The following is a 144,179-nucleotide window of genomic DNA, read 5'->3' on the forward strand; positions in this document are numbered from 1 at the left end:
TTTCAGTTTTTTGAGCTTCAGGTTAGTTTATCTCTGAGAAATGACTGGAGGAGCTAATTAATCCAACTTGTACTAATTTCAATCTCATACCCAAATGCAGCACTTTGTAAGTGGCGTAGTTTGTTCTTGTAGGGTCACATCTGACACCTAATCTCCCTCTCCCAAATCCCAGCTGTACAACTGGTGTCAGGGCCACAGGAAGAGGGCTGGGGCCCCATGCAATGCAGGAAGCCTGTGTTGGATAACCCTGATGTATAACAGAAATGTAGGGACCTATAGGGCTAATCCCCTATAACTTTAAGGGCTCTGGCACACAAGATTTGTCGCCTGCGTTTTTTTCCCCCTGGCGCTTTGGCGACAAGTCGCCACGACAACACCCACGAAGAGATTTCATGCGAATTGAGCTCCAGGCGATCTGCTACTCATGGTACTCTCAACAGTTAACCCCCCCTCATGTTTACTCAAGTCGCTCAGAAAAGGGTCTGTGTGCGATTTGAAACAGCAGGCGATTTGAAGTAGCCTCGTATGTTTTGACGCTGGCGATTTCCATTGATTTAGCATTGGCGTCTTGTCGCTGGTCTTTTTAAAATCGCCGGCGACAAATCTCCTCGTGTGCCAGAGCCCTAAGAGTGAAGACACACGAAGCTACTAGTAGAAGCTACTTGTCGTGGCTACTAAAAAAGACAATGCTGATCATTTACTGATAACTGTCTCTACATGTGTTTTAGCAGAGGCAATTCTCAGTATTGTCTATGGCAGGGGATTTTCTGGAGTTTAGTAGCATTAAAAAATGTAGCTGCTACTAGTAGCTCTGTGTGTCTTCACCCTAAGGGCTCTGGCACATGGGGAGATTAGTCGCCCGCGACAAATCTCCCTGTTCGCGGGAGACTAATCCCCCCCGAATTGCCATCCCACCATCGACAATGTAAGTCGCCAATGGGATGGCACACGCTGCGCAGGCGAGGCATTTTCAGCGATTTGTCTAAATCGCGCCACCGCGTGTGCCATCCCATTGGCGACTTACATTGTCGACAGTGGGATGGCAACTGATGGCAACTCGGGGAGATTAGTCGCCCGCGAACAGGGAGATTTGTCGTGGGCTACTAATCTCCCCGTGTGCCAGAGCCCTAAACCTTACCTTCTTTATTTCCATTGTTACTGGCAGATCCCCAAGTATCTATTTTTTCTAATAGCATTTTATGTTATTAACCCATGAGGGTCCTTGTCTGTTTTACTGCCAAAAAACGGGTTATAGAAACCTGTAGACAACCATATTCATGTAACTATCATCTCACCTATGGGACCCTGTGACCCTAGGGGTCGGGACAAAGGCCATCTCTCCTCACTACTGTAACTAGAAGCAGCAAAAATCCTACAGGCAGTAATAATGACAAGCGCAGCGTCGCTTTAGCAACAGATACGCTCTGACTCCCTAGGGAAAATGTTTGTGACCTGAAAAGAGAAAGGTAATGCTAGAGCCAGGGGGCGGCGCTTTGTCAGACCCCGCCCCCTCTGCACTTGCTGCCTGGCAGCCAAGATCCAACTGTACAATGTCAGTGTGCAGTACCTACTTCTCTCCTGCAGGGGCTCCCGAGGGTTAATCCGTGTGTACAGTACTAACCTGCAGTACCTAAAAATTCCAGCAGGGTATCCCAAAAGCCGCTCAGTGTGTACTGTATCAGCTTGCAATACCTTATCTCTTCCAGCAGGCGGTCTCTAGAGGGCGCAGATCAGTGGGCCGGATCAGCTGACGCAGCCTTTGGATGTGAGTGCGGCTGTGCCCTCCCTTGTGCCGTTCAGTCCCGATCAGTAGCCCGGAGGAAATCGGCTTTGTGTCTCGGCGGTTTCCTTTTATTCACAGCTGCCTGTAATCGCGGATATTAAGGGTCGATCGGTGGTGGATCCGCAGCCATGCTGCCCCATATAACGCTGCTTGTGCTGGCTGCCGGAGCGCTAGCGCTGGAGGTATGGGGGAATGGATCGGGGGAATGGATCGGGGGAGGGTGGGGGATTGTGTGCCGGGGCTGCTCGGCTGCCAGAGGGAGCAGCGCTTTGATGCAGTGCCACCTTTCCCTTTGTGCATCTACCTGACCCCCTCCCATTGCTATCACTGTATGCAGTGCCATTATAGGGCTGCCAGCCCTGCTACACTCATTGCAATGAATGGACTCTTTATTATACCCCCCTGCCCTCCAGTGATGCATTATGGGTGGGTGAGTGAGTGACTGAGGGGGCTGACTGCCACCCAGGAGATGCAGCCCTGATATACCGATACCTGGGCACCCCTTACCCATGATGCATAGGGTGGGTTACCCTCCTATAATGATACCTGGGCACCACTTACCCATGATGCATAGGGTGGGTTACCCTCCTATAATGATACCTTGGCACCCCTTACCCATGATGCATAGGGTGGGTTACCCTCCTATAATGATACCTTGGCACCCCTTACCCATGATGCATAGTGTAGGTTACCCTCCTATAATGATACCATGGCACCCCTTACCCATGATGCATAGGGTGGGTTACCCTCCTATAATGATACCTGGGCACCACTTACCCATGATGCATAGTGTGGGTTACCCTCCAATAATGATACCTGGGCACCCCTTACCCATGATGCATAGGGTGGGCTGCCCTCCTTTAATGATACCTGGGCACCACTTACCCATGATGCATAGGGTGGGCTGCCCTCCTATACCAATACCTTGGCACCACTTACCCATGATGCATAGGGTGGGTTACCCTCCTATAATGATACCTGGGCACCACTTACCCATGATGCATAGGGTGGGTTACCCTCCTATAATAATACCTGGGCACCACTTACCCATGATGCATAGGGTGGGTTACCCTCCTATAATGATACCTGGGCACCACTTACCCATGATGCATAGGGTGGGTTACCCTCCAATAATGATACCTGGGCACCACTTACCCATGATGCATAGGGTGGGCTGCCCTCCTATACCAATACCTTGGCACCACTTACCCATGATGCATAGGGTGGGTTACCCTCCTATAATGATACCTGGGCACCGCTGGCATAGGTCAGACTAATGCCTTCATGCCCTACTGATGCCCCCTCACACTCACACAGTCTCATTCCCACCCATTGGAGATGTGCTAGCCCTGGCACTTTCATTGAGATGAATGGACCGCAGGTCACATGAATGACCCCCCCCATCCCCCATAATCCAAAGCAAGGGAACACTGTGGGTGGGTGAGGGCAGACCAGGAAAGAATTCTATTTAATATCAGCAAAAAAAAAAAAGAAAATCTATGAAGTGGCAGTGCCCTCAGTATGTCTGTGCTCCTAGGAGTGAGCTCATCCTTTCATATTATGGGTTAGTCTTAGCCCCCTGGGGCACCCTCGGCTACCATCCTATAAGCCAGCTCTGAGTATTTTGTGATGTCAGTGGCTGCTGGGACTTGTAGTTTAAGGACAGGTTGGACCTGGTTGTGGTTGATATTAAGATAATGACTGTAGCTGTGTATCTTGCAACTATGTTTATCTGAGGTTTATCTTTCTAAGCATCGCCGCCCCTGGCCCTGGCACACCTTGGCAATGGGGTAGGGAGGCTTCCTGGGGGGTATATTGTGCAGACTGGGTGTCTCACTTTACTTTACCTGTCCTCTCCCACGTCTGGCCGTCTGAGACATGTAGCCAGGTATCTGTCTCCTGTATGTACATCTCTATCCGTGCCAGTGCGTGACTCATACAGCGCAGGAGCAATCTCCCACGGCTCGGGCTGAATTCCTGGCACAGTCACTTAAAATCACCTCTCTCTCATTGTAATCTCTTGCCTCTCTCTCCCAGTTATATGTCTGTGTTGTGCATTGACAGGATCGGGTGGAATTGCTGGGAATGCCTGATAAATAAGCTAGGGCAGGGGATATTCCGAACACCCACAGCACCCTTTGATAAATAGGCTCCTGATTGATCTGATTCTCTGCACAGAGGCTCATAGGGAGGGGGTGCGGGGGAGGCTACAGGCTGTTCCTTAGGGTGGGAATGAGAAGCCATAGATAAAAGGATTTGACTGAAGAAAGATTAAGACGGAGAAGATGGCGTCTTTGCAGTGCTGCATAGAAATTCTCCCACCGCTAGGTGTTGGGAAGCTTTTCCATTCATCCCTTTCCCTCTATACCCTTCACTCAGTGGCATTATTCTGTAACATGGAGGTTCTAAATGAGACAGTACACAGCTCGTGCCTTTAACTCCGTGGCAGCATTCTCTAACATGGAGGACGTATATAAGACAGTGCCCAGCTCTTGATTATAACTCTGTGGCATTATTCTTTAACATGGAGGACGTATATGAGAGTGCCCAGCTCATGCCTATAACTAAGGGACGTTATTCTGTAACGTGGAGGCTCTATATAAGACAGTGCCCAGCCCATGATTATAAGTCTGTGGCATTATTCTGTAACATGGAGGATGTGTATGACACAGTGCCCAGCTCCTGCCTATGACTCTGTGACATTATTCTGTAACATGGGGGATGTATACAATTCAGTGCCCAGCTCGTGCCTATAACTAAGGGACATTATTCTGTAACATGGGGGATGTATACAATTCAGTGCCCAGCTCGTGCCTATAACTAAGGGACATTATTCTGTAACATGGGGGATGTATACAATTCAGTGCCCAGCTCGTGCCTATAACTAAGGGACATTATTCTGTAACATGGGGGATGTATACAATTCAGTGCCCAGCTCGTGCCTATAACTAAGGGACATTATTCTGTAACATGGGGGATGTATACAATTCAGTGCCCAGCTCGTGCCTATAACTAAGGGACATTATTCTGTAACATGGGGGATGTATACAATTCAGTGCCCAGCTCGTGCCTATAACTAAGGGACATTATTCTGTAACATGGGGGATGTATACAATTCAGTGCCCAGCTCGTCCCTATAACTAAGGGACATTATTCTGTAACATGCAGGATGTGTATGACACAGTGCCCAGCTTGTGCCTATAACTCAGTGGCATTATTCTGTAACAAGCAGGGTTCTATATAAGTCAGTACCCAGCTCATACCTGTAACTCAGTGGCAGTATTCTGTAACAAGCAGGGTTCTATATAAGACAGTGCCCAGCTCATACCTGTAACTCAGTGGCAGTATTCTGTAACAAGCAGGGTTCTATATAAGACAGTGCCCAGCTCATACCTATAACTCAGTGGCATTATTCTGTTACAAGCAGGGCTCTATATGAGACAGTGCCCAGCTCATACCGATAACTCAGTGGTATTATTCTGTAACAAGCTGGGCTCTATATGAGACAGTGCCCAGCTCATGCCTAAAAGATGCCACTCTTACACATACATATGTGTATTGCATAAATACCACTTCCCTGTTATGGAACAACCGTCGAGACGCACTCCCTGGAAAAGGTCCAGCCATTATTAAGAGACAAAAACACATCGGTGGGTTTCTTATAATTGGCTCAAGTCGGAGCTTGTAACAGCCGCCTGATTAGTATGCAAGAGGTCTTTCCTATTCAGTAAATAATTGATCGTTATAACTTACTTGCCTGTGGTTTTCTAATAGAATTGTTGCAGTGAGGAGCACCCTTCACAAATGAAGGGCCTTTGCAATACAAATTATCTTATTGTATTCTGTTTTCACAAACATTCCAAACTGGAATCCCCCAGATTTTGTTGTATTGCGGTGTGTTTCACTGTTTCATGGGGGTTGCTGGGAGTTGTAGTGCAGCAGAAGGGTTTCTGTGACAGCACTGCACTATAACGCTGTGATTTGTGCCTCGGTTCCGTTGTGCATTGGCAGAAAGTCAGCCCAAAACCACCCTATTTGAAGCGCAAGCATTTTGCATTGTAGTGAATAATCCTTCTGGCAGTTTTATTTAGCCAGTTCACATAAAGAATAAAGTGGGGGCTTTCTTTTGCCCCTAGCTACACTTCTACAGGTCTACAGTGAGAAAAATATGGTATATTTTTGCATGCAGAACATTCCTTTCTACATTTTTACATTTATGGGAGATATCCTACTGCTTGCTTTTGCAGCACACTCATTATGGCTCATTAGGGTTAAGCAATATGTCAGCTCCCTTTCCTATTCATAAATAAATGAAGCTGCTATGAGAATGTTTTATTTATTTCAAACTAATTTTAAGCTCTATATCGGTGGTGGCCGACATTCAAAATGTGGTCCCTGACTCGTTCCGGGTTCAGTGCTAGTACAATATGATGCCATCTAATAAAAGAATCATAGGGGCTGCATCTGTAACTACATATTTATTTATATACATACATTTACATCATTATATATGCCTCTTGTAAAGGCAGGCAACATTTATTGTCCTCAACTACAACTCCCAGCACCCCCAACAGCTGTTCATTTGGTTGCACGGTAAGCTGGGGAGAGCTGATGGCAATTTATCCATCTTTTAACTCTTTCACCAATAAAGCTTTGCTGTTTCTAAACAATGAGAAGACATTTAGCTTTAGAGCTGCCTTTATCTGTTTGGAAGAGAGCGAGGCGGCCATTGTTGGCAGATGTGATTAGCCGGTAATGATGCCCCGGTTGCTGTATGCGGGCACATGAGACGCCGCTCCCTGGGTAGCTGGGCTTATTCGCTTTGATCCTGTACAAATCTGCCCGGGCAGAAGGGCGTTTAGGCCTCTGCTGCGTTGCCTGCTCGGCCCTGGGGAACTGCAATTGCTGCCGTATATATTTATTCTGTAGCCATTGTTTGATTTCTGTGACCTAGTACCAACTGAGTGCCTGGCATCAGAGCTTCCTTGGTACCCCTGTGTGTCTGACTTCCATAGTGAGGGCTGATAGCGTGCTGGGCAGGTGTGACTTTGCTGCTAGTGCAATGCCTTAGGGATTTTTTTTTCTTAATCTTCGTGCCTTGTTATGACTTAATCGCATGTGACGTTCACAGGGCGGAATAATTAGATTTCTGCCTTTTGCACTGTATGCCAAGAATACTGATTTGGAGGAGGTGTTAGTTTTGCCAGTGGGATGATGCTTTACAGCCTAAGGAAGGTTTTCTTATGCAAGAATTGCATTATTAGTCTCTTAGTCAGTGACCCCACTGGGGCCCCCTATACCCCCTGGGATCTCTAGTAGTCACAGCATCTGCTTCTCTTATAGTTATGCCACTGTCTGTCACATACTTTGGGTTCTACCTAATTTTGGAACCTAATTATGACAACCTCTTTCATAGTTGCACACCAAGATGGCAGTTAAGGCTGCTGACACTTACTTGTGCTGATGGAAGACATTAGGTGGCCTGAGTTTCATCCTGGCAGTCAGACTTTGACGTGATGGTACAGAGACCTGTCAGATCAGTCATGTAACTGAATGAATTCATGCCACTGTGCCATGTTTTTCTTTGGGGGTGTGAACTCAGCTTCTCCTGTCAAATCTGTCGCCTTAGGGGTGCACACATGAAGGGAGAGTTGGGCAGATTTGTTGCAAATGACCATATTGCCTAGCCATATGGCTCTCTTTATTGTTACTTTGAGCCTTTCAAGGTATCAGTAATTCTACTGCCACCATTCTGTCATGTTGAGAGTTGTAGTTCAGAGCTGCCAGAAGGGAAAGTGGCACCTCTGCAAGGAGATTTGTGGTTGGAAACCTTTGCAGAACTGATTGTGATTCCTAGGAAGGCGGCCGATACCTTTGAGGCCCATGTTGCATGACAAGTAGCACACAATAAAACCTGTTTTGTCCGCCTTAAATCTCATGCATGTGATCTGTGCCTTGGGTAGCATTGACGTTCCTGCATATTTTCCCAGCTAGAAAATGTCGCTTTTACTTTAAAGGGAAAGTAAGGCCATATGGTGAAAATATTTACATTTAAAGGGTATATCTGTTGCTCCAGCACCTGCAATAAAATATTTATTGGCAGCAACAATTCTGTTCCATCATGTATGACTCCTGTTTATCTCCACTAAAATATTAAGTGCAATGGCACACATGGTCAAGATGCCCCTCTGCACCTGACTGGTAAGTGTATGGAACATTCATGCTCAATGCTCTTAATATGCATGCAATTTGCTGCTGGTTTTTTTTCCCATCGCAACTGGAAGTAGTAAAAGTGTGTGCGTTTGTGATTTATAATGGCAAAAGGCCACTCACAGCTGCCACTTGGGTGCCACTTACTAGGAGTGAGGGCTTTTTCACAAATCCCTTAGTTCTCCATTGCTGGCGACATTCTCATACTTGACTTGTTTCTTTGTGTATTGGTGCAGGTTTCCCACACTCCTAGAGGGCCAAAGAGCATTGATTCATTCATGTAGGCCAGTGGTTTCCAAACTGTGGGACTGGCATCCCTGGGTGGGTCTTGGAGCATTGACAGGAGGGTCTCGGTTTTAGGCCTTTTAGGGTAAAATCTGGAGAGAATGGCTACTTAGTCTGCTATATACTCCAGGAATTCAGTCTTGAAGGTCAGTTCGGGGGAGATTTAGGATGAAACATCAGATTCTAGATGTTCTTGGAACTGTGGATGATGCCCCAGTGTTTTCCTGTAACCTTGTTAGAAGCTAAGTGAGTCCTGACCATTGGTTGGACTCTTCGTCTATGTCAGTGGTCCCCAACCAGTGGCTCATGAGCAACATGCTGCTCACCAACTTCTTAAATGTTGCTTCCAATGGCCTGAAAGCAGCTGCTTATTTCTAAATTTCTGACTTGGAGGCATGTTTTGGTTGCATAACAACCCAGGTGTACTGCCAAACATTCCACATAGAGGCTGCCAAATATCATTATATATATATATATTATTATATTGGCATCCACCAAAATAAAGGATCTATCAGCATTGCGAGAGTAACAGAGTAGTCATGCTTATCTGTTCAGGCACTGAGGTCAAAATCAGTCACATTGCCCAAACAAATTTGAGCATGCATGGCCACCTTAAGCTTAATCGTAATCATTTCCCAGGGTTCCACAACCATAAGACCTGTGCTCTGATAAACTTCAGTCACACTTTACTGCTGAGCTGCAAGTTGGAATGATATCCCCCTCTCCCAGCAGCCGATCAGCAGAACAATGGGAAGGGAGCAAGATAGCAGCTCCCAGTAGGTATCAGAATAGCACTCAATAGTAAGAAATCCAAGTCCTGCTTGGGACTCCTCCAGTTACATGGGAGTAGGAGAAACAATAGGCTACCTGAAAGCAGTTCTAATGTGTAGCGCCGGCTCCTTCTGAAAGTTCAGAATCAGGCACAATGCACTGAGATGGCGCCTACACACCAATATTACAGCTAAAAATACATTTGTTGGTTCAAGAATAGAATTTTAAATGGTAGAATGTAATTTAGAAAAAGTACGCCATAAAAATCATGACAGTGTCCCTTTAAGCGCTGTTTTAGCTTCGCTGCGTGACACTTCTGTTTTTATAAGAAAGTTCCTCATTTTAACTGACGTGTTTGTCCCGTGTCGAGATTGAAATTCTTTGCCTTTCCTAGAGATTTAGTTCTAGATTTTTGCGACACGTCAGCTTTTTAGCATGAAATAAATGATATTTTCAAAACAGCAGTGAGCAGATAAAGCAAGAATGAGGGGGCCTGAAACTGGCACCACATTAATTCCTGAAAAAAATAGGTATATAACTCTATAACACTGAAAAGCACAATCCTTAGCAAAGAGGTTTTACCCTTCTGTGATGGGGTATTTACTTGCTCAGGCACAAAACAATGAGCAGCTTATCCCATAAAGAGTTGCAGTGAAAACTGATTCCTTTGTAGCCTTAATCCTGTCTGTGGTTTTAATACTTCCACCATATAGCGGTGACAGAAGAACAGTCATGCAGAACCCAACTAGTTACTTCTCTGTAGTGAGGCCGTCCTGGTTCCAGTGCCCTCAAGATAGATGTGGTCCACTGGTTTGTTTGCTTTGGTTGATCTAGAGCAGTGTTGTCACTGCAAGTAGTGGGGAAGTCCTTGGGGAGGCTGTACAAATCTTTTAAGGGTCAGGTTTGTGCCTGGGAACCTAGTTGGACAGCCCTAAACTAGAGCAAATTGGGTAATGACTTTGACAAAAAGGTCCATATATAGGGATTGTGATGATACCCATAAAGAACCAACCCTACTAGAAGATAAGATGATGTGTATGTCTAGGAGTCAAGTCATGTTCCTGCAATGACACCCACCAGGCAGTGCTTGCAGAGGCTCCTAAACAGTTGCACACTGGTAAATGCACTGGAGCAGTTGAGTATCTTTGTTAGTATCTGAACCTCTAGAACAGAGTTCCCCAACCTTTCTTACTCGTGAGCCACAGTCAAATGTAAAAAGACTTGGAGAGCAACACAAGCACCATAAAAGTTCATGGAGGTGCCAAATAAGGGCTAAGATTGGCTATTAGGCAGCCTCTATGCACCCTATCAGCTTACAGGGGGCTTTATTTGGTAGGAAATCTTGTTTTTATTCAACGAAAACTTGCCCCCAAATCAGGAATTCAAAAATAACTTCCTGGTTTGGGGGCACTGAGAGCAACATCCAAGGGGCTAGTGAGCAACATGTTGAGCCACTGGTTGGGGGTCACTGCTCTAGAACTTCATTGATGCCTTCTAAAGAGACCAGAGGGATCCAAATGCTCTTATCCTATGACCTGAAATATGGCATTTCCTTATTTAAAGGTCAGACAGGGTAAATTATTTTTATTTGTCCTGGAACTAAAAAAACTACTGCAGTTTGCTGTGTAGCAGTCTTATATATTATGTACTGAATTGGTATTTGTTTTCCTTTGGTCAGGGCAAAAAGTGTGATAGCTCCCAAACATGTATAGATCCATACACAAGCACGGGAGGGGGGGCTATTGTAATTCTCAAGAATGGAGTAAATGTAAGGTTGTTACCCATAGCAACTAATCGGCAGTTGCTTCTTGATTATTCAACCCCAGTGAGACTAAAGAACAAGCATTCTGATTAGTTGCTAATGGTAACTGCCCCATTAGTATGATTGACTCCCGTGTTGTGTGTCTTTTCCCAAGAGAGAGATGTTATTGACGTCTATATATCTTTTGAAGGTGGCCATACACAGCCCAAGATTGGCTCCTGACTCGGCTCCTCCATATCAAGTCAGTAGTTTAGTGGTCCTTGTATGGTGACAAGTCCGCCGACCTGCCTATATGATTTTTATCTGATTTTGATCTGGCCAGAAATGTATTAAGTATGTCAAAAAGCTGTGGAACATGGACAACAGCAGCATATTAATGTGGTATGATCTGATTGTTGACCTGTGGGGTCAAATAATTGGATCAGCCCAATGTAGCCTAGCATGTGTGGTGCCCAAATTGAGTACATATCTGCTTTTGGCAAGGTATTCTGGTGTGTGGCCAACTTTAGTTGGTTGTTACTACTCTTTATATACTATTAAGATAATCCTATCCTTTAACCTGCCTTGCTTGTCTCTTCTGTGTACCTTTACACACTTGTGTATGATATGACCTCTGCAGTATTTACAATTCTTTAAAAAAACTTCTTCTGCGTTTTGTATTTCATTGTATTGTATTGCAGGGTATGCTGGGCTGCATCTGATCACAATGTGTGTAGGACAGGGATAGTGGTGGTAGCAATAAAGAAAGAACCATGAATACATCTTTAGGGTTGCTAATTCTAAATACCTTTAAAAGGTCCTAAACGGACCAACTGGAATGAAGGCTGTTACATTTAATAAGGGGATAGAGTAGAGAAATGGTGTTAGTGCTTTTCTGCACCTATTCATTTTCATAGTAGTCAGGTGTGGCCGTGCTGTGTATGGGTGGCACAATGCATGCACTTTTAAAGGTGAAATTTGCAGGGCACGGGCTGATTTGTCATTGCTATGTTAAAATACCTGCTCTCTGAAGGTTCTAGTTTGCCGATCTAGTGCAGACTATAAAGGTCTGACCGTACTGCAGCTGCTGTATATAAGCACTCATACATCATTGCACTGTGGTGGTGTCAGCAGCAATTCCTGCATCACTGTATCCCACATATATATATATTTTTCAATAAATTGCAGAGTTCTGCACCTGCTGCGAGTGGAAGATGCCCTTGCCGACTACCTGCAAGTGAGAAAAGTTCTTTTCATCGATGCCTTTATTACTCTCATGTTAAATGTACACTGCAGTCGTTACTGCTAATCCTACTGCAAAGAACCAACTGCTGTCACGTGTTCTTATAAAATCCTCTGTGTATGGAGACATGGTGTGGTAATTGTGCTAAAGGGGAACCCCACCTAAAAACTTGTTTTCTGCGTGATAAAAGAAAATGTACTTCCCAGAAACTTTCCAGTCTTTTCAATGACTTTCGGGCTATTTTTAAATGTAATTAAAGTTGAAAGCAATAATTATGCCTCTTTGCTTTCTGGTTCTGACTCTTGAAACCATGTAGCCGAAGTCAGTTATCCTGCAGGTCTTTTAATCAGCTGGTTGCATGTACGGTTAGGGTGGCTGACACTCTGACTTTTAAAGAGAGCTGCCGAGCAGAGAGCCTTGTGTTAGCAGCCTAAAATTCCTAAAATCTCAGAAACCACAAAATCTGAAAAACCACCAACAATGACTATAAGCTGCAAAAGTGCCCTTCTGGATGAAAAATATCAAGTGCCTATTTTATGCTGTTAAAAAACAGCATAAATGAATATCCAACCAGCATATGCTTTATATTATCTCAAGTGGCCTATTAAAGAATCAAACTGGAATATATATCGGTAAATATTGCCCTTTTACAACTTTACCTATGAGCCGACATTTTGTGTGCTCCCTCAGAGATCACCTGACGGGAAATATTGCGACTCTAACAGGAAGAAGTGTGAGAGTAAAAGACAGAACTTTGTCCATTCATTGGCTGATGTGACCTAACGTGTATGTGTCCCCTTGGTTTGTTTGTGTGCACTGTCAGTCGTATGATCCCAAAATGGCAGTTTTCTATTTAGGATTACCCAATGGCACGTATTGCTAGAAAAGTTTCATTTTATGAAAAAAATGAAGCAGGATTTTACATATGGGCTGTTTTATGCAATGCATGGATGGGACCTGTTATCCAGAATGCGCTGGATCTGGGGTTTTCCGGATAAGGGGTCTTTCCGTAATTCGGATCTCTTTCGTTAAGTCTAATAAAAACATTATTTTAATGGTAATTAAACCAATAGGGCTGTTTTGCATCCAATAAGGATTATTTATATCTTAGTTGGGATCAAGTACAGGTACTGTTTTATTATTACAGAGAAAAGGGAATCATTTAACCATTAAATAAACCTAATAGGACTGTTCTGCCCCCCAATAAGGGGTAATTATATCTTAGTTGGGATCAAGTACAGGTACTGTTTTATTATTACAGAGAAAAGGGAATCATTTAACCATTAAATAAACCTAATAGGACTGTTCTGCCCCCCAATAAGGGGTAATTATATCTTAGTTGGGATCAAGTACAGGTACTGTTTTATTATTACAGAGAAAAGGGAATCATTTAACCATTAAATAAACCTAATAGGACTGTTCTGCCCCCCAATAAGGGGTAATTATATCTTAGTTGGGATCAAGTACAGGTACTGTTTTATTATTACAGAGAAAAGGGAATCATTTACCCATTAAATAAACTCAATAGGGCTGTTCTGCCCCCAATAAGGGGTAATTATATCTTAGTTGGGATCAAGTACAAGGTACAGTTTTATTATTAAAGAAAAAAGGAAATCATTTTTAAAAATGTGAATTATTTGATAAAAATTGAGTCTATGGGAGATGGCCTTTCTGTAATTCGGAACTTTCTGGATAATAGGTTTCCGGATAAGGGGTCCAATACCTGTATATTTATATGGAGACCTACACTGTTTGGGGGGGAAAATAGTTTTCCAACATTGATGCCGACATATTTCTGATTTCAGGTTTCAAAGGATCATTATTGGTTAAAAAAAAAGTTAAAACTATTACCTCACCTCACCTCCCTTCCTATTACCGTATATACTCGAGTATAAGCCGATCCGAATATAAGCCGAGGTACCTAATTTTACCTAAGAAAATTGTAAAACCTTATTGACTCGAGTATAAGCCTAGGGTGGGAAATGCAGCCGCTACTGCTAAGTTTTAACAATCAAAATAAATACCAATAAAATTACATTAAATGAGGCATCAGTGGGGTATATGTTTTTTAATATTTATTTCAAAGAAAAACAGTAAACTAGCTCTGTAAGCGGAGAAGAGGGTCAACAAAAACAATATGAGTACTACCCCACGCTCACTGCACATTGGCAAACTTGCAGCAGACCCAGTCCCGGAGGGATGTAAGGGGAAATAAGTATTGCTAGTGGGAGCCTAGGCCAGGGCACTGGAGGGTCTGGTTGCGGGGGGCCTAATTTGCACACAAAGGAGAGAGGGTGCTAGTCTAGAGGGACCCATGGCACCCGACTCGAGTATAAGCCGAGGGTGACTTTTTCAGCACATTTTGGGTGCTGAAAAACTAGGCTTATACTCGAGTATATACAGTACTTATCTTTCAGTCTCTGACATGGCTGCTGCAGGGGAGTCCTGATAGGCTGGAGCAACAATGTAAACACAGTTAAGCCTGTGAAGTCTTTGCCCCACCTGATCTAGTCTGAGGCGAGGCAGGGTGCTTGTCTTAACGTGTCAGATAAGTGGCAGCAAGCTTGTTTAGTTATTTTTACTTTAACAAGGTGGAGAAAGCAAATAACTAATGTTTTATAAGAGTGCTTCGCTGTCATGAATGTAATCAGGGGATGGCAAAGGAATATGGGGTTGCCATAATGCTGCTCAGTCTTTGTGTAGGGGAGTGAAAGAAGGGATTGTTCAGAGGAACCAATAAAGGGCTGTACTGTGCCTGGGATTGCTACTGGGAGCTGAGCCTCCTTACTGAAAAGTAATCTCTGAACAGAAAGTATTTATATTCTATTCACTGCGTATCTGTGTGCCTGCCTGTTTATCCCTACTCTATCAGTACCTGGGCAGTAGGGAGAGGCCACTGTGCACCACTTTGCTTTTTGCCCATAATTGTTGGTATAGGTATGGGATCCGTTATCCGGAAACCCGTTATACAGAAAGTTCCCATAGACTCTATTATAAGAAAATTATTCTAATTTTTGAAAATGGTTTCCTATTTCGCTGCAATTGTAAAACAGTGCCTTGTACCTGATCCTATTTAAGGTATAATAAATCCTTATTAGAGGCAAAACAAGCCTATTGGGTTCAATACTTAAATGATTTTTAGCAGACAAGATATGGCGACCCAAATTATGGAAAGATCCCTTATCCAGAAAACCCCAGGTCCCGAGCATTCTGGATAACAGGTCCCATACCTGTACATGGTGACCCATGGCCAACTGAGGGACATATCTAATTTAAAAGGGTCACTTCCTAGCTATTATAGACCCCAGGCAGCACTGAATGGCATGCTGTTCCTTTACACCAGTGATCCCCAACCAGTGGTTTGTGAACATGTTGCCCACCAACTGCTTGGATGTTGCTCCCAGTGGCTGCAAAGTAGGTGCTCATTTTTGGAGGCAAGTTTTGGTTGCATAAAAACCCAGTGTAAAGCCAAACAGAGCCCTCTATAGGCTGCCAGTCCACATAGAGGCTACCAAATAGCCAATTATATCTCTTATTTGTACCCCCAGGACCTGTTTCCATACTTGTGTTGCTCCCCAACACTTTTTACATTTGAATGTGGCTCACGGGTATAAAAGGTTGGGGATCCCTGCTTTACACATTGTAGAAATTATACATTAAAATAACTCCTTACTTGTAAACAGTGTATTTTCACCCATTAAATAGAAACTATGGCTCCTGTATAAAAGGGAAATAACTGTGTGCCTTTACAGCATTAAATATTTACTATTGTGTGTGGTGTTGTCTTTGAACAAACTTAAACAAACAGCCCGCTACTGAGGAATCATTTACATAGGGAAGTAGTGCAAACAATGCTGGGAAATTCAATAAAATCTTGTTATAAAGGGAAACGGAGTGCAAAGCGGTAACGTTTACGCAGCTGCTGGGAAACAACAATGGGCAACTTTTAAAAATAGTGAGCATGTGTTATAGGGCTGCTGCATGAGCGTGCATGTACAGCAGCAATGCAGTACTTTAGATCTAGCCCCAGAACCTGGACCTCCCCATCTCTGTGTTTCTTTGAATCCTTTCTGGCCTTAAGCCACTGATGTGAGTAGAGAGAGGTGGCCTTACCAAGATCATGTTGTCATGTTTATGCCACATCCGTTGCATGGAAATTGTTGTTTCACCAGCACCCAAAAGTAGGGTCATTGTGCCAACCACTCTTATTTAGATCTAGTTGGGCATTACTGTCTCCTTCATGTGTCCCAGGTTTACAGATAGAGAGGAGTTTACCTGGGAAGGCTTTTCCTCCTTCCACATTTGCTCTGCAGAACCAAGGAGGTTGGAGCTAGGATAATATATTGCCAATCCGCACTGTTTTTTAAGGTTAATTAAAATAGGTCTACAGGTATGTGGCCTGTTATCCAGAGTGCTTGTGTCCAGGGGTTTTCTGGATAAGGGATCTTTCCATAACTTAAACTTGAAATAAACCCAAAAGAAATGTTTTGCCTCCAGTAAGGATTAATTATATTGTAGGATCAAGAACAACATACTGTTTTATAATTACAGGGAAAAGGAAATCAGTTTTAAAAAATGTAATTACAGGTATGGGATCCCTTATCCGGAAACCCATTATCCAGAAAGTTACGAATTACAGAAAAGGCCATCTCCCATAGACTCCATTATAAGCAAATAATTATAATTTTTTAAAAATGATTTCCTTTTCTCTGTAATAATAAAACAGTACCTGTACTTGATCCCAACTAAGATATAATTACCCCTTATTGGGGGCAGAACAAGTCTATTGGGTTTATTCAATATTTAAATGATTTTTAGCAGACTTAAGTTATGGGGATCAAAACTACGGAAAGATCCCTTATCCGGAAAACGCCTGGTCCCGAGCATTCTGGATAACAGGTCCCATACCTGTATTTGCTTAAAATGGAGTCTATAGAAGATGACCTTCTCCTAATTCAAAACTTCATGGATAATGGGTTTCTGGCGAACGCATCCCAAGCGTGTTAATGGTTTTAATGAAAAGGCATTTTGTATTTGTTATGCTCATGTTGGATACAGGTACATATTTCTTCTTTAATACTTTTGTAGAGCTTGTTCCATATATGAATATGCTTCTTGTGTATACACGGCCTGTGTGCTGTCACGCTTGGCCTCTCGTGCAACAGCAGTTACACCTGTAGGCGACTGTCACCGCCACGTGTTCATACAGAGCTATTGGCGCACCATGCCGACTCTCATCCTTTTCATTAAGAAAACCACAAACTTAATAGGGAAACAACTTGTTTGCTTAAGGGGCCCATGTACCTTTAAATTACCTTAAAGAATTTGACTTTTTATATTGGAGGGGCCCCTTGTCGCTGCTCAGCGTTTAATCAGATTTATTGTAAGTTACCGGGTGACTGTGTCCCTTGGACAATCGAAAACAGCTTAAACAATCTATGGGGCAAGGCAATAACCATTCGTTGTGTTTCTTTGTGTTTCATTTGCAGTTTCTCCAGCTCGGCCCTAAGTGGCCCTGTAATTTATGTATATGTGGCAACATCCTTGACTAGATTTCTGACAAAATGCCAGCATGGTCAGTCTCAGCCGTGCTTTATGGTGCCCCCAGAGATTTATCTCTTGCTTTTTATAAAGGGAAATTGTCTTCAGCTAAAAACACAATGTCTCTGCCATGGGAGCCCTTTGTCCCAAATTATCAAGCCACTGTAGAATTTCTTGGCATTAGATTATCCTTAATCCTGATTTATATATAAAATAGTTTTTTGGTTTTTTTTACGGTTAAAAGCGAAACCCAGAGGAATCCGTTTTTTTCCATTGAAAATGACTGTAGAGCTGCTGTAGTCTTTAACTGCTGAAATAAGGAGCAATGAAGGATTATGGGTGTATTAGAGAGAAATGAGCTCTGTCCGTGGCTTTTCCATGTTCTGATATAGCGGATCAGTCATGGTTGCTACATGGTTTACACGCCATTTAGGGCTTTTTGATTATTTTTCTATTTATGTCCTGTGTGTTTGATAAACTTGGCACAGCGGATATGGCCCTTATTATGCTGAATTATGTAGTGTGTGCGGAGCTCCTCGCAGATATCATAATCCATTTACTCACATAACAGTCTTTTTGCTCAGGAGTCACTTTATTAGCCGTTCTGTCATCATTCCGGAATTTTCTATTGTGTAAATCATTTCCTTTTTTGGGCACGTGGAACTGAAATGGTATATTAGAAAACCACGGGAATTTTTTGTTGTTGTTGATGCTTAAAAATAACTTAATGCCCACTGTGGTTGTACGTTGGATCTTTGTGCTGTGGGTACAGCATGTGATGGAAAAGTAGGGGGCTATTGGGGTATCATTATGAAACCCATCTTAACATTTGGAGAACATAATCTCAATGCGGTACAATTGCTGCTGTTGGAACCAGGACCCCAGTGCTTAGAAACAGCAATGTTAACCATTGTTCAATTGTGACATCCCTTCACTCATGTGGGCTGTAGAAAGAAACATCTAGTAACTTGTATTTTTTCAGATAACAGGACAAAATTATGACTTCAATGTGGTGCAAGGGCAACCTCTTCCTAAGGTGGCAGTTGAGACTGGCAGGTTATCATTCTGCTTGCGGCCAAGGCTCATACTTGCCCACGGAGAGCCCTGCCAGCTCCAACAAAGCTTCTGTCACGCAGGGCACCACATGGTATTTCTGGAGTCTTTGTTTTAGAGAGATTTCTGTATATTCCATGTAAAAGTCCATCTAAATTCACTCTTGCTCTGGGCCTCTATTGCATATTTATGCATAAAACCTGTGGCCACCTGGACTCTTGGATAAGGAATTCAGCTCTCTGGCCAAGAAACGGTTTCCCACAGCCCCCTGTTTTCTCTCACTTTCGCTGGGTGCTATATGTTTAGCTGAGCTAACATGATGGTACCACAGGTGGGAAGATTTCTATAGACAGGAGGGGGTCAAAACCTTGTTTGTAAGCATAAATAAATAACCCCTAGTGGCTGCATTCTTATTTGTTAGGGTGAAGACACACAGAGCTACTAGTAGCAGCTACTTTTCATTTGCTCATAATTGTCTCTACGTGTGTGTTGGCAGGGGCAATTCTCAGTATTGTCTATGGCAGGGTATTTTCTTGAGTTTAGTAGCCTTGAAAAAGTAGCTGCTACTAGTAGCCCAGTGTGTCTTCACCCTTAAGCTCACTTTCATAAAATGGAGCAACATCAGCCTGATAACTTATAGAGCTCCTGAGTTTCTTGGTTGTATATAATACTAGTTAAAGAGTGAAAAAATATAATTCTAAGCAAGTTTCCAATATACAAATGCTCAATGGTTAGTTGGGTGTTAGTGTGTTTATCCCTTTTTGTTCTCTGGTTCTGCCTCTTGAATCAGTGTAGCAGAAGTCTGTTCCCCTCCAGCTCTGTTAATTAGCTGGCTCATGCTACATTGTTTCTGGAGTCAGAACCAGCAGTGACTACACATAGCCATACAAACATTGCTTTTAAAAGCAGCTATATTTTTGCAGAAACCATGGCAAGGTCTGTAATTAATGTATACTGGAAAGTCGCTTTGAATTACAAAGCACAGTGAGGATGCCTATCCCTTCGCACAGGATACGTGTTTCATTGAGAACATTCTTTCACGCCGTGTCTGAAGAGGTACCACAATGACTTTTCCTGTGCTCTACTCTCTTCCTGTCCCTCTCAAGTATTTTGGAACTGTCACTGCTGGAGAAACCGATATGGCAGCTTATGTCACCTTTTTGGCAGCTGTCCCGTCTAGTTAAGCCCACATGGATGCCTGGGCTGTTTATAAACGGCTGCATATAAACATTAAATATGGACCTGGAGGTACACATGCATGTGTATTAGGGTATATGTTAACCCCTTCTCAGGTTGCAGGGCCGGTGTGCTTGAGTGTTTTGGGTGGGAAAGATCAAGTGTTTGTCTCCGGCGCTCGTGTTACACCCACATCCTGTAGCTCCTTCCAAATGCCTTTCTGTCTGATGGGTGCCAGCGGGAGTAGCAGCTGCTAATTCAGCATGTTAATGGAAATACTCTGTAGGAAGTGTCAGACGGGTACAAGTATTTTAATGCTGTCGTTGTTTGTATCACATGCAGAATCGAGGGAAATAAACACAAGTAGAACCTCCCGTGAAGAATCTGTCCTTTGGTTAAAATTAGCATCCCAAATGCCCAAATTGCCCAGTCCTCCTGTCTATGAATAGCGGATGCCTGTGAACTGAACCTACTGAGCTGCACAAAGAATCTCGCTATTTTGGTACCCTGGGAAGCCGCTAATTAAAGGGGAAATATAGCTTATTTACCAGTATGGTTTGCATTCACTGTTTTTGTATAAATGTTTGGTAAACCATACTTGGCTTCTATTTTATCAAACAAACTTCATATGTATATTTGGGCTTAAGCTGATCCCTTCAGACTAAGTTTATCTGCCCATGTATGGGCCCTCCCCAATTGGGCAGATATCTATCAGGCAGGTCCCTTTACAGTAAGGACAGCGTTGGCTTGCTAATATGGTCCCCTTCTAATATGGTCCCCAAGTGCCTTGGCCTTTGTTATGATCCGTTTGTTGACCCGAGAGCCAAATGCTAGGATAAGCCCAATATGGCCCAGTTCATGGGTAACCTTTCTAAGTGAGTGAATGTTCAGGTATATGGCCACCTTAACTTGTAGGAGTAGGAGCTACTTGTTATACAGGTAGGGACCTATTATCCACAATGTTTAGGACCTGGGGCTTTCCAAATATTGGGTCTTTCCATAATTTAGATTTCAGTATCTTAAGTCTTCTAAAAAATAATTGGAATATAAAATAAACCCAATAGAATTGTTTTCCTCCAATAAGAATTAATTATATCTTAGTTTGGATCAGGTACAGTTATGGGACCTGTTATCCAGATTGCTCGGGACCTGGGGTATTCCAGATAAGGGATCTTTCCGTAATTTGGATCTCCATACCTTAGGTTTGCTAAATCATTTAAATATTGAATAAACCCAATAGGCTTGTTTTACCTCCAATAATGATTAATTATATCTTAGTTGGGATCAAGTACAGGTACTGTTTTATTATTACAGAGAAAAGGGAATCATTTAACCATTAAATAAACCCAATAGGGCTGTTCTGCCCCCAATAAGGATTAATTATATCTTAGTTGGGATCAAGTACAGGTACTGTTTTATTATTACAGAGAAAAGGGAATCATTTAACCATTAAATAAACCCAATAGGGCTGTTCTGTCTCCAATAAGGGGTAATTATATCTTAGTTGGGATCAAGTACAGGTACTGTTTTATTATTACAGAGAAAAAGGGAATCATTTCTAAAAATTAGAATTAATTTCTTATAATGAAGTCTATGGGAGATGGCCTTTCTGTAATTCGGAACTTACTGGATAATAGGTGTCCAGATAAGTGACCCCCATACCTGTACAAAGAACTGTTTTATTACTACAGGAAGAAAGGAAATCATTTAAAAAAAATTTAATTATTTGATTGAAGTGAAGTCTGCGGGAGATGGCCTTCTGTAATTTGGAGCTTTCTGGATAATGGTTTTCTGGAAAACTGGTCCCGTAGCTGTATCACATTTCATCCTTTTACTTTATTTTTCAGGAAAATTCTCAGAGTTCATAATGCAGCCAACATATTCTGCAGCGCTGTACAATAAATAGGTATATGCAATAAATATGCAGCACCTGACACGAGGCAAAGAGGGCCTGGCCCTAAAGAGCTTACATTTATGTAGATGTGTTGGCAGCTGTCAACATTACAAAATTTCAACTTATTATTCAAAGTTTCCTTTATCTCTTATTGGGCTTGTTACATTTCTCACAGTTAATTGTCTGTAATGAATGCTAAGGTCAGGATGAGAGGAGCGGCTGCTCAGCACCTGTTGAATGGAATGCTGCTGCTGACCCCAGTGCTAGAGGGCTGCCAGCTGCCTGTTCCGTAGCGGGGCTGACTCCATGTTGGGCATGCCAGTGGGTTTCTGGGGCCAGGGTTAGAGTAGCTAGCTAGTACCTAGCACCATATTTACTTGTGGCAAGGCCCAAGGCAAAACAGGCTTTGTTGGCACACATCAGTTGTTGGACTTCAAGTTCTTGCACCCGCTGGCTACACCTAAGGAGCCACATTAACACTGATATAAAATGATTGTTGTTACTGTCTTACGCTGCTGTCGCCATTTTGCTTTACGGCACTTACATATGGATAACTGCTGTTCTGCAGAGACCCAGGGCATATTGCTCTATTTTACCACATGATTGACATATTTTTACCACATGATTGATATATTGACTTCTCTAAATCAGCATAGTGCAAAATACAGGTCATATGAACACAGTGTTGTGTTAAACTGAACATTATAATTGAGAGTACAATATGTAGAGATGCTGATACTCGTGTAGCCAATGGAAAGCTTCCGAGTGGAACAGTATGGCAGCCTCCACTCCTGTATAAATACAGATATCAACTTCCATATTAGTAAAAATGTTTTTCATTGAAGCAAAAGTCCTGGCTGATTAGTTGTACCTTAAGCTAAAGGAGAATTTCAGTCTGTTGAATAATGACACCTTTCAGAGGGCCCCTGTCAGCCTATAGCGAGGGGACAGTAGAACAGTGAGCAGTGTATCCCCATGGAACAATCACGCTTTATTCCGTACCACAAGTGATCCTTTCTGCCGAGAGACACCCAGAATGCAGCCGAGAGGCACAGACCTGCTCCTATGAAAGTTCAAAGGGAAATTTTCATCACTGAACTCATTTAATTTTCCTAGTCCTGTGTTTAAGGCCTTTCTTTGCCTGTATAGACTATTGTGAAATTTAAAGGGGAAATATTTCCTGTTTTCATGTTTTTAAAGCACAACCTATTTTTTTTTTTTTTTTTTGCAAATAGGGTGGCAAAGCATAGGAACATGGATTATTGTGTTAATAGCATCTAGTCTACACAGATAAGAAAAATTAGGGATGGCTAATTGCAAAAGCTTCAGGCTACCTTGGAATAGCTCCATCTAGTGGCCATAAGTAGATGGGGGAGATGCCAGTGGAGCTTAGCTGCCCCTGTCTGGGCCCTAAACAAAGTCAGAGGATTGGTGGCTAAAATAAATTCAGGGGCTTTATGGGATATAAACATAGTTACAGGTTCGCCTGGAATCCAAGACTGTTGAGTCACTGTGCCATATTTATCAGGCTTAAAATGTGTGCTGTCATCAAGGAATAAATATGGATAAGTGACCCTCCCGCAGTCTAATCTTGTAGGTTGTAGGTATTTCTGTTCACAAAGTTTAATCATTTGCAGATTAGCTTGTGTGTGCGCATACTTGGTTACTTACCTAGGTATCTGGGCGACCTTAGTTTCCAGTTCCATAATCACTTAGTGCCAGCCCAATCAGGATGTTGCTTGGGGGCCTAGAACATTTGCCAGTGTTTGGCAATTCTTCCTTTGCAGAGAAAAGTGAAAAAAGGCAACAAATGGAGGGCCCCTGTCCCCATCCTCTTTGCTGACCATTTCCAAACTTTGCTATGAGAAGCACTGATGGTGTCCTGGTTGCTACTGTTCCACATATTGCAGCCCTATACAAGGAAATGTAAACATTTGAAACAAATTAATGTTAAATTGTTCTTCTGAGAACTTTTGCAGTTGTCATTTACTTCTTTATTTTTTTTCTAGTTTTCAAGATATTAGTAGTTTTCACTCTGCTAATACAATGTAAAACAGCGCCATCTGCTGGTCATTTCTGCTGACTGGGAAAAGAGGAAAGTCTTCTGATGTGGCTTTGCTCAGAGTAGAGAAATGTTAGATTGCACTCTTTTGTTGTTTTCTAAGCAGAGCAACATCAGTGCATTTTCCCCTTCTGAAATTGCTTACCAAATATCAGTCCGGGCTGCAGAGCAGATCTGCAGGTACTATCAATTTTATTATATTAGCGGCGTAAAAACTGCTAGTATCTTGAAAACCAGAAAATAAAATAATGCAAATTACAAAAGTGCTCAGAAGAGCAACTTTACATTTATTTTTTAAAAGCTTACATTTGCTGTAAGGTCAATATCACGTGAGCGAAGAACGTTTACTGTGGCCATAATTTCCCTGGGGCTAGTTGTTTACTAGTAATGACAAGTGACCTGCAGTGAGGTGGGCAACAAACAAAGCCATCTTTGCCTGTTTGGCATCCCTGTTGATTGTCCGTATTGGGCTGTTCCAATCCCAGGGAGAAATATACAAAATCAGACATTGAGGCACTCATCATCATAGAAGACTCACCAAAGTAAAGTGGTGGCCTAGGTGCTCCAGCCCCAGACCCTTAGCTCAGGGGAGCGGACAAACCGTATGTGAAGTAACCAAAAATGAGGTATAGGGCACTCTGGGAACCCTCAAACAGGCCATCAAGTTATATTATTAGAAGTTGAAAAAAATATTTATTGAAGAATCATGTCAACGAGCCTTTACATGTTTCACATATGTCTGACACTTAATCATAGGTTTAAATGTGCAAAACACATAACCCACAATGCACCAATGGAAAACAAGGGGAGGGGAAAATGTAAATAAGTAATTTAAAGAAACATTGTACCCTATTAAATTACATTGTTTCTTTAAATTACTTATTTACATTTCCCCTCCCCTTGTTTTCCATTGGTGCATTGTGTTTTAAATGGCAGCTACGTGTTTTGTACGTTTAGGATGAAGACAGTCTCTGGTACTAATCGCTGTGTGTGTCTTTGCCCTTAAGCCTATGGCGTGTAAGGCTCTGTGAGATGATTTTTCAATAAAGATTTTTTTCTACTTTTAAAAACATTTTTTTGTCGGTCTGTTCCAATCCCAGACCAACAATTGGATGACATGGGACTCTACACCAACCCGTCAGGACCGCATCCAGCGACAAAATTCCACATCAATTCCATAACAAGGAGAGATATCCTTATCAATCCACCATCTCTTACTGCTGCTCAGCCTGATCCCTAACACTTGTATCTGGTATCTGAGCCTTTGCCTATGAGAGGGTAACATGACCCTCCTTTAGGAATGCCCCTAGCACACTTGTTTCCCAGGCTTAACAGCGGAATGCACTGAGGGACAAGGCCTGAGGGCACCTAAGGGCTTTCTGCATGTTGCCTATACTAACATTTCTTTCCCAGAGATTCCATTAATCTACATCCGGATTCCCAAAGGTTTCCCATATCTGCAATAAAATTGACTGGTTAATGAAATAGAGATCTGCACTGTTTTACAACGGTATCAGGCTCCCCTTACTTATTAATAGGGCATATTTTCTCTAGCTAATAGGGCCCCCCCCCCCTTGGTATAAGCCTGCCCTTGCTATCTACAACTCCCTTATGCCAAGTGGAAGTAGAGGGTTTCTGGGAGTCATAATTTAATCAGTACTTCAAGGTGACCCGTCACCCACACATACAAGGCTGTATAATAATTGTCCCAAAGTCTATTTTCAATTCAATCATCCATACCTGTTATAAATGTATTTAAAAATCTGAGCTGTCAATCATATATTGCCTGCCCTGCCTCTATGCCGGAGGCATAGAGGCGGGGCAGGCAATATATGATTGACAGCTCAGATTTTTAATTACAATTGCTTTAACTCCCTATTCAGCACTTCCTAGATATCCCCCAGATGGCAAATGCATAAGATTTTGGAGGGATACAAAGCTTTGCCTTAATAACAGTGTTTACAAAATGGCGCCTGCCTGCTGGCTGTAACTGTAAAATTCCAAGACCGAAGGAAAAAGAAATTCAGTAATTTATACAGCGTAAGCAACGTTTATTTTGCTCAACTAACAGGATGCAAAAGAATTTGGAATTATTTCTTGAGGTGACAGGTCCCCTTTAAGAGGCTGCAGACTGGCCATTGCTGCTGTATGGAGCAGCCTGTGTTGCAGTGATATAAGCTGGAATGATATGTACAGACAGGCTATGTCTGCGTGCTCACCTCTCCTTTGTTCATTAAAACGTAAATCCTCCGGGCCTGTTTGTGCTTCCTCCGCCGTTTCACCGGTGACTTGTGATTTATCCGACATCATTCCCGAGGATTGATTACTGCTGATATGCTTTTCTGCTTTTCTCCCAGTAGAACTCGGGCTGATAAATTAAGAGAAGCTCCTTGCTTTTCTGCTATCATTTTCTGTCCTTATCTCTTGCCTAACATCTTGGGATCATCCGGAGCGGGTAGCCGGCCAGGCTCTGAAAGTAATAATCAAAGCACCGGCTTGGAATTCACTATCTTACTGTATTCTGCTTGGATTGGAGGAACTGCCCTTGTGAGCTAGAAAATGTGTTATTGGAAAGTTGCGTAGAATTCCATTTTCATTCATTATGCAAAATTCTATTTATGGGCTTGTATGCCCTTTACAATTTAAAAAAAAAAAAAATCCATTATTTACTAATATACTGTTTGTATTCTTCCCCAATCATGCAAGGTCATATATTGGACTTGGACACAGCTAGAGCGGTGGGTGGGGGAAGAACTGAGTGGCGGTGGAGGGGGGGAGGATGACTAGAAATATAGCCAGAAAATGGCACTTGGAAGAAGACGTGTCCGCAAAAGGAAGGGTACTCCATATACTATAGGTGGGTTGCCCATCCTCAGCCTAGTGCCTAGTGTGATACAGATGTGACTCTCTGCATAGCATTATTAAAGGAGAAGGAAAGCCATTTTGGCATTTTACTGCCGATAGATTTGCCACATTAGTGCCACCTAGAACACAATATTTATTCTGCAGAAACCATTACTATACCTGAGTAAACAGCTTTAGATGCTTTCTCCCTTTGCTTAAGATAGCAGCTGCCATTTTAGGTTGCTTCCTGCCTGCAGCTCTAGCCTTTATAGCTGTAGCCACAGTACCCATACTGAAAATGACATGAAACTGTTCCGTTAATTACAACGCTCAGCCACAGAATAATAACTTTTAATTGTCTAGGGCAATTAAATCACTCAGTGTAATTGTCTGCCTCTATGTAAAATAATACATACAAATAACACTTCTACGTGCAAGAGCTAAGGCGTGTCCCCCATACTGCTTGAGGCTTTGAAAGTGATAATGCCACTTCCAACCACCATTCCCCTTACTGTTGCTATGATCAGTAGTCTCCTGTTAATGCCTTACCGATGCCAACTTGCACTTATTCTCTCGCACTGGTTGCAAGGGGAATGCCAGAAATGTACCCCCCAGTGTAAGTGCTTTTGTGCCTTCCCATTATTCGTACACTTGGGTGGTGCTTGACTTTCCTAGACATGATGGGCAGCCTGGAAATGAAATATATTGCCCTTCTCTTTAAGTATTGGTTTCAGTGCTGACTGCAAATACATTAGAGGGGATTATAGGCAGATGGGGGGTGTTCCTTTTTCCCATAAAAGCAATCAACGCACCAGAAGCCCCCCCTTTAGATTAGAGGAACGGAGCTTCCATTTGAAGCAGCGTAGGGGGTTCCTCACGGTGAGGGCAGTGAGGTTGGGGAATGCCCTTCCTAGTGATGGGGTAATGGCAGATTCTGTTAATGCCTATAAGAGGGGCCTGGATGAGTTCTTGAACAAGCAGAATATCCAAGGCTACTGTGATACTAATATCTACAGTTAGTATTAATGGTTGTATATATAGTTCATGTATGTGAGTGTATAGATTGGTAAGTACAGGTTGTGTGTGCTGGGTTTACTTGGAAGGGTTGAACTTGATGGACTCTGGTCTTTTTTCAACCCTATGTAACTATGACTGTATGCTAGCCAAGGTCAAGAAATCCATAGCTCTAAGGCAGGAGTATGTTATAGGGATATTATACAGTAAGTCATGGAGGAGTTATATCAGAGGAGGTGGGATTAGAAATCCCACGAGTCCTCTGTGTTGGTATTGGGCCTGCAGAAGAAGTCAATGACAGACCATGTTTACTCTTCACTATAATACTTATGATGCATACATGTAGTGTCTGCATTTGCCTTTATATGCTTGTGTTTGCATTCAATTCTGCCTACATATGCATAGGGGCTGTATGTACACAGCCTTTTTTGTGCACAAATTACTGCATTAGTAAGGGGAAAGCAAGGCTGCCTGCTCATCACTATTGATGCACTAAATTGTCATGCTTGTGTGGTACTTCATTTAGATTTGCAATCTGCAGCATGTATCTAAAATAACTGCTAATTTGAAATGCAGAGTGGGGATTTATGTGCGTCTTTGCTAAGTGCGTGACTTGGCATTTGTAATCACATGTAGAACTGCCATTATGGAGGTGAAAATAAAGGTTAATGCTCTAGAACAGTGCTGTCCAACTGGCGGCCCGCGGGCCGCATGCGGCCCGCGACCCCCCTCTGTGTGGCCCCCCACCTGTCTGGCTGCTTTGATGGCTTACCTTTGAGTAAGCATTAAATTGTATCAGTACTGAGATTAACTGCCCCCCTGCATGGTTCTCACCTCAGATTCAGGCTGTAATCAGGCTGTATTGTTTAAAAATGTAATCCCCTGTGTTTTTCACACCTTTTAATACCTGCATTGTTCACCCCCTGCAGTGTTCACACCTCAGGCTCAGACTGTAATCACTCCCATTGTTCACTTCTTCACACCTCAGACAAAGGTACTGTAGGCAGAGTATGGCACATACAGCCAGCATAGGGCAGGTAGAGTATGGCACACACAGGCAGCATAGATCAGGGAGGGTATGGCACACACAGGCAGGGTAGGGCAGGCAGAGTATGGCACACACAGGCAGGGTAGGGCAGGCAGAGTATGGCACACACAGGCAGGGTAGGGCAGGCAGAGTATGGCACACACAGGCAGGGTAGGGCAGGCAGAGTATGGCACACACAGTCAGGGTAGGGCAGGCAGAGTATGGCACACACAGGAAGGGTAGGGCAGGCAGAGTATGGCACACACAGGAAGGGTAGGGCAGGCAGAGTATGGCACACACAGGAAGGGTAGGGCAGGCAGAGTATGGCACACACAGGAAGGGTAGGGCAGGCAGAGTATGGCACACACAGGCAGAGTAGGGCAGGCAGAGTATGGCACACACAGGAAGGGTAGGGCAGGCAGAGTATGGCACACACAGTCAGGGTAGGGCAGGAAGAGTATGGCACACACAGGCAGGGTAGGGCAGGCAGAGTATGGCACACACAGGCAGGGTAGGGCAGGCAGAGTATGGCATACACAGGCAGGGTAGGGCAGGCAGAGTATGGCACACAGAGGCAGCATAGGGCAGGCAGAGTATGGCACACACAGACAGCATAGGACAGGCAGAGTGCTGCCTGTGTGTGCCATACTCTGCTTGCCCTATGCTGCTTGTGGGAGGTGAACCTGGCAGGGGTTTGTTGTGGGAGTTTGTTAGCAGTTAGAAATAGCCATTAAATGGTCCCTAAGGTGTGTAATTATGTACTGGGGGTTGCTCTGCTATCCACAGGGGAGGAGGAGGCATATGGAATTTAAGGGTATATCTTAATATGACATAATTCTTTCACATATGAATGATGGTTGATATCCCCACAGTAAGGACCAAGCATTTGGGATTTTGCTGTGCTACCACCATTGTGACAAAATAGGTGTGGTTTGAAGTGGGTGTGGTTTCAAAAAGGGGAGTGGTCAAAACTGGCTTCAATTAGCGGCCCTCCACCATGTATGCTAGAGAAATTCCGGCCCTCGGCACCGTAGAAGTTGGACAGCACTGCTCTAGAACACAGCAAAAGGGACCAGGCTCCACAGAGCAGCAGTCATATTTAGAGAAGGAGTGATTGGTACTAGGGCAAGATGATGGTGGCGGTAGTATTTATCAGGGCTGCGCAAGCTGTGGCCCTTTAGTGGTTGTGGAAGGGTCAAGAAAAGAATTGGGGCCTGAATTCACCCCCAGATCCAACAAAAACATGGTTTTCACACAATCTTGCTCAATTTAGGATTAGGTTGTGGGCTCCTCGCTGTGCAGGTTTCCGTAGCCTTCTAGATAAGGTCCCATTACTGTACATATAAAAATATGATTAATATAAATAGCAAATGTGGTACTTTCCCTTTAAGTTACGGAAAGAACGATGTTAAGCATGTTGATTTAAAGGGGAAGTACTGCTGCTGTTTTGTTGCCTGCCTGTTTTGATGCAGGTACTGACAGGTAAAAGGTGGTACAGGTATAGGACCCATTATCCAGAATGCTCGGGACCAAGGGTATTCCGGATAAGGGGTCTTTCCATAATTTGGATCTCCATACCTTAAGTCTACTAAAAAATTAATAAAACATTAATTAAACCCAGTAGGATTGTTTTGCATCCAATAAGGATTATTTATATCTTAGTTGAGATTAATTACAACGTTCTGTTTTATTTGTACATAAAAAAAGGGAATCAGTTTTAAAATTCTGAATTATTTGCTTATAATGGAGTCTATGGGAGACGGGCTTTCCGTAATTCGGAGCTTTCTGGATAACGGGTTTCCGGATAAGGGGTCCGATACCTGTACTACAAAGCATTAAGTTATCAATAACTGCAATGACATTTGATTAATTTTTAATGAATGGAAAGGTTCTGCAGTGTGAATGTTGTGCGAAATTAAATCTGTCAAAACCTACAGTACTCCCAAAAGTCCATGGAATTGTAAAAAAAAATAAAATGAGTATGCCTTTAAGTAATAAGCAACAGACAAGAGACCAGGGAGTTCTAATTACATCTCCGACTCTATTTTCTTCCTTGCTCTCTCAAGTCATATTTTTAAAAGGAGAACTGATGAATAGATTGACACTTCCAAATTGCTGTGAAAAGTAAATGAGATTTAAATGAAAGGTACTTCGGCACTTATTAGCGAGCGCTGAACGGAGGCAGTGAAAGATCAGCGTCTATAGGCAAGGCTGAGAGAATGAGCAGCCATCCCTCTCATAGAGAGTAGGAGACTCACGTCCCATTCCGCCCCATCTATTAATATATGTGCAATTACGCAGGCTTTTGTTCTGTAATTTCTCTCATTGTATTGTGTTCCGCGGAATCTGTGTATAGTTTCCTGCCTAAAGTCTAATTTAGGGCATGCATGGAAAGATTATGTATTGTGCTGTAGAAATTATATTCCATTTAAAGAGAAATTATTCTTATGTAGTTTATAATGGAATAAACTGTGGCAGAAAAGTTTGCACCAGATGTCGTAACTTCAACAGAGCTTGCCAATCTTGCCCCACTTTCATTCTGGGTTTACCAGCATTGCCCTCTTTTGCTTCTATGTCTGGGGAGGGGTACTTCATTGGGGTTCCCCTAGTTTAGCAATGTTGCTGATTCCCATGTTCCAAATCAAGAAAGGCCTACCAAGGAGGAACCCCAGCACCCTGTACAGAACCAATTTTTTAGATCTGTGTCCGCAACCCACATTTTTATTCTTTGACTTCCTACACGACCCGCAACTGCCTTATCCACAACCCGAACCGCAGCCTGCTGACCACCATTAAACAGGAAGTGCTGTTCCTGTAAACCGGAAGTGACATCATCAGACGTGGGTGGGGGTAAAAAAAAACATTTAAAGTGTTTATAGGAGTTAAATATAGATAATCTAGGTAATATAATATAAGTATAAGATCAGCTATCTGACCCACATCTATACACACATCTGAAAGTTCTACATGCAACCTGCAGGGGTACCTTCTTTTCTTGCAGGTAACTCGCGGGTAGCTGTGGGTACCCAACCTGCCGCAGAACTCTTACCAGAAGGTACATGTGAGCAGATTGGTTGGCTGTGTCATAACAGTCATGGGAAGCTGCATACTCTTTTGCTTATAATGACTAAGCTTTGTTTAGGTCTTATTTTAGTTGCTGTTTGCAGCTCTGTTGACTAGCAGAGTGACTGATATAGGAAAGCTTAGCAAGGTAAAGGAAATACCTCCATCCTGAAATGCATACAAAAATGCAGAATTGTTAAATTGTGCAATGATAATGTGCTTGTAACGCCCTCACAAGTAATATGTGCACATAACATTGGTCCCTACATGGAATACCCACAATCGACAATGTAGGGATGCACCAAATCCAGGATTCAGCAGAATTTAGGTTATAATGAATCCTAAAAGACTAACGGTCTACCACAAGGGCATTGACAGTAACACAGACACAAATATGTGTATAAAAACACTAAGCACCTAGGTCGCAAGCGTGTGCATATTTATGGTGAGCACCATTGCGCCTGTCCTGCCTTTTCTTATAAATAGCATGCAATTGCAACTATTGACACCCGGAACATGGCTGGAGTTCCAGTGTTCCCACGGTAGAATATACCATTAGACTCATGCTAATGCCACACCCAATGACTCACAATCACTTGCATTTGACACATCAGTCACAGTTATGGTAGCTGCAATTTCACTGGATTTTAGAAATGCATTTAAATATGGGTTCTGAATCATCTCGGTTTTCTGCTGAATATTTTGGTAGAGGATTCCGAATACAAAAATGCTGTATTCCCTAGTGCTAGAAGAAGAAGAGGACCTTTTCCACAGCAGGGCGCTGGATTCTCCAGTAAAGAGACAGAGATAAGTGTTTGAAGCCTCGTCGACTCTCGGTGTTTGCCCATTAAATCATTTCTGCAGAATGCCCAGCAGATTGAATGCCACCACTAGCGCCATCATTAATGCAAAGTTTTAGTAATAAATAGTGCATGCAGCGTTCGTTAACACGTGTTCCACTTCGGTCCTAATGGTGACACCGGCACTTATATGTTATTAACTGTGCCGTATCTGACATGATTATTTTTAATTCATTTCCCAAACGCAAAACAAAAATCCCTTTTTCCCCCCTCTCTCCACTCGCGGTAGTTGGTCTCTAACACGTAATCAGCAATAAATTGCTATTCTAATTTTGTTTTAATGGAGGCTTTTATGGGAAGCTCTGAGAAATTAATCTCTCTAAAAGCCCTCATTACAATTGCTACAGTAGCGTTAGGTAAAGAAGGAGCCATATTGGTGATTGCCAAGAAATTTTCCCTGAGCGGATTAGACAAACAATAAATGAAAGTGAGGTGACATTAGCAGAAAACAGAGCTTGGTTTGAGAACAAAATAAAAATTATTTCTGCAGTAAACACTGGGAATAAATGCAAATGGGCCAGGAGCAGGGCCATTGGTAGAACTACTGTACCATCCACTCAGTCCCTTCCCAGAATATGTTAGCACAATTGCCACATTGCCCCATGCATTGTCAATGTCTGATATGAGGTTGATGGTCCTCTGTTTGTAGGTATACCTTTAGGCCCATGGTTCCCAAAATGCCCCCTGCCCTGGAAAGTTTGGAGTTGGGATGCTTGGCTAAAAGCCATTTACAGTAAGATTTGGGGAAAATGTACATTTTCTCTTCTGAATACACCCAAAAGCCCAGCTTGAAGGTGATCTTTAGTGATATTTGGAGTGAAAAATTATTCATTATCCTAGATGTTTTTGGAACGATTGCTGATTAACAATATTTTCCCATTATCTTGTTATGAGCTAAGGGGTCCCCGGCCAAAGGTTAGACAAGCAAAGGGAACTTCAAGTGAAAAAGTCTACTAGTTTAGGCCATGCCCTAATCTGCTAAAATATTTTCATTCACTGTTGCCAAGTTCCAGCAGGACCACATAACATTCCTTTGAGGAGCCTCTGACGTTTGGGGTGTCTGTGATTCAAAAAACAGCTAAGGCAGACAAATACTCATTGTGATTTACAAAAATAATTGGTACAGAACTCTGGTTTTGTAATATTGACAAAGTTGATCAAATATCCCACACCTTATCAAGTGTGGGTCTTCTTAAGGTGATTGTCTGCGTGTGCACTCCCAAAATACATTTAGCCAATTCACTACAGGTGTAATATGGCCTAATGGAGTAGGCTCAAATAAAAGGAGTGATATTTTTGGACACATGTAGGGAATTAATGTCGTTTGTGCACCAGTAGCCAACTGGAAATGAGTACACATGGTACCTAAGCACCGAAAGGTGCCTTGCTAATCCAAGTTAGTTGGATACAAGTTTCATCCAACTGACATGTGTATGTACAAACCCAGGGTTTTCAAGCTTTGAGCCTGCCAGCTGTTTTCCGGAGGTCCCACAGTTGGCATTCTAAGTTTAAATCATGCTGTTTACATACCCATTGCTGTTACTGAACATTCATAAAGCCAATGAAAAAGCATAGATCCATTACCAGGCATACTTTTGCAGTGCTTGTGCACAGAATATTGCAATGCAGAATGGGTCTGTTGGCTGGGCTTACACGTTCTCCTTCAGAAGGAAGTGATTAATCTCCAAGATGTGAATGATACATTGAACTGCTTCGAGAAATACGCTTCATCCGACTTTTAGTTGTGTGCAGAATACCAAATACCATGGGAAAGCAGATATCCTTTCAGACCAGCTCCTCAAGGAGATTTATTTGTAATCCAAATTCTTTACTAGTGGAAACCTTCAAGGCCTTCATGTGAGCAGTTGGGGAATAACTTGCTGTTACTTTGGCAAAATTTGCCCTAGCCTTGTATCCATAACAATAAGCAACCAGTCAAAATTTTCTCTTACTGTGGAGCACTTACCAACCAACTATTTCCATGGTTTGCCCGAGCAGCACAGCCATGCCCACGTTCTACATCATGACAGTAACATTTCAGCATCACATTTTTTTTTCTTTTATCCTTTCAGACGGCTTCCCGCTTGATCCATTACTCAATTAGTTTTCAATAGATTGGTGTTATCTCATTCCAGCTTGTGCTGTGGTACCTGAGGTGAGCTAGAGCAAGGGGAAGCAATTATTACTATCATTTTATATAGCACTGACATGTTGCACAGCTCCTCTGGAGCTGGTTAACTCGCTTGTATATTCTTGCATTGTGAAAGAAAACCGAAGTATCCAGGAGAAATTCATTCAGGTTTGCCCAACCCTTGGAGACAATGACCTGATCGTAAATATTTCTAATAATTTTTTTGCTTCAGATCCTGTTCTCTTCTCAGGGTTGTGGTCACCATTAGAAGTCCTATTAAATAAGAATATTTCCCACTCCTGACTATGAGCCACAGTGTAATTCAGAGTCAGAAGACACACATCAGCCAATATCCGCCAACAAGCGCCAAGTCTTGCGTTAAGATTAATCAATCTTGCCTTGTCTTTTGGAATAGCGTTCTATTCCAAATTGTTACCATAATCCAAAAAACGTACAAATTCAATTGAAAGTTTTCAAATCTCTAATGTTCGGTATTTATTAAGTGCAAAAAGCTTGAAAAACTTGAATGTAAAAGATTGGTACCTAAAATCTTCATATAAAAGTGAACGAGAGTTGTCCTAGCCAGTTTTAAGCCAACTTTAGTTAATGTTTTTTTAATATTTAAGTTTCTCTATAAATAAGCACACGATTGAGTTTGGTAAAATTCAAAGTTTATTTGAATTTAAAAGAGAACTGTAAAATTCACAAATTTGAATTTTGATTAATAGGCCCAGAGTATGCCTAAAATACCTTCCATAAAATGAAACAGGACTTCTCTTGTTAGTCTGAAAGGAGATAGAAATAGTTGCATAAGTACCAGGAAATGGATTTTTCCATTCATGCAACAGTGAATGCTTTTTTTTTTTTTTTTTGCCCACTGTATTCCCTTAGGGCATTTTTAGCCAGAAACTCTAAGCCGGATACTCTTACCTGTACAATTGAGCAGAGAAGCATCAGAAGACGCCTAATGTATCAGTAACCTGTTCTGGTCTTCTGGAACAAATTGTTAATAATAGAGCTATAGGAACTTGGCTATAAAAGTTAAGTCCAACTACATCAGTCCTAACACAATCCTATATACAAGTAAATTAGCAATTGATTTGGTGTCGGAAGACTTTTACTGGAAATAACCTGACTTTTCTTATTGTGATGCACAAGGCTATTAGCCATTTATTGTCTGCGGCAAGAAGGTGCAGTCGTTTCAGATTAAGTGCGCTGAAGATATATTTACTCCTTTACCTGCAGTGCCACAAAGGGAATTTATGAGCCACCTTCCTCAGTATTTGCCGGTCTTGTACTTTTCCTCTGCCGGAAGGATGAAGGGAGGAGGTAGAGGAATTTATGGATGCAGGAAATTGTTTAAATCTTCTTTGGAGTAGCGCAAGAGTGAGCAAGTAATGTAAATATTTCAAATGATATTTTATAGTGAGACAAGAGGGCTTTGCAAGGTTACAATGCAGCGGGAGCTTTTGGGATGACATGTCCTTGTCAGGTGGGATCTTGGGTATGTAGGAATGTGACGGAATGCAGAATATGCGCTTTCATTAAAGGGACAGTGATGCCTGGAGACAGATCTCTCTTTGGTAAATAGGACAAATCTTTCACCAGCATGAGCATAGAGAGTTTTCTTTTAAACAGGAGCATATAAAATGATTGTATATTATTATTTAATACCCAGCTGGGGTTATAAACTGACCCACGGTAATGGCAACATAGCTCAGTTTGGTTATGTGACCACAAGATTCCACCCAGTTGCTTAAGGAACATTCTTGGATTTTATCAGTGCTATAGCCTATTGCATTGGAGAAATTTTCATTATATTCCGGGGGCCCACCTCAAGCAGGGCAGCCATTTTTGGGTCCTGACCCACATGTTCAGAATCCTTGACCTCGGACCTAACTTCAGCACGTAATGTTCTGCAGTGACTCCATACTGGAAATCTATGACCATTGGCTTATTTTCCAGTATGATTGGAACACTTTTAGGAACGTTCTTCAGGGTTGATCTTTTATATTGCTGGAGCAAAAATGTATTACTGTACCAGGGACATCAATACTATTAATACTGAGAGGTCTTGGTTCTCTGCCTACCTTCTACTCGCTGCACCTTAAGTACCAGATTTGGTGAATGCTGTCTATAGATTATCATTACTGTGTTTTTCCTCATATCAGCACTACCAACTTGTCCCCTGTATCACATTAACATTTTATTTTGTTCAATGGCAGCTGAAAAAAAATCTTTGTTTTTTAAAAAAACAACTCTTGTTATTCTGATCAGAAATCCCTTCCTACCTGAGACCTAAGTTAAAATGATCCAGGCGTGAAATAATATCCGTTGTATGTCAGTTCTCATAAAGACTGGAGAAATCTCCGAAGCCAGAGACCGCGTGACTCTGGGATTCTCACCCTTGGTTCCCAATACTATGGATTTTCGTTAGAAATTTGTTCCATTTCCCTAAGCCTCCCATTCTGCACCCCTAGGATGGAGATAACAGTTGATTGCTTTGCTTCACAAGAAGCCTGAGCTGCTGTCACTGTGAATCTATTCATGAAGGTTCTTGACCTTGAAAGGGTAACCAAGGTGTTGTATGGGCAATCAGTCCCTATTAACAATCAAATTATGGAATGAGCATTGTTTAACCATAGAAGAGCAATTCATTGGAAAATCAGTGTGTTTGTATGAGAATTTTTTTTTACTTCTTAAAGCCAATTCACTGTTGCGAAAAGTTATTTCTAAAGGGCCCGCTATCGTAATATATATATTTTTAATAAATTCAGCAAGGGCAAGATCAGGGACGCCCTCCTGGAACAATAGTGGGCAAAAAAATATTTAACTTAAATAATAGTCCAATAATTAGTTTTTTGGACCAAAGTTAGGGTCAAATTAATCAGGCTACATATTCCTGATGTCACGCCTGCTTTAAAAGAATGGTGATTCAATAGCTGGCTAGTGATAGGGAATGCTACCAGATGGCTGGACATCTTTATAATTGGGTTTCTTCAGCGTTCAATGTTCTTGATGGTGTGCCAGAATGTGTAACCTTGCCAGTGAGATGTTTTGTGTCTCAGATTCCAATAATCTCCCTATTGCCTATGATTCCCCACTTAAAGGGAAAGTTTCACTAAGCTTGAGGTACCCTTTGGATTATTCCAAATAAATGATGATATGACGGGGCACAGCGATGGCCTCATTACACTGCATAGTAGATTACTTTTTTCCTTTCCTTACCACCAATCCTGAAGGTCCAGAGAGCATCAATGCTGGTTCCTTAACCTCATTCGCATTCCTGGCATTTCATATTTATGGTAAAGTTGCATTTGGATTCCAGTTTTGGTCAGTGCCAATGAGCATACAGCTTGGCACAGGCAGAACAACGGGCAGTATAGTGTGAGTGATACCTATTTCATGTACAGGTATGGGATCTGTTATCCAGATACCCTTTATCAAGAAAGCTCTGAATTATGGGAAGGCCAACCCACAGAGTCGATTTTAATCAAATCATTCACATTTATAAAAATTATTATTTCTGTTTTAATAAACCAGTATAGGTATGGGACCTGGGGGTTTCCGGATAAGGGATCTTTCTGTAATTTGGATCTCCCTAACTTAAGTTTGTTAAAAAATCATTTACATATAGAATAAACCCAATAAGATTATTTTGATCAAGTACAAGGTACTGTTTTATAATTACAGAGAAAAAGGGAATCACTTTTAAAAATTATTATTATTTGCTTATAATGGAGTCTATGGGAGATGGCCTTTCTGGATAACGGTTTTCCGGATAAGGGATCCTATACCTGTACCTTGTACTTTATCTTACATAGTTTCATAGGGTTGAAAAAAAGACCAGAGTCCATCAAGTTCAAGCCTTTTAAGTAAACCCAGCACACACAACCTATACTTACCAATCTATACACTCACATACATAAACTATATATACAACCACTAGTACTAACTGTAGATATTAGTATCACAATAGCCTTGGATATTCTGATTGTTCAAGAACTCATCCAGGCCCCCCTTATAGGCATTAACAGAATCTGCCATTACAGCATCACTAGGAAGGGCTATCTTAACTAAGGCTATCATTAAAGCGGACCTGTCACCCTTAGAAATAAGTCCAAATTATTTTCTATATTGTTAGTTGAGCAAAATAAACTTTACTTACTCTATATAAATAATATAAACCTTGTTTCCTTCCGTCTTGGAATTACACAATCAAAGCAAGCAGGCAGGCACCATTTTGTGGACACTGTTATGAAGGCAAGCTTTGTATCATGCCAAAATCTTGTTTATGTGCCAGAATGGGGGACCAGATGCCCATGCACTGGCTACACGATTAGATGAGGAGGAGGGAGGGGAAAGTGAGATGTGCAGTGACATCTAGGAAGTGCTGAATGGAAAGCTAAAGTTATTGCCTGCCCCGCCTCTATTCCTAAGGCATAGAGGCGGGGCAAGCAATATATGATTGACAGCTGTGATTTTTAAATGTCTTTAAAATGGGTTTGGATGTGTTAATATAAAAATGAATTTGGGTTTTATGTTTAATTTGAACAGGACTTTTATTATACAGATTTTCATGTCTGGGTGACAGGTCCACTTTAATCCTTATTGTAGACAAAGCAATCCTACTGGGTTCTTTTAATGTTTAAATTATTTTTTACCAGACTTAAGGTATGGAAATCCAAACTACGGAAGGAACCCTTATCCAGAAAAAAACAGGTTGTGTGTATTCTGGATAACAGGCCCATAACATTATAAGACTTGCACACAACATCACAAATTGAATTTATATTGCATATATACAGTTAGGCAAGTAGCCAGACCTTATTAATGCAATTATGTTTTATTCCACCTTTGCAAATGAAATCTATGGAACCATAGAAAGGAAATCAATACTTCATTGTATTTGTAAAAAAGCCGAAATGAGGGTGTAGATGTCAGCGCAGCGCAAGCAATAGGCCTGCAGCTATTTTTCCCATTAATCGGAGACATTTCTGCTGTGTTTATGCAAATCTGGGCCCTGGGACAATAAATTACCAAAGTCACCTTATATTTTTCCACTGGCCTCAAACCATAATCAGCCATTGCCTTTAATTAGAGAATGAATCATCGCTCGGTGCTGAAAGTATATAAAAATCACTTTCTGGCAGTTTTTATGTTTACATAATGCTCGCCCTAAGAGGTTTAATCAGTTTTATTAGTCTTCAGAATTTATACACTCTCGCCACTGATTTACAGTATATACTCTTATGTTTAGTATTATATTCACTTGATTTAACACTTTGATCATCGTCATTTATTTATGTGGTGCCAGCAATGGGCATTGCAGCTGAATCTATGGCCACTTGATTGTAATGGACCCAAACCAAATATTTTGCCTTGGACCCCAACCTTTCCAAGAACACTCATGTTGTCAGGTTCCCCTTAGCTTCTAATCTAATTATCTACTCTTCCCACCCAATGCCTGGGAACCTTGAGGGCATATCTATAAACACTGGGCAAATTGCAAGTGGGCAGTAACTCTGGTTGCTACTTTTCACCAGTAAATTCACTCATTTTCACCAGGCTATGGGGGCAGGGCGGTGATGTGAAATGGGTGGTATTATTCTGTAAAAGGCGCAGGGCTACGATGAATGATGGCCTGTGGAACCCATGTAGAGTGATGTATATTTGGGGTGGATTAGGGGCAGATCTAGAGTGGGCCAGCGGTTTATCTTAAGGATATTACAGATTAATCGGCAGCTACATTGCTGGTTAATTTATCAAATCGGCCCTGGCCTTGGCAGGTGTTTTATAGGTGTTATTACCAACCCCAGCAGTAAGCCAGTCAGACTTTTGATGGGCAGTAACCCATAGCAACCAAAGTGCAAATTTGCCCATTTTTAATACACAACCCCCCTCCCATTGTCTTTAAAGAGAATTCTTCTCTCTGACCAATAGGGACTGCTTCGCTTAGGCACTAAAGTAGAATTACCCCCACAGGCAAATGTGAAGTTATGCTTTATGCCATCTGAAATGGGGAAAAAAAACCAAAAAAATAAAAGAAAATGAAAGAATTGGATTTGATATAATGTCTCTTGTGTTGTGAATGCATAATATAAAGATTTTGGGATTTATCACCGAGGTGCGTATTGCATGCCCATGATTAGTGAGGGGAATTCGCTATTATCTCCTCCGACTCCCATAATTCATCAAATAGCTGCAGGCGCTCAGCCTTCGCAACTGCCTTTATAATAATAAATGTCTCCTATTATCTGTTATTCAGTTATATCTAGTCCCTTACTGTTGTTTTCCCACCCAGCTCCCTGCGCTGCCTCAGCTCCTCGTTAAGCCGCTGACATTTTTATGGGGTCATTTATTAGTAAATGTTTCCTCCATTTACAGCCAGCGTATGTAATAAATAAAAGCCTGATAGGATCTAGTCACCCAGTAAATATAATTATTTTTATGTGGTAAATTTCGCTGTATTTTTAGGGTACTCAGATGTCAAAGTTGTCATTTATTGTCCTGGAAAAAAAAAATGTATAACTTCCGAATTACCTGCTTAATAGACATGAATAATCTCGTTTTCTCATTGCTGATTGTTGTTGAGGAAAGATTATTTTAATGGCACTATACTGAATACATAGAAGATTTTGCAGAAAATCTTATTTTTTTCCAATGAGACTGAGATTTTTTTTTTTGCAAATATTATAAAACATTTCCTATGGGCAACAATCTGATGTAATTGCGAGACAGGTTGATTTGGTAGCCATTTTAACCACTATCACTTTCTTTGCGTGACTTTGAATACGGAATCGATGCAAAGGGCTTTTCACTGGCGACTCCTGTTGTCGCCAGTGGAAAGCCATTTCGGAGCGGCTAGTCACCCGTGGTAGCCGAGATCTATCGTGGGCGACTGAACCACTCCGTGGGTCCTTAGCCTAAGTGTCTGTTTGCTGAACGTTTGTTTTAAATATTGGATTCTCTTTGTGCCTGCATTGTACATTTATAAAATGGCGTACAGGGAAAGCTGTATAAAAATGAATAAAATATAGAGTCAGTCTCGGGATGGTGGATAATGTGTTTTCTGAGCTTTGAGAATACCTTTTTTCCCCCTGTCAGAATATACCTTTTTGTTATTTCCCTTAAGCTTTTAAATTTTAAAGGGTAACTGGCAAGTAATCCATCAACCCAATAGGAGCATGATTATCAATATCCCAGTGTAGACAGAGTGCCCTCGAAAGCCAGCTCTTTGGATAATAAATCATTTTTCAAACATATATTGATCATATTCTTTATTCATCTGGATCTGTTTACTATTCTCTTTCTGTGGTCAATCTCCAACCAAACATTATAAACATGCATGCGAAGGCCCCCATATGATATGCCAGTTTGGTGTATCAATCCTGTCTTGGACCAATCCAAGCGTTATGATTGGTTGGATATCTATAAGCCCCCCCCTGACCTGTGTATGATAAACAATATATTATAGTATCATATAACTTTGGGGGTATATAAAGCTAATAAGTGCAACCAGGGGCCCCATATTTATTTGAACTGGGTAGCAGAAGCTCTTGCAAAGTAAGATAACTTGTAGATCTCTAGTCTTGGTTGATCAAATGCCTTCACCTTGACCTGTCATATATTTAAAATTTATTTCATGCTAATGATGGTGACCAACATGTATCCTCGTTCTCTTCTAGGTACCAGCAGATGGAAATGCCGGCCTGTTGGCAGAGCCACAGATTGCTATGTTCTGTGGCAAGCTGAATATGCACATGAATGTTCAGAATGGGAAATGGGAGACCGATGTGTCTGGGACAAAGGGCTGCATCGGAACCAAGGAGGGAATCCTGCAGTACTGTCAGGACGTAAGTTGCTTATCATTTCAAGAGATGCATTGGGCTATAATGTGACCAGTCAGTAAAGCAATACTGTCATGGGAAAACATGTTTTTTTTCAAAACACTTCAGCTAATAGAGCTTCTCCAGCAGAATCCTGCATTGAAATCCGTTTTTCAAAAACACATTTTTTATATTTAATTTTGAAATTTCACATGGGACTAGCCATAGCCTTCATTTCCCAGGGTGCCACAGTCATGTGACCTGTGCTCTGATAAACTTCAGTCACAATTTACTGCTGATATCATCCCCTGATCAGCATAACAATTTTATTAATTTTAAAATATGGGTCTCCTCCAGTTACATGGGAGTACTAGAAACAATAGGTTACCTGAAAGCAGTCCTAATGTGTAGCGCTGGCTCCTTCTGAAAGCTCAGACTCAGGCACACTTTACTGCTGCGCTGCAAGTTGGAGTGATATCCCCCCCCCCTCCCCTCCAGCAGCCGATCAGCAGAACAGTGGGAAGGGAGCAAGATAGCAGCTCCGAGTAGGTATCAGAATAGCACTCAATAGTAATCCAAGTCCGGCTTGGGACTCCTCCAGTTACATGGGAGTAGAAGAAACAATAGGTTAGCTGAAAGCAGTTCTAATGTGTAGCGCTGGCTCCTTCTGAAAGCTCAGACTCAGGCACAATGCACTGAGATGGCGCCTACACACCAATATTATTGCTAAAAAATACATTTGTTGGTTCAAGAATAAAATGTTAAATGGTAGAGTAAATTATTTGCTATGTAAACAGTGTATAGAAGTAGTAGAAGTAAAAAGTACCCCATAAAAATCATGACAGAATCCTTTTAAGAAATAGGTGTCTTTATTAAATCTGTTTATTTAGTAGCTTAGGGCAGCGCTTCTGCCAATCTGCGGGGTAATGGCACTGTTTGTCTGCCAGCAGAGAAACGTCTGGCACTGCCTGTAATACCTGTCATTAAATTTAATAACAACCAGGGGTGAAAAGCGTTGCCATTCAAGTCAATAGAAGGCAGCACAGGTGGTGACAACCGTTTCTCCCCCCAAAAAAACACCTGGCATGCCTCAGGTTTTATTATTTGTTGTCCTTTTTAAAGGAACAGTAACACTAAAAAATGAAAGAGCTTTAAAGTAATAAAAATATAATGCACTGTTGCCCTGCACTGGTAAAACTGGTGTGTTTGCTACAGTAACACTACTATAATTTATATAATAAGCTGCTGTGTAGCCACGGGGGCAGCCATTCAAGCTGGAAAAAAGGAGAAAAGGCACAGGTTACATAGCAGATAACAGATAAGCTCTGTGGAATACAATAGTGTTTTATCTGTTATTTGCTTTTGCTATGTGCCTGTGCCTTTTCTCCTTTGGCTGCCTCCATGGCTACATAGCAGCTTATTTATATAAATTATAGTAGACTTTCTGAAGTAAACAACTTTTACCAGTGCAGGGCAGCAGCACATTATATTTTAGTTACTTTTATACACTTTCATTTTTTGGTGTTACTGTTCCTTTAAGGTGAGCAATCCACGGACCAATAAAAGCTGGCGCCTCAGAAGATTGTTAACCTGCGTATAGAGGCTTTTGCACAACCAGTATGCGGCTGAAAATGGATCAGATATCTATGGGGCAGGTTAGGAAATCCAGCTACATGAGGGCCTCTTCAGTGTAATAATCCCAAAGGGGTATGAGGAGCTGACCAATCAGATCAGACCAATTTAACTCAGTATGTAGGAGGCCACATTTATTTATTTATTATTGGGTAAAGATCTGTTCTTTACAGGAGCAGGTTGGCCCTTGTATGCCCAGATCTTTTAGTTTAGTTCTCCTTTAGCCATTTTCATGCTTTCAGGTTTTTCACTTTCTACAAAATTTTAAATATTTTCATTCCCAAATTGTGCACCCACCATTATTTCCTGCATTGGGATCGGTAAGTCCAGGCTTGCTAAGCTGCGCCAAAGCAGAAACCCTTATTGTGTTTCACAGCATGGAAATACACGTAAAATAAAATATCAGGAGACCCCATCTGTTTTTGCACACTGGCTGTGCCCATGTATACTGCAGCTACCTTAGCCCACTCTCTAACTAAATTAAGCCAGTCATTATTTTCAGATATTTACAAAGTAGCTACAGATTCTGCATTGTTGTACAATAGAAAGGGTGTAAATATCATACATACATAGTGCTCAAGCAGATCAATACAGGGGGTAAAGAGGGCCTGCTCAATAGAGCTTGCAATATAATTACCATAAATTCGTTGTGCATAGAAATATCTATATTTTATAATTTGATTCCTGCCTCACAATACATGGCAGCTGTAGGCTGACACAGAACCGACTGTAACATGTTTGATTGGCTTTGCCCTCTGGGTGTTTTCCTGGTATTCTGATTAGAAGCATAAATGAATATATGTACCGGGCCTGCGTGGGTGTTGTGACAGCTGTCAAGTGACAACAGCAAAACGCCCCTTTGTTTAAGAATATCTCCAAATCAGTCACATCGGCAGCTTCTCATCAGTATGCAGGAAAGACCGGCACGTTCCCTCTCCCTAATGCATATTCAAAGCATCTAGATTTTGTTTATGAAATTGCTGAAGTCATGTGGTACGCAACAAATAGGCACCTGTGAACCTTAAAATAACTGACGAAGTGTGCAGAAGTTTATTTATTTATTTTTTTAAGGTAAACTAGGTTTGTACTATATGGGCTTTTACTATATGGGCGTTTACCATATGGGCTTTTACCATATGGGCGTTTACCATATGGGCTTTTACTATATGGGCGTTTACCATATGGGCTTTTGCTTTATGGGCTTTTACCATATGGGCTTTTGCTTTATGGGCTTTTACCATATGGGCTTTTACCGTATGGGCTTTTGCTTTATGGGCTATTACTGTATGGGCTTTTACCTTATGGGCTTTTACCATATGGGCTTTTAATTTATGGGCTTTTACCATATGGGCTTTTACTATATGGGCGTTTACCATATGGGCTTTTACTATATGGGCGTTTACCATATGGGCTTTTGCTATATGGGCTTTTGCTTTATGGGCTTTTACCATATGGGCTTTTAATTTATGGGCTTTTAATTTATGGGCTTTTACCATATGGGCTTTTACCATATGGGCTTTTGCTTTATGGTCTTTTACCGTATGGGCTTTTGCTTTATGGGCTATTACTGTATGGGCTTTTACCATATGGGCTTTTGCTTTATGGGCTATTACCAAATGGGCTTTTGCTTTATGGGCTTTTACCATATGGGCTTTTGCTTTATGGGCTATTACCATATGGGCTTTTGCTTTATGGGCTATTACCATATGGGCTTTTGTTTTATGGGCTTTTACCACATGGGCTTTTGCTTTATGGGGTTTAACCATATGGGCTTTTGCTTTATGGGCTATTACCATATGGGCTTTTGCTTTATGGGCTATTACCATATGGGCTTTTGCTGTATGGGCTTTTACCATATGGGCTTTTGCCATATGGGCTTTTGCCATATGGGCTTTTACCATATGGGCTTTTACCATATGGGCTTTTACCATATGGGCTTTTGCTTTATGGGCTTTTACCATATGGGCTGTTACTGTATGGGCTTTTGCTTTATGGGCTTTTACCGTATGGGCTTTTGCTTTATGGGCTATTACTGTATGGGCTTTTACCATATGGGCTTTTGCTTTATGGGCTTTTACCATATGGGCTTTTGCTTTATGGGCTATTACCATATGGGCTTTTGCTTTATGGGCTATTACCATATGGGCTTTTGTTTTATGGGCTTTTACCATATGGGCTTTTGCTTTATGGGGTTTAACCATATGGGCTTTTGCTTTATGGGCTATTACCATATGGGCTTTTGCTTTATGGGCTATTACCATATGGGCTTTTGCTGTATGGGCTTTTACCATATGGGCTTTTGCCATATGGGCTTTTACCATATGGGCTTTTACCATATGGGCTTATAATAAGGTAAACAGGTGATATTTGCAAGGTACAGAGAAGGTAAGTAATCCGGTTGGCCCAGTGTTTGAGTGCTGAATAGGATTAGCTATTAACATGGGCAAATAATATAACTGGGTTGTTAGGCTTTTAGAGCTGAATGCTTGTGTTGTAGGAGTAAAGGTGGCCATACACGCACCGATAATATCGTACGAAACCTGGTTTCGTGCGATATTCGGTGCGTGTATGGTATGTCAGCGAGTCGACCGATATCGCAGGAAGCTGCTGATATCAGCCGACTCACCGATCGGACCAGTTTGAAAATTTTGATCGGGCGCCATAGAAGGCGCTTGACCAAAATCTCCCTTCAGCGCTGAATCGGCAGAAGGAGGTAGAAATCCTATTGTTTCTACCTCCTTACCTGCCGATTCAGCCCTGAATGGTGTGTGGCGGATCTGACGATGTTTTGCACGAAACATCGTCAGATCGCCACGTGTATGGCCAGCTTAATAGTGATGTACTGAGAGAGTGCATTAAGGATAATCTCAAATAGGAGCCACCTTGTAGTTTTGGAAATGTTCAAAAGCTTGAATCATCGGCTGTACACACTCTTACACCGTCTCTAAACTTAAAGGGCAACTAAATCTTTTCTATGAATTTCAAATGTGGCCCTAGTCTCCAATTTTTGCCTTTGTTGCAGTCCCCCTCATCATGTTGGCCCCCTCTCCTAAAACAGAACATATTAGCAACCTGCAGCGTGGCGTAAGCTTTCAGCTGGCAATTTGCCCCTTTATTACCACTAGGCCTGAGGTAAGAATGTGGAAGGAAGGAAAACTAAACCCCCCAAACAATGTAGGTCTCTATAAAAATATATTGCATTCGTAAAACCCTGCTTCTTCTAAATAAACCAGTTTTATAAAAATATACTTTTTTCGTAGTATGTGCTATTGGGTACTCCTAAATAGAAAATTGCCATTTTAAGAGTGCCCTCTGTCTGCCCATGGACTCTCAGTGGCCCCAAACTGCTGCGCAAATGCTGTCCTGATTTTATAGGGACAGCATGATAATTCCTTGTTTTTACTACCCCGCAGTACTGCAGTCATTACTAGTGGGCTGTAGATCAGCAGCACTTGGTGCTGGAGGGTTTCTCTCGTCACATAATTATCCCATTTATATAGTCCCATTTTATTTGTTACTTCTCTCTAATAGCGCTGTTTTTTTCCGTCACATTAGGCTTTGGATTTCATTTATTTTTTTTAATAGCTTCACTGGTTTTTATTTCTTCTGCTTCAGCCAGGGTATCTTATCTCTCTCGCTGTCATTACTGCATAGGTCATGGGTCTCTCCAGGCACATAAAGGGCTATTGATCCTGCTCTGTGTCTTTAAGACAAATGCTCTGACACTCATCTAGCTCATTGGCACTTATTATTCTAAAGCTTTTATAATGATGGCACAAATGGAGCATATTTCAAGGGGAACTCCAGCTTCCAAACAGACATTTAGTTAAAGAGCCCCACACAACACAGAAACCCCTAATATACCTGTATCTGTATACCTGTATATCGCTGTAATTAGTTCCTTCCAAAAGTATGAAGAAATACTATTTTTATATGCTGAAATCCATCTCCAAACCAGTCTTCTCTTTCTGCATCATTTAAAATCCTGGCAGGGGAGGAGGGACAAAAACATTGATGTTACAAATTGTAACAACAACTCCACAGCTTACAGACAGCATGCAGGAATTTCATAACCAGCAATGAATTGCACTGTCTTATTTTATTCCTTATTGCCATCACGTGTACAGGCACTAAGGAGGATGCAGGCTGGGGCAGTCAACCACTGTTACAGAGTCTCAAAGTAGTCAGCCAGATCAGCAGGAGAACAAGGGGAGCCAGGCTTAGGTAACTGCTCTGCATCATTTGAAATACCACAGAGGAGGAGGGACTAAAACATTGATGTAGTCAGCCAAATCAGTAGGGAGAACAGGCTTCAATAACTGTTCCAAACCATATTATTACATTAAAAGTCATAAAAAAGCTGCATATTTTTAAATGTATATTGCAAAGTTGCTTGAAATTATTTTTACTTTTCAAAAAGCTTAAGTTGTGTTTGGGTGAAGTTCCCCTTTCATCTGGCTTTACTGCCAGTGGATTGGGTGGAGTTCCCCTTTCAGCTGGCTTTACTGCCAGTGGGTTGGGTGGAGTTCCCCTTTCAGCTGGCTTTACTGCCAGTGGATTGGGTGGAGTTCCCCTTTCAGCTGGCTTTACTGCCAATGGGTTTGGTGAAGTTCCCCTTTCATCTGGCTTTACTGCCAGTGGATTGGGTGGAGTTCCCTTTTCAGCTGGCTTTACTGCCAGTGGATTGGGTGGAGTTCCCTTTTCAGCTGGCTTTACTTCCAGTGGGTTGGGTGGAGTTCCCTTTTCAGCTGGCTTTACTGCCAGTGGATTGGGTGGAGTTCCCTTTTCAGCTGGCTTTACTGCCAGTGGGTTGGGTGGAGTTCCCTTTTCAGCTGGCTTTACTGCCAGTGGATTGGGTGGAGTTCCCTTTTCAGCTGGCTTTACTGCCAGTGGATTGGGTGGAGTTCCCTTTTCAGCTGGCTTTACTGCCAGTGGGTTGGGTGGAGTTCCCTTTTCAGCTGGCTTTACTGCCAGTGGGTTGGGTGGAGTTCCCTTTTCAGCTGGCTTTACTGCCAGTGGGTTGGGTGGAGTTCCCTTTTCAGCTGGCTTTACTGCCAGTGGATTGGGTGGAGTTCCCTTTTCAGCTGGCTTTACTTCCAGTGGGTTGGGTGGAGTTCCCTTTTCAGCTGGCTTTACTGCCAGTGGATTGGGTGGAGTTCCTTTTCAGCTGGCTTTACTGCCAGTGGATTGGGTGGAGTTCCCTTTTCAGCTGGCTTTACTGCCAGTGGATTGGGTGGAGTTCCCTTTTCAGCTGGCTTTACTGCCAGTGGGTTGGGTGGAGTTCCCTTTTCAGCTGGCTTTACTTCCAGTGGGTTGGGTGGAGTTCCCTTTTCAGCTGGCTTTACTGCCAGTGGGTTGGGTGGAGTTCCCTTTTCAGCTGGCTTTACTTCCAGTGGGTTGGGCGGAGTTCCCTTTTCAGCTGGCTTTACTGCCAGTGGGTTGGGTGGAGTTCCCTTTTCAGCTGGCTTTACTGCCAGTGGATTGGGTGGAGTTCCCTTTTCAGCTGGCTTTACTGCCAGTGGGTTGGGTGGAGTTCCCTTTTCAGCTGGCTTTACTGCCAGTGGGTTGGGTGGAGTTCCCTTTTCAGCTGGCTTTACTTCCAGTGGGTTGGGTGAAGTTCCCTTTTCAGCTGGCTTTACTGCCAGTGGGTTGGGTGGAGTTCCCTTTTCAGCTGGCTTTACTGCCAGTGGATTGGGTGATCCTTTGGGTCATCCCCAAACTGACCGATACCCATAGTATATAGTCATTGTGCCAACTTCACTTTGTACATTAATATTGATAACGTCCGTGGCCAGCTTAATGGGAAAATGCGGTTCACGGTTCAACGAACGAAAATCTTTCTCAATAAAATAGATTTGTTTTCAAAAATAAAAATGACCTTTGTGCTGTTGCCGGTCCTTATATGTCTGTGTCCTCCGTGCAAGCAGAGCTCGAGTACAGTAAGTGTGACATTAACATATGGAAAGCTTCAGTTTTATATTAACGCTAATTATTTTGTTCAGTCAGCTATTTCATTATGCAAAATACTGCAGATTTTCAAGCCATTGCTACCCCCTTGTCAACTCTATGTATATTCATGAGTGAGAGTTGCTTGTCACCTTGTTCATCATGTTTGCCCTGTAGAGACTTATTTGGGCAGAATACATTGTGTTTAAAGAGGCTTCCAAACCAAAATTTGTTAAAGAGCCCACACAACACAGAAACCCCTATTATACCTATCACTATAATCTGTTCCTTCAAAAAATAGGAATAAATACCATTTTTATATGCCGAAGCCAAGCTGAAAAACAGTTCTCCTCTTTCTGCATCATTTGATATACCAGCAGGGGAGGAGGGACTAAAACATTGAAGTTACATTGATGTAGTCAGCCAGATCAGCAGGAGAACAGAGGACCACTCTTCATTAACTGATCCAAATCATATTATTACATTAAAAATCATGAAAAAGCTGCATATTTTTTAATTGATGTTTATTGCAAATTTACTTGAAATTTTCTTAACTTTTCAAAAAGCTTAAGTTGTGTTTTGGGTGGAGTTCCCCTTTAAAATCACCAGCTAGGTGCCCCCATAGCTCATATCAAGGTAGTAACAATGGTTACCATCGGTAAAAAAAAATAGCAGTACCTTTCAATTGTCAATGTGCTGTTTCATGCTGTAATGATTTTTACCAGCGGAATCATTAAGCTTCCCATTAATTTTCATTGGGTTCATTTAACACATTGCTCATTAATTTCCTGGGGCATAACAGATCAGTGGGGTGGTGGTCGAGCCTCAGCGTGTGGGTGCATATTTTATACACATTTGTACAGAATAAAACTGCATAGGAAAGCAATGTGCCAAATATTCACATGATTCAGCCGGGAGAGAACAAAACAGCATAGGGTGGAGGTTTTTAGATTCTTTGGCTCACAACCTATAATGCCTGAGGTACATAAATCTGAAACAAATAACTTTACAGTGGTCAGAAACCTTGAGATTTTCCAGATCCCTCCCAGCATTGCTAATACTACATTCAGCTTATGTATAGGCCTTCCCTGTTTAGTAGGCACCATGAACATGTAATCATGGACAGGACATACTGCATATTATAAATGATATATAGTATTATTTTTTTTTTCTTTTGGCATAGCCTCACATACCCTGCATCCCTGTTTCCCCCACTTGGAATACCTTATCTCAGTACACCATTATCCATGTGCTTTATAGCCTCTCCTTGCCCTCCATGCTTAAAGCAAATGTAAACCCTTCAAACTATTTCATGTAATATTGCTTTTTTCTGAGCAATTTTACATCTTTTTTTTTTTTTTTAGTTTTCAAGATATTGGCGTTTTTTGCACTGCTAACATGAATCTGACACAAAAACCACCACCTGTTGTTCATGTTGCCAATTGAAAACATTCGGTAGAAAATGCCATTTGTGAGAAAAGGAAAGTCTTGTGATGTTACTGTGCTATGAACTGACCTGAGACAGCTGTCTGATGAATATTCTAAGACTGTTCTCGTCATCCCAAGACATTTTCCAAACACTTTTCTACCGACTGTGAATTTAATAATATGCAGTGCTGGGCATATGGGGGGGTGGTACGGAAAAGACACTTCCGTAAAAGGGGAGCAAGGGTTTAGTTTGCCCCACAATAAGATCTGCTTGGAGTAAATACCAAGGCTTTCTAATCTCTAAAGTGTTGAAAGACCTCAGATTATACCCCTTGACAAAACCAGGTCTGGCACTCTTTACTGCACCCACTACTTTGATCTTGGTTTTTAAGCAGTTGACCTTGGGGTACTTGGTCTTGTTAAGTACATGGTAACGTACTATGTTTTGACCTGGCCTTTAGTAGTTACTTTTTTCTTTATCACCTTTAGTTATATGTAGTGGTGGTATAGTACATGCACATCAACATCTAATTGTACTTAGCTGGAAGCAAACAGAAGAAAGGCACTATCCTACATGGCAACGAAAGCCACTGAATGATAGAAGTTTATACAATTATAGCATTCCCTCCCTGAATCAGTCGTTCTGGCTTCAAGAAGGGGCTGGATGGCTTTTTAGCAAATGAGGGAATACAGGGTTATGGGAGATAGCTCTTAGTACAAGTTGATCCAGGGACTGGTCCGATTGCCATCTTGGAGTCTGGAAGGAATTTTCTCATCCTCTGTGGCAAATGAAAGAAGCTTCAGATGGGGTTTTTGTCTTCCTCTGGATCAACTAGCAGTTAGGCAGGTTATATATAGGCATTATGGTTGAACTTGATAGACGTGTGTCTTTTTTCAACCTAACTTATGATGTTACTATGTAATTGTATCCATTTGCCAGAACTTAGAAAGCTCCCTTGTACGGCTCTATTGTATATACTGTAGCTGTGTTGCTTTATCTTTATGGCATTTCTCTAGGCCTGTGGGTAGCTTTACATCATGCCCTGGTATGTGAGCACTATAATTACTCGTTCCTTTTTGAATATACATAACAGCCTCGCACCAGGTCATTGGCATTCGCTGAATTTTCTGATTTATCTCCTCAGTGGCCCTTTATAGTCCCCAAACAGCACTATGCACCAGTAAATTAGGGACATCAGACTTGAGCTGTCACAGAGTCCAAAATTATTTTGTGCTAAATATTGTGTACAAGTCAGTGGAAGAAGTTTCCACTTTTATATTTAAGTGCAATATTTTGTTTTACTTTTTATGATAATAAAATGAATTACCCAGGAGAGGAGTTTTGGCACCTACTGGTTGGGATTGATCTGATATGCTTCCCTGTTTTTCCTCTCTCTGTAGACTTTGGCGCTGATCATTATTATCTGAAAGTATACATTTGATATAGACCATTTGTTGTCAGACAAAATAACTTGACCATGGCTGCAAGCAGAGATACAGTGCTTTCTTTCATTAATTTTGGTGCTGTCTGTTATTATTTACGTACTATGGAAATAATAAAGGTCTTGGCACCTGTAGTAGCATAATAAAGTTTCATGCTGGTTTTGGGTTAGTGTGCCTCCCAGCCTAATGTTATTGGCTGCATTAATCACTTTCGCATTTGCAGCTCCCCTGTTGGTCTCCCAGTAATCACATACTGTTACAGGCTTTGAAATTCCTCCGCACCTTTTGAGTAAGGTGTGTATTTCTTACAATGCCCACATTTTCAATAAGTTCTGTGATAGGCTATATTTTACTGGCTGTATATGTATTTTGTGCATTTTATCACAAGCAAAGGTAAAAATCACTGGGGGGTGCCTAATATCACCCCAGGCTGGTGCAGTTTTCTCCTTACAGGAGCAGGGGTAAAAGGTAAGTGATTACAATCATTACCTTCCAATCTAGTTATATTAGACAGCTTAAGAGACACCAATACAATAGCAACCGTCTAAATGCCCCCTGGCCTAATGGAATAGAAGTCAAATAGTCAAACCTGAACTTGACTTGAATCTCCTTATTTAAATGATGGGTTTTACCCTTTTAAACTTTACTTCTTCTAACTACTGTTTAAATTTCTGCTTTCAGGTTTACCCAGAGCTGCAGATTACCAACGTTGTTGAAGCCAACCAGCCGGTGACAATCCAGAACTGGTGCAAGCGAGGGCGAAAGCAGTGCAAGAGCCGCACTCACATTGTGGTCCCCTACAGATGCCTAGGTAGGTTGGGTGGTTAAAAAAAACAGGGGTTCTCCAACTCGCATTCAAGTAGGGCACACAAAAGTGCGTACACATGACTGGGTGTCTGATAGTTGTAATAAATATTGTACCCATGCCTGATGTTTCCCATGTTTCCCCTGTTCTTACGCCTGTGGGTTTACTGTTTATTTGTGTGCAGTTATTTGAAGCCTTGGGCATTAGCCTAACGTTTCCAGCTCACTGCTGACAGACTCAATAACCCCCTTCATATATTGTTGTTCATTATGTTTTGCTTTGTACTGCGCTCAGCACTTTCACAGAATAAAGCGGAAATACATTCTACAGATAAGAAAATGGAAATAATGTTCTCTCCCAGGGCAGGGGTTGTTCAACAGTACAGTACATTTGCTGCACTTACCAATACAAAGTGTTGAAATTGTAGGTTCATTTGGTAGTTGAACGTGGTGTTTTTATTCGGTACCTGAATTTAAGTTTTGATGTTTAAAAGTACAGCAGAGGAAGGGCTATCTTAATGGAACTGGATGGATCATTTGAGCAGTGGCATACAGGAAGCTTTTGGCTATTTTGTTGAGTGTGCTTTTTTAGTAGCCTAATGACATAGACCAAAAATCTCCCTCGGTTTTCCGCTATCAGTAACTGGGAAGTGCTTAGCGGGTCAGTACAGCTGTCCAACCAATGGGCCTACCACCCCACCATCTGTGTAAAATTATGCCCATTTGGCATGCCATGTTTGGTACGCTCCCTCTAGTCTAGAACTTTCATGTGACGCACCAAACAACTAAGAAACACTCTAGGAATGCATTTCGGTAATGTCCTATAAGGCCACTAAATAATTGGCCTTGGACCTTTTATCTGCCGTTTTTGTTGCTTTCAAAGTAAATATACACTTTTCCCATGAAATTGACCTATTTTACGCGTCACCTATATTTTCCTTTATGGTTTTATAATTGGATTTGCTTTAAAATCTCATTGTTTTTTAACAACTGAATAGTCTATTTCTTCTTTGTCCCACGGTATTATATTTTTTAAATCCAGTTTAGCCAATTTGGCTGGCAGCTTATATTTCTTTCTAGTTAATTCTAAAATAATATTTGTGTATTTGTTATGGGGAATGCTGGCACTGACACAAGTATGACGTTAATAGAAAGGTTCATTCTTTTAGGGTCTGTAAGTTCCAGAGAATTCTACCTATTGCACAAATCCTACATCTCCTTTTGAATGGAAGCTGTCTGTCTTATGGCACCTTGATAACTATTTTGCCTATTGTGTGTGATTTATATATATGTTCCAGAGTTATATAAGAATCATGCTGAATCTATGTAACTCCTATGGAGTAATTGTGGCCATACAAAGGGCAATAAAAGCTGCCAACTCAGTCCCGCTAGATGGTTTATAGTTCATTGACCCATGTATAGGCCAACCTATTGGATCATCCCAACTCAGCCCAGTCCATTGGTGGCCAGGCTGGTTTAAGGTTTACTGGTTTGTCAACCACAAAAGCAGATGATACAGTGTATGCCCAGTTTAAGGGATTTATCTGATCCCTTCCCAATTCAACTGTGTAAAGTTTACATTTACACTTACATTTACCTCTGCCCAATGATAGAGTCCCTTCTGCACACCAGAAATTTCTACAAAATATAATCTGTTTATTGGATCATCCAGTAAACAGAATATTTCTTACGAACAACAAACAAATGGTAGTAACGCACTCCCAGTATAGGGGAAAATGGCTCTGGTGTGTCCAAGGGAAATGAATATCCACATGAAAAAAATGGAGCACAGTTCCTTGTAATTGATCCCATTTAAGATATAATGAATACATATCGGAGGCAAAACAATCCTAGCAGCTTTAATTAATTCATGTTTAACTGATTTTTTTTTAGTAGACTTAAGGTACGAAATGGAAAAAGTTACAATTATGGAAAGACTCCTTATACGGAAAACAGCATTCTGGATAATACATATATATAATCTTCTAAAAACCATACATTCGCCATAGCCCACATAGAAGCACTGCTAGCTGTAATTACCATTATCTGAAAGAGGCAGCTCTTTATTATTAATTAACCACTTGGCACGTGTGGGTCTCTGAAGCCTTTCTTTGGGTTGTTGTGCCACGGGTAGTGCTTATCCTTCGAGCAGTGAGTGGTGCAGTGACTAATTTACTGGCTCCCGGGAGTGGAAAAAAGATTTTTACAGTGTACGCTTGAAGGGTTGGCTTTTATATGGAAAAATAGATTTTTTTTTTCTTTCTATCAGCGATGCTTCTGTACTGCAGTCATTTTTCTAAACACTGGGATCTTGGCATGTCTTACATGTAATACTTTCATTACTTCATTATTATGCTTTTTATATAGCACCCACATATTCAGGGAATAAAACTGGCAAATATTGATAAAGCAGAATGTGAGAAGGACCTTATTCTTCCTCTCTCCTTTATGTCTTATTTCTCCCTTTTTAATGTTTCCAAGTTCTTGTATTCTCTCGTCTTCTTCTTGTCCTTTTTCCTTTTCTCCCTCCTTGCTATCAACTTGAATTCTTTTTTAATTTTAACATTATGTATCTCCCTATTTTCCTAGCCAGGTAGATGTTAACATATGTGAGGCTGGTGTGTTTAATTTTTAGGGATTCACCTTAATTTTCCCTGTTACCTGCATTAATGGAACAGTAACGCCAAAATACAAAAGCAATTCAAATATAGAGCGATGTTGCCCTGAACTGAATAAATATGTGTGTTTAATCAGAAAGACTACTATAGTTTATAGAAATAAGCTGCTGTGTAGCCATGGGGGCAGCCACTAAGGCTGGAAAAAAGAACAAAAGTCACAGGTTACATAGCAGATAACAGAAAAGCTCTGTAAAACGCTGTTGTATTCTACAGAATCTGTTATCTGCTATGTAACGTGTGCCATTTAGCCCTGTTTCAATTTGAATGGCTACCCCAATGGCTACAAAACCGAGTGTTTATATAAACTATGATAGTGTTTCTGAGCCAACACACCAGTTTTACCAGTACCAGTGCCCTATTCTGCATTGCTTTTCATTTGCGTTACCCCGAGAGTGGGTAGGAAGTTTTCTGATGTTCATAACTATGTATACCACCTAAACAGCACTGGTTTATTATTTTTGTTTTTTGCCCTTTTGTTGCACACCCTCCCTCCAACCTTGCAAAACTTAATTAACTTCCAAGCATCTGTTCACCTGCCTGTTTTGCTGAACCAGAGAAGGGGAGCAACGCAACCTCTCCAGTCCCCGAGGAGCCATTATATAAGTATCTATCGATCTGCATTTTACTTCCCTTTAAAGTAAGCACTGTGGTTAACGTAAGAGAAGTTCTGTAAGTGTCTCTCTATCGGAGACAGCCCAAACAGTTGACATTTACCTGCTTGCTGTTTTCATTTCAAGCCGACTTTACCCTGCTCTAGAAGAGCCAATTATCTAATGGTTTTCTTTTTAGTAATGTTTCCATCATTGTGAGAACATAATGGGAGCCTTGTCTTGTAAAAAAGAGCTGAAGCCATTCCAACAGCTGTGTCTCCGGCACAAATCAATGGCAAAAAGATCCCACATTGTGCACTGTTACATTAATTAGGCAGTTCTGTAACCCGTTACTGTATTGTTAGGAGTGGGTACCTGCATGCTTAATATAATCTTTATCGTCTCTCATCTACTGCGTCCAATGCTGGAAAGTCAAGACATGGAATTTCATGGACATCTTCAGGGCCCAGTTTCTCCTCTTGGTAATAAAGTAGCAGGGTACTTGTCTGTTTTCCCTGGCCCATTTAAAGGAGAAGGAAAGGTAAAAACTAAGTAAGCTTTATCAGAAAGGAAGCTACTTAAAATGGCAGCTGCTATCTTTAAGCAAACAGAGAAAGCTGTTGATTCAGGTATGGTAATGGTTTCTGCAGTATAAATATAGCGTTCTAGGTGGCACTAATGTGGCAAATCTATTGGCAGTAAATTGCCAAAATGACTTTCCTTCTTCTTTAAAACGGTGGCAGCCTAATCTAACATCAAGATTTTGTGTTATTTATACAGCTAACAATACACCATCAAAATCATTGTCATAACATAAATATTTGTGGCTTGTTAAAGCAACATAAGTCTTAACATCCGTTTCTGCCCAGTGGAGCTTACAGTATAGGTCTTGTCACTTTCACGCACACTAGGGTCAATTTTATTAATAGCCGAATAACCTGCGAGTATGTTTTTGGAGTGTGTATGGAAACCAGAGTGCCCAGAGGAAACCCACAAATATACAGGTAGAACAAGCAAACTCCTGCCTGGAATTTAACCAAGAACTAGGCCCAAAGCCTACAGGTCGAGAGAGCTGAGCTCTCCGTTCTGCCCTCTCCGCCCATGACCAAACACTTCCTGGCTTCCACATCTGGAAGCCTCTATGTATATGAGCGTGGGTCTGGAAATAGAGCCGCATGGTCAGGTGGGGGCCAAGAAAACCTAGAACTACCTAGAACCCCGGTGCTGCAAGTTAGCAATGCTTTCCAGGCTTATCAAAATCTTTATCAATAGTAGGGAAAGCTCTGTAACAGGAATATCAATATTTAGGGTTGCCATCTTTTGACAACCTTAAGTCCGGGCAGGGGGTGGGTGGTGATGTTTTGGGGACAGGGTTATGATGGGGCAATTGGTGATTGCCACAACTAAAGGCCCCCATACACGGGCCGATAGAAGCTGCCGATATCGGTCCCTTGGACCGACTCGGCAGCTTATCTGCCCGTGTAGGGGCAGAAACGAGCGGACTGGCCGACCGATATCTGGCCTGAAATTGGCCAGATATCGATCGGCCAGGTTAAGATTCAGTCGGATCGGGGGCCGCATTGGCTCGTTGATGCGGTCCCCGAACCGACTGCCCCATTGCCACCTACATAATCCGGTTGTTTGGCCCCAGGGCCAAGCGATCGGATTATTTTTTTTTTTTTTTTAACTTCAAAGCCCCCGATATCGCCCACCCGTAGGTGGGGATATCGGGGGAAGATCCGCTCACTTGGCAAACTCGCCAAGTGAGCGGATCTTACCGTGTATGGGGACCTTAACTGGAAATCCGGACAGGCAGCTTTCACTTGGACTGTCCTTCTGAAAAGTGGGCTGCCTGGGAGAAAACCGGGTAGGTGCCAGCCGTATCAGTATTGTACATTTTTTTTTCTGATATTTCTTTTTAAACTGGTGTCACATCTAGGTTTCTCAGTCATAGTTTGAAACTAGACAATGCAGTACGAAAAATTGTTAATCTCCGTATAAATGTCAGTGATTTCCCATGCTGTATCATGTTCCAGTAATGTGATATATAAAAGGAACAATTACAAAGGTGCTTACCCCCTGCAGTTATACACATTGTTTTCCAGCTGTTGGAAATCACAGCGTCCTCGTTCTTAAGAACATCATTTCTCATCTTTTTTTGATGAATTATCTTTTCTGAAAAGAATGTCACAAAAGAACATGCCCTTGATAAAGTCTAACAATACTTTGAGAGAGCACAGAGGGGGATATAATAAGATTGCAGACAAATAGATACAGTAGCGTTGAACAGTACATTATGAGCCTTAAGCGATGGAATGAAGGAGGTCCCTGCCCTGCTGAGCTTACAATCTACAGTATATGTGTGTATAGATCACCATAATGCTTGCTGTCAGGCTTCTTCCTCCCATGAAAGTCCCAAAGGTCATTCACACTGCTACCTGGTTGCTAGGTAGGTATAACCCTACCAACTAGTTAGCATTTTATGATCTATAGCTCTCTAACATAAATATTTAAGGGCTTTTACACATGGGGTGCTTCGTTGCCCGTGGGAAATCACGCTTTACTAGTGTAAAATTGCATACTAAGGCATTTTCAAGCTACTAGGGGATTAAAGTGTTAGGCAGAGAAACCCCTATACATAGGTTACATTACAACCATATTTTTACCTTATTCTCTGTTGAGGTTTAGTTCTGCTTTAAAGTAAAATATCCTCCTAAAGATTTCATGTTGATTTATTGGAAAGAACTAATGGGGAAATGTAATAAAAACGGGTAATGGAAAATATATGCAATGTGATGAGTTTTTCCCTTTACCTTACTAAAAGTTTTATAACTAATCTGCCAGTGGAACTATGGCTTGGGCTGTAGTCTGTGCTAATGCATGTAATAAAATGTCTTTATGGAAAATGCTGTTACTTTTAACAAAGCAATAAATCCACACACCGCCTTCATGCAGGTCTTAAACAGGGGGCAGCGCTGTGGCCTTTGCCATCTTGGAACACAGGGGTCCTTGTTTGGATTACGATAAAGTGCGCTGTGTAAATCCCTGTTTACAGCCAATCTAAGGAGCTGTATTATATTGAAAAATACACATTTTCATTCTTAATTCTATGAATCTTTGTTTCAGTAGCGACCTTATTCCCATTAATGCTGGACAGCAGTATACTTTGCATGTAATGTGTTGGTGTGGCTTTCATATAAACTGGGCACGCTTGTCCATCTGTTCATTCCTCCATGGCAGCTGGGGCTCCTACTGTTTTATGTGGTGAAAACGTCAACCCCTTATACTGCGACTGCCACCAAGGATGCACTGCGGTTTAAAAATAAACCTGATGTAGCAACAACATAAATATTGGCCAAATGACAGCTAGAACGGCTCCGTCTCTGAATATTTCCTTGCTGTAAGTGCATGGCTGTCTACTGGTAACTAGAATGGCACATCGCGCCTTATGCTTGTTAGCGGCAGAACAAAACTCCTCCATCTGCTCTTACAGTTGCCTACATCTTTATGCGACCAATGTCCGTCCCCTGGAAGTATTCTGGCAAGATAATAACCGGCTTTGCCTGGAGGTGTGACAGTGGCATTTCCAATTGAGCCTCCCAATGGAACATTTAGCATTTGGGTTTGTCTAATTACATGACACATAGCAAATTACACTTGTCAGGTTTAGCACCGTGCCCATAATAGATGCTTCAGGAGATAAAACGATGTAAATAAATGCTCCCTAAATGGACATAATCATTAAAAATAAAAGTTTTTATTTGTAGATAGCGCACTGTTGTCATATTGAGTAAGTAAGTCTTGTTACTGGCATGTTTTCTGCTTACAAGGAGAAGTTTGAATCCAGTTGTTTGACTTCATATCAAGAACAAGGAGACATGAACCAGGGGACTGTGATGCTTTGCTTGTGCACAATCATTTATTAGACTTACTAGTTCTGTGGGTCACTGTCCAGTTAGGTAGATTATTTAGATCAGAAGTCCCCAACCTTTCTTACTCGTGAGCCACATTCAAAAGTAAAAAAAATGGAGAGCAACACAAGCATCATAAAAGTTCATGGAGGAGCCAAATAAGGGCTGTGATTGGCTATTAGGCAGCCTCTATGCACACTATCAGCTTACAGGGGCTTTATTTGGTATTAAATCTTGTTTTTATTCAGCCAAAACTTGCCACCAAGTCAGGAATTCAAAAATAACTCCCTGGTTTGGGGGCAACATCCAAGGGGTTGGTGACCAACATGTTGCTCACAAACCACTGGTTGGGGATCACTGATGTAGATGATAATGTCGACATCATCCCATCACATACTAATAATGGTCCACTGTATGTGAACCCCTGCCTTTCCAAAATCAGAGGTATTACTAAGAATTTGGTCCTTGCTTTGCTGCTAACACATCCTTTATTCTCTACTATTCTGGGTGGGCTTTTCATTAGCTGTTTGGAAATTTGTGATGGGGTTTGCCATTGATGTTGGGGATCAGGCAGTGCTTTGATTGGCATTCCATTTGGGTTGTGTCAAGTTCTTCCACTGCCATCTCTGCAAACCAATTATGTATTGGCCCTGTACATAGGGGCATTATTGTGCTTAAATATGAAAAGGTCTTCCCCAAACTGTTTCCACAAAGTAGGAAGCACGGATTTGTCAGAAATGTAAGCAATAATGGACGTGCTGTCAGCCACTGAACTTGGCAAAAGTTGTCTCAGATCTTAAAGTCACGGACCGTTCCTATTGGCTGATACGGAAAGCACGTCCAGACAATGATAGTATTTTCCTTTTCTCGATATTTTCATTTCCTATATGTTGGAGCTTCCATGTTGTTCGCCTACAGGAGATGATACTTATAGACTAAATAGTATAAAAGCACCATATGTTTTTGACCACAGGGTCTAACGTTACTACTGAGATCTTTATTTTTCTTTCTCTACCCGTGGTGTATCGATGCTGCTCATTGTACAGACTCCATGCAGCGAGATTCCATCAGTGAGTAGAAGTTTTACCGTTGCTTTTGTCTTTCCATCATTATGCCGCATCCCTCAGTAACAGGAACGACTCATGCTGAGATTAGGCTTTCAGTGTATTTTTATCTCTCCAGTCTAATCCTCCTATGCTCAAGAGATCAAAGGGATTTCTCATTACTTAATACGAATATCTGCTTGTTTGTGCACAGCCTTTTCTGTGGGGACTCATTCATTACTTTGATGCCTTTCCTGGAGACCTACTTTGTAAAGTGCAAATCCAGGTTCATCCTTGTATATCAATTGCTACCTTCCCTTTATCTTGTAATGAGGGTAGTAGTAGTTTACCTGGGAACAATATTTTGAAATGTTTTCTTTATGAAGACACTAAATTTGACGTATCCCCAACTTTGATTTCTGCTTCGCTGGCCATGCCCCAATTATGTTATTTGTAATTGATATAACTGCAACAACAGATGACAAAGTGTTTGCCCAGGGGATGCCTCTGGTGCCAACAGGGCTGCAATATCTTAGACCATCTGCATCCAAGGAGAAATATGTTGTGTTGTAGGGTTGTAGATATTGTGGATCTATTTGAATTAGATAGAGACTAAGATGGCCAGCCTATTAGATGGGCAGACAGATAGATGGGCAGACAGATAGATGGGAAGAGAGATGGAGAGATAGATGGATGGAGAGATAGATGGATGGAGAGATAGATGGATGGAGAGATAGATGGAGAAAGAGATGAAGAGATAGGTAGGTAGGTAGATGGAAAGATAGATAGATGGAGAGGTAGGTGGATAGATGGAGAGGTAGGTGGATAGATGGAGAGATAGATGGAGAAAGAGATTATTAACATTTCGTTATAAACCGCCAACATATTCCGCAGCACTATACAATAAGTGGGGAGAGATAGATGGGGAGAGAGATAGGTAGGTAGATACAGTAGATGGACAGATACTGATTGCTGTTTTTATGTAATTGTGTAGTACAGCTTTATGAAGCTATATTATGGGACTGATTATGAACATGTTTATTGTTGGTCTAAAGCCAAAATTATTAATAGAGAAGAATTATAAAAATATAGAAAGGCTGGTATTTTTTTTCCAGTAAAGGTGTCAACCCTACTTATGGGCTTGTGTCCAAGGTCATCTGCACTGTCCCAGCTTTATAGTAATAGATGGACAAAAATTCCCATATAGGTTGTAGTGACCTGCTGGGGCGCAGGTGTTTCCTGACTCACAGAATGCTGGGTGCACTGTACAAGACGACTCCTCAGCCCTGTTAATGCGTCAGCAGCTGCTATGGCTTTTTATGGTTTATTTAACAACACTCCATTGTAGGGTCTGATTTATATCCTCATCTTTGAATATTCATTCTCTGAAGTTGATGACCATACATTGTGTGGCCCCTTTAGAATTCTGCTGCGCTTTTAAGTTGCTTTGTGCTGAGAGATAATATTTATTAGTGGAAGGGGAGTATGAGTTATTCCAAGCATCTTTCCATTAAACGCTTTAAAGGAGAACTGAATCCAACTAGAAATGCTGAATTTTTATTCTTACTGTACACGCCCCCAGGGTTCAGCAGCCCTATAGCAGGAATGAATAAGGCTTTCAAAGTTGTCTACTGCAGCTCTCCCCATCTTTGATCTTGTGTGATCTTTGATCTTGTTAGACCATCTTTGAATGCCAGAGGCCCTGTACATGCTTAGTGTGCTGCAGATGAGGTTAGATCTGTAAAATGATCTCTCTGTAGTATAAAAAATGATGCTACAAGGCTAACTTTTTTTAGTGCCATGTAATTTGAATGGTTAATCAGCCTTGTATCATTACATTACTATATTCTATATATACAGTATATTGTGAGTGGGTCCCTAAGCTCAGGTAAGTGACAGCAGCACAGAGCATGTGCTTAGAATCGGCAGAAAAAAAGATGGGGGGCTACTGGGGCATCTTTGGAGGCACAGATTATTACTGTTAAAGGACTGTGGGGCCTTGAGTTGGTACAGAAGCCCAAAAAGGTGTAGCATTTATAGCAGGCATCCTCAAACTACGGCCCCCCCAAGGTAATTTACCCGGCCCCCACTATGATCTGAAGGGAGGATGCAGCAGGGAGCCGAAGGGAAGCAGGGGGGAGCCAGTAGAGGAAGCAGGGGGGAGCTGGAGGACGCAAGGGGGAGCGGGAGGACACAGGGGATTTGGAGGAGGGAGTGGGAGGATGCAGGGGGGAGCAAGAGGAAGCAGTGGGGCAGTAGGGAGCGGGCGATAGTATGAGGAGACTGGGGGAGGTCTTTAGTCTGGCCCCCAAACAGTCTGAGGGACCATGAAATGGCCCCCTGCTTAAAAAGTTTGAGGACCCCTGATTTATAGTCTAATTCTTTGTTGGACTTTTGTTTAGTTTTCTTTAGAGAAAAACTATTTCTATACAACCAAAGGCTGGCATACACCTCCAAATGAAAGGAGGTATGTCACCATATTTTAATTGTTGCCTCTGAAAACAGACCTTCTACCTCCTAAGAATCCTCTTTTAGCTCTAGACCCATCAAGCCACACCTTAATTTTGCAACTCCACCCATAACAGGTGCTTATTTTTAAATTTCTGACTTGGCAAATTTGGTTGCATAGAAACCATGTGTACTGCTAAACTGAGTCTCCCATAGGCTGCCAGTCTATATAGGGACTACCAATCACAGCCCTGTTATCAATTACAGCCCTTATTTTGCACCCCCAGGTACTTTTTTCATGCTTGTGTTGCTCCCCAAACCCTTTTCCATTTGAATGTTGCTCACGGGTAAAAAAGATTGGGGATCTCTGACCTAAGGAGACCATTTTGGGCTCCCTTCTTTATGGTAAGAATCCCTGTTTAATGATTTTGCAGAATTTTTTTTTTATAGAAAATGCAGACATTATACATTATGTAGAGTTATGGAACATTTTCATATGATTGATGTTACTTCCCTTTTAAAGAGATTATTATATTTTCTTTGAAGTCACAAGGTTTAAGTACTCTCTTGTCTCACCGTAAATGACCAGAGATGAAATAGCAGATGTCTCAGAGGGAAGATGCCAGTGAGGGGCCTCTGAGCAGCTGTGCAGTGATGTCCCATAAGCCACTTGGCCTAAAATGTTCTTCCTTATCCAAAGTAGTGTGTTACACCGCTGTGTGTGTCTTGGGTTTCTTATTTGGTGGAAAAAAGAACAAAAGTCTCTTGTTCTGGATACTATATCTAGATGGTTGGATAGTAGAATATAATTTTGTATTTTACCCATGGATGAAAATTGGTCAGTTTCTATTATTCTCCATCTAGTCATGGTGAGCTGTTCTTAGGAGAAGGATGTGTTATCTCACTGAGATACCCTTTTTAAGAAAAAACTATGACTCCTATGACAGGTCTTGGTGGAGCTTATAATGGACAGCTGTGCATTAATATCGTTGGCAAGTAATTTTTGACAAAACTGTCCATCTGTCTCTGGATCACTGTTCTGAGCAGTGTCATTGCATGCCAAAGACTGACTTAATTGGCTAATCTTCTTGATCTTCATCATTGAGTTCAGGAGGTCCTTGACTGGTGAAAGTCAGTAATCCAAAGTTCCTCAAGACCCATCTATTGGAAGGGATCATTCCCAGATGATCATGTTGGTGAGAAATGCTGCATCTGAAAGCAATCAGTTTGAACATTCTACCAATTATTAGGTCAGAAGCAAGGAGACTATTGATAATAATGGACTTGTAGCTGTAGTGCCAACCATGATTACTGTATTCTGTGATGTACTATGTCATTATGGTTTCCTAGCGTGACTGGATATCTGGGTCTGCTCCTTCTGTTCTTTCTCAGTCAATTATGTTGTTCTGTGTCTCAAGGTCATATTGGAGAAAGGCTTCACCATGCTCATGGTATCTCTTCTGTTCTTCTTTCTCTTGCAGTTGGGGAGTTTGTTAGTGATGCTCTGCTTGTTCCAGACAAGTGCAAGTTCCTTCATCAGGAAAGGATGGACATTTGTGAAACTCACCTGCACTGGCACACTGTGGCCAAAGAGGTAAGGCCTTCATGCTGAATTTGTTATTACTTATCATGCTGTTAATGCCCTCTCCTATTCAAATCTCAGTCTGTTATTGAAGCACCTGACTGGTTGCTAGGGTCTGTCTCCTATGAAACCAGATAGCAAATTAAAGAAGTTTTAAAGATTAAATCACCACTGGTTGAAACAGCTTTAAGGGCCTCTCCAATTAAACTGTATGCTGATCATTATGTGTAATTGTTCTTTTCCTGGTCCCTTGAAAGCCTTTAGCTCAGTGTGCCATTAATCTGCCTACACTGTGAATTACCTTTTTTCATTGATTTCTTCAGACTGGTTGGTACCCAGGGTATTTGTTAATGTGTCTAAAAGTCATTGTGACAGTGCCTTAAGGGGCTTGTTCACCTTAACATTAACTTTTGGTATGATGTAGACACTAATATTTAGAGACAATTAGCAATTTTTTTTTTTTATTTTTTTTTAGTTGTTTAGCTTTTTGTTTATCTGCTCTGCAATTTGGAATTTCAGTAGATACCTGGTTGCTAGGGTCTTGTTTAATTTAGCAACCAGGCAGTGGGTTAAATGAGAGACTGGAATATTAATATGAGAGAGACTGAATAGAAAGATGACCAATAAAAAGTAACAACAATAATAAAATTGTAGCATTACAGAGCAATAGTTTTTGGCAGCCGGGGTCAGTGACCCCCACTTGAAAGCTGGCAAAAAATTCAAAAAATGAATTAAAAAAAAAAAAAAAGAAGACCAATTGCAAAGTTGCTAAGAATAGGACATTTTATAACATACTAAAAGTTAATGCAAAAGTTTCATGACTTGCTTTTCAAAAGCAGTCAATGACTCACATAACCAACCCTATCCTTCGAATTTTGAAGATAGTGTTCCCCAGCCCTGCACTTGGGTGTAACCACTTCCCAGCTTTAGGCTAGCCTTAGAATGTTCCATTTCCATATGCAGGGCACACAAGGGTATAAGTAAGATGCTTTGTCTTTCCTTAGTCCTGCAGTGAGAAGAGCATGAGTCTCCATGAATACGGAATGCTCCTCCCTTGTGGAATCGATAAATTCAGGGGGGTGGAGTTTGTGTGCTGCCCCACTGCTGATGAAAGTGAAAGCTTTGACTCCGCAGATGCAGAGGATGATTCTGATGTCTGGTGGGGAGGCGCCGATGCAGATTACATTGACAGAAGGTTAGTATAACACTGTACAAGCCATTCATTCCAACAAGCGTAAATGCACTTATTGGGTGTGTTTAACGTGCTAAAAATCCATAGGTGTTTCAAATGGTCAAATGGTAACAGCCATTCTTAGATTTCTAGATCAAACCCATTCTTATTTGCATTGTTTTCTTTATAAAACAATACCGATTACAGGGGTGAAGGTGAATGAAGTAAATAAGTGGGGCAGTCAATTACTTTCACTTTTGTTTCAGCACTTCCTAGAAGTCACTGCCCTCCACTCATTACGTCTCCCTCCTCACGGTCTATAATTGTGTAGCATGGGCATCAGGTCCCCCATTCTGCCACTTAAACAAGACTTTGGCATGATGCAGTGTCCACAAAATGGCGCCTGCCTCCTTGCTGTGATTGGGAATTCCAAAATTGAAGGAAACAAGATTTTATAACATTTATAGTGTAAGTAACGTTTATGTTGCCTGACTAACACAATAGAAAAGAATTTGGAATTATTTCTTTAGGGTGATAGGTCCCCTTTAAAGGAATACTATACCCTCAGAATGAATATTTATCGTATATATCGGTTTTCTTTGCTTCCTTGTGCAGGGTGAAGCCCCGCCCCCACTTCCTGTTCAGGTCTCTCATAAAAAAAAAAAACCCTGCTAATGCACAGACTGGCTCCTACTGCCTCCAGGCATGCCCAGAAGGCTCTCCAGGTCGACTACAGGTAGTCGAATTGAAGAGAGAACTGAACAGGAAGTGGGGGCGGGGCTTCACTCTGCACAAGGAAACAAAGAAAAACAACTTTTAACTGAGGAACCAGGTAAGAGAGAATGCTGGGACAAAGGTAGGTAATTCTGGAGGCTGTTTAGAGTAATTTTACAGATAGGAAAAAAAAAAGTTTACTTATTCTTTAAGGCCATTAGTCAGACAACCCCACCATTAGTCAGATGTATAAATACTTATAGTTCTATCTAGTTATCTGTCCAATACTATTATACATAGACTCATCCAATCATCAATGGAACCATTGTGATTGGATGTCTGTGACTGTACTACCCTCAAGGGTTTAAATGCCGGGGAATTCCATTTGAGGGAATTCCCATTTGAACTGAAGAAGCCACTCGGATAAGTGGTGAAACGTTTTCAAGAAAAAAAGACTTAATTCTCCTAGATACTGTATATCATGACCTGGATGAATGAAAATCTTTCTTACCCCTGATTGGACACATACTTATGTCACTGAGCAATCTATACTTGGACACCAGTTGAGCCATTGTAATGCTGTTGGACCAGTTGAGATGCTTCACAGTTGCCTTGTGTAAATTAAAATGGCCTGATACGCTCCCCAGCTATACAAGTAAATTGAGTGATCGTGCCTCTTTCATAAACAAATTGGCTTTAATATGAGTTCCTGCCGTAAATACACAAAAACATTCCCTTTGCTAAATTATTTAGATTTTCACTTTAGATTTAATGAACTATAAAGGCGCAATTATCTGTAGGCCGGTCGAAATGGTCAAAGGGTAAATACGCTTATTGGCAACTGAAGCCGTTTCTTTGCATAAAAATGGGTTCAGCTGAATATTGTCATTAGGGAAGTGCTCGGCCTCGCAAATTGCTTTGTTCCTAAATGAAATCGCTTGTGACATCTCCTCACACTCGTGCAGCAATGCAGAATAAGAGTCATTTCACGCTTAAAGAATATTCTATTAGCTTTAATAACTCCAAATGCAAATATAAAGATTTCTATGAAAAACAGGGTCATGCCAGGGCACCCCTCTCTGAGCATTTTATTGTGCCGTTTGGCAAACTTTTATGCCACAATTAGTCGTTAATCACTCACTGAGGAGCTTGGGTTAAGCAGGAATAGGAGTTTTAACAGTTTGAGAGTTATTTAATAAAGGGCACTAAGTTTGCCCAAGAGCAGTAACCTATAGCAACCAATCAGCAGGCAGCATTTACTGGTCACCTGTTTAAAAGCAAGCATCTTATTGGTTGCTATGGGTTACTGCTCCTGGGCAAACATAGTGCCTTTTATTACATATGGGGGTTAGAGTGCAGACACAGGTACATTATCCAGAATGCTTGGGACCTGGGGTTTTCCAGATAAGGGGTCTTTCTGTAATTCAGATCTCCGACCTAAAGTCTGCTAAAAAACATTATTTAAACTCTATTACAGAGAAAAAGGAAATCATTTTTAAAAATGTAAATTATTTGATTAAAATGGAGTCTATGGGAGATGGCCTTTCCGTAATTTGGAACTTTCTGGATAATGGGTTTGCGGATAAGGAGTCCGATACCTGTACTGTAGTTTATCACATTACTGTTGTCTCTTATTAGCTTCTGCAGAAGGGGGTCCCAGGGTGTCACTGGGATGAATCAGAGAGCAAGGCCATCTAGTGAGAGTCTCAGCTGATATGCATGGGAGTAACTATAGAGGTAGCAGACCCTGAAGTTGCAGGAGGGGGGGCTGGAGTGTAGAGGGTCCATTGTCACTGTAATTCATAAGCAATTGCAGTATATATTGGAAAGAGATCTCAATTTATCAGTGTTTTTTAGGGGCCCTAATATGACTTTGCTGTGGGGCCCAGTGACATCTAGTTGTGCTTCTGGTGGTATGCACTTTTGCACCTTGTCACAATGAATTTATAAAATGTTACTGTTGCTTTAAAATCTCCAAAACTGGAAGAAGCCTCCAACAACTCTGGCAAAGACATTGTCAGTCAGCTAGTGGCGCTGTATTATATTTGCTTTTGAAATAGTCCTTAGGCTTTATTGCTACAGCAATTTGCACACATATGGACAGACACCTATTAGTGATGACAGGGGCACTGACAGCCACAACATACCTTAATAGCTTCACGGCAATAGTTGTGGGTCCCTTGCTGTTCTCTGCACTGCTTATCCTGACTGCATGTATTAATGAAACAATGTAGATCAGTTCTCGTCTGGCCAAGATTCCAGCTCCTACAAAGCCATGCAGGTCTGGTAATCACAGAACATGCAAGGCATTGTGGGAATTGGAGTCTTGGCTGGAGGAGAGCTGATTCAGCGGACTCTTGTTTCAATAGTGCAGGCAGAACCAGCAGTGCACAGAATAGGAAACAACAGGTTCTGCTTTCAGACATTTACATTTTACAAATAGCGTTATAATCACATTTTTTAATGTATATTAATGGATATTAGCAAGTTTCTTAGAACTATATTTCCTTCCATTATGGAAAATGGTATATGTTCATTATTCCGCTGATTTCTCCCCTAAGGGAGCTGTGCAGTAAAACTCTATTTATCCTTCCTTGTGTTCCACCTGCTGTTACCAGCAACTCACATTCACAACCAGGTTACACGGCTGAGCGTCAGCCCCGGCGCAGCTATTGATTTGAGAGAGAATGCACAGCAGGGAGCCAATCAAATTACAGGCTTATTACGGCAATGCAAGTAAGAACAGGGCAAGCAATTTGACCGTACATATGTGAACTTCTTTTAGATGTAATCTATCAAGGGCATACACGCACAGGCATGACATCCCAACATCTGTTTTCTTCATTAAGAAAGCACAGTAATTTATGTTTTTTTCACTTAGTATAGGATATTTAAATATTTAACTACTTCAGCTCCTGGATTATGCAGATTTTATATGTAATCATTTTTATTTGCCCAATTGGATTACCTCAAACCTGGTCAAATCGGTCTCAACTCCCATACCTTGCCTCAGGTAGTAGAGGGCGGCCAGTTACCAGTGGTGACAAAAAGCCACCTAAGGTTATCTCAAGAGTTCATAAATCAGTAAATGTTTCAAGTACTTCATCTCAGCTGAGGTAGTACTCAGTGCCTTGGTTAATCTGTTTATTCTATTTATTCCTGAACCTGACCGCTTGATTCCCTATACTGGCAGCATTGGCAATGCTGGGTACTAACCCTTACTGGCCTCATCATTGGAGCCTCTGACTGCTCTACGAACTACCCTGATCCTGCCCCTCACTTCTAGAGTAAACTATTACAAATCTATCCTGGCACTTTTCCTACTGTAACCTACCTCTGTTCCAGGCCATTCAGCAGACACCAACCCCTTCTTTAGGGGCCAAAAAAGGGCACATGTTGGCTTCCCCCTGGCCAAATACCGAACTGCTAAGGAACCTGCTCCCCCTCCCAGCTGTAATATAGGTCCAAACCTAGCTGGCCAAAACCCTCCTGGGGACTAGAGGAATTAAACATTGGCAACAATTTTAACTTATACATACATTTATACACTTTGCTTCCTATAGAAAGACTTCACATTCGCTTGTGGGTAGTGGTATAGGCATTATCTGTGTAGCACTAGGGTCACATCTGCATGTCTATAACTTCCAGGTTTTGATTTGGCAATATTAGCAGCCATGGGCGAGCCAAGTCAACCAGCCGCCCTAGGCTACCCGCCCAGCCACCTTGCCCCTCCCCCTTCCTTCGTGTCCAATGTGCATGCACAGTAACATGGGGGGTAGGTAGAACAGTGATAGGTCTCTTCAGTGATTCGCCTGTTCTGGCCTTGTTAGCAGCAGACCCATCTCAGGACTCATCTTGTTTACTCACCCATCCAGTCACACTTTCCCTTGCAATGCAATGCATTGTGGGTTATGTAGTTCCTGTACTCTGTGTGTAAGCTGTGGAGAAGTTGTTAAAATGTGTATCATCAACGTTTTAGTCCCTCCTCCCCTGTAAGGCTTTCAAATGATGCAGAAAGAGAAGGTCTGTTTTGCAGCTGGATTTCAGTATATAAAAAATGGTATTTATTCAAACTTTTTGAAGGAACAGATTACAGTGATAGGTATATTAGGGGTTTCTGTGTTGTGTGGGGCTCTGTAACAAATTTCAGTTCAGAAGCTGGAGTTCCCCTGGCCGGTATGCATTAACTTATAGTTATTTACAGCTGCCACTTATGTGCAGTAAATAGGAAAGCTAAACCAATGTCTCGGAACAGTTCTCCCCATAGGGTGTGATCGCATGGTGCAGTCCAGTTGGTAGATTGTGGAACCCATATACCTTGCATTGGTTCCGTTTCCTACTGCAGTAAGTGAGCCAATGGGTCAGCGGTAGTGCATCATTCTATCAATTATTATAACTTCCCCTAAGTCTGTAAGTGAGATTTACAGCCCAGCTGCTCACGGTAATTCATTTGGCTGTATATCAAGTTCCATTCAGCAGTTCCGCATCTCGCTGCTGTGCAATGGGGTGGCTTAAGTGACAACTCGCTGGCCAGTGGAATGGCTAGAATTTGTTGTTCTGCTGGCCAGCCGTCAAGAAAACGGAAAAGCTGGAGACCTGTTATAACAGAAATTCGATTTCCATTATCAGTCTACCCCCAGACACTGAAGACAAACCTGCGTTTTCAGTAAATGCCGACAAGCTGTTGACAGGCCAGTATTGCTGTGCCTCCCCCACCTCCAGTGGCAGCCATTGCTATATGCTATGGATGATAGATAAGTTGTAATAGCCTCATGTTCCTGAAGAATTCCTCGCTGAACTGGCAAGGCCTCTGACAGATCATTACCGGAGCAATGAAGGCTACAGCGCAGAGTGACAGTTCTCACGTCAATGACCTGCTTTAGCGGCACTATGACATCTTACACTTCATACAGATCGGACTTGACCAAGTGATTTGATAGCTTACAGAAAAATAAGGATTTTCTTGGGTTTTAGTTACAGAGAAACCTCTTTCTGAGTCTTCACACCCATTCCCTTGTCTATGATTCCAGCTAAGGAAGCTCCATTGTAACGTCACTTACCCGTCATTGTGACAGTAATGCGGGCCATTTTATTCTACATGATTTTGCATAGCGATTAACAATTAGAACACACAAGAGTGTGCACGGCCTGAAAAGGCAAATCAATAGAGAATGTAGAGAGAGCTGGCTATTGCCGGAGTGCTGGAAGAAAGAAAGTGATGAAGCAGCTTATTGCTTTGAAAAGCAATTGCAGGAGTGCTGCGTCGGCAGCCCCGTACAGCATTAGCGTATAAAACTGTAGCTGTGGGTGATGAATGAGCTCTGTACTGAAACAATGGGCCTGATCTGAGAAATAATGGCCAGAAAGCCATGTAATCTGCTCGAAATTTCATTCTCCTAATATTTAGACTCTCATTGGGTGAGCTTATGCTAGAGCAGGGGTGCCCAACCTTGGCCCCTAAGGCTGTTGGATAACTATAACTTTTCATGCAGGCACTACTTTATTTTTTGACAGTAGCTGGCGTGTACATCTGTCTTTTATCAGATCTGTCTTTTATCAGCCAGTTTGGCTCTCCATGTTTGATAACATAAAAGGAACAGTAACAATGAAAAATGAAAGTTAAAGCAGAAACAGCCATATTGGCTGGGATATATCCATCTACAATAATCTAATTTAAGGTAAACTTCCTCTTAAGGGTGAAGACACACTAAGCTACTAGTAGCAGCTCCTTTTTCATGGAAACTATACTCCAGAAAATCCCCTGCCATAGACAATACTGAGAATTGCCTCTGCTAAAACACATGTAGAGACAATTATCAGTAAATGATCAGCATTGTCTATTTTAGTAGCAACAACAAGTAGCTGCTACTAGTAGCTCTGTGTGTCTTCACCCTTAAAATATAATGTAGTGTTGCCCTGCACTGGTAAAACTGGTGTGTTTGCTACAGAAACCCTACTATACTTTATATAAATAAGCTGCTGTGTAGCCACGGGGGCAGCCATTTTAGCTGTAAAAAAGGAGAAAAGGCACAGGTTACATAGCAGGTAACAGATAAGCTCTGTGGAATATAATGGGTTTTTTTTCTGTTATATACTAGTACAGGGATCCCCAACCAGTGGCTCGGGGGCAACATGTTGCTCACCAACCCCTTGGATGTTGCTCTCAGTGCCCCCAAACCAGGGAGTTATTTTTGAATTCCTGACTTGGGGGCAAATTTTGGTTGAATAAAAACAAGATTTCCTACCAAATAAAGCCCCCTGTAAGCTGATAGGGTGCATAGAGGCCCCTAATAGCCAATCTTAGCCCTTATTTGGCACCTCCATGAACTTTTATGATGCTTGTGTTGCTCTCCAAGTCTTTTTACATTTGACTGTGGCTCACGAGTAAAAAAGGTTGGGGATCCCTGTGCTAGTAGCATGTGCCTTTTCACCTTTAAATGGCTGCCCCCATGGCTACAGAGCAGCTTAGTATATACAAATATAGTAGTCTTTTTGAGGCAAACACACCAGTTGCACCAGTGCAGGGCAACACTACATTATATTGTAATTACTTCTATACACTTTAATTTTTGGTGTTACTGTTCCTTTAAAGCAATTAAGAGACTGCATGAGGCAAACAGATATGCCTGTATTGTCCCTCCATTCAAAGCTGACAATAATCCACTGTACCGCAACTTGTTTAAGTCTGGGTAAAATAGGCACAAATAAATGTTTTTCCAGTGTATAAGCTGTGTTGCATGTGGTGGTGCCCTCTCCATTAGATGTTGACTGTTCTCTTCCTGGCATATTACCATCCAATCTTGATAAAGCACATAGAGAGGCTTCCTTCCCCAGCACTCCTAGCACCCCAGATGTTGAAGGACGCCGGGTCTTGGGAGACAGGTTGGAAAGCAGCAAATTAGCTGATCCCTGACCCAAAGCAAAAAGGGATTAATGGCAGTAGAAGGAAAAACGTAAATACTTCCGGGGAAACGTTTTTTGAAAATGGATCCATAATTGGATTTCAGCGCTGGAAGAGAAAGGCGGGTGCAGATAGAGTGCTCTTTGTAGAAGCTTAATATACGTCAGTGATCATTACTGAGTGATTATTGGGAGGCATGCTGTGCCACTTTATCTCATACGGATTGAGCTGCTTGGGTAGGATACAATATGAACAATCCATTTATTACTGTGTATTGACGCCAACAGTAATGGGAAGATTGCATAGCCCATGAACTATTATCTGTAAACTGACAGTGGATTTGTTTAGTTTGTCCTTGCAACACAAAGCTGTCAGAATAAAGGGCTTTAATTCCCTCCCCCCAGAATGGTTTTATTGAAATATTACAGTATTACATGTCGTAATACCAGATAGTCCTTTTTTTCCAATGTATGGTTCTATAAAACCTCATATTTTATTTGATAGAGCACAGATGAAGATGTACTAGTGTCGATAGAAATAATATCACCATCCAGTGTCAGGTATAGATGGTCTGTCCATGTGACGTGAACAGTTTTCCTAGCCATGTCAATACATTCATGTTTCTATCTCTAATTACATTAGGGCTGTGAAGGATCTGTCTGCATTTGTCTAACGGAAATAATCACGGTTGCAACCTACAGTATCTGCTGTAGTGTTATTATCTTTCAGTGATATATTTGTTCTAGTAGCCAGGAGGGAGGTAGATTATAAGACCCAAAATTATTAAGCGGACTAAAAACAAACCGCATAAGGCTCAGGGATGATTTTCCAATGACATATTTTCCACTTTTATTTGGTTGGCCTTTGTGTTGAGTCCATGAGTGCCAATTCTTTTGGATCATGGATTATTTCTTGATTATCCACTCAGTTTAGCTGAACGTACGGGGCTTGTTCACCTGGACCCCCAGTTCTCATACAATGATCTATTTAATCAAACCTCTTCAGTAACAGAAAACTCCAACCATAGCTACACCAGGGCTGATTTCCTATTTGCACATTTAAACCCCTTGTATTTGTGAGGGTTAAATTCCCATATTTCCTCAGCATCCCTCTCATACCATTTGTCTTTCATCTTTGACTGAAGATAGATTTCAGATCACTACACAACTATTTGCTGGTGCTGCCATATCCCTGGCTACTCTATGCCAATACAATATAAGCAGAAGGGCCCCTTCGTCTGGTACAGTTCTCAATTGCACCTAAATTACACAAAGGGGGTTGCCCCTAAAGCTTGGTGCCATTATTTTCTGCTAGCAGGAAATGTTGTAGGGTGATTGCACCCAATAAAAAGTCTTGTTGTACAATAGTGTTATTGTTACTGACTTTTTTAGATTTGACTTCCCATAGACACAGGCCCGGACTGGCAATCTATACATTCTGTAAAATGCCAGAGGGGCTGCTGTAAGATGCCATAGACCAGTGATCCCCAACCAGTAGCTCAGGGGCAACATGTTGCTCCCCAACCCCTTGGATGTTGCTCTCAGTGCCCCCAAACCAGGTAGTTATTTTTGAATTCCTGACTTGGGGGCAAGTTTTGGTTGAATAAAAACAAGATTTCCTACCAAATAAAGCCCCCTGTAAGCTGATAGTGTGCATAGAGGCCCCTAATAGCCAATCACAGCCCTTACTTGGCACCTCCATGAACTTTTATGGTGCTTGTGTTGCTCTCCAAGTCTTTTTACATTTGACTGTGGCTCACAAGAAAGAAAGGTTGGGGACCCCTGGCCATAGACAAGTCACTATTTAGTGGGCTGATTGGGGGCTGTTTGGGCCTCTGTGTACTTAAGGCCTATTTTCTATCTCAGTCCAGACCTGTGTAGACATAGACTAACAGTGCTTTTTTTTTGCTAGTTTTAAATAAATAGGAAAGTTTATTGCTGATATTTGTGATTCTTTGTGTCCTTTCTCGACTCATTATTCCATACATAAGCACGCACGGAATCAATCACCATTAAATATATATTCGGGACTGCGCATTATATGCATTTGTTCTTTTTATAGAGTAAATGTAATGTCGGAGAAGAATGTTTTCTCCTTTCACTTAGAAGAGAAATGTTCACTGCAGTGTAATTGAAAATTCCAGGTTCTGAAAACATTTGCATGCATCAGAGTGTGATTTCCTACCGAGATGAATGCTTGTGATAAGCAAGGAAACATGGGAGCCGCAATAACTAATGCTTTTCTGCTCAGTAGCTCATTGCAGGCCCTACGTCGTTTGTCATGCTTTTTTAAAGATGAAATGGATGGATTTACGCCATTTTTACCATTATTTCTCAAGAGAGCTGAACCTGGTATGCTGGAAAGGAGAATCACATAGACCCATAGACCCTGCACACAGGATATGCACATACTATTTATACACATAAGACTGCATGTGTCTTTATATTCTATTTAAAATTTTACCAAATATAAATTAGGGCTTTGATTTTGACCTTCTCACCGACCAGGGCAAAAGTGATTTAAATGGCAGGAGAATGTATGACTTTTGGGGACAATAAAAATTAATTTTGGGTTCTTGAAACATTACAAATGAATTTTAGGTCAATATGAATTCTGGGAATGAAAAATTTAGTTCTGCTGTACCAGTCAGTTGGGCTACCAAACTTTCTAGACTAGGAGTCCCCCAACCTTTTTCTTTTTTTTACCTTTGAGCCACTATCAAATGTAAAAAGAGTTGGGAAGCAACACAAGCACAAGGGGTGCCAAATAAGAGCTGTGATTGGTTATTTGTTTGTCCATAGGTGGACTGGCAGCCTACATGAGGCTCGGTTTGGCAATACCAAACCTTGCCTCCAGGCCAGGAATTTAAAATTAAGCACCTTCTTTGAGGTCACTGGGAGCAACAAGTTGCTTCCGAGCCACTGGTTGGGGGACACTGTTCTAGACCAAGACCCAATTATTGTTTGAAAATCCAGCTAACAATGGAAAAGAATACATGTGTCTGGTAAATAACAGGGCCCACGGTTTCAGTATTTGCATAACGGAGGATTTGATAGTATGGTATATAAAGGTATGGTATCAAACATAACCTAAAGGTGGCCATACACTGGTAGGGGCAGCAACAATGGGCCTACCCGACCGACATCTGGCCTGAAATTGGGCAGATATCGATCGGGCAGGTTAAAAAATTCAGTCGGATCGGGGACTGCATCGGCTCGTTGATGTGGCCCCCGAATCGACTGCGCCCTTAACAGTCGTTATAATTTGCCTAAATTAGCCTAAATTTCCCCCCCCCATATCGCCCACCCGTGGGTGGGGATATCTGGAGAAGATCCGCTCACTTGGCGACCTCATCGTTACGTGTATGGCCACCTTAAGCTGGCTATACACTGACAAATCCCCTCGTTTGTTGAGGTCACCAGATGAGCAGATACAGGCCAATTTGGCCATCCTCATGTTACATTAAATTGGGCTGATATGATCCAGATATTGGTTAGGCAGCCCAGCTGTAGGCCCCATAATGTGCCACTAAGCTGCCGAGTCAATATTTCTGCCTACAAGCCAACCAATCAGATTATGTGTTTGTGTGGCTGTATGTGGTTGGCCAAACTGCATTGATAAGATTAGCAATAAAACACAGTTGTATATGAAATACTCTCCTAAGGGCAACTTTGTATAAGAAGTAAGGATGGACCAAATCAAGGATTCAGCATTTATCAGGCATAATTGCAAGATTTACACTGAACTGAAGCATCTCAGAGCAGGGTTTTAAGTGGTAGTTGTTACTGTATAAGGTAAACTGACAGTATTGGAAGACATCAAAGGTTTTGTAATAACCCTGAAGGCTGCTTGAGTTATTATTTCAGCCCCCCGCCGGGAGCAAGCGTAGTAGCAATTTGTTTCAGCTCTTTAAGGCAGAGGCACGTATGAAGTGGAACCTTCAAGTGTAATTGATTTACATGAATTTTGAATTTTTCAGAAATGATATTTTCATTATCTGTAACTTGAAATTGTTATTAAAAGCCCTCTATACAATAACATGTAAATGCGTAGTGCTGGGGGGTACATATGCTAACATTGCATGGTATCTCTCTGTACAAACTCAGGAAGCCATTCCTGCTGTGTCTCTAGAAAACCTTCACCAGTTTTCTTTGTCTGTTCGTAGACCCGATGGGTGAACATTATTGCTTTCATGTCCATCTTTCTAATGGGCTATAGATAATTACTAAGGAAGGTTAGTGGGGCTGTTGTGCAGGCTGCAATTATTATTGTAGTTCATATACAGGTGTTATTGGAACACGAAGCAGGTTCCCTTTTGGCCTAGACCAGTGATCCCCAACCAGTGGCTCAAGGGCAACATGTTTCCCCCCAACCCCTTGGATGTTGCTCTCAGTGCCCCCAAACCAGGTAGTTATTTTTGAATTCCTGACTTGGGGGCAAGTTTTGGTTGAATAAAAACAATTTCCTACAAAATAAAGCCCCCTGTAAGCTGATAGTGTGCATAGAGGCCCCTAATAGCCAATCACAGCCCTTATTTGGCTCCTCCATGAACTTTTATGGTGCTTGTGTTGCTCCCCAAGTCTTTTTACATTTGAATGTGGCTCACGTGTAAGAAAGGTTGGGGATCCCTGGCCTAGGGCATCAGCTTTGGGGTGGGGTACCCTCATGTACGATAGGGGCATACACAAACTGTGTGATGATAGCAAAAGGGGGTGCAGTTGCTTAGCGACGTACCGGGCTAGAATGTGTCCCTGACCAGAGAAGGCTACATGAACACAGAAAGCAATAATCTACACCTAAGACTTGTCAAGATCAACTATTCCTTTAAATACATTTACTTACATTTTTTCCTCCCCCCCCCACTCCTACTCCAACTCCCCTAAATATTACATGTTGTTTTGTGGCAGAAATGAGCTGTTTTTGTTGATAGTCCCTTTAAGTGTTCGTGACTCAATCCTACTTTCATTGTTGTTTGTCTCCGCTAAAGCAAATTATAGATCGGAAGTCTTTGCACTTCCCTAGGTGCCAGCAATTACAAGCAATTTAAGAGTCTGTGCCATCCAGTCAAGCAAATCACCACTGTTATTTTGTGGTAGCCGAATATTTATTACGGTGACATTTGAATCTGATGGTACAAAAACACTAATTCTGTAACATTAACATAATGCCAAAGATATTACATTGCCTGGGATGTGACATTTATATAGAAAACTGAATTCCTACATTGAAGATGCCGTATTTCATTGCAATTGAGATTCCCATATATAAAGTTTGTTGTAACTGGTGTATAGCCAAAAATAATATTCCTTTTTATATTCTTTAGTATTGTTAGTATTAATATTAGTTAGTATTAATTTTGTCAATAATTAGTATTAATTTTGAAATTTGACATGGAGCTAAGACATATTCTTAGTTTCCCAGGTGCCCTCAGCCATGTGACTAAGTGACAGTTTACTGTTTTCTCCCCAGTAGCCCATCAGTAGAACAATGAAAATGTAACAAGATAACCGCTCCCTGACACCTGTGTTGCTAAAAATGCTCCCATGCCCCACATAGTGGCAGATATGAGAATAGCACTCAATAGTACGAAATCCAAGTCCGGCTTGGGACTCCTCCAGTTACATGGGAGTAGGAGAAACAATAGGTTAGCTGAAAGCAGTTCTAATGTGTAGCGCTGGCTCCTTCTGAAAGCTCAGACTCAGGCACAATACACTGAGATGGCACCTACACACCAATATTACTGCTAAAAAATATATTTGTTGGTGCAAGAATAGAATTTTAAATGGTAGAATGAACTATTTGCAATGTGAACAGTGTACATTACATTCTTTAACTGTACTGGAGTCTGTTTTATGGTAGCTGCTAACAAGCAACCATCTTGGATCTTCCCCTTAGGGCTGTGGCAGACGGGGAGACTAGTCGCCCACGACAAATCTCCCTTGTCGTGGGCGACTAATCTCCCCGGAAAACGATCCTACTGGCGGTAGGATGGTATTCCGGGGAGATTAGTCGCCCCCCAACAAGGGAGATTTGTCACGGGCGACTAGTCTCCCCGTCTGCCACAGCCCTTAATCCGCATGAATTGTTACTTATGGACTTTTTTATGTAAATGTTTATTGTTTGTGCGTTCAACCACTCCAAAATTCTTATCAAGTGCAATTTTTTGCAGTGATGACAAGGCTGTAGAAGCCCAACCAGAAGAAGAAGAGGAAGTTGTAGAGGTGGAAGAGGAGGAAGCTGATGATGATGAAGATGATGGGGATGAAGCAGAGGAAGAACCCGAGGAGCCCTATGAAGAAGCCACCGAAAGGACAACAAGTATAGCCACTACCACCACTACTACTACAGAGTCTGTGGAAGAAGTTGTAAGAGGTAAACTCATAGTTCCATGAAAAAATTGATTGATTTGAGCATAAATGCATCCGCTAATTGGTTCCATTATGGGCTGCCTGGTTGTACATTCAGAGTTGCGATTTATTGCATTTGCGTTTCATTGTTTTTCTTTTTAAGACACAATGTGCATTTTCTTGACACTTTTTTTTTTATTATTATTATTGGATTTAGCATAAATGCTTGAGATACAAAATTGGTTGAAAAACATCCTGAGGGTGTTCGAAGGGATATCTATAAGGGATCGGTCTCTTGAGTTTGGCTTTCTCCCCTCATTTGGTCATTTTTTCAGTACACTTGCCCCCCAGTATTTTAGTAGAATATTGAAAGACTTGCCATAGAACCAAGTATAGGAGGGTAAAAGGGGTAACAAAGTAAACACTGCTTATCCGTTCTTAAATTTGCTTTCTTTATTTTCCTTTCCCTTCAGGGGGCTGTGAGTAGGAAAGTGCGTTTCTATTGACTATGTGTCATTTGTTGTTCCCTGCAAGGCAAATGATTATGGGTGATTCACCTGTAAGTGATTGTGTTTAGAAGGTACCTCTGTTTTACACTTGTGGTTTAATGGTTTTCTGCCATGGGTTCAAAACCCTTAATATAACACAAGAATGCCTAAAATGATGGACACACAACCCAAAAGAATCTGAACCAGTTTGCAAACGTTCTATAAACCATTTCAGATGGATCCTATGTATTGTGCTCAGCATGTTTCCAATAAGTTTTTAGGTTTATTCCTAAAAAGCTGTTTGGATGTATAGTCCCTGGACTCTCCAAGACCAGCCTCTTCACTGCATATGCAGATAGGAAGCCGAATCATCTGTGATCAGTTTGCTTGTTTGCCATTGGAAGTGTAGTTTTAGTTTTATACTTATAGTGACTTTTTGTGCCTAAGCACAAAAGTATATGTCTCCTTCAATATTTTAACTAGAGAATCCCAAGTCCCTAGACTTTGATTTGCCATAGCCATGGTTTTATGACCCCATTGTGTAGGCACGTGGTTTTAGGTTTGTCCAGTCTCAGATGGGACCTTCTAGGGCCCATCAAAGAACCTGACATCTGGGGCACACTGTCCCAACTAAAGGTCCCCATACATGGGCCAATCCACTCGATGTCGCCAAGCGAGTGGATCTTCTCCCGATATCCCCACCTATGGGTGGGTGATATCGGGAGAATCCAGGCTAATTCGATCGTTTGGCTCTGGGGCCAAACGATCAAATTATAACGACGGGTATAGGCAAATTCGGTCCGGTCCCGATCCGACTAGATTTTTAAACCTGCCAGATTTCAGGCCCAATATCGGTTGGGCAGTCCCGTTGGTAGTGCCCATACATGGGCCGATTAGCTGCTGAATCGGTTTAAGGGACCGATATCGGCAGCTAGAATTGGCCCGTGTATGGGGACCTTAAGGCATAAAACTTCCTAAATTATAAAGGTTTTGTATAATTTATTGTTTTGTATAGTTCCCTGGTGAAATTGAAATAGTTTGATGGGCTTTATCCTACAAATTGGCCCAATGGGTGTGTCCCTGTTTACCTGACAGAGCAAAGTTAAGTTCTGGGTTTATCTATATGCCTAGCAGCTTTTAAAACGGATGAGGATTTTTCATTTTCCAAATTTCTCTTAATCCAAAAAGAGGCATTGTAAAAATTCATCCCACATCAATGATAAGAGGTGTCTTTTGATTCCTAGTCTCAGAGCGTGATGTGAATGTGCCATCATGAAAGCAGATTTGTATAAGGAAAGAGCCTAGAAGGCTGCGGGTGATTGTGAAATTGTTCTCCTTAGTGCATTGTAATAATGCAGTAGCATCATCCCCCTAGAAAGCAAATTGCCTTTTGTGTGTTTGAAATATGACGTTAATTGGCAGTGCCATAGCGCAGATGTTCTTGCCTCTCCCCATTGCCGAGAGGACTAGAGCCGTCTCGGGGCCCCACTGCTGCATTTTAAATGCTTCTCACTTACATACACACGTTTTAAAGTTACAGCCTAGTCTCGTTTTTTCGCTAATTCCAGATATAAATCAGAATTTATCTTGTGGGGATTCATGTTCCCTACAAAGGCATATGATTAGTATAATGTCCTTGTCACTGTGAAAGATTGTTGGAAAGGATTTTATCTTCTTGTGGTCTCTGTCAACTGTTCTCTCAGGGAAAATAAAAGCCAGTTTTCCGATCAACCTTGCCTTAGTCTTTGTAATAATTCTGTTGTTTCTGTCCTCTGAGCCTTCTCTTCCAGCTCTCTGCTGACTTTGATCTGATGATCACTCTTGGTATCTGTAGGACCCACCATGCAATGGGTGTCTTCCCGCTACTTTGATGTAACCCTGCTATCTGCTTCCTCTAGTTCCAATTCATCCTCCAATCTTTTGGGATTATAAATCCTCTGTGTCGTTCTAGTACACCACCAGTTTCATCCATCATCATCTTTCATATCATGTGATTGTTGCTATTTCATCCATTCACCAATCAACTTGCTCTTGTTTTAGATTCTTCTTTGAAAATATTCCTATTTCACCCATTATCTTATGTGGTTTAGCCCAGTCTATTTCTTTCCCTATAACCATTGGTTTCAACATTTATGCTATCTGTCTTTCTTATCTTTCCCCGCTTTGGTTTTGACACATTTATAACACCCTATTTCACCTATCTCGCCCATTGGCTTCACCTATCTTGCCCATTGGCTTCACCTATCTCGCCCATTGGCTTCACCTATCTCGCCCATTGGCTTCACCTATCTCGCCCATTGGCTTCACCTATCTCGCCCATTGGCTTCACCTATCTCGCCCATTGGCTTCACCTATCTCGCCCATTGGCTTCACCTATCTCGCCCATTGGCTTCACCTATCTCGCCCATTGGCTTCACCTATCTCGCCCATTGGCTTCACCTATCTCGCCCATTGGCTTCACCTATCTCCCCATTGGCTTCACCTATCTCGCCCATTGGCTTCACCTATCTCGCCCATTGGCATCTCTATTTTGTAACCTATCCTTGTTCAGTGTTGCACCTTCTCTATGTTTCGCTCTGATGTTTCCTTTCAAGACCATCAGAGTAGAGCTTTGTGAGACTGGTATAGGAGAGCTTGTCCTCAGTTTAAGTGGAGACATGTAGCATAAGTGGAAATCCCCCTCAGTCTTGTAAGCAATAATAAATACATGTGATGCTGGTTTCACTCTGGGATAAAATTGTCATTTTGTTTACAAATGGCCTCTCCATTGGATATCCCCATAGATCTGTTTTTCTGTCTTTCAAATGAGGGATGAGCATATCCTAACAGTCCTTATCAGATCAGCCTAGCTGCTGATTGGTTAATAACAGCGCAATGCCCCTGCACAGCCTGGGAATGGGAATTATTAGCCTTTTTGAAAAAAAATTCAATAAATCAGCCTATAACACATTTTTAAGCACGTTCCTTCAGTATTTAGAAGTGTATAGTGCACTGGCTTATTCTCATTTTTTTTAATTAATAGGACAGATATTAGGGAAGCACCAAATACAGGATTGAGTTGGGGATTCGGCCAAGAGTCAGCCTTTTTCACCAGTATTCGGATTCGTCAGAATCTAAGTGCCTGGCGGAACCCAAACCCAATGAAAATGTGACTTTTCATCAAATGAACACGGAAGCGTACTGTTTTCTTTAACTCCTTTGTAGCCTAATTTGCATTTGCAAATTAGGATTTATTTCAGGATTCAGCTGAATGTTTTGTGCAGGATTCTGGGTTCAGCCAAATCCCTAAAATAGTAAATTGATTGTATCCCTACTGATATTCAGTGTAACGGTGAGATATGCATAGACATTTCTAGTACAGTATCCCCATTGTCTCACTCTCTCTCTGTGAAGTGTATGGAAGATAAGGCAGTGTAAATATTTCCAATTAAGTGGCACTTGTTTAAATGTAAATGTTGACATGTTCTTTTCAGAATGTCAAACATTTAGCTGCCATAAAGCCACTGGCTATGCTAGATGTGAGCTCCTGCTTCTCTTCTATTTCCTTCCACGATAATTAGAAAATGTACATTTTGAGGGTATTCTAGAAGGAAATAAAGAGAGTCGGGCTCATCAAAACTGGGCAAATGTGCCCATGGGCAGTAACCCATAGCAACCAATCAGTGATTGGCTTTTTTCATCCAGCTGCATGTAGAACAATTAATGCAACAATATGATTGGTTGCCATAGGTTACTGCCTATGGGCAAATTTGCCCAGTGTTGATAAATGACCCCCAGTGTGTTTTAAATTTTCAAATTGTCTTCCTTTTATGTCAGCACAGCTACAACTACTTTTTTTTTTAAAAATGTGTCTGTTTTAAAATTGTTTCAAGCAATGGCAGTGTTGACAGACCAAAGTCTGTTTAGGGATTCATAGAACTTGATATTTCATTAAATTAAACATACACACTCACTTTGTATTACCCATTGCCTGCTATGGCTGACCTTTTCTCTCTCTAAGGGAAGTTTTGGTAGAGCTCAGATGTTGTTGCTACCTCAAGAATCTTTATAAAAGTTAAAAAAATTAAGATTTGTTTTATTAGGAAATTCCTGATGCGTTTGACACAATTAATAAAATAGGCACCAAGGTATCACAATTTAAAGCCCCTGCATAAGCAGCAGTATAACTTGGTCACTTTGGTGCTTAACTAAATGGAGGCTAAGTTATATCTAGATAATAATAGACAATATTTCTCTTTAAGGGATACTAGCTTCCTCATATCTGCAGCAGCATGGATGGATTACTGCTTCTTATGGTGGCGTTATCCAGTTAAGCTGGCGTGACTTGCAGCATTTATATAATACTCACATGTCCTTTGGAGTGGTGCAAAATCTGTAAGACTAGAGCTCAATATAAACCATGACTTGGATTTTTGTATAAGCCACATACCCAGCATGGAGAAGCATCTCAGGGTCCCATACAAGCAGGTACAATGTTGGCGGAGCTGGCCATACGTGCTTTGGCTGGGTCACTGCATAACCATGTTGGACCACTTCAGTCACCCATGAGTTGTGCCAAATTTGTCGGATTGGAATGATCCTCAAGCCGACTATTGGATCACATGTGTACAGTTGTTTGATAGGGAGTACATAAAACAGTGATTCGTGGGCAACCTGTTGCTCACCAACCCCTTGGATGTTGCTCTCAGTGCCCCCAATCCTGTTTTTTTTTTAATTCCTGACTTGGGGGCAAGTAAGCGGATAGTGTGCATAGAGGCTGTCTTAAACCAGAGTTGGCGCTCTCACAAAACAAATCACCAAGTGTTAGGAATTAATTCAAACAATTTATATTTATTAGTGAGTTACAATAAAAACATATACACATAGTTAAATCTAACAATAAAAATCTAGATAAAAAACACCAATACACAGAATAGTCCAGAACTCATTTGAGAAACTAAAGTGAAATAATAATAGCAGACCTAATAGTTCATGAGGTAGTTACAATAAAAAATATAAATATAAGATGTATAAAAATGCAACTGCATATACAGAGAGGAATGGTATAAAAAATTGCACATATGCCCTATCCAGAGTTACAGAATACTAACGGCTGTTAGTATAGTATAGTGTGCATAGAGGCTGCTAATAGCCAATCACAGCCCTTATTTGGCTCCTCCATGAACTTTTATGGTGCTTGTGTTGCTCTCCAAGTCTTTTTACATTTTACTCATGAGTAAGAAAGGTTGGGGATCCCTGACATACACTGACCAATGGTGTCCTAGACTGATCAGAATTCCTGCCCTACTGAATAGGTAGGTAGTTGAGCCCAAGCAGGTATTCATTCTGGTACTGGTCACACACCAAAGGTATATTATTTTACCCAAATCAGTGGCCAGTATCTGCCCATTTATGGGTACCTAGGTCATGTTTTATGGGTAACAAAAATGTAACTTACTGTGTTCATAAGACTAACTGCCTTTTGCCATTTCTGTTCAGCTATTTTAGTAGTTAGTGAAATGATGCTATATGATTGCTAAATAAAATTCCTTCACATCCTAAATAGAGGTGTGCTCTGAGCAAGCTGAGACTGGCCCTTGTCGAGCAATGATCCCCCGCTGGTATTATGATGTGACGGAAAGGAAATGCGCCCAGTTCATTTATGGAGGCTGTGGCGGGAACCGAAACAACTTTGACTCTGAGGATTACTGCATGGCAGTCTGTGGCAGCGTCAGTAAGTGGACCTTTTCGGGTTCTGTTCCAGATCTAAGACCTGAATCTGATTTCCGGGAATGGGCCTGCGCTGTCACTAACCTCATGCCAGTTCTTCTTGTTAACCACTTGTGTCTCAGTATGTGCTCCCAATTAACTGCTTTCTGCTTCCGAGGAGGCATCCACAAATTCCTTCATTCTGTGTTTGGACTAACACGTCATCTGTGAGATATTAAGCGCTAACTCTTTCTCCCCCTGGGACTCGTGAGAGCTCCGGGGCTGCTGGTGGTGGTTTGTTGTGTGGCGGAGAATTATGATCCCTTTCTAGTCTTGCCTGAGAATGCTTTCCTTCATTTATGAAGCTGCACGTTGGAAGCTAATTAAGGTGATGAATGCTGAGATGCGATTTATATTTTATGTGAGCGAAGTTGTAGTGTGTGGAAACTCTGTCTAAGAAATATACAAATCTGCCATATAATCACTGTCTTTTCTTATAATTATGTGATGTCTTTGGTCTCTTTAGGTAAGAAAGCTTTGCCACTTTTAGTGATATGTTACTAGGCACTTCAATCTTTTTATTCTTTCCTCCAAAACCAGGATCTCCGCAGAGCCTCATTGGTCCTGTTGCCCTCCAAGTTGGAAAGACTTAAAGCAGAAACAGCCATATTGGCTGGGATATATCCATCTACAATATTCCATCTACAATAATCTAATTTAAGATAAACTTCCTCTTAAGGGCCGTGACAGACAGGGAGATTAGTGGGCCGCAACAAATCTCCCTTGTCGCGTGCGACTAATCTCACCAAAATGCCATCCCACCAGCTAGAATGTAAATCGCTGTTGGGATGGCATATGCGGCACAGCGATTTGCTGGAATCGCCGAAGTTGCCCTGAGTGGAAACTTGGGCAATTTCGGTGCCGTGTATGCCATCCCATGGCATTTCGGGGAAATTAGTCGCCCACGACAAGGGACATTTGTCGCGCAGCGACTAATCTCCCTGTCTGCCACGGCCCTAAGGGTGAAGACACACTGTGCTACTAGTAGCAGCTACTTTGTCAGGATTACTAAACTCCAGAAAATGCCCTGCCGTAGACAATGCTGAGAATTGCCTCTGCTAAAACACATGTATCAGTAAATGATCAGCATTGTTTATTTTAGTAGCCACAACAAGTAGCTGCTACTAGTAGCTTTGTGTGTCTTCACCCTTAAGAGGAAATTTCTGTTAAATTATTGTAGATGGATATATCCCAGCCAATATGGCTGTTTTTGCCCAAAACAAGCCAACACCCTAGTTGGAATTTATTCTCTCTAATTGGATGTGTAGGTAAATCAGTTAAGCCAATTAATAGGTCTTTGTGTCATGAGCCAAAAAGAGTACATAGCTCCTCTGCATAATCTTGTAAAATGGAACCTGGGTTGGTAATGTCCACATTGTTGCCAACAAGGTCCTGCAGCCATAAAAATGTAATATCACTAGACTGGCAGATGATTCTCCAGTGCCACATTTCTGTGCATAGAGTCACCATTAAGAATGGAAATTTGGGTCATTTAGTGACCTTCGCTGGCCCTTGGGTGAAGTCATCCGCCAAAGCTGGAAGTATTACATAAATTCTTATCATTGATATCTGGTCTTTTGGTCAACAGACTGAATGGTCATATTTGTTTGGTTATAATCCATTTACGTAGCCAAATCTTTTACAAACCTTATTGTTAAACAAATACATGTCCAACTTATAACATCTGTGCCTACTAAGGTTGAAGTCATTATCTACTCTGGTAAGAAATAGTGGAGAATGCAGACAACATTTTTACAAGTCATCAGATCAATAAGGGCAGGCTTGTATCCATGTAATAATCTGTTAATAAATGTAATCATTGATCGAGCACCAGCGCTTTCACATGTAAAGGAATAATATCACTGGGAAAGCACCAGCGCTTATAAGTGAATTACATTAGCCATAAAGCATCGGTACTCGCACGTGGAACTTAGTTATGTAGTCGATAAAGCACTTACTTGTGTAAATGAATTACATCATCAGTAAAGGACCAACACTTGTACAAATAAGTGAATTACCTTATCTGTAAAGCACCCAAAGTTCCACTCATGTATGAATGGGATAATGGAAAGTCCACGGCATTTCTGCAAGAGGAATGTCCCCTCTGTGTTCCAGTAGATGATCAGGAAAATCAGGAATCTGTAGAGTTACCAAAATGGCACAATGAGTAATCTGTAATGATACTTATATTATTTACCAACTACTTACTAATTGTACACATATTTATATGTAAATATACAAAACAGTAATGGGGGAAAATGTAATTCTTACCAACATTACAATTTCCATTAACTTAATTTATTTGTAAACATCATTGCTGTCCTACTTAAACCCCTTGCCTTGTGGTTGTGTGGGATTGACCCACCTGGTAAGAAGCATGCAAGGCATTGTGGGAATTGGAGTTCTGACTAGAGGAGAGACTTTTGCTATATAGCTAAAAATAACTTTCAAATCAGTGAATATTTTTAATGAATTTACTTTTTAAAAAGTTGTCTAGAATTATGTTTATTTAATTGTTCAGATTTTTTTCAATTTTTTTTTTAAAGAATTACAGATATGGGATCAGTTATCCAGAAACCCTTTGTCCAGAAAGCTCTGAATTACGGGAAGGCCATCTCACATAGACTCCATGTTAATTTTATAATTGAAATATTTAAAAATGGTTTCCTTTTTCTCTGTAACCATAAAAACGTACCCTGTACTCCATTCCTTTTTGGAGGTAAAATGTCCTATTTGCTAGATTTAAGATACAGCAATCCGAATTACAGAAAGATCCCTTATCCGGAAAACCCTAGGTCCCAAGCATTCCAGAACTATGGAAGAAGGCAGAAGAGGCACTATCCTAGGGTACAATGATGGGTGACGGCTAGATACCTCTTCTGCCTACCTGTACTCCGTGCTCTCTTGCCCCCTGCTCTTCCTTATGCCGCCCTGTCGGCTTGGCTTGCCCCTATTTCCAGATAACAGGTCCTATACGTGTATACATCTTTTTCTGTTCTACAAGTAAAGCTGGCCATACATGGGCCGATTCTAGCTGCCAATATTGGTCCCTTAGACCGATTCAGCAGCTTATCGGCCTGTGTATGGGAACTAAGGACGGGCTTACCGACCGACATCTGGCCTGAAGTCGTCCCGATCTCGATTGGGCAGGTTTGAAAATTAGTTGGATCGGGGACCGCATTGGTTGATGCGGTCCGATGAACCGGCGGACGCCTATACCCGTCGTTACAACTCGATCTTTTGGCCACAGGACCAAACGACCGAATTATCCCGATATTGCCCACCTGTAGGTGAGACCTTGCCAAGCGAGCGAATCTAACATGGCCAATTCTCCATACACATTATACTGTAACAGCTGTTTCTAAGCACAAGGGCTTCTGGTGTTATTCTAGTTAGTGGAGATACCTCTCTCCATTGGATAACAGAGGCTCAGAGAAATCATTTCATTTTCTGCAGAAATCATTCATATGAATGACGTGTCACAATGGGATAATGCTGACTTGGAAGGTTCTTCTAGCAATGCCAGACTATTCACCCCAACAGACCATTACTGCCTTATTAATAAGATATAAATGAAAGATAAGCTCCACTTACCAGTCAGGTATATTCTCCCTCTATCATATAAAGTGCTCTCATTTTCTCGCTATTTCGGCATTTATCCGATGCTGTTTTTGCAACTAAAATATATTTTACTGGCAGGCAGTAAATGTGACTCATTTTGCTTTGCCCTATTTATCAGTTTATCATTTTTTGCTTTATAGAAGTTGTGTTATAAGCAGGAAAGGATAAAGATAGAGGGCATAATACAAGTAGTATATTTTTAAAGGCTCAGTAAGTAGTCTGCATTTTATACAATAATTCTGGCCTTATAAATCACACTAAAGTGCTGCTGAATGACTGTTCCACTGACAGATCTAGTCTGTATTAGGGATAGGCCAAAACCTTCTTTTCAGTATTCCCTCAATATGCATTCCGCTGAATACCGAATCCAAACCCTCGCACCAAGCACAATTTGCCGACACAGGAGCAGAAATAACTGGTGCGTAATGCACACTAAAAAAAATATATTTTTTTTTTCAATTCCATAGGGTTCAGAATTAGTCCAGCCAGGCTCTTGTATTCAGCTAATCCGAATTCTGCTTAAAGTGGCTCGGATTGGACCAAATCCAGGAATCAATGTATCCCTAGTCTGTATGCTTACACAATATCTATTCGTAGTGTCTTATAGGAACAATATACAACTATAAATTCCTTTTCTAAAAATAGCACAATAAATACAACTTGTGTTAAAAAATGCATTGTGTTTTCCTTACCAAACGTCTTCCCCCCTCTCCCATTATATAAATGGGGCAATTTGTTCAATGCTTCTTAATTGCCTTTGAAATGTCTCCCTTCCCTAAGCAGCTCATTATCAGAGGGCTTCTCAGTGGACTGGTTATTAGTTTTATCCCCATCTTTTCTGCTTATCAGAACCAGGAAATGACAGGAAGTACTAATGTGAAACTGATTTCATTTTCTTGATTAGTGCTAGAACTAACAATCCCTATTAGTTGGCTCTCGTTGCAAAGGAGTGTGTGCTATCCCTTTAAGAGGGAACAAAACACCAAGATGTTTTCTTTTTTAATTCACTTGCCCCAAACTGCATCATCAAGATTCCTAAAAGGTGCCTTGCACTTTAATTTGGCAGAATCTAGAGATTGCTTGTCTGGGCCTGCACCTATTAGTGCAGAGTTAAGACGCCATATTTTTTATACCCACAATGCAATTGTGCTTTAAAAGTTAGGTTGGTAAATTTTATGAAAAGTGTTTTTTTTCCCCCATCACACTTCAGCGCTAATAAATGTCTTTATAGTATCTTAATTTCTCCAAAATGATATTTTGGCATTTCTAACGATTAAACTCTCTGGCATATAATTTAACTAATTTGTGAATATATAAGTGACAAATTGAATGTGATTGTGCATAATTTTTTTGTGTTAGCTGCCATTGTGCGTCAGTCTGCCTTGTAAAATGCAACCCATTTAGTAGTAATGGCGCCTAAGTGGCTGCCATTAACCTTGATTTAAGAGAATAATTATGGAGTCATTTAACTCCATTTGCACCAGAGATCCAAAAAGGGTGCTTTGTGGGTAACATGTGACTTATTAATATTATTTGTTTGATAATAAAGGGGAAATGTGCCTAATTATAATTGTATAACTTAGAGCAGTGCTGTCCAGCATTATTACATGCAATGGGCCAAATAATTCTTATATAGTGTGATTCCATACAGTGAAGTCTATGTAACCTTTGAGCGGACGGGGGGCTATACCATAACTCACGTTGGTAAGGTGCCCAAGCTGGCATTTTGCTGCAATAGTGGATATTTTTCTTTTTGCAATTGCGTTTAAAAAATGTCACCAAATTTTAGGCAGACAGGTGTTTATTTTTTGAGGAACAGAAAGGGTATCCCCCAATAAGTCATGTAGTTGTCTGAGTTATAAAAGCACAAGGGGTCCATCTGTACAGAGCCATTCAGTGACTTCTAATAAATTATACATTGTAAAAGGGGGTGAATTTGTAAGTACAGGTATGGGGATCCCTTATCTGGAAACCCATTATACAGAAAGTTCCAAATTACGGAAAGGCCTTCTTCTATAGACCCCATTATAAGCAAATAATTCTCTATAATACTAAAACAGTACATGTACTTGATCCCAACTAAGATATAATTACCCCTTATTGGGGCAGAACAGCCCTATTGGGTTTATTTAATGGTTAAATGATTCCCTTTTCTCTGTAATAATAAAACAGTACCTGTACTTGATCCCAACTAAGATATAATTACCCCTTATTGGGGGAAAAACAAGCCGATTGGGTTTATTCAATATTTAAATGATTTTTAGTAGACTTAAGTTATGGATATCCAAATTACGGAAAGATCCCTTATCTGGAAAAACCCAGGTGCCAAGCATTCTGCATAACCGGTCCCATACCTGTACAAAAAAAAAATATACAGATATGGGACTTAGTGCTTTCCGGATAAGGGATCTGGATAAGCATGCCTAAGTCTATTTATAAATCATTTAAAAATAAAAGAAAGCCAGTAGGATTGTTCTGCCATCAATATATGGACTATGCAGCTTAGTTACCATCAAGTACAAGGGTTTTATTATTACAGAGAAAAATTTATTTTAATATATTTAATTAAAATTGAGTCTATGAGAAACAGCCATCCCTTAATTTGGAGCTTTGTGGATAATGGGTTTCTGGATAATGGATCCCATACCTGTATTTACATTTAGATGGATGGGGCTATTGGCCACTCTCAGTGGAGTCATATTTCTGTGGCACACTTGATTAGAAACTACAGGCTGGTATGTTCTATATTCAGATAAATCTTCATTAGCTTTTGGACATGAATATTAACATTTGCCGAGGCATTTTCAGCTTATGCAAACAGCATTATGGTAATGAAAGGGCAAAGTAAATAGGATTTTCTCTCAGCTGGCTGTAATGCTCGGGATCTCCGAAACAAATAAAGAGTAATAAAAAATGATCCCAGAGGGGATTCCAGAGATTTTATAAAGAGACGTGTATCATAGTGTATGGCAAACAGAATTATGGGCTCAGCTGGATAGACACATACATGTAATATATATGGCAGCGCAGGTTTGATTCTGTCCTGTTTTTGTACTGTCTGTTAGTGGCTTCTTCCATGAAGAATAGATATTTCTATGTGGTATTCCTGTGTATAACCCAGACATGTAAATAGGCCAGGCGCTATTAATGGGATCTGTGCTGCTGGGCCTTCTCTCATGCTCTTACTGCCATTAGGAAATTGTATTTTCATGATATTTATGTGTCTTTTTCAGGTTCATTGATTTCTGTTATGAGACTTCTTTTTCCCTCTTTTTCCCAATGTATTTGGAGGGTTATTAATGATAATATTAAATAGACTTTTATATGGTTACGTGAGAATTCAATAGCAAAAGTATTCTCCAGTCATCAAATATGGTTATTTGTCCTTCATTTACTGATGGCTGTGTTAGTAGTGCAGTGGTTAAACAGAGATAAACAGAGATAAACAGAGATAGACAGATACATAGATACACAGACAGATAGATAGATAGATAGATAGATAGTTATTTATGTAGATGGATGGGGAGATGATTGAGAGATAGCTATATATATATAGATAGATAGATAGATAGATAGATATAGATATGTATGTATGTATGTATATGGATGAGGAGATGAGAGAGAGAGAGAAAAAGAGATAGATATAGATAGACAGATAGATAGATATGTATGTATATGGATGAGGAGATGAGAGAGAGAGAAAAAGAGATAGATAGATAGATAGATAGATATAGACAGATAGATATGTATGTAAATGGATGAGGAGATGAGAGAGAGAGAGAGAGAGAGAGAGAGATGTAAGTAGATGGATGGGGAGATGATTGATACATAGAAAGAAAGATGATACGTAAATAGATGGATACTTAAATAGAGACTATGTAAATAGATAAAGGTAGGTAAAGATTAGGTAAATATGTTATATATGTGTGCTCTCAATCATAATTGCTGGTCAGGCTTCCCCAGGATTGTGTTGGGCAGTTGCATCAATCAGATCATCCCAAATTGCTTGGGTCAGACAAATAGAGCAGCAGCCATGTATGGAGGTCATTGTTAGAGGAAAAACTTTCTTTAATTGTCTGTTGCTATGTAAATCTGACTGTAGCAACCAACTGCCTGGAGACAAGAGCAAGATAATAATGAACAGAATTGTGTCAAAACAAATCCTAGTAATTGAATGGCTCCTATTTACAGCACATTTCATTCAATAAGACTAATGTTATTGTTATTATTATGCCTTATATTAGCCTTTATTAACATCTGCCCCAGTGTAAATCGCTGTAAACGTCATGTATTCTGAATATGCTAACATTACCCAGGATCCATTGTCATTCTAATGACTTTTATATCTGTATCCTATATATTGCCTGTCTCTCTAGAATTCCTTCCCACTTTCCTGCTGTAATTGCTAACCAAGCTCCCTTTCCTCACCACCTTTTTCTTTCTGTTCTTTAATGCAACCCCCCTCAGCAGTTCCCGCCACAGCGGCCAGCACCCCAGATGCAGTTGACAAGTACCTGGAAAACCCTAATGATGAAAATGAACATGACCGCTTCCTGAAAGCAAAGGAGAGGCTGGAGGGCAAGCACAGGGAGAAGATGTCTGAGGTAATCCTTGGGGTAAAAGGAACCAGGTCACCCCAACAATATACTGGGCCTAAGATAAATGTGAGACTCGCTGACATATTAGGTCAACCCGTATTAACCTCTTATTTAGCTATAATGACCTAGACTTGCCAGTTCGATCTCCACAGAAAAAAGGAATAATAAGCACTACATCAACCACAGTCATGCTGCAAAGATCACTTATGTGCATTGCATTGACCTGGGATTGTTCAGGTTTTTGGGCTAAATGTTTGCTCAAGACTGGTGCAGGAAGAATCTATTACAGTGAGGCTGAGGAGCATAGAGAACTTTTACAACTTACAGCTGAGCTTATGTGTCTCAGTCTTTTGTGTTGTGTTGAATTTAACTTGAGCTCACCCCTAGCCTAGGCCCGCCTTCTACACTTAACTGTACTCGACTGGTGCCTTTCCCTGCCTGTAATAGAGAGCAGCATTGCTGATTGGAGAGTCTGAAGGGAAATGTACCAGCTCAGCACATTGGTTAGATTAGTGTAGTCGGTGGGCCTAGAGATGCATTCCTGATTCCCAAAGCATCAAAATGGAGGGAATGAGAGACTGTCAGAAACTTAGAGGGGACTTTTGGGACCCTCTAATACTTGGGGCCTATGCTGACTGCCTGAGCCACCCATTCTTGAGCTGGCCCACATTGGAAATTATTCTAACATCTTTTTTATTGGAGAATATTGGGCAGATTTACCTATTTATGGCGGCGTCAGATGTTCTCCATTGTTTAATATCATGCCTGGGCATAATAGTGCTGCAACAGGAGCACAGGAGGGGCATCCTGGCTGAAGGAGCTAGCTGGAATTGGAAAGAGTTAGCATTTACTGGTTATGGGTTTCTAGACAACTTTGCAACATATGACCCCACCTGCCTGGTACAGCAGAGCCGGCACAGCTTTAGAGCACGTCTCAGTGCCCTGGTACAGCAGAGCCGGCACAGCTTTAGAGCACGTCTCAGTGCCCTGGTACAGCAGAGCCGGCACAGTTATAGAGCACACTTCTCAGTGCCCTGGTACAGCAGAGCCGGCACAGTTATAGAGCACACTTCTCAGTGCCCTGGTACAGCAGAGCCGGCACAGTTATAGAGCACACTTCTCAGTGCCCTGGTACAGCAGAGCCGGCACAGTTATAGAGCACACTTCTCAGTGCCCTGGTACAGCAGAGCCGACACAGTTATAGAGCACACTTCTCAGTGCCCTGGTACAGCAGAGCCGGCACAGTTATAGAGCACACTTCTCAGTGCCCTGGTACAGCAGAGCCGACACAGTTATAGAGCACACTTCTCAGTGCCCTGGTACAGCAGAGCCGGCACAGTTATAGAGCACATGTCTCAGTGCCCTGGTACAGCAGAGCCGGCACAGCTAGCTATAGAGCACACTTCTCAGTGCCCTGGTACAGCAGAGCCGGCACAGTTATAGAGCACATGTCTCAGTGCCCTGGTACAGCAGAGCCGGCACAGCTAGCTATAGAGCACACTTCTCAGTGCCCTGGTACAGCAGAGCCGGCACAGTTATAGAGCACATGTCTCAGTGCCCTGGTACAGCAGAGCCGGCACAGCTAGCTATAGAGCACACTTCTCAGTGCCCTGGTACAGCCGAGCCAGCACAGCTATAGAGCACACTTCTCAGTGCCCTGGTACAGCAGAGCCGGCACAGCTATAGAGCACACTTCTCAGTGCCCTGGTACAGCAGAGCCGGCACAGCTATAGAGCACACTTCTTAGTGCCCTGGTACAGCAGAGCCGGCACAGCTATAGAGCACACTTCTCAGTGCCCTGGTACAGCAGAGCCGGCACAGCTATAGAGCACACTTCTCAGTGCCCTGGTACAGCAGAGCCGGCACAGCTATAGAGCACACTTATGGCATAGTACAGTAAAGGTGTGTTAGTCTGTAGGGAGTTTTCTGATAGAGCAGGGAGCAGGCTCATACAGCAGTTTGACTGCATTAAGCACAGCATTGCAGTAGAGCACAGCCAGACTGCAGCTAGTGCTTATTAAGACTGGATATAAGCCAGAGAGTACAGTGCTGGCTCTGTTCCACTTCTGATTGCCTTGTGTTTCCATCGGCTCTGCACAGATCCCTTTGCTTTCTGCCACAGAAACCTGATCCTACACACACAATGCAGAGATGTCTTTTCTCCAGAGCTCTCACATTCTAATATGAGGTCACAAACAATGCTCTGGCTCTGGGAAACTGCCTGGGCCCAGGGACACAAACAAAGGCTTTATAATCAATCAGGGACTTCATTGCTGCAGTCATTATTCTGGATCTGGCTGCCACCCACATTCATACAAATTCTAAATATAGCGTGTTTAGTACAGTCGCTACATTTCTGTATGCTCCGTATTCTCTGTGCAAGGAATGCTGGTGAAACCAGCAGATATTTTATATCCTTGCCCATGGGGTTTATTCACCGGTGGTTTGTTGACCTCTCTGCAGGTGATGAAGGAATGGGAGGAAGCTGAACGCCAGGCAAAGAACCTTCCCAAGGCTGACAAGAAGGCAGTAATACAGGTAATTAACTAGGTAGTAGGGCGCTCAATCACTGGCTCAGTCAGTTATGTAAAAGTCCGGCACAGGTGATTGGTGCAGGGCTTGGTTCATTTTTGTTGTGTGTCCTATTCATGCTAATTAGTAATGAGAAATATCTAGAAATGATCATCAGTTCCATCTACTTAAATGCCTCCTAGAAAGTCATTTTGCCTGAAGGTCAAAGAGGTCTTTTACTCCTCCAGAGTATTGCAGCTATCGGAGAAGTTCACTAAACTGAGTCTACTGTTGACTGGCTTAAAGACCGGATGCACTTTAGTACACAGTTACAGGCCAACAAATAAAAGGTTTGCCTATGTCTTGTTGCCTAGTAGCAATCATTGTAATTGGTTGCTATATTTTTCTAGACCGTTACCAAAATTTGCACACATTACATTGCCACTCAAGATCCGTAACACGGTTGAATAAGCACGCAGGGGTCTCCCCGCTGGAAATCAGTCCTGTGTGCCGAATCTTTCCAATTACCTTGTTGTTATTCCCATCACCTTGTTGTTATTCCCATTGTTCAAAGAGCTCGAACTATTGGAACAGAATGCACTGGCTGACACGGTGTATCAGCAGATTCAAATTTTTCAACCTACTCAAACTTACCGATAATTATATTACCTGAATATTGGTTGGAATTAGCAGCCCACCATACTCACATAGATAATAATATGAAACTATGAATGGCCACAGCCTTTCAGCTACTTATTAGGCTAAAGTTGGCTGTACACCGGCCAATCAAAGTTGCAGACTCCAGAGCTCACATTAATGTGTTCCTTTATGATTCCCTAGGCCCCGTGCCAACTCAAGAGCTCATACTTATGAGTTACTTTCCTGGCTCCCTAGGCCCCCATTATTGTCCAATTGTTGGCCTTGGATCATACCAATTTAGATGGCCAAATAGGGTAAAAATAATATTAACTTTGTGCTATGGCACTTAAGCTGGGTATACTTTATACCAATCCATCTGTTGACTAACTGGCCATACACAGATCTTACTGTACTACTGTGTTGTGCATATATATATATTTTCTTTATCCTACAGTTGTACCTATGTTTTTATACAGTGCCCTTGCTGCTGTACAAATATAGTGGGTTAATTTAGGATAGGAATGTTGTCTAGATGTGTTGGCACCACGCACCGCCTGTTACAGCAAAGAGCACCCGGGATTTGTTAAAAATAGGCAGAATAAATAGCTCAGAGGGAGGAAATTGCCCAAACCGTACCACTTCCACTTATACATTTAAATAATCTAAACTGCTTTCTTTCAGGCTTTCCTGCCAGCGTATTTGCCCAAATGTCATTATTGTAATCAGAACAAAAATGCATCTGCAGCCTTCTTAGTGTAAAACAATTTAATTTACCCCATAATGTTCACTGAGTTGGGTAATTGCAATGAGACAGCTCCAGTAGGGAGCCAACTCACTATTAATCCATGGTACAATCCAGAAAATTCATTAAAACTGTGTTAGTGCAGCACCATTGTCTTCACACTTTAAGGCTTTGTACCAGTCCATGAGTTCATGATGGCATAGCAGCAAATAATCATTTTATTGTTAAAGGGGAAGCTAAATCCAAACGCGCACAGCTTTGGTTCTCCCCCGTTATAGATGTGTCCATCAGAGAAGTGCCAAATGCATAGTGAGCAAGGACATTGTTTCCATGGTACATGGAGTCAGGACCAGCAGTGCAGGAATAGCAAAGGGGCAGCCAGACACGGCTGTCAGCAATTATTAAACTTACAAATAACTGTAAATGTGCTTTCACTGTACAAATCCTTACTTTGCACTTATGCACGACTCTTGAATATACACTCGTCTGTTTATTTGTTCAGCATTTCCAGGAGAAGGTTGAATCCCTAGAACAAGAAGCTGCAAATGAAAGGCAGCAACTGGTTGAGACCCATATGGCACGCGTGGAGGCCATGTTAAACGATCGCCGAAGAATTGCCCTGGAGAACTACATCACTGCTCTGCAAGCTGATCCTCCACGGGTAGGTGAATGTGTATGATAATAACTGGGTCAGAATTATTGTATTAAAGGACATGTTTCACTTTGTATCCCGTTAGGTCCAACCCTCAATGTCTACAAACAGAACTGTGAAATACAGATACCATTGGAAACATGATATATCTAATGGTACATAGTGTAGGCCCTAGATGCCAGGTTATGGGGTGCAACACTGGCCATATTTATCGCCATTGTGTCCCTACCTTAGGGGGTTGTCTATCCAATAAAAAGCTGTTATTGTTATTCTCTATTTATATAGCCAGTGCAACTTACAGTCTAGGATCAGGATGATATATATGGGATGTTATCCGGAAGCCATGCAAAGATAAATATATGATGTTAAAGGAACTCCAACTAGGTCAGGAATTTGATCGTAATGACAAGACCTTGGGCGCAGGATTCAGTAACCCCTCACATGCATTTCTGTTTCTAGACAAATTGCTCTTCCCTACGAAAGAGAAAGTGTCTACTTATCCCTAGTATTTGTCACTGTTATTATGGGAAATTATACCCTTCAAATTAATTACCAGTAAAGAATGTTTGTACATGTTGTTCTTCTTAGGGAAGCTAGTAATTTTATATTATTTATTCATGAAAATTGGAGGTGTCCTGCTGATCATCAGGTGCCAGTGAAATAATGGCCAAAGCTAGAATATAAGTGATCTAGGCAGCAGTCACTGCTATGGAAGGGGCTATTCCTGGCCCTGTTTAACTGGCGACACCCCCTGTATAGCTTAGGCACTCTTTTATGGCGTCTTTCTAATAATAGGAAAAGGGTGTTGGAGGTGAGACAGAAGCTTGGAATAATCTGCCAGTGAGACTATGGCCATATGGGTATGGCACAAATATTCTCATTACATATTAAAGTACACTATCCCTTCAGTGTTTAGAATATTCTAAAGGAGATCTAAGCCTCCCAGGGCATCTATAAGTCAAGGAAATATTCCACACTTAGGAGTCAGTATGGGGCAATGGATATGTTTTGTGTTGTGGGAGTGATGTAATTGGGGAGCGGGCAGAGGTGACATCCCTTCTTTTAAAAGCAATGACAGTAGGAGACCCTTCCTTACTTACTAACTTTGGAATATGGATTTTTATTACCTCTGTTTCTTGCCCCTAGGGAATGGCATTTATCAGCAGAAGTCAGTGAATAAAAGAGCTGACCTGCACCAACCACAGAACACTCTGTCCTGCCTACAGTCTCTCACTGAAACCCGAAATCACTGACCCACTAACTTGTGTAGCTGTCACACTGAGCTTGGAACACAATGCTCTGTTATTGTCCCAACCCAAGCAGACTCTTAACTGAGCATTAACTGTGTGTTAGCTAATGGCTTGCTGTGCTGTAAGGCTGCTATAGGCACACTGGCACTTATGGCAAACTCACTAAGGCAGAGGCACTAGGAAAATCTATGTAAGCTTACAAGTCTGCCAGTCAGATCCTTAGCCAACAGGAGTTCTGACCAATATATTTCCCAATCAGGGGAGTCAGTCCCTGTTTATAGGCTAGTTGGCTGCTAAGGCAGTTCAGGCGGCACAGACTTATAATAATGTGAAGGTTGAATGATTCTAGAGCGTACTCACATCCTTTTGTGCTGTAGTTTTTAAACCCTTTATTGTAAGTGAAACTGAAGCTGAAACCAAAAAAGACTTTAGGGGCCAAATTAAAAGAGACTTACCTATTATGTATTCTCCATTAACTAGATGGTAAAACCAATTGTCTGCTCAGAACATTCCTTCTGTGACACAAGGGTATAAATGACAGAGTGCCCAATCATCTGAGCTTCCCACGTTACTGCCTGCACAGAGGGACATTATACCGACCCGTTATGGATCTAGCATGAAACAAACTCCACTTCATTGGCTCAGATTTGTTTAGTTCACACACCACTTGAATGTTAATGGGGAAGAAAAGCTGGAAATGTCTAATATACCTCTAAATATGATTTTCTGTAGTGCAGATTGAATTCCAGGTGAAAACTGCCTTCCTGCATAGGGAATGGCAAAGGAAGGGGGTCTGGCCTGATGGCATTTGCGCAAGTTCTCCTGGTGACATTACCCTTAGGGGAAGATATAATATGGTCTGTTACATTTCAAGCTACACGTGTGCATTTAGTTATAGTTCAGCATTGGTTTGTGCAGGACTGAAACATTTTTTCAATCGGATATCAGGAAGTAAATATTTTATATAATGGTTTAGCAGATTCCTAGGTATAAATATCAAATTCTTGTTTTAGTCTGGTTTATGGTTCCATTCTGTCTAGCAGTGTGTCCCTTTGGGGGGCCCTATATTTGTAGCTGGCGCAGTTAGTATGTCAGGCTACACCCTGATATTAGGCTTAGTGGAAAGGTTTATTTATTCAGTGAATATAACAATGACGCGCAGCAATTTCGCCTGTAAATGTAGAGAAATGGATAGACCTGTCTGTATAACTGCATGAGGCAGGAATGTTCTTTTTGTAGGGCAGAGCATTTAAGTTGATTAAAGGAGAACTGAACCCTTCACGCCACACCTTCCCACTGTCACTGGCCATCCAATAAATAAACTTAATTAGTTAATATTTCCCTAATGTGTTCAGCCTCCAATCCTGTCCCAAGCCATCCTTCTCCCAGCATTTGGGTACCATTTTGCTGAGTTCCCATTAGCCCATCCATATTGCCACTGTGGTACTATATGAAAACCTATACCAATTGGCACTATGGGTTTCCAGTTCCCTGGTGAACCCCAGTCTGCTCAGCAGAACCAGTTTCTCTTCTGCATTTATAATGTGTTTGTTGACTGACGATTCATGTCATTGTCATTAAATGGAATAACAAACACATCATTGATCTTATTCCTTTTATTCCATCTCTTTTCAGCCCCGCCATGTTTTCAACATGCTGAAGAAATACGTGCGGGCAGAGCAGAAGGACAGACAGCACACTCTCAAACACTTCGAGCATGTCCGAATGGTAGATCCCAAGAAGGCAGCTCAGATCCGATCTCAGGTAATGCAGCGTTCTATGCGTGCCATAGCACTAATGTATTTAAAAGAATTTGGGGCCTGGGACTATACTAGCATCTATCCCTAGGCACCAACAAGATATTGGCATAGCTGAAGTATAGTATTCGCGCTTACACTGAGGTTGGGGGGGGCATTGTTTTGGGGTTTTGTCCTCTCCTCAGTATCAGCACGAGAGGGCCACCACCTCTAAAGCTGCCACCCTAGTAGGGGCCCTCAGGTGCCTATGCAGTAAATACAGGGCGTAGCAGCCAGTGGAGTGCAGTACTAGGGAGCAGCCTCTGTGTACAGCACAGGAAGTCCTGATGTGAGCAAAGGAAGGTTTGGCTCCCTGAGGATGCTGGGAGTTTCAGTGCAACTCTGACTAGAGATCTACAGGTGAATTTCATGCGCCTGGTTCTTCAGTAGGTCCTAGGAGGCAATGGGTACAGAAAAAGCAATGATAACAATGACAGTAGTAGTTTAAAAGACAACACAGCAAATAACCCAAGATCATTAAAATGTTTTGTTTTAGGAAACCCCTTTGCAGCTGTGCCCATATGTGAAATGCATTTGAAAAACATTATCATGATTGTTGGCAGCATGACCATTCAGTAGTATCTTAAAGGCACAGAACTTATTGTACAGCGCTGCGGAATATGTTGGCGCTTTATAAATAAATGTTAATAATAATAAAAAGGGTAGTGCTGTAAGTTATATAGTCATTGTTTCACTATGTAACACTGACTTATTTTTATGGCATAAAATGCTCATTCAGCCACTGTGCTGATTGAGCATTTTATGCCATAAAAACAATTATGAAAGAATGTCTGTTAAAGAAAAATGCCCCAAAATGCAATATTCCCTTCTTGAATATAAAAGTTATGTTGGGCTGTATTTTTATTTTTTGCAATATATCTAGGTGTGCAAAGTCGCACCCGGTAAATGTATATTTATATAATGTAAATGTATATAACCACTCAGAAAATGTGGTTTGGGCATTGCCTGTGTGATAGAAATATGGTTTCCTATTGCTGGGACTGTCTGGGCTCCGGGAACAATCACACTGTGGGCAGATTGTGATCCATGAAGCACAATAACAGATATAAAAAGGCAGGGAAGGGGCACACAGAGTGCAGACTGTGTAGGGGGAGCGAGGCAGTAAAATTGCAGGGTGCAGACATTTCTCAATGAGATCTGCTAAGCAGCTGTTACTCGGCAAAGATGAAACAACTGTTTAATGTGAGTTCTTCTGTTCCCTGGTCTCCCACTGTCCATTTAATGGACCCACAGTGCAGGTTTGTCTGGCTTTTCTTATTGACGCACTGTGGAAGCTTCTCTTTCCATTGCCAGAACTATTCATTTTCATGTATCCGTTATATGGAAACCCATTATCCAGAAAACTCCGAATTACGGGAAGGCCCATCTCCCATTGACTCCATGTTAATTAAATAACTCAAATATTTAAATATTTTAATAATAAAACAGTATTTTGTACTTAATCCCAACTAAGATATAACTAATCCTTTTTGGAGGCAAAACAATCCTATTGGAATTAATGTTTACATTTATTTATAGTAGATTAAAGGAACAGTTCAGTGTAAAATGAAACTGGGTAAAACAGACTGCGCAAAATAAAATATATTTGCAATATAGTTAGTTAGGCAAAAATGTAATCTATAAAGAGTGGAGTGAACAGATGCCTAACATTATAGCCAGAACACTACTTCCTGCTTTCAGCTCACTAACATCTTAGTTAGTCAGTGACTTTAGGGGGGGGCACATGTGACATAAATGTTCAGTTAATTTGTGAGCATGCAGGTCAGATTAAAATGCAAACTAACTGACAGTTATGTCCCATATGGCCCCCCTCAAGTAACTGATTGGTTACTGAAGAGAGCAGTAAAGGAGGAAGTTGTGTTCTGGCTATTATGTTAGACCCTATGTCCTGAGCATTCTGGATAACAGGTCCTATACCTATAATCATTTTCTGGGGCATTGCACGCTTCCCTTAAGCAGGACATACACTGGCAGAATTTTATTGTATTAAATATTTGATATTAGGGTGATCCAATGAAATTGCCTACTTATTATATTAATAGTGGTACAAATGATCTTAAAATTAAGATTACTATTACATCTGTCAAAAGAAGGGACAAACGGATCGTCATCATTAAAAGAAAGTGAATAAAGCCTGCTCAGAATTAAGATTTCTTGTTAAAAATGGCATTTTCAGAAATGTATGGGCTAGTCCTGCAGCTGTTCAGGTACCCACACGTGGTGCACATTGAGTAGGCAAATGTGGGTGCAGCCACGCTAACATAACTATGACACCATTTTAGCCACAGATTTGCATCAGCGTGGACATGGGAAAGGCCCAAAGTGGGGAGCAGGCCCGCGTAGCAGCCAAGGTCTGTGGGGTGGGTCAAGTGGAGCATTTTGTTGGACTTCTCTTGCTCCTAACACCATCTGATGCCAATGTCGGTTTTATGATGATTGATTCGCTTGAAGGATTGATTTGGGCAGGGTAGAAATGCAAGTGGCGTGTAAAGGTCAAGATGGCCCTCGCTTTTTTTTTTTTTTTTGCTTTTGCAAAAGTTAAAAAAGAAATTGTATACTACTGCATTCTACAGTCTGTATTTATGATATAGGATTTATTGCCCCCCATTTGATGTGTAGCTATATGCTAAGATTCTTTTCTCTGCATCTTTCACCATTTTCTATTTGGTCTGTGATTCCTTTAGGTTATGACGCACCTTCGAGTGATCAACGAGAGAATGAACCAGAGCTTCTCACTCCTTTACAAGGTGCCGGCCGTGGCTGAGGAAATCCAAGATGAAGTCGGTAAGCCTGCCCATAGCTTTCTGTACCCTAAACTGAACCCTAAACTGTATGCGTCATACACAGTGGAGACTGGAGATGTGACTTACAGTATTTGATGCTCAGAAACAGAATCATATGCACAAGTGCATTTCTACATGTGTGGGACCTGCCATATCACTTGCCTTATCCAAGGCATTCTCAGTGACCTGAATAGCCAGGATAGCAGAAGGGTTCCATGCTTACAGTTAGTTATGTTCTTTTTCAATACATACCCTAGCAATTAGAAAGGAATATCACTTATTTACTTGGCATTTAGCTAATTACAGTTAGGAGACAGCTGAGAATTCCTTTACTTGTTTCTAGTCACAACTAGACCAGAGGGTAAGATTTGAAAGCTCCATGTTACAAGAATTTTATAGATCATTGTGCAGAAAGAGAAGAAAGGGCTTAGATGTTGCTGCAAGGTTGGGGTCCAAATCTAAGTGGAACAATTTGGAAATCAGAAAAGTCCAATCTAGGACCCTCTAGTAGTTGTTCTGCACCCCAATGACCTATTTTAGTCTATAATAACATACATTTTCACCTTGGGTGTCATTCTGAGATACTGGGGGCCCAAGACAAATCCCCTCTTTGCCCTCGACTAACACAAGCCCTGAGATAGATAGACTCCACAAGGTCTTGGTCTTGGAGGGGAGAAGCTGATCTATTTTTATTATATAAGTACACAGGTTTGCCTTGGTACCTGCAGGGTTTTCAGTTCCCACCAAATGATTACACAGAAGGGATGACCTATTTCTAGTTACACCACGACTGTTTGCCAATCTGTCTTTCCTTTTTTTTTTTTTTCTTTCAGAAAATAGTGTAAGAGATGAAAAAGTCACCTTAAAAACCTACTTTTTTTCAGGGTTAAGATTCTTCCCAAAATAATGTCCTGCAAAAGAGAGACTCAGGAACATTTTGATTCCTGATCTACACATTAAAGTAACATTATCTCTTTGAACCCAGGTTGTTCATATGATTTCTTACACTATTTTCTCTCATTGACGGACATTTTTGTAGAATCAAGAAGAGTGCAGAACTATCAAAAGTCCCCTCCACTATATCCTTGTAATTGTCCATAGTATCTATTAGTAAAATAAGAAGGCAATGAAGCACCATAAATGTCATGAATCAAGCTAGTTGGCCCCTAATGATTCCTCTCCTTACACTGTTCAGATAGTGATTGGTCTCTTTCACCATTGTTTGAGATGCTTTTTCTCCATGCCAAGGTAGCATTGCCACTCTCCAGTGCAGAACAGTCAAGACAGAAATAGTCCTATCAGTATGGCCCTCAGTGTTTGTTTTATTATGCTAACAGCTCTGTACCATTAACTCAGCTTGGTGGGCAGTAGCGTAGGGTGCTGCTTGCTAAGCAACAGAATGAAATGTCATTGCCTAGAAACACTAATAAACCCAAACCCACCCCCCTCTCTTTAGTCTTGGGTCTTTATTAGTAAAGCAAGAATACATTTTATTAGTTGTATGCACTAAAATGCCATTGCCAAGCTGATATTGGTATAACTATATATGCACATGCTAAACAATGAATCATTATATCATATTAGGCAATTCAATTGGTCCTGTCCTTATCCCTTTGTCTGTTGGTACACTGGGTGTTCTGGTTCTGGCCATGTCTCAAGTTTCATTAGATTGTCCTAGTGGGAACTGGTGAGTTTATCAAGGACTGGGTAACATAGGAGGAAATAAAGAAACTGTGGCTTTGTATAGGCTAAGCAGAATCTGCACTTGAAGTAAATCAGGCGTGTATTGTAAAACATGTGGAATATGGTATAGGGAATAGGCTGTAAATATCAAAGCTCACTAGTAGAAATGTGGGGTCCTGGTTCAAGTAGACTCTCCACATCTGACTGGGGGTCCAAGTGCACAGCTAGAGGAAAATATCCAATTTAGTTCCTGCAGAGTTCGGCTGGCACAAAATGGAACACAGACAAAGTTTGCTGCTTAATTATTATAATATGAAAAAGAAAAATTCTTACTTGTTTCGTGCCTCCCTTGAGCACTTAATCAAAGCCTATGATTAAGTGTCCCAGAAAGGCACAAAGCGCATAAGGCCAGAGAGGTAGTCCATACCCAAGAAAACAGACACCAGCCCACACATAGGTGTGAATAAAAGACAAGAGTGTCCTTTGTTACAAAAACATGGTACATAAAAGCTTTGCGCATTTCGTACCATGCCAAACCTGAAGGAGCCCTAAAAGAGACGAAGACGGAAGAACATGTTCCCAAAAAAGGAGACAAGAAATCCTGTGTTTCTATTGATAGAGGACTGTGCAGCGTTTCTGTGAGTGCTTATGGTTGCATTTACATAGACCTTTCTGATAAAGCTTACTTAGTTTTTACCTTTCCTTCTCCTTTAATGGAACACTTTCATACTATTAAGATGCCAAGGGCTGTCACCACCAAGCATAAACAGGGCTCTCCGAAATTCAAATGAAGGACAGCCCAGTATCAGATGTTATCATGGTATTCTCTTGATTACAGACAGTTCCCAGTACAGTAATAGTGTGCCCTCGGTTACTGTATTGTACTTGCTTGAACTCGTTTCTGCTCAAGTCACAAAACCCCGAATGTGTGGCCTGCCTGTAGCCATATAGGCTGTCCTTATTCTAAATGCTCCAAAAACTTGTTGCTAGTACTCGTAAGTCATGTTGTTCTAGTCCTACACTGGTGCGATTAGAGCGATACAGTAATAAAGGTATCTGTATGCGGAATGGCTTAGCGTTGTTTCTTTGAAGTTTAAAGTATACGCGCAGTTGGAAGCATTCGCTTCGCTTCGTGCCCCCTCCATGTTTCCTAAAATAACATCCACTGCGGATTCATTAAAGAAGATGAAAGAGTGCTACATCTTGCATCCTAAATAGCACCAATAAATAGCAGCGATATTACGTTCCTCCCCGTACGGCTCCTGTGGCGCGTGGGTTTTAAGAATATCCAGGCACAGCTCTAACCCATTTTACATGCAGAGATTACGGCCTTGCATGACCCGACAATATAAATGTACTGGGGCTGTGAGGGTAGACTTATCCTCCAACTGGTTGCTAGGCCTTAAAGAGATACCAACACCAGAAATTAAACCTTTTGTAACAATATATTTAGAATATTGCCTTAAAGGGGACCTGTCACCCTAAGACTTAAGTTTTGGAGTTTACAGTCTCAGCCAGCAGGCAGCCACCATTTTGTGTATACTGTTATTAAGGCAAACTGTGTTTTATCCCAAAATCTTATACATTTGCCATCTGAGTGATATCTAGGAAGTGCTGAATGGAAAATGAAAGTAGTTGTAATTGAAAAATCTGAGCTGTCAATCATATATTGCCTGCCCCGCCTCTATGCCGAAGGCATAGAGGCGGGGCAGGCAATATATGATTGACATCTCAGATTTTTAAGTTAATTTATAACAGGAATGGATGATTTAATTAAACAATTTGGATTTCATGTTTATTTTCTAAAGGACTTTAATTATAAAGCTTTTTATGTGTGGGTGACAGGTCCTGATGCTTTTACATTCCCTATCTGATCCCCCATGTTCCTCTATGAGGGGGCGGCCATATTTGTGCAGCCGGAGTCCGTTAGCATTAGAAGCTGTAACTCAACGTGACCTATTTGTTACTTTTAATGTACATTATTATTTTAAAGAGTCATTTTTTAGTGCCCGTATCATTTTAATCCTGACAGCAGATTAGAATAACAATTGAACCCTCACAGTTGATATGGTAGTTGGTTGCCAGGGTCAGTGACCCCAACCACCTGCATTTTTTTTTTTAATGAAGGCAAGGATGGAATGTAGATTCCTAAAACCTTGCAAAATACATAATAAGAGACATATTAAAAAGTTGCTAAGGATAGGTCTATCTACAGTACAGGTATGGGACCTGTTATCCAGAATGCTCGGGACCTGGGGTTTTCCGGATAAGGGATCTTACTGTAATTTGGATCTCCATAACTTAAGTCTACTAAAAATCATTTAAATATTGAATAAACCCAATAGGATTGTTTTGCCTCCAATAAGGATTAATTGTATCTTATTTGGGATCAAGTACAGGTACTGTTTTATTATTACAGAGAAAAGGGAATCATTTAACCATTAAATAAACCCAATAGGGCTGTTCTGCCCCCAATAAGGGGTAATTATATCTTAGTTGGGATCAAGTACAGGTACTGTTTTATTATTACAGAGAAAAGGGAATCATTTAACCATTAAATAAACCCAATAGGGCTGTTCTGCCCCCAATAAGGGGTAATTATATCTTAGTTGGGATCAAGTACAGGTACTGTTTTATTATTACAGAGAAAAGGGAATCATTTAACCATTAAATAAACCCAATAGGGCTGTTCTGCCCCAATAAGGGGTAATTATATCTTAGTTGGGATCAAGTACAGGTACTGTTTTATTATTACAGAGAAAAGGGAATCATTTAACCATTAAATAAACCCAATAGGGCTGTTCTGCCCCCAATAAGGGGTAATTATATCTTAGTTGGGATCAATTACAGGTACTGTTTTATTATTACAGAGAAAAGGGAATCATTTAACCATTAAATAAACCCAATAGGGCTGTTCTGCCCCCAATAAGGGGTAATTATATCTTAGTTGGGATCAAGTACAGGTTCTGTTTTATTATTACAGAGAAAAGGAAATCATTTTTAAAAATTAGAATTATTTGCTTATAATGGAGTCTATGGGAGATGGCCTTTCCGTAATTCGGAACTTTATGAACAACAGGTTTCCGGATAAGGTATCCCATACCTGTATATCATGCTAAGTCTGCTTTATAGAATATCACGCTTATTATTTATATTTATATATATATATAGATTTCCTTCCAGCATGGAATACAGAAATAGGAGGGGAAAAAAAACTCCTTTTCATGTGCAAATTACTGATCAGATTTTGCTCCTAGCGTTTCTCTCTGTGCAATACACGTCTCTTAAATTAATTACTTTGCCATCTTTTGTGAGATATGAACAATAGGGACAGGGCTATTTATGGAAAAAAAACCTTGTGGTGTTTCTCTGTTATCTCCGGAAGGACAGATTGGCTTAGATAATGGTAATTCAAAAGATAGGGACTTATTTTCTTGAAGATGTACCATACAGCTACAATATGCACCCTACATCTGTGCAATATTTCTAGTGTTCAGTGAAACATATTGGTATGGCTTACATCAGGGATCCCCAACCTTTTTTACCCATGAGCCACGTTCAAATGTAAAAAGTTGGGGAGCAACACAAGCATGATATATGTACATGGGGTACCAAATAAGGGCTGTGACTGGTTATTTGGTAACCCCTATCCTTCTAACCAAGAATTAATAAAATAAGCCCCTGCTTTGAGGCCACTGGGAGCAACATCCAAGGGGTTGGGGAGCAACATGTTGCTCACGAGCCATTGGTTGGGGAACACAGGCTTACATTATACTAAAAAAGAAATTCACCTGAGCACACACCTATATAATATATAGCCACGTCTAAATCAAGCATTAGCTCCTCCATTGCCATGTACATAACTTCCCACAATAACATAACACACAGCTAATTTAATGTCTTATAGGCCCACACTTTACTCCAAGGATTTGTTGGGAGATGTTTGCAGCTTTTAGCCACTGTTTGACTTTTCTCCCTGTATTTCAGTGGTCTCGCTCCATCCCACCCACCCAATCCCTAATGGGGCCACTCTCTTGCTTTGCTTTCTTCTCTCTTTTCCTCAATTCCCTCTGCCCTGGTGGTCCATCTACCTTTTTGCTAATGTCTGTGTCCTTTGTGGTTTCTCCCCCTCCTACCTGTCTTTTTCTCCATTTGAGCCCTGCGGTCGTCTTCCATGTTGGCCCCTTGTGCCCTGCTCCACACGTTTCTATGGAATCTGTCATCTACAGCTTCTACAATGTGCCGTCTGTTTCCTTTAAACCACCAAAATGACTTGGGTCTAACATATAGGAGTGTTGGGCATTGCTTCTTTTTTTTATCCTATGATCAGAAGCCTCATAGGAAAAAAAATACTGAGCTGTGTAAAGAAAGTTCCCATAATGCCTCGCTCCTGCACCCAGACCAAGACTGGTGTACATGCTCAGTTAGTAAGACTATGAGGAAGCTTTCTGCTGATTGGCTCAGATCCACATTCCTAAGGGGGGGGTGAGTTCTTAGCATTCTTGGGGGAGGGGGGAGCAGGAGAGAGCTGCATGTCTCTGGCACAGGAAAACAAAGAGACAACAAATCTTTTGATAGAGGACTGCAGCGTTTCTGTGAGTGCTTATGGCTGTATTTACATGGACCTTTCTGATAAAGCTTACTTAGTTTTTACCTTTCCTTCTTTAAGCATACTTGTTCGTGCAATTTGTTTTATTTTAGAACTTAAACCCTGAGAATCAAACTGGAGTAACTTTTAGAAGCTTCTAGTGTATATAACCTCTGTTTTGTGTGAGAACTTAAACACAGCATAATGTTTGGGCCACAAATTTCCCTCTAGCATTGACAAATATTCCCTTTTTTCTATGTTAGCAGACATTTCCCAAGCAGCAAAGTCTTGTCCCTGTGCCAATTAACGTTACATTTTTGCTGCAACTGCAGGATGGGTTTGCGGCTCTAATGCTTATTTTTGGAGCCTACATCCTGTATAATTTGCTTGTGTACAATCTGAGATATGATCAGAGCCCATGCTGGCTTTCCAAGCTCACCCTCCTCTTTATAAGAGAATCACAGCTCATTAGAAGCTTTTCTGCCTTTTAAATCTCTGTGGGGGAAACCTGCCAACTTACTAGAGCAAATCTCCACTTCTGCCCCGCTCGGGAAGCGATTAACATACAAGAATCTTTGAAAATTAGCTTTTTGTTTGTCTTTCCCGATATCCAGAGCTTTGCGTTTCACAATGTAGCCTTTATGGGCATTTCTAAAAAAAATATTAACGTTACTTGGATACAAATCACAGTCTTGGGCTCCCGGTGCCTCTATTCTCCATCCAATTATTTAAGCCTATCCTGCCTCTACTGTTATGGCACAGTTATTACTCTAGGGTGTTATCCACCTCGTAGTCTAAGTGATGCCAATTAGAAATTGCTTGAAGGAAGATTTAATCCAGCAAGTTGCCTATTCATCATCATCTCTGTTCTCAAATAAATTGATTGGATGGGGAATGCATCAAGGCGATATTACTGCGCCACCTGGAATACTTAAATGCAAAGAGTATTCTAATTCGCAGTCATTTTCTGTTATATTTTTAGAAAACAACCTTTGTATCACATTAGGCCTGATTAGATTTTAAGGCTAACGTTCCATGGAGTGATTAGTTGCCCACAATATATCTCTGCTACAGCGGGCGACTAATCTCTCCGAAATGCCTTTCCACCGGCAGCAAAGGTAATCACCAGAGGAAAGGCCTACTCATCGCTTAAGCCTGTTTAGGCCTTTCAACTTCATTATGGGGGTAGGATTCATTTCAAGATATTATTTTTCCGGTTTCAGAAGAACTATTCCAAAAGGAGCAAAACTACTCGGATGACATGGTGTCCAACATGGTGAGCGACCACAGAATCAGCTATGGAAACGATGCCCTTATGCCTTCTCTCACCGAGACCAAGACCACCGTCGAGCTTCTTCCAGTAGATGGAGAGTTCAACGTAGAGGACCTGCAGCCCTGGCATTCATTCGGTGTGGACTCCGTTCCTGCAAATACTGAGAACGAAGGTATGGGGGGGGGGGGGATGGGGGGGCACATAATGGCTTGGTAGCTTGCCCCCTGCAGTGTGCCCAGGTTTTTCAGCATGTCCCTATATTATCTGTTTGTTGTGTGTTCTGCATGAATATTTAACCTTCCCATGATTAGCTCAGAACCATGTTAGCTTTTATTCAATATAATCTAGTGGCAAATCACACGAGTATACAAGAACAGATAATACAAAGTCACGTAGGTTACAGGGTTGTCCAGCTGCAGAGGGATTGCTGTATAACCTGCCTATTTAGTAACCTTCAAGAGCCATGGAGGTTTCCTAATGCAAAACATGATCAAATAAATACACATAGATGCTAAAGTGAGATGTTTCCTTTTTTTATTATGTGTATATTTAGATATAAACCAGTACTAAAATATATTGACACAAAATCTTTAATCATTTTGAGCATGGAAACAAAATGCTTATTTTAAATGCACTGGATATAATGTACATGTTCTGCTACCGCTATGGAGAAAAATTGTGCTTAGTTACATAGTTATAATGGGTTGAAAAAGGACCAAAGCCCATCAAGTTCAACCTGTGTAGTGCACATATATACACACACCAACCTATCTATACATTCACATATATAAACTATATAAACTACCTATACTAGATAGTTGTAGATCTAAAGATTACAATAGCCTTGGATATTATGCTTCCAAGCCCCTCTTAACAGAATCTGCCATCACTAAATTAAGGAAATTGGGATATTTCAGACAGGAAGTTGTGTTGGATTGTGTTACAGGGCATCACAAAGAGACAGTCTGTAGAATAATTCTTCCATTTGTGCAAATGCCCCAGCGACATGTTATTTTCCTCCTTCCTCCCTGTTTGCAAATTGCCTATTATAATTTGCGTGTGCTTGTGTTTTTGCTGCATGTTCCCAGTCGAACCAGTGGACGCCCGCCCTGCTGCAGATAGAGGGCTCACTACACGGCCAGGTATGTATTTGCTAAAAACCTGTGTGCGGTTAGCCAGCATGGAAAGCAATGTCATTCGGCACCGGGCGCACTTGTTCTGCTCTGGGGTAGCACGTTCCCTACCGCTATGAATGCTGCACGGTCTGCATGTTACAACATGGATCATTACACACGTGTAAGAGTATTAATTGCTGCCCCATTGATTAGGGCCCCCATACCGTATATACAATGCAGCAGTTATGATAGATAGAGGGCTGAAGTTGAGATACAAACGGATACAGCAAAATAAATCTATTTTTTTTTTTTATCTAAGCCTCCTCTTATGATTTATAGTCAGTGGGAGATCAATTCAATCTTGAGAAGGAACAGGCAGAAATTCCTAGACCAGCCATGCATGCTAGCGTCCAGGTTTGTTGGGTTCCACAGTCATGCGGGTTTCATATACATCAAAATGAGTTATTCTCTATGCAGGCTATGAATATACACCTGTTGATCGGCTGCCCTGTATTCGCTAATAAATGAAAGTATTTGCTTCCTCAACATCTCTGGTGTTTTTCCTTCCACAGGCTCAGGACTTACTAATATTAAAACAGAAGAAATCTCCGAGGTCAAAATGGATTCTGAATACAGACACGATGCCGCCTATGAAGTGCACCATCAGAAACTGGTAAGTGATGTGCTGTGAGAAATGGCTGTGGGGGGAGTGGTGTCCTTAGGCACCGCCCACTTTGGGAACAGGCATGTCCATTAGCAGTCAAAGAAAACCATGACACCACAATGTCTTCCATATTATAGCTGTTATGTGTTATATATATTTCAAATATTTCAATTGCTACTATATATATATATATATATAATATATAAATAATATGTTTGGGCACCGATGCTTATTGTAATGTCAAGGAACCCTTTAATCAATCCCAAAAAAAGGGACCACAGCTGTAGCCACTAATATAGATAAAAAAGTGTGAGATGAGGATGATTTGGGGCATACTGATGCTGTGGGGGGGTGGGAAGGACGTGGCAGTGGAAGACAACAGAAGCCATTGCCCGGAGGTTAAATATAGCTGCCATGTCACAATAACCTTGTGTTTTCTTATAAGAAACATTATTTTGTCTTGCAGGTCTTCTTTGCCGAAGAAGTGGGATCAAACAAAGGAGCCATCATAGGTCTGATGGTGGGAGGCGTTGTCATAGCAACAGTGATAGTCATCACTTTAGTGATGCTGAAGAAGAAGCAGTACACAACGATCCATCATGGTGTAGTAGAGGTAAGGAATGTGCCGGCCGGGTTCCTGCTAAGTCCCTAATGATGGCAGCACAGCTTGGGTATATAAATCAGCATCTGCCATTCTTTCCTTTGTATCCTTGTCATGGGGGGCACCCCGCTCACTCTGTCATATTCAATCACAGCTATAAGGGCCTAACCTTGTCACAAACTATGAGCATCACTGGGGGCGCCTGGAAGTCTTGTCACTGGGGATATTTATGTGCAGCGGCCATAAGGTCAATACTTTACATGCTGTATTGATCAGTTAATGCATCAGCCCCAGCTCACAGAGGCCCAGTACTGATCCATAAATCTTGAGCCCTGCTGGGCTCCGGGCCTGTTAGAATGTTGCCTCAAACCCTGTGTATCGGTACGTTGCATGATGGATAAGCGAGCAGGACGTGGGTCATTACCTAGTAATGTTTTGAACCTTTATCAGATTTAGCCTCTGGTTCAAACTACAATGATCCATTTGTTTGGCCCACTGGCTAACAATCAGATCATAATAGTGGCCCATGTAGACATATAAGTTGTGGGCTGCATTTTTTTTGAAAGCTGCCTTTTAGATATCTGCCTGGCAAGCCTCTGGTAAGGCCCCTTACACAGGCCGCTGTTACTGGCCCATGAATGGCCAGCATTACCAGGGCTCATATCACATGGAGCCCAAGTGATTCTTGCCTGACAGTAGGGATGTGTCATAGGCAGTATGCTTTGCTACCAAATGCACCCCAAATGCGCTTGATTGCCACACTTCTCCCTACAAGGACCATGTGATCAAACTCCTTGCATTTAATGGCACCTATCTCCTACAAATTGTCCCTGTGCCCCTATTGTGCAGGTTATAATTGCCCCCTGTTGAGCTCTTGCACTGGGAGGGAGCCATGTTAGGGTACGCCCATATTAAGCGAGTGCCCTCTTGCTCTATATACACTTGTGGGTCTCCCGGTCCTACATCACATGTATGCACATACCATGCCAACTGGGACACTCCCTAAATATGCACGTGTCCCCCAATATGTCCGCCCACGCCTGGAGCTTCCTTTTGTGCAGGGGCCAGGGGGCCTTGATAGGCACTTTCTTTAGAAAAAAGGTATTGTTTCCCCCATGCCATATTTATTCCTGCTATGTAATTTACAATAGCTCCTCCCCTGTTTGCATTGTCGCCATGCAAAGCACAGCGTACGTTTGTGGTGATATATAAATAAATACAACTATATGGCCATCAGTTAGTTGTATGGCCATATAATGGGCGACGACAGGCCCGGTACCTTAATGGCCACATTCTGGTTCTGGTTCAGTCTAGGCTATTGGATCTTCAGGAAGTGAAGACGAGCTGTGGCTTCTCTTCTATGCACCATACGCCCCCCACATGGTACATCAGCATGGAAAAAATCTGGCTTGGCAGAACTTAGTAAACCAATCCCCAAGCTGACATACATGCCCAGACAGCCAAAATGGTTCTGAAACGGAACCACTGCATCTGAGAAGCTAGGACTTTGTGCTATTAAAGCAGTGGACTCTTTCCCCTTTGCACAGAAGCAGTAACTCATAGCAACCAATAAGATCTTTGCTTTTAAACAGGTGACCCGTAAATGCTACCTGTTGATTGGTCGCAATGGGTTACTTCTCCTTGGTGCCTTTTATTATATAACCTCGTTTGGGTCCAAGACCATTCCCTCCCAATAATACTCGATTCCTTTTCCAACAGGTGGATGCCGCCGTGACACCAGAAGAGCGCCACCTCACCAAGATGCAACAGAACGGCTACGAGAACCCAACATACAAGTTCTTCGAACAGATGCAGAACTAAGATCTCCGTGCAGCCGGCGGTGGTGGTGGGGGGGCCCCTCTCGAATCAGACAGCCTCACCGCTCGCCGGCGTTCCGCTCTATACATATATAAATATAGGAAAACAGAAAAAAAAAGAGTCATCTTGTTGAGAGAATTAAAAACACAAACCACACCCATCCACCGCCGTTTCATCATTTTCCTCCTTTTCCCGCCTTTTTTGACAGCTGTGCTGTAACACAAAGTAGATGCTTGAACCCCGAAACGAATAAGTGCGCAATCAGTAAGCGTATTCTCTTAACATTTGCGTCTCGGCGCCACATTATCAATGAATGTTTTTGTGTACTGTAAGGAGTTTAGCTGTCTCGAACTAATGCATGCCTAGCCCCCCTCTCCCCATTATTTATCATGTTGTTCCAGTTGTATATTATTCTTGTGATTTGTGACAAAAACAACAAAAAAAACAAAAACCTGATGAAGTCCTGATCGAAATCTGCTTTACAAATGACAAGGGATGGCATTTTATGTATGTAAGGCTCCGCTGCTTCCCTTCGCCCAGTACCATTTCTTTTCTAACGCCGCTATGCATTTGAAATTTCCGTTTTTGTTTTTTTTTTACGTATTCCATTAAATCGACCGATTTTATTATTTTTTTTTTTTTTGTTCTCTCTATCTACCGTGTTCTTGTACAGATCGTTCTCCTGTGTTAGTGGTGTAGAAAATCATGGGAATTACACATTCGTTTCTTTGTGCCTGTTTTATGTGCACACTTTAGGAATTGCGAAAAAAAAAAGGAAAAAAAATCAAAATCACAAAAAAAAAAAATCTATATATAAAAAGTATAATTTTTTTTTTCTTTTTCATGTACCTTTTTTTTTTTCTTTTGAGCTCAAACCTCATTTAGTACTGGATGTGCCTGCGACACAATGTTTTGCAGTTCCTTCCAGCTTTTAAGGGGGGTTGTTGGACGTCTCTCTTGTAATTCTAAGCACTTTTTTTAGGGAAAGGAAAAAAGTGCCCAGCTGGTTGAAAATTAGCAGAGATTCTTTACAAAAATTAAAAAAAAAAAACTTTCTGCTGGATGATTGTACAGAATCATTGCTTATGAACTAATAGCTTTCTACACTGTGTTACATAAATAAATTTAAAAAAAAAATCGGACTTATTGGCATGGCCTCTGTTTTTGTGTGTGATTGCAAACCTCCGTTCCTCTGCCATTTCTCCGCCCCTTTTTCCTCCGTCCAAAATTTGACACAGACTTCAGGGGATTTAAAAAAAAAAAAAGAAACAGGAGAATGCTATTGGATGAAAGGAGACGGGGGAAAGAAGCCAAGTTGGGGTAACTCCTGGAAATATAGGGGGGTTGACATCTCTAGCAATGACTGATGGGTGCAATATTATGTATTTGAGAATGAGATGCTCATTAAGATATTTTGGGGGCCCTATAGTGTGACTCCTTTGCCTGTTAAGGTATTCCGTATATACTCGAGTATAAGCCAATCCAAATATAAGCCGAGGTACCTAATTTTACTTAAGAAAACTGGAAAAACGTATTGACTCGAGTATAAGCCTAGGGTGGGAAATGCAGCCGCTACTGATAAGTTTTAATAATCAAAATAAATACCAATAAAATGACATTAATTGAGGCATCAGTGGGGTATATGTTATTCAATATTTATTTGAAAGAAAAACAGTAAACTAGCTCTGTAAGTGGAGAAGAGGGTCAACAAAAACAATATGAGTACTACCCCACGCTCATTGCACATTGGCAAACTGGCAGCAGACCCGGTCCCGGAGGGATGTAAGGGGGAATAAGTATTGCTAGTGGGAGCCTAGGCCAGGGCACTGGAGGGTCTGGTTGCAGGTGGCCTAATTTGCACACAAAGGACAGAGGGTGCTAGTCTAGAGGGACCCATAGCACCCGACTCGAGTATAAGCCGAGGGTGGGAAATGCAGCAGCTACTGCTAAGTTTTAATAATCAAAATAAATACCAATACAATTACATTAATTGAGGCATCAGTGGGGTATATGTTTTTAAATATATCAAAGAAAAACAGTAAACTAGCTCTGTAAGTGGAGAAGAGGGTCAACTGAAACAATATGGTATCAACAATGACACCTTAAGAGTACTACCCCCTTAGCTCAATCAGCAAGCAAGCTAAAACACAAAGAGTTAAAAATCCTTCAAAACTATATATAGTTTATACGGAATATAAAGTGTAATGTCTAGTGCAGAATGGGACAGGCGAGGCTGGTAGATGAAGATGAATTTGGGAGCGGGCCAGGGCACTGGCGGGTCTGGTTGCGGGTGGCCTAATTTGCACACAAAGGACAAGAGGGTGCTAGTCTGGAGGGACCCATGGCACCCGACTCGAGTATAAGCCGAGGGTGACTTTTTCAGCACATATTGGGTGCTGAAAAACTAGGCTTATACTCGATTATATACAGTATATTAGGGACTCCTGTGGCACATCCTGCTGCTCTGCTTCCAGCACTAGCGGGTGGAGGAGTTCAATCATCTATCCAATCCCTTTGCATTAGTGATGTGAAGGCCGGTCCACAACCCACAGGTGCGGGTGAAGTCCTTCTGCCTCCCTCCCTGCCCGCGACCTAACTGGGTTTGGCGGGTTTAATAACTGTTTTAATGATTTTTTGCAGACTTAAGGTATGGAGATCTAAATTACGGAAAGATCCCTTATCTGGAAAACCTCAGGTCCAAAACAGTCTGGATAACAGGTCCTATACCTGTAGAATCTGTGCTGGCTTCTTTATCCTGGATTGAAAAAAAAAATCCCAAGGCACATTGTTTAGCCTGAAAAGCAAATTGATCAAAGGTGTGCTCTTTGCTTCTCTTTCAGCCCATATTGGTGCCCCACACTGGTACCCTGCTGCCCCCCACTATGTGCTCATAATAGAAAGTAGGAATATGTCCCCTACTTCATATCACCAAAACACTATTCTGTTTGTATGTAATTCAGCAGAGGGAATAAGCTGCCATTAAGCAGACTGGATAATTACGTTAGTAGCAGAGATGCCGTGTGGTTAAACCATATAAGACTGTTTGTCGGCCGCAGAGAACATTGCTTTTCACATTCTGATCTGCGCTACGATGATTACGTTCATAATATTTTATGTAGCACAGTTTGCAGCGATCACCGAGGCGGCTATTTTAGTCCCCTCTGAAAAAGGGAATCTGTAAAGTAATTGCTACAATTTTGCAGTTTGTTGGCCTCCCAGAGTGAAGGATAGATTATAGCGCGGGAGAGGGATAGAGAGAATGGTTCCCAGTGAGAGGTGTAATGAGTGACTGTATAACTGGGAGAGGTTGGCCAACTGGTTCCTGTGGGCCGGGGGGTTGGGAACGGTAGCCCAGCATCTTGCCATTAGGGCGTTATGATTTTCTGGTAGCCATTGGGACAGCAGTGCCTAGCCTAAACTATATTTATAGCTTCATATGGGGTGTATATAATGCTAGTAAAGGGTCTCTTTTGATTCTTTTTATATTTGGTGAATTTGTAGCATTTTACCCACCGCCAGACATCAGTCATTTATTAGACTCTTTCCTACATAATATAAGAATTGCATTGATATTCTAGGTTGTACCTACTGGGCATGCTCAGAACTCCTGTACCTCCCAGACCAGAGTGACCAGGGACACGTGTGATAAATACATGTTACATACATGTTGTATTTAAAATAAAGTGTGGTCCGTTCAGCCCTGATACCTGGATTTTTTAGATGTGTCCCTGAATTTTCAAGTGATCTGGTCACACAATCCCAGAATTAATATCCCCTTAATGTTACAACTTGTGGGCCTGACATTTATATAAACACACCAAAGAGCAATGTGGCCCCTGATTCAGTAGGCTGCTAAATATAAATTTTTCTTTCATAAAGGATACACCAATATATTTCTTAAATATATATCAACATCATGGCAACTCAATGTGTGGTTGGTTGCTTTGGTGGGGGTTCTAGCTACCAATTTTCTTATTTCAGGAAGCAAGGGATGCAAGAGAGCCCAAGTGAAGCCACTTTTGACATCCTGGAAAGGCTCGATTTGATAGGCTGCACTGTGAGCCAATGAGCTTGCCTCTTGTTCAGTGTATTAGCAATCTCTATTGGTGGCAGATACATGCTGATTGGCAGCTCAGAGATATCCTATAGGCAAAGCTTTGGGATTTGGAAATGTGGGAAGTGATATCTGACAGTCACTTGTGTGTCTGGTGTCAGTAGGAGCCTGGCAAGCTATGTATTAACTTCTTCTCTGGCCTGAGCTACAAGGGGTTAAACAAACTGAATATTAGAGCTAAAACTGCAAGCAAACAACACACCAACGTTTTTTCCTGTTGGCAGAAAAATGCCCATGTCACCTATAGGGTTGCCACGTGCCCAGTATTTCACCGGCCTAGCCAGTAAAATACCAGCTCAGTCTGGGGCCGGTATTACAAATATACCAGCAATATACCCCTCTGCACACTGAACTCACATAGTCCCCTCCATTAGTGATCCTGATGGCAAGGCCCCACCCATGTGTGCCCTGTATGTTACATACCTGCCTCCCCTGCCCAACCCTAGCCCCCTACCCCTGGCTGCAGTGGGACCTGCCAATGAAAGACAACAGGTAGCATGGGATTTTTGGGGGGGTTTCTGCCAGTGCAGAAAAGCCTGGGGTGCCATTGGCACAGGGGTCATTTACTGTGTGCATCTTATTACTTACTGAAAGAAACTGCCGAGCTGATTAATACCCAATACTGATTTGGGTTCCACATAACAGCACAACCTCAGGGGGCCGGAATAAATGTATAAAGTCTGTGGGTCCTTTCTCTGAGTAACCCATCAAGCTGCAGAGCCTGGGGAACGGGGGCATCGTGGGATTCTGCCTCCATCGCTGTCATGCCCTTTGTTAGATTTCAGTTGTGCTCAGATCCCTGGTGTAGAACGGCTGGGGCTCAGTAAGAGCAGAACTGCACATTTCTGATATATTTCTGACAGGCAATTTTCCGGTTCCCTCTGTGAGTCCCAGAGCGGCTCATTGTGCACAAATGGGTTTAGCAGAGGCCTCTGAACTCAAGTGACAGAAGAAGGTCACAGCGAATCCCTAGTATGGAGACGTCCTCCTACACAGGGCATAGGAATGGCACGGGGATGGCACTCACCTGTAGTCTGTAGTGGGGGCAAGGCATTGCCATCCATGCAGTCCATGGGCCCCTAAGCATAATCTCCTAACACCGATATAAATAAGTGAATTCTGTCACCTCTAGACAGGAGGAAGGGACTTACTGGGCCTCAATGATAAACACTGAGCAAATTTGCACCTGGGCAGTAACCCACGGCAACCAATCTGATGACACTTTGCTTTCATTGTTCAGCCTTCACCTGTCTGAAAAAAGCCAGTCACTGATTGGTTGCTCATGCAGAAATTTGCCCAGTCTTTAAAAATGAAGGCTATGAGGGGAATGTAATAAAAGTCGGTAATGGAAAAGTTATTCGCAATGCGAAAATGAATGCCTCTGTGCAAACCAATTTGCCTTTGTGTGAATTTAATACGGGCTTTACCAATGCGGGAACTGTTTAGCCACCACTTTCGACAGTGGTAGAAGTTTACGACTTGTACTACATTCTTTGCCCACAAGACCACTGGTTCAAGTTGACCATCTGTGATGGAAAAGCCGCTCCAAGTGCTGCACAGTCTAATAGCTGACCCACAAATATATGTTTAATAATCCCTATTCATCTACTCAGCCCACTGCCCAGCTATAGCAAGGCTAGGCATGGTCGGCACTGGGAGAACTAATGGGTTAATCTGTCTGTGCGGTTGCCTGGCATTCTAGTTAGGCCGTGTTTATGTTTTCTTTTATTTTACAGATCAAACATTAGCAAAACGTCAGCTCCCAAGCAGATATTTTTCCCAGTCTAACAGGAAATAATTATTGTTAACAAAAAACAACTGACACTGTGTGATTTTTCAGGCAATATTATCATTGAGGAGTGAAAGATACGGCAAATAAGCAAAGTGGACTGGGGGGGGGGGGGTCCTGTATTCACATGGGAAGGGGTGTCAAACATTCTGCCCCCCGGCTCTCCTTTAGCTACATTTCCCAGCAACCCCTAAAGCTAAAGACAGAAATAACATTTTAGAATCGTTACGTAAAACTGTTTAAAAGATACATTAAACACAGGCATCAATGCTCATTCTGTAACTCACTCTTCTAAGGTTCCAGCAGTGGCTTCTCAGACATGTTGGCAAATCATGGAAATAATATATAGAAGATATCTGTTCAACTTCCCATGCAGAATTCATCAGCAATGGGCAAACTTTCCCTCCCTCGGGGGTCTCACTGCATAGCTGCAAAGCTTATGGAAATATTTTATTTTTCCCTTTATTCCTGTACTTATATATATATGCTTAATTTAGGCTTTATCAAGCAATGCTAGTAAGCAGAAGGAGGTAGAGTCCTGCAGAATACTCAGAAAGCCGTCAGGTTTTGGGAAAAAAGTCCACATCAACCCTTCTTGGATACCCTGGCTCAAGGGTAAAAAAAGGAGTTTCCATCTCAAGAAAGGGTCAATGGCAGATTCTGTTAATGCCTATAAGAGGGGCCTGGATGAGTTCTTGAACAAGCATAGTATCCAAGGCTATTGTGATACTAATATCTACAGTTAGTATTAGTGGTTGTATTTATAGTTTATGTATGTGAGTGTATAGATTGGTAGGTGTGGGTTGTGGGTGCTGGGTTTACTTGGATGGGTTGAACTTGATGGACTCTTTTTTTTCAACCCTATGTAACTATGTAATGCGTTTTGTACAAGGGAGAAAATAAAGGAGCCAGGAAGGATTTTTCCTCCATAAAAGGGTTGGGTAGGAGAATAAAGAAGAAATATTTAGAAAGGAAAACCCAAGGTATACTGACCCTTTATGCACCATGTGACAGCAGCGCTTGTTCCCCATTGGCAGCCAAGAGGAGCTGAATGGCATAAGGAGAGTAACAAGGGCTGCCTTAGCCTAGAGATACGCATTAATGTCACAAAGCTTTTCTCCTGGGAGCTCCCACACTGGGGATATTCACAGAGACTTCCATCTCAATGACAATGACAATGAATGACAATGATGAGCCTTCAGCGGCTGCCGGGTTTTTGTTCTATCTACGATACAGTCGTACAGAAGGGAGTGTGCAGTGGCAATGTATCATACTGAGCGACCAACAAATCCATTAAATATATACTGACCCTTATACAGGTAACTCAACTTGATAAATACAGTTCTCTGCCAACTGCCTGACTAAAGCGGTAGTTCCCCTTAAATCTAGTAACCAATCAGAATGTTTTATTTACATGTCAGCAATATACAGCCAGGCTAATTGGCTACTGATGAAAGTGTGGGTATGAATGTGGTATGGACTTTAGATTGTAAGCTCACTGGGCAAGGCACAAGTCGATGTGCTCCTTAACCCTTTTAAACCTGGCCAATTGACATCTGGCCAATTTCAGCCAGACAGCAGTCAGGTAGCCCATCTGAGGGCCCCATACACAGTCCGATAAACTTCTGACTTTTATTGGCCCGTGTATGGTCACCTTCACAGTCTGTCACTCCAGCCTCTGTCTAGTTGCTAGGGTATGCTGAAGTCTGACAACCAGATAGCTTAAAGACATAAAGCATAATTAAACACCCCCCCCCAACTTCCAGGTAGCAATGAATAATATATGGCACTGGCTTCACTCTGGGCTAAGAATAAGCATTATCTTTAAAATGGTGCTTTTATTGGATCTCCCAATAGATCTGCTATGGTTCCTGCCAGAAGCACAGTAGGAGGGGGATAGCCAATCACAGCCCTGCAGTCATACAAGCACAGCAATCCTTCAGTTCCCTATCAGGTTTGCCTAATTGCTGATAGGTGCTGGAAGATGGAGGGAGTGGAACAGATGGGCGGGACTAGTGGGGTTTTCAAAGATTTTCCATAAATCAGCCTGAAGCACAACTTTTCTCAGCAAATTCCTTCTATATTTAGAGTATAATGCACTAGCTGCAGAGCTAAAACATATACTAAAATGTAATTTCATGGTGAATTATGCACTGCAGGCATAACCTACCAAGCAAAGTAGCCATACACTGCCATGCAGCAACAATCTGGGATACAAATATACAGACTACTGAAATTCTCCTCTGTGACATTTTGCTGTGTGTCGAGAGAAGAAGGAATCACTTTACTGATGAGCGGGATTACTCTGCCTGCCCTAATTGTTGTTAGGGGGTCCCTAAGGGGTTTCATTATAATCATGATGCGTGTGGTATCACCTTAAACAATGTGTATATCTTTTGAGGGGTATAACTGAGCCAATTAGTGCATAGACCTCCATTTACTTGTATCTAACTCCCCCCTAAACCATGCAGGTATCTCTTATCTATTATGTATTCTGGGTATTTTCTAGAAAAGTCTCCTGGCTCCAAAGCAGCCACCAAATACCTCTGGATGTAGGAGTAAAACTAGCTTGCTTCTGGCTTCATTTATTGGGGAATGCAGGTCTTAACAAACTTATATAATGGGTCTGCAGAGTTCAATTTTGGGCACAAACCAAATTGTTTTTGAACCATAATGCAACATTTCCCATAATTACAGCTTTAATGTGGCCATGTTCCAGGTTGAATCCAGCCAAAAATGCACCTAAGCTGTCAAAACGGACACAGTTAAGTCCATGAGATGTAGTTAGCCGACCCAGACCCGATCCCTGCCAGGCGTTTCTGACACGCTGAAGTTAAATTCCGTTTACAAGCCCTTGGTGGATCGGGCCTGGCCGGTGGTGGGGTGTGGAGGCTGCAGCGGGGGACCCTTGGGGGTGTGGGGGTCCCTGCTGTGGCAGCCCTGGTGGGCCCTGTACCCCGAGTCCGACCCTGGTGGGTATTGCATTAGTTCCAGAAAACATGTCCAAAATGGCATTTGGATCCAATTCACTGGGCACTGTCTATGTCTACTGTCTACTAATGTCTACTGACCCAACCGACTGTGGGAACCCTGGAGCTGCTGTCAGGTTCTAGATGGCAGTAGTTCCATGGTTCCCCAGTGTCAATTGGCGCAGTTGGGCACCATTCATCCTGAAAAGGCAGGATGGACGCATTGGCAACCAGTCAATATGCACTTTCCACGGTATCCATGTTAGAGCATCCGCACTTATGGAAGTGTTTGTGAATTACCCCTAACGTGGTGCTTCCATGTTTTCTATGTCATCTATAAATTCCATTGGCCACTATGTTTAGCTGGCACCCATGTAAATTACTGCAGACACCCGCCATAAACCAGCCCAATCAGTGGGAGGCATGAAGTCCATCTTGGTTGGTCTATGTGTTATAGCAATTTTTGTTATCTAGCAAAATGCTGATTGAAAGTATAAATAATGGATCTGACAAGTTGGCATATTGCAAATGTCTATTGCAGCTGTAAATTGCCATAGGGTTTGATGTGTAGCAATTATTGTCATCTCTCTTATTCCATCGGATGATATAAACTCTTGTCTTGATTACATCTCTCGGGGCCCTGGAACTCAGAACTGTGCTATGAGACCACTGGCAGCAATAATATTGTGTTGGGCTGGTGTTAATGAAGGTGAAACGTTGCTGCTGGTCTAGTAGCTCATAGCAACCAATCAGCAGCCTTGTTATAGGATCCTAGACCTGGCAAAGGGTGTATCCTTTATTACACTACCCTTGTGAGCTGTAGTTCTATGCTATGTAGCTTCACATTTGTTGGTGGTTACCTGTTGGTTACCACTGGGAAGTGGTCTTGGAGCTGCTCACTTGGCCATAGTCACACCTAGTATAGCATTGTATGTATTATGTTTTATTGGTATGCCAGTTTCTTTGCAAACAACCAAAAATGTACTTTTTCGGTTCTGCTGTTTGAATTCCACCTTTTTGAGATTTTGCGATTTAGTGCTGAGACGCAATGCTTTTAACCGGCAGCCACCAATCGATTCACTTCTCCATGCTTGTCTGGCGTATAAGGAAAAGAAAAGAAATTTAGGAGTTTAGAAAGAACAAACCTAAAATACCTAAGAGATAAATCTCATCCTCTTTATTTCCGCATGGAGTGAAGACAGGCAAACTCACATTCAGTGGCTCCCAGGGAACGTAAAGTAATTGGAGGAATCTGTAGCCAATAAATGAATGACCCCAGAGGACCAATTTGTCCTTCTCTGAAAAAAACAGAAAACTAAAGCTTTGACTGGATATCCAATCTGGCTGCTCCTGGGAAAGATAATCTTCAAGAAAGAAGAATGAATGTTCTGATGTACAGGTTGGATACATAAAATGAAGATGAAGATTGATAATGGACCTATAACTTGTCCGAGATCATCACTTTCCTAAGTTTGTCTATAACTGGAATTTTGCCACCACAACTTTTATTGACAAAAGTCTTCTGGAAACCAGTGTTTATAGCACACCAGCTTAAAAGGGCTGTTTTTCTACAACAGAGGCCACTTGAGCCAGCCTTAACTACACAGCTCCATGTTGGCAACACAGGATCCACAGCGGTACAAGATGGCATCTGCCAACCCTGCTTTGCATCTCTAAGTTTATGGATTTCCTATACTACTTACATAGTTACATAGTTACATAGGGTTGAAAAAAGACCATTGTCCATCAAGTTCAACCCATCCGAGTAAACCCAGCACACAACCTATACTAACCAATCTATACACTCACATACATAAACTATATATACAACCAGGGCCGCCATCAGGGGGGTACAGGGGGGACAATCGTACCGGGCCCGCTGAGTTTTGGCTCTTAAGGGGGGCCCGGCTGTGCTGCACTTACTTTTATTAGCCGGGCCCCTTGCTGTCAGCACCTAAAGCTCGGATAATTTTTTTTTACCAAGCTTGCTGCACTGCTTGGCCCAGCCCACCCCCAATCCGATTGGCTTAGCCCACCCACAACTCGATTGGTTTAGCCCACCCACAACCCGATTGGTTTAGCCCACCCACAACCCGATTGGTTTAGCCCACCCACAACCCGATTGGTTTAGCCCACCCACAACCCGATTGGCCCAACCAGCCCCAGCCCGGATTGGTCCAGCCCGGACTAGCCCAGCCTTCCCCCAACCTGGATTGGCCCAGTTCTCTGCCATAGAGAAAAAGATAGAAAAACAAGGCAGAGGTAAGAAAGTTTTGAGCAGAATAGTATGTTAAATGGGAGTGAAGAGATTGGGAGAAAAAGAAAGGAAGAGTATAGAAAGCCAAAGAAGTGAGGAAAGGTAGCAGAGTTGAGGGTGTGGGTGAAATTTGGACAAAGAACTGGGCTTCTGCTTCTGATAAACCTCTATTGGAAAGTAGTAACTTACTGTGCATTTCTTAGTGAAGCAATGTTTATATTGGGGTTCCTTAAATGAAAAATAAAACCATCCCATGCACATGTACACACCGAGCTGCATATAATGTTAGGAGAGAAACTGCAGTGGGCCCTGTCCTGTTATTCTTAATTCCTTGAAAAATATATATATTTTTTTGTTACAGATTGCTGCTCCTTACCTTTTAATACACATTGGATAATTGAATAGGCATAGACATCTCTGCTGGCTTCAGTATATTAAAAAAAAAAACAATTCAATTTCATTTTTAAAACCAACCTAACATACACCTCACAGCATATAAACACCTTCCTTGTGGCAATACAGCATAATCGCTGAAATATGTGTAAGAAGGGAGAGGTGTTTTCGTGAGATTTGTCGCATATGTAGCAAACAGTTCCCCCAGTCTCCTCTTGTGCCATAAACATTAGCACTGCTGTTGCCACGTCTCCCTCTTGTTGGTTACACGGTTCCCCCAGTCTCCCCTTGTGCCATAAACATTAGCACTGCTGTTGCCACGTCTCCCTCTTGTTGGTTACACGGTTCCCCCAGTCTCCCCTTGTGCCATAAACATTAGCACTGCTGTTGCCACGTCTCCCTCTTGTTGGTTACACGCTTCCCCCAGTCTCCTCTTGTGCCATAAACATTAGCACTGCTGTTGCCACGTCTCCCTCTTGTTGGTTACACGGTTCCCCCAGTCTCCCCTTGTGCCATAACCATTAGCACTGCTGTTGCTACGTCTCCCTCTTGTTGGTTACACGCTTCCCCTGGCCACCAATATGTGTTCTGGTTTTTAACCATTAGGCCTCTGGGGGGCCCTGATAATTTGGTTGTTCGGGGCCCCGTGGTTTCTGATGGCAGCCCTGTATACAACCAGTAATACTAACTGTAGATATTAGTATCACAATAGCCTTGGATATTCTGCTTGTTCAAAAACTCATCCAGGCCCCTCTTATAGGCATTCACAGAATCTGCCATTACCCCATCACTAGGAAGGGCATTCCCCAACCTCACTGCCCTCACCGTGAGGAACCCCCTACGCTGCTTCTTATGGAAGCTCCTTTCCTCTAATCTAAAGGGGGGGCCTCTGGTGCGCTGATTGTTTTTATGGGAAAAAAGAACCCCCCCCATCTGCCTATAATCCCCTCTAATGTACTTGTACAGAGTAATCATGTCCCCTCGCAAGCGCCTCTTTTCCAGAGAAAACAACCCCTGACAGTCTCACCTCATAGTTTAACCCTTCCATTCCCTTTACCAGTTTAGTTGCAGTCTCTGCACTCTCTCCAGCTCATTAATATCCTTCTTATATCTTCTTATATCAGCCTCACAAGCAGATTAAATGTTTGCAGGATGTCCTTGATAATTTCATGTTTGGTACTTATGAGTTTCTCAAAGAAAGTTGCAGACCCGCTCTTTCCCACTTCCGATACTATTAACTGAGGCAGGTTCTCTAGCACAATTTGTCAGGGTTGATATACAAATTAGTCAGCCTCTGTTCGAAACTATACTATGGTCTCCAACCTTGTCTAAACCTACATCTATGCTTTACAAGACAAATTATCCACCCTATTAAGCAGCCTATAATAAATGGCTCTATACGGCAGTGATCCCCAACCAGTGGTTCATGAGCAACATGTTGCTCCCCAACCCCTTGGATGTTGCTCCCTGTAGCCTCAAATTAACTGCTCATTTTTGAATTTCTGGTTAGGAGGCAAGTTTTGGCTGCATAAAAAGCCAGTGTAAAGCCAAACAGAGCCTCCTGTAGGCTGCCAGTCCACATAGGGGCTACCAAGTAGCCAATTATAGCTTTTATTTGCAGCCCCAGGAACCTTTTTCATTCTTGTGTTGCTCCCAAACTCTTTTTCCATTTGAATGTGACTCACAAGTATAAAAGGTTGGGGATCTCTGCTATACAGGATAAACAAATTCGGTTTAATGGACTGCACCAGCTCTATATTACACCATACGACTAAGATCTATGGGACATAACAGGTGTGGGATGGAAGGGGCAGACTTCCTACATACGGCCTGGTCCTGCCCACAGGTGGCCCAGTTCTGGACCGAAGCTTTGAATCTCTTAGTAGACAAACTAGACTTTCCAAAGCTGTTAACACCCCAGGTGTGTATACTGGGAATTCAAGATATCCTGATAAATGTCAACTATGTCATCAGAAAACATTTCTGCACTGAGGAAAATTATCGCAATGATGTGGATGCGACCCACAGTACAAAACTGGATCACACTGGTAAATCAGACCATATCTTTTATTAAAAATTAACCTAGTAGCCGGGGGTAGTCTCAAAAGAGTCCATGGAGGGAGGCGGGACTGGGTGCACAAGGTTCTCTAACAACGTAGGTAATTAATCCATATACTCTCCAACAATCCCAATGCATGTTACAGAACTTTATGTAATGGGCAACAGATTTTAACACCTCTGTAATTAACGAGCAGACACTTGTTACAGGTAAACGATGACTGATATACCAACCGTAACACAGTTTTAAACGTGTTGTTGATATATGCTTCTTTTTCTTTTATTGTCTGTTTTTCTATGTTTTAAAACAAATCATTACCTATAAAAAAAGAATGTATTCTACCGTTTTTCACAAATTGGCCAGCGAGATGGTATGAATGTAAGATGTGGGGTGAACACTTATTTGCTAAATATTCTCAGGACTGTGGCTGAAAGGCTGCAAGATGTAGCCCAGGGGGGCCCTGATCAAATGGAAAGGGGGGGTCTATATTGTAACACAACTTTCATCCTTATTTATTTTCAAGGAAATATAATACCTGTAAAGTATTGCTTTTAATTTGGGCACAATATTTTTTTCCTTTACCTTGAATGTAAAGGGTTTATTTGACCTTATTTCTAATACGTGCTCGCCTGTGCTTCTCTCTGTGCTCCTGTACTTGGCTTACGACCAGCTAATAAAACAACAGCTGCCCTCGCTTTCTGTACCGGAACCGCTAAAATGTCACCATCAGCAATCAGGGGTTTTTATGAAACCCAATCATTCAGTATTCAAAAGGCAAACACAATCCCTTATTAAATACAAGGTAGATTGGTTTATAACTGTGGCTTCTGTCCCCTAAAATATATGACAAACTGAGCATTTGTGAAGTGTAAAAAGTGTGTCTGTTATTAATAGGAGGCTGTCAGAAGTGCAATAATCTGTTATTACAGCTAATGCCGCTCTTTGGTAACCTTGTGTGACTGCCTGCAAAATGATTTAGCGCGCAGAGCAGAACGCCTGCTTACTTGAGAGCTCTGCATAAACAAATATGTATAATTACCTGGGAGTTTCTGACATCTGTAATATAGAAAAACAATATCAAGAAGAAAAATGCGTGGGGGGATAATAAAGAATACATTGCAAGTTGGCGCATTAATCTCCACAGTAAACGCTCAGATTTCTCATTTCATCCTTATGGAGAATGTAAATATGCCGTTTCCGCTCACGTAATTAGGTGATAATAAACTGCTGTTTTTCTTGTTAATTGTAAAAAAACAAAGTTTATTCTAATCATATATCTGTTGACTATCCAACTGTCAGCTCTCTGTGACTATCCATGACTATCCACTATATGCTCTGTCTGGCAAGTGACTATCCATGATGATTTAACTGTTGGTTCTTTGTGGCAAATAACTATTAATGACTATCCAACTGTCAACTTTTTGTGGCAAATTACTAACCATGGCTATCCAACTGTAGGCTCTTTTTGGCAAGCGACTATCTCACTATGCCTATCCAACTGTTGGCTCTATAAGGCATGTGACTAACCATGGCTATCCAACTGTAGGCTCTTTCTGGCAAGCGATTATCTGACTATGCCTATCCGACTGTTGGCTCTATGAGGCATGTGACTATCAATGACTATTCAACTGTTGTCTGTATCCATGACTAACTGTCGGCTCTTTGTGGCAAGTGACTATCCATACCTATCCAACTGTTGGCTCTATGAGGCATGTGACTATCCATGCCAAACCGACTGTTGTCTGTATCCATGACTAACTGTCGGCTCTTTGTGGTAAGTGACTATCCATGACTATCCAACTGTTGTCTGTATCCATGACTAACTGTCGGCACTTTGTGGCAAGTGGCTATCCATGCCTATCCAACTGTTGGCTCTATGAGGCATGTGACTACCCATGACTATCCAACCGTTGTCTGTATCCATGACTAACTGTCGGCTTTTTGTGGTAAGTAACTATCCATGACTATCCAACTGTTGTCTGTATCCGTGACTAACTGTCGGCTCTTTGTGGCAAGTGGCTATCCATGCCTATCCAACTGTTGGCTCTATGAGGCATGTGACTATCCATGACTATCCAAACGTTGTCTGTATCCATGACTAACTGTCGGCTCTTTGTGGTAAGTGACTATTCATGACTATCCAACTGTTGTCTGTATCCATTACTAACTGTCGGCTCTTTGTAGCAAGTGACTATTCATGACTATCCAACTGTTGGCTCTATGTGGCAACCATCCAACCTTTGGCTCTTTGTATTTGCCTATTCAAGTTTATCCAACAGTCAGCTCTCTGTGGTAAATGACTGTTCTTGATGATCTTACTGTTGGCTGTTTGTGGCAAGTGACTATTCATGACCATCTAACTGTCGGTTGAAAAGGTAAAAGAACAATATATACATGTGGATTAAGAGGCGTGATTGGAAAAGTGGTTTTGAGGAATTAAGATATTGCTGGTAATTAAGAATGTTGATTTTTTTTAGGGAATTTACCAGGTGGCTTATTGTGTTGTATGCATAAAATATTTTGATGTGTAGTTTGAGAATTACAATAAAATGTTTTTCAGGATGATGTAACCTGCCAACGAGAAATAAAAATGCTAGGGACATCTGGGGTAAATTGACTGTATATATTCTGTAACTGACACTTTTATTAGTTTAGTTGTACTACCATGGAAAGATTGGTTATATTGATGACTGGTATATTGTTAGGCTGCTATTCCATGGTTATAACTTGTAAATTGCTTGTAAATCTTATTACAACAATTGTTAAGGAGAAGGTATTACACAGTCACAGAGGGGATCTACCTAACAGCAGTCAGTCTATAGACCTCTGTTTATTTTAGAAGCGCCAATGGTTTGTTCCAGTAATGTATCTGTTCATGAAGAATGTTAATATCAGTATACAGTAGCATGTCCGCTTGTCTGGTGTGTATCCTGCTCCAGCCGTATCATAAACCAGACCTCAAGGTCATCTGGGTCAAAACATCACTTATCTCTGTGAAAAATTGTAATGAAATGGAGGTATGTGTGTCTACGCCATAGAGCATTTTTCAGTCTTTTGGCAGAAAAATCTTGCACATTTCTTATTAAGAGCCTACCAACTGTATTATTGTTTTTGTAATGGCCAGTGGGACCTAGAGTACAAAATAAGCATTTCTTCTCCATGTGTCTTGTCCGTCACTTGCTTGTATATATAGTTTCTAGCAGCTGGTCAACTCCAGAATGTAGGTCAAACCAAGCACTAGTATATGGGTGCTGTAGCGTACCTAAGGCCATTCATTGCCAATTTCTTTTTTTCTATCTGACCAACCAGGCTATATGCCAAATGGTTGGCTACTGTGATATTTGGGCATCCATGCTGCTGTATCGATTCTCACTTTCCTTATTGGCATGTTGAAATTTGAAATTGTCTGAATGTATTCCATCAGGATCTGTCTATCCTACCCTGGTAAAGGTTCCATGTATGCCCAGATGGTCAGGCACTGGTCGGACTGGGATACTCGAGGCCCACAAGGAACCCAACTCAATGGCCCACCTTGAGTCTAGCTACTACCACCCACATGCTACACTGTCAATTAGGCGCACCTCCGGGGGAAAAAAATGAAAGATGGCTATGTGTTCCACAGTGGAGTGCATAGCCATCTTGAATTTTGTTCAAATCTTTTCAAAGTTGTGCACTGGTGGTTAGCTTGTGGGCATGGCTGGGGCATACCAGAATTGTTCATGCAGTATAGTAAAATCATCAAACTGCCCAGCCAGGGTATGTGTGACTTTTTAATTGGTGCCTCATTTTGGAGTCTCGTGGTGGCCCTTAACCAATATATAACTTGTATTTTGATTGTTGCCTAAATGTCCTCAGTGAAGCAAATCATAAAGAAGCTCTCCAAAATAACTATATATTGTCAATATAAAGAGAAACATGCAATCTCTTGTAACTAGGCCAAACAGACAGACAATTCTAGGTATGGCCAATATAAACGGCAGCGTTAATGCCACAGCAGTTTACTATCTCCCTTACCTAAGCTCTTTAGATTTTTCCGGATATAGTTAATAACGTTGCTTTATAGCTGTGTCAGACTGGATATTTTTTATCGATTAAAAAAGAGATGACGGGAGATTCATGCTCGGGTTATTGACTCTGTATCTGGCAATATTCTAACTTATTTATACTCCCGAAATGTCAGAGCCTGAGGGATCAATGCTGTTAAACATTTCCACCGGACTGTGGCACAATTCCTGCACGTCCTTAGTGGAACAGTGAAAATGTCAGCAATGCGCCTCTGTAAAGAAGTCAATGTTACATAAGAGATACAGCTATACACTTACAACAGCTTCATCTGCAGGCTTCAGGCCCTCAGGAATTCAGGTGGGTTTGGTGCTGTTAAACAAGTCCCAGTCAGAAGCAGAAAGCTAAGAGAACAAGGCATAGAACGTAATTTAATATAAACAAAGAGAAATACGGATAACACAAATGCACTGAGACATTACCTGGCATAGGCCTTTGAAAGCAAAGGTAGAATTATCCACAGCGCAGTTATTGGCATGGTACTAGATCCAAATGCTTGATCTGTTCTGTTCCTTCTAAGGGTTTGGAAAGATTTTATTGACTGACACAGGGGAAGGGGCAATGCCATAATCTTGAACTGGGGTTCTTACCATTGTTTTGCCTAAGCTCAATGGGACCAGGAACCTAATGTCAAACTAGAGGTTCTAGAAAATGAAATTGTGAAATGATATACAGATATGGAATCCATTATCTGGAAACCCATTATCCAGAAAGTTCTGAATTTTGGGAAGGCCATCTCCATTTTAAGCAAATAAAACGGTACCTTGTACCTGATCCCAACAAGTTGGCCATACATGGTAAGATATGGTCATCTGGCCAATTTTAGGCCAGATCTCAGTTGGATAGGCCGTTGGGTCAGAGAAGCTGCCGAATCAGTCTAAAGGACCTGAAATGGCAGCTAAAACTTGCCTGTGTCTGGCCACATTAAGATATAAATAATCCCATTTGGTTTATTTAATGGTTAAATATTTTTTTTTTTAAGGTATGAAGATCAAAATTATGGAAAGACTCCTTAATTTGAAAACCCCTGGTGCCAAGTTTCCTGGATAACAGGTCCCATACATGTATTGTTATATTGTGAATCACTTCTTATTTGATAGGTTTGGGTCAAGGTTGTCCATACTGTGGTTCTGGCTGTGTGTCTAGGCCTAGTCCCTACTCTTTGCCCCATAAAAAATTCTATTATTTAGTAGGGGTTTTTCCAGTTTCCAATCTGCATGCATGAGTGGAGGCTGCATGAAATGCACTGGGCAGGGAAATTTGGTCTGTAGCTAATGAGGACTAAGTATTATACATATAAGGCCAATGGGACCTACGGAATGCACTTTGAAGACTTTTTATATCTGCAAAGTTTCCATCCCCAAAGCAGTTACTCTGTAATGGAGAATGGATGTAACACTCCATTTACACTCTGTTATTGCACTGTACCAAACAAATGGACGTTGCAGGAGAAACACATAGCTCATTCTTGTTTTAATAAAACGCTGCCCCCTTAACCCACGCAAAAGGAATGAGAATTCAGCGATTTGATGGTTATAACCCAGGCAGCTGATTATCTTTCCTCAGTCCATGCCCGGCGGATGGGTTGTGCGGCCGCTGGGCTGATAAACAAGCTGCCTCCTCTGCCTCGCCGTCAGCTCTTCCTTTCTGAACTCTGGTCCCTGTTTATCTTCCCACAATTATTGTCCTTCTGCTCGGCTATAGCTCAGTTTGATAAACAGGTTAATAACAGCAAAGCACAGTTCAGGAAGACAATCCTTTGGTATTTGCTTCATCAAACTTTCACAAACTAGCGCCACAGAGCAACCTAACCCTTCCCTTACATTTATATCTATAGCCATAAATGCAGCTTTGGATACTTTTGAAAAATGGGCCCTGAGTTTCCTGGTTTTTTTAGTGTCCTATGAATGATGGAGCCCTCAATTTTATGGGGGACCTGGGAATCTTCTTAAGCATATCACTAACCCCATAGCAATATAAGTTTCCCAACCTAAGTAAAGAACTTATGGGTGGCATCCCAAATCCGAATTTCCCTTACAGTCTATTTTAATCAAATAATTTTGTTTTTGAAAATGATTTACTTCTTCTCCGTAATAATAAATAGGGATGCACCAACCCCCCGAACCCACCCTGACGGATTCGGATGCACACGCTGCAAACGTTTTTCCCCCTAACATATAACCCTTCTGAATGCTAATTAGCATATGCTAATTTATGCTAATTAGGACCCGGATTTAGTTCGGCCAGGACCATGAATTCAGCCGAAACCAAACCCTGCCAAAAAAGGGTGAATCCTGGCCGAATACCGAACCGAATCCTGGCTCTGGTACATCCCTAATAATAAAACAGTACCTGTACTTGATCCCAACTAAGATATAATTACCCCTTATTGGGGGCAGAACAGTCCTATTGGGTTTATTTAATGGTTAAATGATTCCCTTTTCTCTGTAATAATAAAACTGTACCTGTACTTGATCCCAACTAAGATATAATTACCCCTTATTGGGGGCAGAACAGCCCTATTGGGTTTATTTCATGGTTAAATGATTCCCTTTTCTCTGTAATAATAAAACAGTACCTGTACTTGATCCCAACTACGATATAATTACCCCTTATTGGGGGCAGAACAGCCCTATTGGGTTTATTTAATGGTTAAATGATTCCCTTTTCTCTGTAATAATAAAACAGTACCTGTACTTGATCCCAACTAAGATATAATTACCCCTTATTGGGGGCAGAACAGCCCTATTGGGTTTATTTCATGGTTAAATGATTCCCTTTTCTCTGTAATAATAAAACAGTACCTGTACTTGATCCCAACTAAGATATAATTACCCCTTATTGGGGGCAGAACAGCCCTATTGGGTTTATTTAATGGTTAAATGATTCCCTTTTCTCTGTAATAATAAAACAGTACCTGTACTTGATCCCAACTAAGATATAATTACCCCTTACTGGAGTCAGGCCAATCCTATTGGGTTTATTTCATGTTTAAGTGATTTTTAAGTGGACTTAAGATATGGAGATACAAATTAAGGAAATACCCCTTATCCGAAAACCCCCAGTTCCTGAGCATTCTGGATAGCAAGTCCAATGCCTGTACCATATACTCCAACAAATACAGCCAGGTGACTGTTACATCAAGGATTCATCTCTGTGTAACATTACTATGTTGAGCCTTCATTAGAAAAGGAATGGAAGAAAGGCAATAAATGAAAATGCAGGTAAAATAATAAACTAATCAATTGTCTAGTCTCTGGTGATTTAAGGTCTAGACTGATAACCATTTGACTGCTTCCTAAGTGTTCTTGAAGTACTTCTTGGAGTCAAGCTGAAACCTGAAGGCCCTTTTATTGACAGAATGTATTAATTACTGCAATGCTATACCTTGTGACTGATGCTTCTCCATACTATTACCAATATACAGCCTTCCTCTGTCTTTCAAAGGACATGTAACCCCTACATTTTCCTACCATGTATATAAGAAAATCATAAAAAAATCATGACAGTATCCATTTACAGATTTCAAAGAGGCAGTTCACTGGTTACATTTTGTGTGTGTGTAGGGGTTTACATGCCCTTTACCTCTTGATATAGCTCATGAGAGAGGGCACTAGTGTGTTCCAGTGTTTGCCATGTTTCTTCTGTTATTTGTGGGGAGATGATAGAAACATAGTATATTCTCTGAGACCCTTAATTCAATGATAAGATGTGACCCTTTTAATAATGTGGTATACACCAGAGAACTTCTCTTTCAGAGTAGAAGCCAATGGGAATGCAGTCATCTTCTAAAGCAGATGAAGGAGGCTGGCATTTTGCTTTGGGAAGGCTTCCAACAGCCCAACAGAAGGCTTTCTACTGGCTTTCTACTTGGGACTTTATAATTAAACATGAACAGATAGCAATTGATCTCCCTATTATCATTATTCCCTGCATGTTCTGCAGGTTGCACATACCAACCCCTTCAAGAGCGATTGCTGAGAGACTACACTTGTGGTTATGGATGTATAGCTAAATAGCTACATATTTGATTTATGGCCAACTGTTGAAGACAGTCTTTCCAGATACAGTGAAGTTCACTCAAAACCGTTTCTCCCGTACGACAGCAGGATCCACTGATAGGGATAGTTGTGTGAAACACATGCTGTGCTGGGACTAAAGGTCCTGTAAAAAAGCACTATATAAACAAATGGCATTGTGTTCCCCTTTATATTCCTGCCCTATCCGGCTGCCCTGCTTGTGCTTTTTCCACTCTGCCTGAGACAGGTTTGCAGACGGCCATTAATCAGATCCTTGTCTAAATTCCACACCCAAGCACATATTTTTACCAAGTGCAGCTGCCTTGATAAGCAAAATATTTGGAATATTCATAACAGGGGAGGGGGAACAGCCAGAATCAAATATTTTCTTTCCTGACATTTGTTTTTAAAATGAAAATAACTGTACAAAGTTCTTTAGAGGAACAAAGAGCAATTCATACACCTAGAAAGGGATAGTGGCTGGAAATACAGCTTCTAGCAGGGCAACAATTATAGAAGATGGGGGGTGGTTGGATAGTGCAGAAATCTGGGGCACTCAATTCAGAAAAGAATGTGCAAATCCTAGTGACAGATAAAAGCTGAAGATCCATAAAGCACAGTTATAGAGCAAAACAAGATAAACGCTTTATTGTCTCTACTTACCCTGATCAGCTAGTCTGTATCTGCCAGTCAGGAGGTAGTGTTGGGAGTGAAGAGTGGGGTGGAACCGACAGCCACCCTTCCTTTGAGTGCCAGAGCACCTTGGCCCAGCTCTGGCTGGAGGGCTACAGGGTAGAGATGCCATAGTACAAAATAAACTAACAATACCCAGCAGCCTGTGACTAAATTAAAAGCAGTTATCTGGATTTATTCCATGGATAATGTTAAAAATAGATGCCGCCATATTGCCCAATAAGCAACACCAAATACCCCAAACTAGAAAAATATGCTTGGAACAGAATAATCTCATTTGTTTCTGCCAGCAGCACAGAAATATATCAGTTTTGAAGTCTGCTATCGAAACAAATTGGAGCTCCGAGTGAAACAATACGAAATGCCGTTCCAGAGTGGTGACTACTTAGATATGCCAAACCTCTTACGTTGCCTTCCATCTGCAAAAGCTGAAGGATAAACTGCAATGTATGCATAAAGCAGGGTCTGGTCCAGTTTGGAATTTAGTTGAGTAAGGATTAATCTTCTCAAATTCCATATCTGTAACAATGACATGGAAGAAGCCACCAAAAGATTTTCTGACATCAGCAGAATGAATTAGCGCTTACTTGAGGTGCTCCAATCATAAAACTATGGGATATGGGCTTGTCGTGGATCCATGATGCACTATACTGACTCGGGTATATCAAGCCTACTATCGGGCTGCTGATTCTGTGATATATATGATAAGAGCATTCAGGCGTTGGAAATTTTAGTTTTATTTTATTGCATTAAGGGAACACCACACTATCTAAACAAAAGGTTAGCCATACATGTATAGAAATTGGTTTTGTCCAATAATCCCATTGTTCCTATGACAATATCTGTAGGTGTAAAGCCAATCTTTGGATAAAAATGGTACCTCCTAAATGAAAATTCGTCTGCTGTCTCTGCATGCATGGCACACCTGATGGCCAAGCTTTCTGTCAGCTCATCCTGTCTGCAAGATGTTAGTGAACCATCATTCATTAATGGTCTGATAATGTTGGATTCTGTGTGTATGGCCAGCTTAATAATAATATGAACACATGCTTATACAGCAGGGATCCCCAACCTTTTTTACTTGTGAGCCACATTCAGATGTGAAAAGTGTTCAAGTACACTCAAGCATGAAAAAAGTTCCTTGGGGATGCCAAATAAGGGCTGTGATTGGCTATTTGGTAGCCCCATGTGACTGCTGGCCTGCAGGAGGCTCTGCTTGGAGTAAAACTGTGACTCTAAAAAATGGCACCTACTTGGAGGCCACTGCAAGCAACATCTAAGGGGGTGGTGAGCAGCATGTTGCTCTCAAGCCACTGGTTTAGGATCACTGTTATACAGTCTACACTACTTTTCCAACATGGCTGCCAAGCCTTGTAAGTGCTGTGGTGATTGGATCCCTATGCAAATTATGGCTTTGCCCAGACTTCCCATGCTTACACCATCATTATAGAGCCACAGTGGCACCTAGTTCTGCCCATACACATGCTTATTTGGCATGTAAACACTCTAAAGCCGTTTGTTTTGATGTATTGGTGTTGCAACTGTCTGGTAAATACTCAGTTGGGTGCACAGGAGTCTGCTGAAGAACCACATTAAACCCAGGCTCTCGTTCCCTGCAGATCCAAAGTACAGTAAATAACACAAAATGGATGCGACTGATGTTTTATAAGCGTTATTGCTTTGCTTTGATTTTCCAGTAATTGCTGGGATGAGAGATAACCTGCTTTTTTTCTCTTCTGACTCATATTTCACACTTTCCCTGTAATATTATTAAAAAGAGCTGGTTCTGCACAACCACTGGAATATTACTGGGAAGTGCTGGCTGTGGGGGAAAATGTTCTCCTGACACCGGTTTGAACAGGGAGCAGAACGACTGTTTCCAAAAAGTATCAGATCCCTTGATCTGGGAGGGAATTAATGCAGAATGTATAATGGACTATATTGTCCCATCTGAAACAAAACACTTGCCAGAGAACTCCACATGTCCTTCCCAGGGCTTGCCACAGGCACATCAAAGACTCTTTCTTTACCCTGATCCTTCCACCATAACTAGGTCGATGATTGCAGGATTACATGAAAGCCAGTGCTTGTTGATATCATATGGATGGGCAGGCAATGGCGGCAATCTGTCCACTCCTCCCCCCCAGTCCAATCAAACCCTTACCCGCTATCAGGCAGAGTTATAGACAGAACCAGACTAGTTGGCAAGGGAACGGTGATGAGAATCAAGGAAAGTGGTTTTACCACTAGGCACTCATATAGTGTGCGGCTCTGCTGGACAGTGACCTGTCTGCCCATCTGGCTGCCCACATTGAATGCATCTCTCCTTACTTGTTCTATGGCTCCTCCTGTTTCCTCACTACCCAGAATCCCCTTTGATCTGCACCCTGGATCTCTTGTGATGTTTGTCTTCTCCTACAAGCTGAGGGAATGTCTGCTAAGGAGGGGGACATGGGTAAAGCAAGAGGAAATGGACAGTGGGTAATATTTCTATCCATAGTAATAAATAAGGGTGTGAAATGCTATACAGGTATCAGACCCCTTATCCGGAAACCCGTTATCCAGAAAGCTCCGAATTATGGAAAGCCCGACTCCCATAGACTCCATTTTAATGAAATAATTCAAAATTTTAAAACTGATTTCCTTTTTCTATTTAGAAATAAAACATTACCTTGTCATTGATCCCAACTAAGATATAATTACCCCTTATTGGGGGCAGAACAGTCCTATTGGGTTTATTTAATGGTTAAATGATTCCCTTTTCTCTGTAATAATAAAACAGTACCTGTACTTGATCCCAACTAAGATATAATTACCCCTTATTGGGGGCAGAACAGCCCTATTGGGTTTATTTAATGGTTAAATGATTCCCTTTTCTCTGTAATAATAAAACAGTACCTGTACTTGATCCCAACTAAGATATAATTACCCCTTATTGGGGCAGAACAGCCCTATTGGGTTTATTTAATGGTTAAATGATTCCCTTTTCTCTGTAATAATAAAACAGTACCTGTACTTGATCCCAACTAAGATATAATTACCCCTTATTGGGGGCAGAACAGCCCTATTGGGTTTATTTAATGGTTAAATGATTCCCTTTTCTCTGTAATAATAAAACAGTACCTGTACTTGATCCCAACTAAGATATAATTACCCCTTATTGGGGGCAGAACAGCCCTATTGGGTTTATTTAATGGTTAAATGATTCCCTTTTCTCTGTAATAATAAAACAGTACCTGTACTTGATCCCAACTAAGATATAATTACCCCTTATTGGGGGCAGAACAGCCCTATTGGGTTTATTTAATGGTTAAATGATTCCCTTTTCTCTGTAATAATAAAACAGTACCTGTACTTGATCCCAACTAAGATATAATTACCCCTTATTGGGGACAGAACAGCCCTATTGGGTTTATTTAATGGTTAAATGATTCCCTTTTCTCTGTAATAATAAAACAGTACCTGTACTTGATCCCAACTAAGATATAATTACCCCTTATTGGGGGCAGAACAGCCCTATTGGGTTTATTTAATGGTTAAATGATTCCCTTTTCTCTGTAATAATAAAACAGTACCTGTACTTGATCCCAACTAAGATATAAATAATCCGTATTGGATGCAAAACAATCCTATTGGGTTTAATTAATGTTTTATTGATTTTTTACTAGACTTAAGGTATGGAGATCCAAATTGCAGAAAGACCCCTTATCCGGAATACCCTTGGTCCCGAGCATTCTGGATAATGGGTCCTATACCTGTATTTGAATTCTATATTTTAATCATACTCCAACTAATGCCAATCTCCTGTGGGATAAGTGGCTAGTAAAGTGCATTTAGTCAATACAATATAAATTATTGGGGCAACACTGATGCTTATTTTAAAGGCTTTACATGACCTCAAATCAAGTGAGGTTTATTATGCACTGTATATAGATATTCCTCAGTATACATACAGTATATGGCTGCCCGACATGGTAACCAAGAAGTCTCAGAAGGAAATGTGGATGCTTATCCATCTAAGCAGTAGAACTCCAGCTCTCTAAAGCAATATACTGAGAGACTGGCTAG

The 144,179-nt window shown here is 41.5% G+C and overlaps 1 protein-coding gene across 7 annotated transcripts; it reads left to right on the top strand.

The window, feature by feature from the left end:
• The first annotated feature begins 1,606 nt into the window (after positions 1 to 1,606).
• On the top strand, positions 1,607 to 118,898 carry app (amyloid beta precursor protein). Of its 7 annotated transcripts, none has more exons than XM_012956721.1 (17): positions 1,607 to 1,965; positions 42,387 to 42,554; positions 53,658 to 53,787; positions 65,932 to 66,044; positions 67,037 to 67,227; positions 80,988 to 81,190; positions 87,199 to 87,366; positions 95,493 to 95,626; positions 98,084 to 98,158; positions 100,015 to 100,173; positions 103,050 to 103,178; positions 105,916 to 106,015; positions 113,509 to 113,730; positions 114,647 to 114,700; positions 115,246 to 115,346; positions 115,804 to 115,950; positions 117,658 to 118,898. In XM_012956721.1, the coding sequence occupies exons 1-17, from the start codon at positions 1,912 to 1,914 to the stop codon at positions 117,757 to 117,759; spliced, it is 2,250 nt and encodes a 749-aa protein (XP_012812175.1). In that variant the 5' UTR covers positions 1,607 to 1,911; the 3' UTR covers positions 117,760 to 118,898. The 7 variants fall into 7 exon arrangements, with proteins under 7 accessions (XP_012812175.1, XP_012812176.1, XP_012812177.1 ...); NM_001005698.1 differs by having other exon boundaries at positions 1,814 to 1,965; positions 95,490 to 95,626; positions 117,658 to 118,530; XM_012956722.1 differs by lacking the exon at positions 114,647 to 114,700 and having other exon boundaries at positions 95,490 to 95,626.
• Positions 118,899 to 144,179: the final 25,281 nt, after the last annotated feature.

The sequence above is a fragment of the Xenopus tropicalis genome, chromosome 2 (genome assembly GCF_000004195.4).
Source record: "Xenopus tropicalis strain Nigerian chromosome 2, UCB_Xtro_10.0, whole genome shotgun sequence".
Classification (NCBI taxonomy): domain Eukaryota; kingdom Metazoa; phylum Chordata; class Amphibia; order Anura; family Pipidae; genus Xenopus; species Xenopus tropicalis.

Coding starts and splice junctions, on each gene's coding strand:
- app (NM_001005698.1), top strand. CDS start 1,912: ATGCTGCCCCATATAACGCTGCTTGTGCTGGCTGCCGGAGCGCTAGCG. Junction 103,179..105,915: donor CAGCTCAGATCCGATCTCAG/GTAATGCAGCGT, acceptor TGATTCCTTTAG/GTTATGACGCACCTTCGAGT. Junction 114,701..115,245: donor AGGGCTCACTACACGGCCAG/GTATGTATTTGC, acceptor TTCCTTCCACAG/GCTCAGGACTTACTAATATT.